The sequence below is a fragment of the Crinia signifera genome, chromosome 4 (assembly GCF_055691185.1).
Source record: "Crinia signifera chromosome 4, ASM5569118v1, whole genome shotgun sequence".
NCBI classification, from domain to species: Eukaryota; Metazoa; Chordata; class Amphibia; order Anura; family Myobatrachidae; genus Crinia; species Crinia signifera.
In genome coordinates, this window is record NC_139220.1 from 133,259,659 (window position 1) to 133,375,740 (window position 116,082).

Here is a 116,082-nt window from a genome sequence, read left to right on the forward strand (position 1 = left end):
CTCTTGGGGGCGGCAACATCTCTTCTAGAGAAGGGAGCAGTGGTCCCGGTACCTCAGGAAGAAAGAAAGAGAGGGTTTTATTCCATTTGTTATTTGGTCCCCAAACCAGATGGGTCTCTCAGACCCATTCTAAATTTGAAGTCTTTAAACCTGCACCTGTGGGTGGACCATTTTTGCATGGAATCTCTTCGATCAGTGCTGTTAAGCATAGAATTGAGAGAATTTCTAGCATCAGTTGACATCCAAGATGCTTATCTTCATGTGCCAATCTGCAAGGAACATCAGTCTTTACTGCGTTTCGCGATAGGAGAGACTCATTTACAGTTCCAGGCTCTTTCTTTTGGCCTGGCCACAGCGCCGAGAGTCTTCAGAAAAGTGATGGCTGTCATGGCAGCGGCTCTCAGGCTAAAAGGGATAGTGATTATCCCATATCTGGATGATCTCCTGTTCAAAGCGGAGTCAGCGGAGAAGGTGCAGGAACATCTGGCCATTGCGACACAGTTTTTCCAAGATCATGGGTGTTTGTTAAATCTCCCGAAGTCTCATTTGACACCCACACAGAGACTTCAGTTTCTGTGGTGATTTTGGACACACCTACATTGTGTGTTTCTTCCGGAGTCCAAAGCAGTGGACATTCGCCAGTTAGTCCTGTTGATCCTTCAGTCACCAAATCCAACAGTTTGGCAGGGAGTGAAGCTGCTAGGCAAGATGGTGGCAACCTTCGAGACACTGCAGTTTGTGAGGTTTCACTCAAGAACATTTCAGTGGAACATTCTGTCTTGTTGGTCAGGAAATTCAAAGACCATGAAACAGGAACAGCTGTTGCTGTCTCAGGAGACAATGGATGCCTTGTTCTGGTGGATGAATCTGGAGTCCCTGCAAATGGGGCATTCCCTCTGCTTGTGGGATTGGCTGATTGTCACGACCGATGCCAGTCTCAGGGGATGGGGGGCGGTAGTCCTGCACCTGAGGTTGCAGGGTCTGTGGTCCAAGGAAGAATCCTGACTGCTGATCAACATCTTGGAGCTCAGGGCACTCTGGAACACCCTTCTGCAGGTAGAGTATCTCCTAAAGGGATCACCTGAATGCATACAGTCAGAAAATGCCACGGCTGTGGCTTACCTGAATCATCAGGGCGGGACTCGCAGCTGGATGGCAATGCAGGAATTCTCATGGATTTTCTAGTGGGCAAAAGTGAACATTCCTACTCTGTCGGCTGTGTTCATTTCTGGGATCCGGAATGTAGAAACGGATTTCCTCAGCAAGGCAGAGCTGCTGGAAGGAGAGTGGTAGTTGCGTCAGGAAGTCTTTCAGGAGATAGTGACTCTCTGGGGGCTCCCAGAGATAGACTTGATGGCGTTCAGGCACAACTGTCAGGTTCCCAGGTTCTGCTCTTGGACCAGGGATCCGGCGGCGTGGGCAGTGGATGCCATGACAGTTGCGTGGGATTTCAACCTTGCCTACATATTCCCCCATTTCCCATGATTCCTCGGGTCCTAAAGAGAGTGAGGACGCAGGAGGTACAAATCATTCTGATTGCACCGGACTTTCCCAGGAGGTCCTGGTATTCAGACATACTGAGGTTGTCGACGGACTCTTGGCGTCTTCCTCTTCGGTCTGACTTACTCAAACCGTTTCTGCACCTGGACCTTCTAAGGAAGAAAGGTTTTTCGGAGACTGTTATCTAGACTATGCTTCGGGCTCGCAAGCCTGTATCAGCCGCACATTACCGTCGTGTTTGGAAGATCTATATCAGGTGGTGCGAAGGTACACACCTCTAGGTTCAAGGTCACTAGACTCTTGGAATTTCTCCAGGATGGCATTTTAGCAGGTCTTAGCCTAAAGTCCTGAAAGGTACAGCTGCCGCCTTTATCGATTTTCTTTCAGAAAAGGGTAACTCTTTTGCCTGAAGTGCAGACCTTTTTGCAGGGAGTTATGAGACTAAAACCCATATAGGCAGCCGGTGGGGCTTGGGACCTGGCTTTGGATTTTTTGGCATTACAAAAACCTCCATTTGAGCCTTAAGGGTCGGCTGCACTTAAATTTCTGTCTTGGAAACTTACCTTTTTGCTGGCCATAGCTTCGGCTAGGCGAGTTTCAGAATTGGGGGCTTTGTCTTGCAAGTCTCCATTTCTGATTTTCCATGATGACAGGGCTGTTCTTGAAACGGGTGTGGTATGATTTACCGACAGTCGGGATCCCGACAGTTATTATCCCGACGTCGGGATCCCGACTGCCTGGTCTCAGACAGCATGGCCAGCACAACAAAGCCCCTACACTCGCCACCTATTCTATTCTCCCTCTATGGGGGTCATGGACCCCCACGAGGGAAAATAGCCGACGGCCGTCGGGAACCCGGCCGTCTGTGTTATAACAGTCGGGATCCCGACGTCGGGTTAATGACTGTCGGGATCCCGACTGTCGGGACCCCTTGGAACAGTGCCTAAGTTCCTACCTAATGTAGTGTAAAATTTTCATTTAAACTAGGAGATTGTGCTCCCGGTGTTTTGCCCTCCTGAGGAGGCTAGAAATAGGGACAAGTTGAAGAAACTGCACATTGATCACGCTTTGCGCATTTAAGTTGAAAGAGTAATGGATATTCGCAAAACTGATTTGCATTTGGTACTTTATGACGTACATAAGAGAGGTTGGCCTGCTTCTAAGCAGACCATTGCCAGATGGTTAAGGTCAGTAATTGCCTTTGCCTACACCTATTCAGTAATTGCCTTTGCCTTCACCTATTCACCTATACACCTATTCTTTCAAGGATTAATGCCCATACCACCAGGTCAGTTGCTTCCTCTTGGGCTGTGCGTCATGGGGCTCATGGAACCTATAAAATTTGGTAAAGGTATGAACAGGGGACCAGGTGGCAGCCCTGCATAACTGCTCCAGTTATGCAGGGCTGCCACCTGGTCCTCTGTTCATACCTTTACCAAATTTTATAGGTTCCATGAGTTTGTGTCGGTGGATGCTTCATTTGGGTGAGCAGTGATGAGAACTGTAAGCCTGAGCGTACCCTCCCAAAGGACCAGCTCTTGAATGTCCCATGGTTGAGCTGTATCACCAGGATGGACGAAAGAGAAAAGGGGATTTTTGTAAGAACTTACCGTTCGAATCCCTTTCTCTGAGTCCATCCTGGTGACACAGCGATCCCTCCCTTACGCTAACTAAGTTTATACCATTCATGTGTTGTCATGTTATTGATTTTGTTGATTGTGTATATTAATATGTTCAGGCGTTGTACTGAGTAATGCATTCTAGTGTGCTTTAGAAGTTGAACTGAGGAATTCTGGGATGCAGATGGGAGGAGCCTGCCTCTCAAAGAAGTCAGCAAAGGTGCTTTGCTCCTGCGGACCCTCCTACATCCCATGGTTGAGCTGTGTCGCCAGGATGGACTCAGAGAAAGGGATTTGAACTGTAAGTTCTTACAAAAATCCCCTTTTCCATTGATAATTTTTGTGTGATTTTGTTGTCCGCACATTTAAAGAACAAAGTATTTAATAAGAATATTTAATTCATTTAGATCTAGGATGTGTTATGTTAGTGTTCCCTTTATATTTTTGACGCAGTGTATTTAAATACCTGAAGGTGCCATTCGGGCATGTCCTCGCAAAAAACAATACAGGATTTGTAGTCAAATAATATTAATAGACAAAAGTATCCATACCCTTCCATGTACTAAGAAGCACGAATATTGTATACCAATATGAAATACAGTTATCAAAAAAATGTAGAATAAGGACTATATACTCAGCTACTACAAATGAAAAGTTAAAAGAATCCCAAAACAAACCTACCCCCCAAAAAATCCACCCTGTATAACCTATCCCCAGCTTATATAGGCATACCAGGATCCCATAAATCAACATACCCCTATCCCACTACCTAACTGATCAAAACACTAAAATCTACCGTACCCACCTACAGATATACTAAACCCCCCCCCTCCTTAAAAATACAGGATATTGTAGCAAATAATGCTAAAGTAAAAATAATAAACAGGGCAAAGTATATAATGACCTTCAAGCTATGGTGGCCAGCTCTCCTGCCTAGATCAGCCAGAAATAACATACTATTGAAACACACGATAGTATGTTGTAAGAGTAATACATAATAATAATTATATTTATATAGCACTTTTCTCCCAATAGGACTCAAAGTGCTTTACCATTGTCTTTACAGTTCAAAATACACAACTAGCTTAACAGTAGATATCAGTTAAATGCTTGAGTAAATAGATACGTCTTTAGTCTATTTTTAAAGGATTCCACAGTGGGGGCTTCTTGCACTGTGTGAGGAAGAGAGTTCCATAGTGTTGGAGCAACAAAGTTGAAAGCTCGATCCTCAGATGAATTCAGGGAAATTCTGGGTACTGTTAGTAGTCCTTCTTCAACGGATCAAAGTAAGTGAGTAGGAGAGTAAGGAATCGGCAGCTGCTGCAGGTACCTTGGGCCTTGGTAATGTAGGGCCTTGAAAGTGAGTAAGCAAATCTTGAAAACGATTCGCCATTTTACAGGTAGCCAGTGAAGGGCATAAAGAATGGGAGTTATGTGGCAGGTGCGGAGCTGGTTAGTTAATAGTCTGGTGGCTGCATTTTGTACCAGCTGCAAGCGGTGCAATTCTTTTGTTGGGAGACCCAGGTAGAGCGCATTGCAGTATTCTAGGCGTGATGATATAAATACATGTATGACTTTAGGCAGGTCTTCTGAGGGAATTAAGTGCTTGATTCTGGCTATATTCCTTAGATGATGAATGAGGATTTGATTGTGGCTGACAGGACAACACCAAGATTCCGCACATGATCAGAGATTTTTAATGCTGTGCTCCCCAGCGTAAGACCTGTCAGTTGACTATGCTGCTGTCTTGTCTTGTGATTTATCATCAGGACTTCTGTTTTATCTGGGTTCAGTCTCAGCCAACTGGCACTCATCCACTCCTGGAGCTCAGCTAGGCAGCCATTTAAGGTTGTTATTGTGTTATCAGTGCCTGGAGCAAAGGACAGGTACAGTTGTGTATCATCAGCATAGCAGTGGTAGACCAGGCTATAATATAGATCAATAATGAATATTACTTACAAACTTACAGTTGTATGTGGAACATAAGTAAAAGTAACATATGCGACAACAGGATATTGAGACAAAAATAAAGCAGGTCAGCTCCTGCAGATAAATGGTGCATGACATTAATCTGGCCAAATGTCAAAGTCTTTTTTCCATATAGACAAAATAATAATCCCGCCCCAGGGCACATGAGGATAAAAAAAGGATATATATCTCCCATATAGAATTGGTGAATGGACTTATTGTCCTCAATCTGGAGAATAGGGGAGATCTTCAGAAGAACCACTGCAACACAGACACATCTAATGGCACATTCAAACGCCAACGGACAATGCTGTTCCACTGGACATGACACCTCTAGGGAAGGCAGGATCATGTACAGTCAGCTACAGGATATACAGGCAGAGTAGGAATGGGAGAAGAGAATGATTTCACCTCAATTTCTTTGACACACAGGGCCTTATTCTGGTTCACTCCTTCTGGAAAATTCCATTTTAGATGAACAAAACGTGCACTGCAGGGGTAAGATGTAACATGTGCAGAGAGAGTTTGATTTGGGTGAGTTATTTTGTTTCTGTGCAGGAAAAATACGGACTGCTTTATTTGTACACTGCAATATACACTTTGAAGTAAAACCCCACCCAAATCTAACTATCTATACACAAGTAACATCTACCCCACCTGCAGTGCACATGGTTTTGTCCAGCTAAGAAGGAATTTGCCAGAAGGAGTGAACCAGAATAAGGCCCACTGTTCATAGACTAAGGAGTGAGTTTTAGCCGTGGTGTGTGTAGTAGTAAATAAACAAAGTAATCTTTGTGAGGAGGCATTTATTGCCTGGATGAGGTCAGACATGGAGCTAGCCATAGTGGTGGGTTAATGCAAGTGTTGCCTCACTGTAAAGACCACAGTTATAGTTATTCAGCAGTAGGGAGAAGGCGACGGCTAGCAAGCTGCTTAGCTCATCTCTGCCTTGGAGATATCCGCAGTGAGAGCAAAATGAAAGGTAGGCTATAGCAATCCGATCAATCCGAAGCACTGTTTTCTCCCTTACCACCGCAAGCAGGATGCTGGGTCTCAAAATGGCGGAAGCTTGTAGCCAACACCCCAGGCAGGTCACGAGGCTCCACGCAGTCGCTGGAGCTTCAGGTACTAACCCACAAGCCGTAAGATCACTCAGGCCACTTGACTCTGCGAGGCAGTAGAAATATAGCAGCTGAAGTCTGTATAGGAGGGTAGATGACAAGCGTCGGGCTCTGGAGCTCCATACTGTAAGGCAGGGCCACACAGACAAACAGGCAGTATATGTACCTTGTATACTGGGAGTCACCACAAGAGTAGTGTACATGATGCCTCGGGGCAGGGGCCACCGCTGGAGTCACTTGAAGTAGCGCCGTAGGTCTAATAACGGGACAAATAAGCAGGATAATAGCGGGGAAACCGGCAGACACGTTTTACACCAAGCTACTCCAGGCCACGCCCCCCCTCAGATTACTTTTCTAATCGATTTACACTGCACGTGGGCGCACATAGGGATCGAATATAGAAAGACAATTCGATGCCCATCCAGTTTTCTATTTGATTTTTATTCTATAAGCAAACTCGAATAGAAAAATAGGGCATATCTCACCGTGTGAATCCTCTATATCTTTATTTATGATTTACACTATATAACCAATAAGCAAAGTCCACCATTGTGATTATTAAAAACAAAATAAACAGGGATCAATCCGCCTTTCAACCAACAGACAGACAGATGTATATAATCAGAGACTGTTACACAAATTATATGCCTTTTGCTCTGTCTCTCTGGAGATGTCTATGCAGTTTGAGTACCTAGATTTTGGAATATTTTCACATTTTTCCTCAGAGTTGGTTAAGTTCAGGCAAATGTGTGGTAAATAGTTATTGACGGTTCTCTTTAGTACATCACCAGATTTTTCTTGGATTTCTATTTAAGGTCAGGGCTCGGATTTGGCCACTGAAGCACTACCCCATTAGTAATTTGTGCAACTGCCATATATTTACAGAGGATTCCTCTATAATCTGGGATTAGTCCAATTAATTTTTACCAAGGCATAGGGTTATATTCAATTAAAGTCAGATTCATTCCAATATTATTTTATCGGATTGGATCAGGGCTATTCACTTAGCAGCCAAATCCAAATTTTGGATTTGGCTGCTGCTCACCAGAGACTGAAATAGTTGAATATATCACCAAGCCCTTATTCTGAGTTAGGAGTTTGAACAAACGAAAGAACACATTTGCAGCTTGTTAAAACAATGTTGCACTTTAGGTGCCACAGACTGCTCAGAGCTATATTCACTGTAACACAGCAATTTGTATTATTCCTACATGGGGGAAAATGCATTTGGAAAATAGTTTTTTCCACTGAAGTTGGTAAAGACTGGATGGTGTGGGTAGGGTTAGCCTATGAGGAATACATTTTGGGATACATTTACTAAGATGGGAGAACTACTGATGATCAGGGCCGGCGCTACCCACTCAGCAGCTCCTGCAAAGCAGGGAGGCACCATGCTGAAAAGGCGCTGTCTCCCTCCCTGCTCTGCTAAAGCTGCCTCAGCCCTCACTGTCACTGCCTCCTGCACGCTGCCTGCAGCGCCTGTCTGACAGCGGGCAGGCGGCAATATAAGGGAAAGGGGGGACATGATAGAAATCTTCAAATATATCAAGGGTTTTAACAAAGTACAGGTGGGAAATTTTCTTCAAAGGAAAACAAGTAATAAAACACGAGGACATGCACTGAAACTGAAGGGAGGTAGGTTCAGGGGAAATGTTAGAAAGAATTACTTCACAGAAAGGGTAGTGGATAAGTGGAATAGCCTCCCATCAGAGGTGGTAGAGGCTAAGACAGTAGAACAATTTAAACATGCTTGGGATAGGCATATGAATATCCTTACAAAGAAATAAGGGTTAAAAAGGGTTGAGTTTACCTAAAGGGTAAAAAAAGGGGCAGACTAGATGGGCCAAATGGTTCTTATCTGCCGTCAAATTCTATGTTTCTATAAAGAGCTGCTCCCTGCACTGCGAGTGCACACAGCCTGCAAGCCGACCGCAGTGCCTGTCTGATAGCGGACGGCAGTATGGAGAGGCTGAGCAGCTCCCTGCACCGCGCACACACTGTCCTCCTCCTGTGACCTGCCCCCTCTTCCTCATGGACACTTGCGCTGAGGCATGTAGCGCTGTCTGTGAATGCCTGGATGACTTGTCATGTCCGGATCCGCCCCTGACCCATTGCTCCCTGCACCTGTCAGCTGTCAATCAAATGATGAACAGGCAATAGCGCCGCCCTTCCTTCCCTCTTCTCAGTGTGCTGTGCCAGTGCCATTGCCAGTCCTCAACACTCTGCCCCCTCTATCTCCTCCCCTCTTCTTCCATCTCCTCCTTCTCTCCCCTCCTTTCCCCCTCAGTCACGAGAGGGGTGTAATGGGGTCCTCAGCATCCTGCCTACGCAGATAGAAGAGTAGGGACTACATTAAATAATGGGCTGGGTTATGTGCCTAAAGGTGGCCATACACGCTACAATAGCACATACTTTTTGTACTGCTTTTGGATTGCATCGCACACACGTTGCATGCATGCTGTGCGATGCGATCTAGCCCATAATGTATGCGATTCTTGCAGCGTGTATGGGCACCTTTAGTGCCTGCAACATTTTGCGGACTCAGCACTGAGATGGTGTATGCATACATGTACATGCACCCGAGATCCTCCATAGGATTGCATGTTGCATACGCTCCCACAATCGGGCTGCAGCTTGTTGCAATGGCAATGTGAAAGGGCGCAAAATTTATGGTTTGCAGGAGGCCGCCGGACACCCTTGCACCGGCCCTGCTGATGATGTGATGTTGCCTGTAGCAACCAATCTGATTCTCCTTCTTTATTTTGCACCTTCTATAAGATAATAAATAGCATTTGATTGTTTGCTATGGGTAATATCCTATCTTCTATAGAATTCCAATCTTAGTAAATGTACTCATTCTTGTTTGATAAAGTCATTTACTTTTTGGGAAGAGGGGACAAGAGACATCAAAGAGAAATATAATTATTTGGTTAGAGAAAAAAAAGAGAAAGATATAGGATTAAAGAATAAATGAGAGTTGGAGGAAGTCTGTCTGAGACCTAAAACCTCAAACTGTGATTAGCGTCCCTAAGCAATTTTGAAGGCCAGTATAGCGTGCCACAATTAGTGCTTGGATCACTGCAGGCTAATAGTGGAGGCGGGGGCAGGTGAGTCTAGAGCAGAGGTGCAGTTGTAAAGTAAAGCCATCTGCGTGGGGCATGTCTTGTGCTTTAATTGAGCAGGAAAAGGTGGCATACATGTAGTTGAGGGCATCAAAATTATGTTTCATGAGCAGAAATTTGTGAGATAGGAAGTGGTCAGTGGTTTGAAGGGAAGGTTATGTTTATTTTGCAGACAAGCACAGTTGTAAAAGTGGATGCAGAGTTCAGAGAAAATAAGGTCAAGGTAGGGACTGTTGCATAATGTGAGTAGAAGTCTTTGAGAGGCCAAATGAAGAACTGTTTGAAGGCACAGTGTTTGTGTGGTTATTTGTCCATGTGTTGAAATCACCAATGATGATAGAGAGAATCTTGAGGATAAGTGGGGGAACCAGAAAGAAAAGTCATCAAGGGGCTGGTAGGTAACTGCAAGTTGAAGAGTAATTGGGTAGATGAGAGGAGAAGGAAATAGAACACTAGGCAGGGTAAAAATGCTATCGCCTTGTCAACCTACTGGATAAGTAGTGTCAAAAGAGGTAAATGAATGGAGGCTAGATTATTGTAACTAGATAAACTAGAGAGGGAACTAGGGAGGTATGAAATAGATTGCTGGGGTGCTGAGATTTAGAAAAAAAGGAATAGATGGAAGAGGGGTGGACAAGGCTTAGATTTGAGATGTTGAGCCTGAGGGGAGAGAAGGGCTAGAATCCAAGGATGAGGGTGTTGGTGGGATAGGGAGGGTTAGTGTGGATATTGGTAAGAGGGGAGTTAATATAGTATGGAAGAATGACCAGTTGAGCCACATGTGTGGAACAAGATAGGGGAAGAATAGTGGTAATGAGATAAGGGGGGAAATTTACTAAGATTAATTTGTGAAAAAAATTTGTATTTTTACATTTACTATGCCAAAAATACGAATTTTCGTATTGGTATTGATGGGACATTCGTATTTGTATTTACAAATACGAATGAACATACCATCGATACAATACGACAGAAATCACCATTCAAAAGAATGGTGGTTCCTGATTTACTAAGCGACCGTATTGAAAATATTACTAGTATTTGACAATAGTTTATTCTTTTTTTACACAACTTCATCAGCCCAGTGACCACCACTCCAGGGTCACCGGGGACAGCGCCAGGCTTCAGCTTGGTCAGAACGGAAGAACAGCCCGACGATTGTATATATGTGTACCCAGCTTTACACAGAGACCAGGAGAAGCAGGAAGATCAGTTTGCAATAAGCTGGTGTTTGGGAATGGTTTACACAGGACTCACTGCACTAGGATTGGATACAGGAGTTAAGGTGGCCATACATCAGAAAGACCGGTCTTACAATCATGATGGTGTCCAATTTCCCTTCAACTCCCCGGCAGTCCTTGGTGGTTTTTGGACACACAATGTACTCACAATCTGTCATAAAATCTGTCATACAATCCATCTGCTGCATGATTGTATGATTGAAGCTTCATTTAAATAGGGGGCTGGCCTACTAGGATCAAAAGGATAGGAGTACCAACAATCCAGTTTTTTTCATTTACAGGTTGCCAGCAACTATTAATCTGCTGACATCTGCTGTGTTATACCATTATTACATAGCCCAAATGCAGCAATCCTCTGAAAACTGTTTTCAGAATAGTGACAGAATTGTGCAAAAGGACGTCCACCGCTCTTTTCAGCCGTCTGCCCATCTGCCACTGGAAACTTCTGCAGCTCCAAGCATCTTCACTGCCATGGGCCGCCTGGAAGCTGCACCTCTCTTCTCTGCTAGTCAGGGAGGGAGTGTCACATGACTCTGGTTGTATGAGCCATCTAAAGACAAATTGCATATACTTAAAATCACATACAATCTGCTCCCAATCCCAATTGATCTGACGTGCAGAACGTCAGATCAGAGGACCAATCCTCTAATCTTCCGGGGTCGGCATTGTTAAGGCCCCCATACATTATGCGATTTGGGCCCAATTTCACCCGATTCGGATAAATCGGGCTGTGAAATCGTCACAAATCGCATGTTTTGACACCCTATCCGACCCGATGCACGGTCAGCGGGCGGGAGACGCCGGGGAAGGTGAGCTGACAAATAGTCAGCAGGCGGGGGATGCCGGGCATGGGGAGAGGCTGGCAGGGGCAGCTGACACTATAGACAGCGGGCGGGGGGAACAGCTCACTGCTGGGCAGGAGGACCAGGGAGATGCAGCTTCAATACAAACGAATGGGGAGGCAGTGATTGGCTGAGAGAGCTCTCTCAGCCAATCACTGGCTCCCCATTCTTTGTATTGTTTTTTTTATTCCTTGAAGCTGCGTCTGCCTGGTCCTGTCCAGCGCGTGAGCTGTTCCTCTCGCCGGTACACCGGTGTCCCCCCGCCCGCTGCCTATGTGTTCACTGCCCCTGCCAGCCTCTCCCCATGCCCGGATCAACAGTGTCCCTGGCCAGCTGACTATTTGTCAGCTCACCCTGCCCAGCTGTTCCCTGCTGCTCCCCAGCATCCCCCACCCGGCTCTCCCCCTGCAGCTCCCCGGGGACTGCATATGATAAATCCATGAGATTTATCATATGCAAAATTTGGCACATCAAGTGCCTAATCGTGTATCCCCCTCCCGGGGAGCTGAAGGGGAAATCAAGTCCGACCTTATGATTGTGTGCACTCAATCTGCATACAATCCATCTTGATTGGGTGCAATGTCTTTCTGATGTATGGCCACCTTATTGTGATAAAAAAGCACTGGACCACAGGAACACTATTAATGAAGTTGTAACAGAACATTCTGAGATAACTTACCAGCCAGTGAATCATCAGGGTAAGAAAATGCACAACAAATGTTTAGCCCACATTTTCATTACCCACCACTGTGTTCACTACCATTTCAACAGCCTGACAGAGCAGGAAGGCACCACTACAAAAAGCACTCACAAATTCCGGAAGACACAATACAGAAGCTGAAAAACATCTATTTGCTTAGTGAGCAATTCAATACTACTCAGTAATTTTTTTTTACTATGCAAATTTTTTCCGGTACTTGTGTATTATAGGGTGTGCGATGCCATTACATTAGCTATACAATGTCTATGTCACAGAGGGAAAGGAAGCTCCACCAACACATACCATGTTGCAGTCTCAGCCTTCTCCTTTTGACCTAAACAAATCACCTTCAGCGGCCTCTGATGTCTAATATATTCGATGTACCTTGCTTGTCTTACCTCCTTTCTCTTTTTCTTCGTTGTTACCCTAAATCATCAATACCTTTATATGCCCTGCTCCCCCAATCCTTTTTCCCTTTGTTATCCCCTTTCTGTTTACCCCCTTGTTATTACTATGAAAATTTGAAATAAAGATCTAATGTTGAGAAAAAAAAATTAGCTGATTCTGGTACCACACAATTTTAAACCATTAAATGTTATTGAATTTTAAAGGAGAAATCTCAACTCAGTTTTAAAGCAAAGGCACATTTGTTATACATTTCTGAAATGTCTTAATTTAGGTAATTGTCACTCTTGAAAGCAGCATGCCTTTAAAGTCCAGATGTGTAAAGACCGTTTACAGCTATATGTTCGACCAGGCATGTCCAAACTGTGGCACTCCAGTTGTTGTGAAACTACACTTCCCAGCATGCCTTGCCATAGTTTTAGCATTCCCTAATATTAAAACTGTGTCAAGGCATGATGGAACTTGTAGTTTCACAACAGCTTTAGGGCCTTTGTTTCGACATGTCTGTGTTAGACAAATACCAATTTAAAATTATTGTAAACTTAATGTTTATATCTAAATATTTCATAATAAGTATAAGAATAGTTAAGAATATTGTGAAATAGCTTTGTGTTCTTGTCATCTATATTTTTGCTCTGCTAGCCCAAATTGATATGTTCAGTGTTTTTTTATCATGATGCCAGAAAATTTGCTTTAATTTTGTGAAATTGTATTGAAAAATTCCAGATATGGCAAGTGGGTTTGTGTTTATTTCCCCCACTTCAGAGTACTATATACTGTAAGAGACAGCACATATACTTTAATTTCCAGGCCTTTCCAGTGGCTTTAGGGATGCATATGAAACAGTACATAGTACAACGTAACTGAACCACCTATTTGCATGTACATAATCTTCAAATGTGTGACTATTAGCACTTTGGCTTAGGTTAAGTTAATTAAAACACTGTTATATTACAACTTTAACCAAATTACCTTAATTGGATTTATGCATTACAGTAAACAAGTAGCTGTAAGGAAGACACATCAATGCATACTACTGTAATGGCATGTAAGTAGACAAAATACAGTTTGTGAACTGAATGATTGTCCATACCTTTACATATACTAACATGACTTCTACACTTATTTAAATTAAGAAGTTGTGTCTTCTGTTTTATCATTTGTCTGAGTTGTTGGTTCATTAGGTGCTGTTAGTTGTTGTGTCTCTTTGATTTCCATAGCCTTTTCATGCTCCACTTCCATCTCAGACCTCTTCTTTGGCTCTGGGGTCTCTTCGGACCACCTCCCAACTCTCCGAACTCCTTTAGCTACTTTTGGAGCATTCTGACATGGATTATGATCATAGATGACAAGCTTAAGGCCTGACAAGTGCTTCAGACTTGGAAAAAATTTGATACCATTTCTGTCTACATCAATAACCTCTACGAAAGGCATTTCCAGTAAAACTGGTGGAAATTCTGTGAGGAGATTCCCAGACATCCAGAAAGTACGTAATTCTTTTAGATTTTTTAGCTCCATTGGAATATTGCGTATTGGGTTGGAACCAGCATGAAGTGTCTTTAGAAGAGTCAGTTCACAGATGACATCAGGCAAATAGGTCAGGTAATTAGACTCAATCCAAAGGGTATGCAGGTTCTTGAGGAAACTTAGCTCCTGAGGGAGGTCTCCAATGTGATTATTTCCAAGGTATAATATAGACAGCTGCTTTAAGCTACATACACATAATGGAAGCGCTTTAAAGTTGTTGAAATCCAAGGCGAGAATCTGGAGGTGCTGAAGGAGTTCCAGCTCAGGAGGAAGGTTGTTCAAGTTGTTGTCACTGAGGTAGAGCTTGATGAGTTCTGTAAAAGCACATACTCTTAGTGGAAATCTTCTCAGCTGCATGCTGCTCAAATCCACCATCTTATCTATAGGCATTTCTTCCAAGTCTCCTAAAAGGTAGTTTTGGCATCTATTAGATGGAATGAATGCTATAATTCCTCTAATTGTATTGCCCATCTTGTGTGTTTCACAGATGCTTCATGCTCCAAGACTTCTCACTATTCCTGAACTATAGTTTCTGGAGGCTGCTCAGAATGGCATTTCAGTGAGTCGTCCCATTACAATGCATTGTTTACTTTACATGGTAACTGTGAGTAATCTCAAGAGTTGTGAAATGTTACTGATAACTGAAAGAGCGTCTGGTGATGGGATGGACAGACGTGGCTATAAAGAGAATTTCTCTTTTGTCTACAAGGCCCATCCAACTGTAACAGTAAATTGAATCTAAAAAAACCCCTAATTGAATGTTCTGTTCCTGGCGAACATTCCCATGAAAAATCTAGAAGAAAGAAATAAAGCATGATGTGGTTTGCACATTGATATTTACAGGGGTATCTACATCCTGATGATAAACTTTGGAAAATGCAGGGTTTTCAAATCTGAATTCATCTTAACTAAACATTCCAACTTTTAAAATGCCAACAAACAAAAAAATCCAGATGTTATCGGACACTGTTTAAAAAAACCTGTCACGGATTAAAAATAGCTGAATGGCTAATGGCTAGGGAATAGAAGGAGTTTGTAGAGAATCAAATATACTAATACATGCAGGCTCCTTCTCATCTCAAGTGCAAACTGAAGTACTTTTGTAAATACATCTACAATATCAGGCATTACTATAGCAACTTCAAAGGATACTATTATGATTTACATTTTCCATTTGTCATTTAAAAAAAATGTTTAACTATTAGATGTAATCATAGAAGTACACTACGAAATGTTCTTTTAATGTCACCATAACCCGGGTTTTTCAGGGGCAAACGCAGGATTTTCATTGGGGGGATACTGTGCATCCACATATATCTATCTATCTATCTATCTATCTATCTATCTATATATATATATATATATATATATATATAAATTCCAATATCCCATAAGGAAGAAATGACGGCACTCAGGAGACTTGTAAATGTAAACAAAAAGAGTTGTATTCCAGGTATAAAGGGATACGTTTCGGGGAGTGACCCCCGTCTTCAGCCCCAACCTACAGCACTGGAAGGAACATTACAAAGACAATTTATACTTACCTGGCCGCAGGACGCGCTGTCAGCGTGGATCCGACCGGCGGAAGTGAACCGCTGACAACTTCCGGTGCGTGATACGCAGCCTCTGTTGCTAGGCAGCACCTGGCTTGCGTCTCAACAACACGGAAGCGCAGCGTTCCACCTTCCTCTCCCGGTGGACTATGCTACAGACATCTTCCATAGAGCGCCTGCGGCCGGTAGTACAACAAAGCAAAACAGGCAAAAAGTTAACACAAGCGGGTCCAGCTCCAGTCGGCCAACCACGTGCGGCTGAGCCCTTACAACCAACACCCAGATATCATGATCAAATGAGTGTGTCTTACCGTGGCCTCCCACTCAGCAGGCTCACATCAGATACTGGGAACAGTTTGCGCAGACTCATGCCGACACAGTGTCGACCCCTGGGCATCTTGATCCGTCTTGTGTATGCGCCTGTGTAACATAAAAAGGAAAATATGTGTTAAACCATATTAAAAAGGTGGAACAGAAAAAACATTACATATACATGACTTTATAAATCCAAATACAATTAGACAGTCAATTAGAGAAGACAACCAGGGTAACTGTCCATGCTTAATGTAGGGTGTTCCAGTTGATCTTCTCGTTGAGGCCATCAGGATAGATGGTTCCCAACTTAAAGATCCACTCGGACTCCCTAATGAGTAATTTTTTAGATCGATCACCACCACGTGGTGTTTCAGCCACGTGATCAATCATGAAGTACTTAAGTGAAGAGATGGAATGGCCACAACGTTTGAAGTGGCGTGCCACCGGCTGGTCAACCTCTCTGCCCCGCAGGGACAGGTTAATCGCCGACCGGTGGGCCGCCATACGTTCCCTGAATGTACGGGAGGTTTGCCCGATGTAGTAAAGACCACATGGGCAAACAATGGTGTAAACAACATGAGACATCCTGCAGGTTAATACCTGCCGGATGTCAAACATCTTTAGACTATGAGGATGCTTGAATTGTTTGCAAGATACTATATGTTTGCATGTTTCACATGACCCGCAGCTATAACAACCTGGAGCTTTGGTGTAAGTGTTAGGTGGTTTAGGTATACCCATGCCTGTGATATCGGCCTTGACGAGGCGATCACGTAGATTCGGACCCCTACGGAAGGCTGCTAATGGTCTAATTTTGTTCAATAACGGTAAGTCCGGGTAAGTTGGAATTTATGCATCATTTCGCTCTGGCACCAAGAGCAAGTTGTCCTTCTAAACCATTGAGTGCCGGCAGTTATTGGATCTGTATATATATATATAGACACACACTTTTGTATGTATATCAGGGTTACTGACTTTAAGAGTTTCATCAGCAGTTCTGGGGGCGGGGCTTGAGCGTGGCATCATTAAGCCCCGCCCCCAGGATGCAAAATTGTCAAATTCATGGATCTCTGTGGAGGGGGTGGGGCTAAAATGACGCGATTGTGACATTTTAGCTCCGCCCCTCCTCTGAGACCCGCGGATTGTGGCATTTAAATGCCAACATCGGGGGGAAGACGGCCGCGATCAGGGGGAGCAGTGGGGGTCCCCCTGAATCCTGGAGGGTTGCCCGGCTGTATTCATAACACTACTCAGCAAGTCCCAGTGATTTGAAATGTCGCGCTGTCATCTGCTGGGTCCGCGAGCCCATCGGAGCATGCTCGGGGTCCGGCAGCCAATCAGGAGCCACTGATTGGCTTGCTGGGTTGGCAGACTGCAGCACGACATTTCAAATCACTGGGACCTGCTGAGCAGTGCTCTGAATATAGCCGGCAGCTTGCAGCACCCTGCCCAGCTGTCAATGCTTGGTATCCAGCAGCACATGGAACCCCACATGGCAACATGCATGGAACCCCACATGGCAACGTGCAGGGGAGTCCAGAAATAGAGCATTCTGTCCCTCCTGGAGAGGGTCATGTTGGGAGGTATGCCTTTGGTATGCAATGTCCCTGTTTATGGAGCATATAATGAATTTTTCCTTAATTCGTGTAGCATTATGTGAATTTTTGCTCAATCCATTTGGCATCATGCGTAAGGGGCAAGTATAATGGGGTCTACTATTTTGTTGCATAATGTGTAGAAGTGGTATATGTTGTGGTACACTACACTCAAGGACATGCCCCCTTTTCAGTGGTGACTCCTCCCCCCCCGAAGGCGATTACACAACTACATCCTTCACTTTTGACGCCAAGGTGGGCCTGTGTACTTTAAATGCCAGGGGCTATTTTTAATCCCATTTTTCACCCTCTCTATTCTTTTCTCCTCTCTCTCTCCGCTCTCTCAGCATGTACACTGGCACCACTAACACCCCTGTGAATGGATCCTGGGTCATATCCACCTGGATTACATGTTCACAGTACACTGGGACCTACAGATGGAGTGTCAGCCATCCTTGGCCAGCGCTCGCCAGATCCCTTGCACTGGCAAGCACCGGCGATAGAGACTTGGATGCACGTGCGTCTCACACGCACGCGCGCCCCAGTATCACGGCGGCTGGGCAGCGTCTCCCTGCCCGTCTCCGCTTCAGGGAGACGCTGCCCAGTTTGGGGGGGGGGGGGTCGGGCGGCATGGGGGACCAGCAGGGGAGGAGGCGGGGACTGGCGGCAGGCTCCGTTTGCCAAGGGGAGCGGGAGCGTCTCATACGCACGCGCCCCTGGTGGTAGCCGGCCACTGGCGGGGCTGGTGATAGAATCGCCAGCCCCTGCAAAGTTAAAGCCGGCTCGATCTGTAAGTAGGTCCCCGTTTCTACCCTGCTAACTGCATGGGCTATGTAATAGAAGAGGCTCTAGACTGCACACCCTGGCTGCTTGTAATAAAATTTTTTACCTTCCTGAGATTTATAGTTCTGTGCAAAAAAAGGGGGAAGGCAGGTTCACTATGTAATCATTGCTACTCACATAATATATATTACCCGGGTTGCTGCACATTCATGTGCACTAACCCGGGTTATTGCTGGCAGTCTGAAAGGAGTATTAGTGAAGCATGATCCCTATAGGTTAGGGATGCCAATTCCCGGGATTGACAGGATCCACAGATTTAGGGGATTTATGGCCTCCAATCCCAGGATTTTGGGCTCAAAATACGCATGCACATTTAATCCCTTTCTGCTGGGCAGCTCTGAGCACCAGCAGTGCACAGCTCAGACGCTGTCCGGCAAACAGGTTGTGCGGTTGTGCAGTGTGACTTTAGAGATCATGTTGCACAAAATAATCCAGTGTTTACTGCAAAGTCAACGGCGTTTCGGGCTGGAGCCCGTCTTCAGGACCGAAACGCCGTTGACTTTGCAGTAAACACTGGGGGCCAAATGTAATAGGGTGAGAGTTTCATAAAGTGAGAGGTTTTGGGAGAGTTTTCCTGTTTTTTTTTTTAAAGCAGCAATCAATTACATGGCAAAATCAACCTGGTTTTGCAGTGTAATTGATTGCTGCTTTAAAAAAAATGGGAAAAATCTCTCACGTTCTGAAACTCTCACCCTATTACATTTGGCCCTGGATTTTTTTAAAGTACCTGGAGTGATGCTTTTTTTGTTTGCAAGTATCCATTTACCAGAGTGACCCTCTGGATAAACTGGGCACCCAGGCCAAGTAATTAACAGCGGAGCTGGTGGCGGCGAGAAGTGCCGGACCCTATATATATGTAGGAGTAGGTGTGGCGGCACACACGGTCAATTTAAAGCAATTTTCAATTTTAAAACAGCTGTTTTGAAAAAAGCCACAATAAAGTGGCTGAAACGTCAACCTGCAACTAGGCTACGTATTGCTTTATTTTTCCTAAGACCTCAGTGCCGCGCATCTAAAGGACTACATACAGTGGTGTCGTTTAGACACCTCACAGCGAGGGCACGGGGCACGATTCAGTCAGCAAGGAGCTGAGTGCCGGTTACCATCCGTTTCATTATATATATATATATATATATATATATATATATATATATATATATTGTTTTAACACTGTGTAATATTGTGGCTAGATGGCTGACTGGCTGCAGCACTGCTTGTGCCCTATATTTGTGTTGTGCTTGCAAGTGCAAACTTATGTCCTGCAATTAGTGCAATGCCAGTATGTAAATTTAGGTGTAGATAAATTTAGGCAGCAGTGAGATTTTCCGCACATGACATTTTCGAAATGTAAAATGTTGTAAATGAAGGTTGAAGGAAGCAACATAATTAATCATTATTAGAAATGATCTATTGTAAAGGTCAGAATGACCCTTAGTAACATTTTGGATTTCAACAGCACAAAACAGGTTGATAACTAAACCGTTCCAACATGAGTAACAAAATAAAAAAGAATATTTCAATTTAGCACATACTGTAGATCCAAAGATACAGTTCAATGTGCCTGACAAGGGGGTTAAACGGCGGGGATCGGCAAAAACAAGCGATCCATGCTGTTTAACCCCCGTGCCAGCCGTTCACCCTATTCAATGCTCAGTGAGGATTCCCTCAAACAGTGAGGCTCACGGCTACTGCAGGGAGCCTGCTGCATTTAGCCGCGAGCCTCGCTGTTTTACTGGCTGCACATGCCATTAAAACAGCGAGAGGGAAACAGTGCAGGGGTGGTCAGTTGAATACTGACCCTGCGAGCTGTGACAGTGAGCAGGCAGCCCTGCTCATTGTTACAGCTTGCAGAAGCATTGAATACACCCCAAAGTGTGTGACTGCCGAGGGATACAGTTCCCAGACCCTAATACTCTGATAAAAGGGAATATTCTCCCACAAAAAAGAACTTAAGTGTTCACTAAGTAACTGCATAATGACACTCTCTACTTTATCTCTCCAAGGTTTAATACAGCTCCCCCTCCTCCTCTCAACACTTGATCTCTCTACATTAAATGGAATGGACACTGCAATAATCTATTTTATTTCTTCTAGTGAATACAGAGCTTATATCATATTGTCTACTCTCCTGCATTATGCAGGAGACTCCCTGAAATATCAGCAATCTCCCCGTATCCCTGATTTCACCTAACCCACATTATGCAATTGTTAAAGAAAATTTTGAAAAAAAATTAATCGGACATATATACCTTCATATGGGATCATCAGTGCCTTTTCGAACGAAGTGGCCGATTCTGATTCACACGGAGTGAACCGAATTCGGCCCTTGCCCCGATGGTCAGGTTTGCACATGCGTATTTTTGTGAATGTGCAAACCCGACTGCAACTGGCCTCAGCGATTTACAGTGTCGCTGGGTCGTTCATAGCGTGGAGGGAGGGAAGTGGCGCTGCTGGGACATGGTAACACCCAGCAATTCATGGGCATTCCCATGGGTACGTGGGCAGGCTGATGCCTGCCGGGGGGCGGCGGCTGACATCACATGACATCAGCTGTCCGCCCTTTTAAACCCTTTAGGTTTGCAATTATTCATTGCATAATCAGACAGACAAAGAAACAGACCAATGAATTTTATATAGAAGATATCTGCTGAACAGTTATAGTACAACATAAATAATGCACACCAGTCTGGTAAGAAGGGAGTGTTCATCATGCAAAATGTTTATTCTCAATTACTGACACCTCTAAGCCAGTCACATTCCTGTAAATGAAAAAGAGGGTGTGCCAGCGCTAGCTGTAATCAAATATACCAATACACGGTTCTCAAAAAGTATACAATTTATTAATAACAATAAAACGATATTATAAAACAACAATTAAAATAATGAGTCGCTCTAGAACCTAAAAGTCCGTAGTGCACAATTATAAAGATTATCCCAGGGGAGATTTTTGATAGCTGTTAAGCTGATGAAATGATATGGGGAAAGCTGTATATTACCATCCCATTCTGCCTGGTCGATTGGAAGCCAGGATCTGTGACACAGTGTCCTTGGATTGTCCTATATTTTCAAGGACTCAGGATATTCCAATTGAATGTCCTCTTGGTTTTTGCTGGATAATTAGGGATCAAGCAGTATCCCAGATATTCTTAGGTCCAGAACGATTTTTTGAGGGTCATCAATGGAAGAGTGGACACGTCACTTGGTAGATGGAGGGAAGATGGTTCAAAACAGCATTTTTCACAAAAGCTCAACGCGTTTCCCCGGAATCTCCGGCTTCATCAGGAGCAGATATATCTGCTCCTGATGAAGCCGGAGATTCCGGGGAAACGCGTTAAGCTTTTGTGAAAAATGCTGTTTTGAACCATCTTCCCTCCATCTACCAAGTGACGTGTCCACTCTCCCATCGATGACTCTCAAAAAATCGTTCTGGACCTAAGAATATCTGGGATACTGCTTGATCCCTAATTATCCAGCAAAAACCAAGAGGACATTCAATTGGGATATCCTGAGTCCTTGAAAATATAGGACAATCCAAGGACACTGTGTCACAGATCCTGGCTTCCAATCGACCAGGCAGAATGGGATGGTAATATACAGCTTTCCTCATATCATTTCATCAGCTTAACAGCTATCAAAAATCTATTTGAATATCCCCTGAGATAATCTTTATAATTGTGCATGTCAGGTCTGGGGTCTGTTGTGTTCCCGACTCGGACCGTGGTGGACCAGTGGAGGGCGCTGAGTACCGGAAGGCTGGAGGCCTGATGCATGACATGCACAGGGGAAAGACCTTGCGTACCAGAGTGTTGACGGAGACCAAAAAGCAGAGGCGCGGAGTCTAACCTGCCAGCGGTATTCACCAGGGACCCCCGCAAGGGGATATGGACTTGGCTGCGTCTGACAGGCAGGTCGCGGCCCCCTGCCCTGGCCCTCTGGACATAGGCTGGGACTGGAGCTGTGAGAATCGGAGATGACTGTAAGCAATGACACTGGAGACACTGGCAGGTGGAACAGTCTCTAGATGGCACAGTGTGAAAGTGTCAACACAGGTGTCGACAGCGAGGTCGTCGGGGATCACTCAACTACAAGATGGTAACTGCAGGAGGCTTCTGGAGATGGTATACCAGGTAAGTATGATTAGCAGGAATCAGTTACTCGACTGCAGAGTGGAATAGCAGGAGTCTTCTGGGGATGACAAACCAGGTGGTGGCTGCAGGAACTGTGAGAGGTACACAGGGAATCCGGATAACCAGGAGCCTTGGAAACAGCTGAACACAGGAGGTACTGGGATCAGATGAACACAAGTTCAAGGCAATGACTGAGGATTAGAGGCCGGAATATATCCCCCCTGCTGCGTGCTGATTGGCTAGCTGCAGCAACACCAATCAGTACAGGGAAAGAGTGAGCATACCTGAGAGGTATGCAGGTGTGTGGGTCAAAGATTACCCTGGCTGAGCAGCGGGATTGGACCTTCTGGTCAGCTGAGCGCATGTGTCATGGCGGCGCCCATGACGCGCGAAGTCCAGTATGCCGGCATGTCGATTACACGGGTCAGCACCAGCCAAACATGGGACATCTCGCCAGACACTAACAGCGACCAGAGGCCTTACTCTCAACGCTGACCACCGGGAAGGTAATGGACGCGGTCTCAGACGGGGCTGAGACCCACGGTTTGTGACAGTACCCCCCCCTTTTAGGGTGGGCACCGAACACCCTTTAGGCTTGGACGGGTTCTCTTCGTGAAACATCTTGAGTAATCGGGGGGCATGCACATCTTCCGCATCTGCCCAACTCCTCTCCTCAGGACCATATCCTCTCCAATCACTGAGGTATTGGAGACGCCCATACCTCCGACGAGAATCAATGATTTTGTTTATCTCGAATTCTACTCCCCTGCTGGTTCGGACTTTGGGTAGTGATGGGGAGGAAGTATGGAAGCGATTCAGGATGAGAGGACGTAACAAAGAGATGTGAAACGAGTTGGGAATGCGTAAAGATTTGGGCAACTTCAACTTATACGCCACAGGATTGATCCTCTGTATAATAGTATAAATCTGGGAGCAAATTTCATAGAAGGAACTCCGTGTAGAAAGCCAAACTCTATCCCCTGGACACAATTCAGGAACAGCTCTTCTCTTGCGATCTGCAAAGAACTTGTACCTTTTTGAAGCTTTCTTGATGTTGAAATGAACCTCGCTCCAGATTTGAGAGAAATGGTTAACAGCTGCTGCGGCTGCAGGTACATCTATCGCAGGTAACGCTTCAAAATTGGGGGCCCGGGGATGTTGACCATATACTGTAAAGAAAGGGGAATGACCAGTGGTTGTGTGGTACCTGAAGTTATGGGCAAATTCAGCCCATGGGAGGAGTCTAGACCAGTCATCTTGAGAGGATGATACATAAAGACGTAGGAAGGTCTCCAGATCCTGGTTTACCCTTTCTGTCTGGCCGTTGGACTGGGGGTGATAGCCTGAAGAAAACTTTAATTTTATTTGGAATGCATCAGACAGGGCTCTCCAAAACCGTACTACAAATTGTACCCCACGATCGGATACAATTTCACTAGGCAAACCATGACTTTTGAAGATATGTTGTACAAACAGCTGAGCCAGACTAGGAGCGGATGGTAGCCCGGGCAATGGAATGAATCGGGCCATCTTGGAAAATCTGTCAACTATTACCCATATGGTGTTGTACTCTTGAGATTTGGGTAAGTCGCAGATAAAGTCCATCGAAATGTGAGTCCAGGGACTGGATGGAATAGACAAGCGATGGAGCTGACCGGCTGGAGCTTGTCGGGACACTTTGTGCTGTGCACACTCTGGACATGAGGCCACAAACTCCTTCACTTCCTTGCCAATCTGCGGCCACCAGTAGGATCTCTGAAGAATTTTTAATGTCCCCTGGGCGCCAGGATGCCCAGAAAATAATGACTTGTGTGCCCAGGAGAGTAGTTTCTGACGAAGTTCAGTGGGAACGAAGATTTTACCAGGAGGAGGCACAGGCGATACTTGTGTGGGAGCAAAAGCGATGGGATCAAGAATGGGCCGACTCTCCTGCAGATCTGAATCCTCTTCCATGGAACGAGATAAAGCATCAGCTTTTACATTCTGGTTGCCTGGACGGTATAATAATTTGAAAGAGAAAGGAGAGAAAAACAAGGACCAACGAGCCTGTCGAGGATTCATACACTGGGCAGACTGGAGGTATAACAGGTTTTTATGATCTGTGAAGATCGTCACGGGGAACTTGGCACCTTCCAATAAATATCTCCATTCTTCGAGGGATAGTTTGATGGCAAGCAATTCTTGATCTCCAATGGAATAATTTCTTTCTGCTGGAAGAAACTTGCGAGAGAAGAACCCACAGGGGTGGAGTTTTTCATCACTGTTTTTCTGGGATAGCACAGCACCTACTCCTATGTTAGAGGCATCCACCTCAAGAAAAAAGGGCTGGTCAAAATCGGGCTGAGACAGGATAGGAGCGGTGACAAAGGCTTGCTTTAAAAACTGGAAGGCTGCGACGGCTTCTGGAGGCGAGCTGGCTGGATTAGCCCTTTTCTTGGTGAGTGCGGTAATGGGTGCAATCAGTGTGGAGAAGCCTCGAATGAATTTCCTGTAGTAGTTGGAAAACCCTATAAAGCGTTGGACTGCTTTGAAGGAAGTGGGTTGTGACCACCCATTAATAGTCTCCAATTTCTCTGGATCCATACATAAATGAAAGCCAGAAATGATGTAACCTAGAAAGGGCACGGAAGGAACTTCAAAGGTACATTTGGAAATCTTGCCGTACAGTCTGTTTCGCCGAAGACGAGACAATACCTCTTTGACCTGGGTTCGATGAGAGGATAAGTCCTTTGAAAAAATGAGGATGTCATCGAAGTATTCCACAAGGCAAACGTAGAGCATGTCCCTGAAGACCTCATTTACAAATTGCTGGAAGACTGCTGGGGCATTGCAGAGACCGAATGGCATTACCAGGTACTCGTAATGACCATCCCGGGTATTAAATGCTGTCTTCCACTCATCGCCTTCACGGATCCGTATCAGATTGTATGCCCCACGGAGATCCAGTTTGGTGAAGACTCGGGCACCCCTCACTCGGTCAAAGAGTTCGGTAATTAAAGGAAGCGGGTAACTGTTCTTGACTGTGATATTGTTTAAACCTCGGTAATCGATGCACGGGCGAAGGCCTCCATCTTTTTTCTTTACGAAAAAGAAACCTGCGCCTGCTGGGGAACTTGAGCGCCGGATAAACCCTTTTTGAAGATTCTCCTGTATGTATGCAGACATGGCTTGAGTTTCAGGAACAGACAAAGGGTAAGTTCGACCTTTAGAAAGAAATTTCCCGGGAAGAAGATCAATTTTACAGTCCCAATTACGATGAGGAGGCAGAGTATCAGCAGACTGCTCGCAGAACACATCAGCGAATTCACTGTAGACTTCAGGGAGCTCAGGAAGAACTTTCGCATTGGCTGAACGAGTGGGCACCACTGACTTGATATACTGCTGTTGGCAATGAGAACTCCATTGCTCAATCTGTAACGTCTTCCAATTGATGTTGGGATTATGAAGACGGAACCAGGGAAGACCAAGGACGATTTCATAAGAAGATTTGGGAATGATGAGAAATTTGATCTGCTCCTGATGCAACATGCCAACTCTAAGGGTGAGGAGGCTGGTACAGAAACGGACCTCACTGCCTGGAATTCTGCTGCCATCAACTGCTGTAACAGCTAGGTGTGGAAATAACGGTTCCATAGGAATCTTCAGTTTAGTAACCAGGTCTTGTGAAATGAAATTCCCGGCTGAACTGGAATCTGCCAAGGCGGTGCTGGAATGGGCACCGGCAGGGGTATCCAACGATACGGGCAAAACAAAGTCATATACTGGAGGAGACTTAGCCACTTGACCCAACCTGACTCCTCCCTTACAGGTTAGGCTCGGTCGTTTCCCGAACGCTCGGGGCAATTGTTGATGAAATTACTGGGAGCAGCACAATATAGGCACAAACGATTGCGCTGCCTACGGGTACGTTCTTCGGGAGTCAGTCGTGATCTACCCACTTGCATTGGTTATTCACGCGTAGGAGACTCAGAACGAATCTTGGGAGAAACTTTGGGAATTAACTTCTTGTGTTTTTTTAGTCCTCTCTCACGAAGATGTAGATCAATCTTGACACATAGAGATATAAGATCTTCCAATTGGTCAGGAAGATCGCGAGATGCCAACTCATCTTTAATCCGGTCAGAGACTCCTAACCAGAAGGCAGCTGTCAGGGCTTCATTGTTCCACTGTAATTCAGACGCGAGAGTTTGAAAGTGGATTACATACTGCCCCATGGGGCGGGGCCCTTGCTTGATCTGGAGGATGTCGGTAGCTGCTGACACGGGTCGACCTGGCAAATCGAATATGCGGCGAAAGGTCTGGATGAATTGGTCATAGTCCGCCAGCAGTGGATCTGCTCTCTCCCATAAAGGTGACACCCACTTTAGGGCAGAACCAGTTAATAATGACACAATATATGCAATTTTAATTCTGGCCGTGGGAAAATTATGAGAAACCAATTCGAACTGGATTTGGCACTGATTGATAAACCCTCTGCAGGTCTTGGGGTCGCCATCGTATTTGGTGGGTGCTGGCAGTTGGAGACGAGAAGGTGGAGCTGGTGATGCTGATCCTCCGTGGGAAGTTGACATAGAAGTCGACAGGGACTGCTGCTGGGTGTCCAACCTGCTGGAGACATCCTGCAAGAATTTGATCACCTGCTGCTGAGTGGCTTCTTGGGTCTCCATTCTGGCAGCAACATTTTGGAGAACCGCTGGTCCCACACTTGGGTCTTGAGCCGAGTCCATCGGCCTTGAACTTACTGCCAGGTCTGGGGTCTGTTGTGTTCCCGACTCGGACCGTGGTGGACCAGTGGAGGGCGCTGAGTACCGGAAGGCTGGAGGCCTGATGTATGACATGCACAGGGGTAAGACCTTGCGTACCAGAGTGTTGACGGAGTCCAAAAAGCAGAGGCGCGGAGTCTAACCTGCCAGCGGTATTCACCAGGGACCCCCGCAAGGGGATATGGACTTGGCTGCGTCTGACAGGCAGGTCGCGGCCCCCTGCCCTGGCCCTCTGGACGTAGGCTGGGACTGGAGCTGTGAGAATCGGAGATGACTGTAAGCAATGACACTGGAGACACTGGCAGGTGGAACAGTCTCTAGATGGCACAGTGTGAAAGTGTCAACACAGGTGTCGACAGCGAGGTCGTCGGGGATCACTCAACTACAAGATGGTAACTGCAGGAGGCTTCTGGAGATGGTATACCAGGTAAGTATGATTAGCAGGAATCAGTTACTCGACTGCAGAGTGGAATAGCAGGAGTCTTCTGGGGATGACAAACCAGGTAGTGGCTGCAGGAACTGCGAGAGGTACACAGGGAATCCGGATAACCAGGAGCCTTGGAAACAGCTGAACACAGGAGGTACTGGGATCAGATGAACACAAGTTCAAGGCAATGACTGAGGATTAGAGGCCGGAATATATCCCCCCTGCTGCGTGCTGATTGGCTAGCTACAGCAACACCAATCAGTACAGGGAAAGAGTGAGCATACCTGAGAGGTATGCAGGTGTGTGGGTCAAAGGTTACCCTGGCTGAGCAGAGGGCATGTGTCATGGCGGCGCCCATGACGTGCGGAGTCCAGCGTGCCGGCATGTCGATTACACGGGTCAGCACCAGCCAAACATGGGACATCTCGCCAGACACTAACAGCGACCAGAGGCCTTACTCTCAACGCTGACCACCGGGAAGGTAATGGACGCGGTCTCAGACGGGGCTGAGACCCACGGTTTGTGACAGTGCACTACGGACTTTTAGGTTCTAGAGTGACTCATTATTTTAATTGTTGTTTTATAATATCGTTTTATTGTTATTAATAAATTGTATACTTTTTGAGAACCGTGTATTGGTATATTTGATTACAGCCAGCGCTGGCACACCCTCTTTTTCATTTATCTAATATTTTTGGGTCTGACAAACCCAGTGCCAGCTGCTGTTGATAGCGCACCACACAATACTCTTTTCCTAATTACATTCCTGTAAATGATGGGAGAAAATTATTGGGGAGATAATATGAAAATGACATCCAAAAATGCAAAAATAGATTTCCTCAGGAACCATTACTTAAAGGGTTCCTGTCACCCCCATCAAGGACCCCAAACTAACCCCCATGTCTACTAGTACAGAGTACAGCAACGCAGAATCCGCTTTTCAAACTAAAAAAAACCTTTTCATTACCGTGTATCATCCATTCGCGCTGTTGCCTTCATTAGCATAATCTGGAGATGTCCGTCCCAATGTGGGCTAACGGACACTCCCCTGTGATGCTTTCTCAGCCCCCTTTACTTCCTTCTTCTCCCCCTCCCCTTTGCTGAGATCTCGCAGCTGCGCGCAAGTTTCCCTGAAGCCGTCCTGGCAATCTCCATAGTCCCACCCTCCGATGTCATCAGGCCGCGCACCTGTGTGATTCCAGACAGTACAATCAGTACACGCCGCGGAGAGAAGACAGAAGGAAGACTCGTCGCTGCTGCTGCCTGTTTCCTGTCATCCCTCGCTGATCGGTGAGTGCGGCGTGTACTGATTGTACTGTCTGGAATCACACAGGTGCGCGGCCTGATGACATCGGAGGGAGATTGCCAGGACGGCTTCAGGGAAACTTGCGCGCAGCTGCGAGATCTCAGCAAAGGGGAGGGGGAGAAGGAGGAAGGGGGCTGAGAAAGCATCACAGGGCCGTGATGCTTAGCACACAGGGGGAGGGACGTTTTTGAAGAATTTGACTCGATCCCTAGCAACGGACTCAGCTCCCCTTGGATACAGGGGACGCTGGAAGGATTTCAAGCCGTTCTAGTGAGTAAAATAGCGCTTAAAAAAAAAAAAAAAAAACACAGCACAGCTTACATAGACCTATACTACATAGCCTAGGGGTTAGTTGGGGGTAGTAAAAGGGGGTGACAGGTATCCTTTAACCCTTTGAGTGTCAACGTTGCTGTGAGAGATCATCAAAATATCCGCTAAAAATACCAGCGTCACTCACAGCCAGTGGCGTAAGTTCGTTCCAGTTGCCCGGAGGCAAGATATATATTGGTGTCCCCACAAACACACACACACACAAACACACAAACACACACCCCCTATATAACCTTATATAAAATATATATTTCTGTTTCGCTAGATAGATAGATAGATAGATAGATAGATAGTAGAACACATATATATTTCAGAACTCAGCCACAGAAGCAATATTGTTGGCTTTTAAATAACTGATTTCAACTTCCAGGGGGAGGAGAGGTGCCCCCTTGGGAGCAGGAGCCCGGTGGCAGATGACTCCATTGCCTCCCAGAGTTCTGCCTCTGCTCACAGCGACTGTTTTTGGGTGCAATATTTAACTAAGCTTCAATTAATTGGCTTGGCTGAATTTGTATTTATTTATACTAACAGAACAGTTGCTGTGAGCGATGCTGGCATTTTTTTCGATTATTTTGAGGATCACTCACAGCAATGTTGGGTTAAAGAAACTCTTTATCAACCCAGGTATATATTAAGGAAATCTTGCCAAAAATACTACTATAATCCACACATCACTCTTAATCTGGGTACTCTGTTCTGGCTCCTCCACTGTGTACTATAGCGGCAATGCTCTCCACTGAGGCATAGCGCCTCTCATGTAGCACACATCGCTACATATTACATCGGGAAAGAAGGAATAAGCTCAAATAATATGCGCTGTTACCACTTGCCCCCCATAGTGACTGATAATTAGAGATGTGCAGGCTCTGATTTACTCTGATTTCAAAGAAGGATCTTATTGGTTATCAACCGTCATGTGATTTGGGATAGACAATAAGATCTTGTTTTGAAAAGAGTAAATCAGAGCCTGAACATCTCTACTAATAATACAGCTACCCCACAATCTGTAAAATTACATTTGATTGGTTGGTACTTTTATCTCTCTCCAAGCCACATATGTATCTACAAGCATGTGAGAGGCTGTATACATCTAGGGATAGGTAGATTGCTTATTTACACACATAGCACATCCACACTTGTTGGGCTGCTACCACCAATTTTCTGAATACGTATTGCGTAAAGCTATAGCAGGAGGTCATTGTCCCACAGTAATTGATTGACCTGACTAAAAGCACATTGTGACCTTAGGAAATATACAAAAGTAAAGGAGACATGTTAGCTCAACCAGTTAGTAACAATGAAGCTGGCAATAGTAGTTATCATTTGTGTCCATATTAGCACAGCTCTACATAGGTAAGGAGATGCCTGGATTACAACCACTGCTCTTCAATTCCAGCTGGAACTATGATTTGTTGTCCACTCATAGCTGAACGACCGCAAACATACCGCATACTATGGAATAATACAGGAAGATGACATTTAAAGGTCTTTTTTCCCGTGAAAATGTTACACTTTTAAGGGCTCTTTAAATAATGTTACTAGTATTGATCATAGAATACTTGACCTTTGAGTTTATTCTGCATCTATAGATTGTAAAAAATCTGATTATTTATACATAGTGCAGGGTAAAATCAGCGTTGGCATGAAATAAATTTTCCAAAATAGGATTTTTTTTCCTCTCCTTGAAGGATTACATTTTACAATTTACATTTATTTTTGCATTTCAGGGTCCCCCTGGTGAAGGTTCAGAGCATCCAGCATCATCTCCGGCTAAGAAATGAACTGGATGATTTTTGGTTACATCACCAACGGAATGTCTTTGCCCAGAAGTATACTCACTGTATTCCTGATCACCTCTCCTTGGCAGCAGGATCCACCTCTGAATATCTGTTTGACTACATGAATGTAAGTCCTACATATACTATATACGTTGAATCCCTGTTTTCTATGATATTTCAGGTCTGTATTAGTATGTTGTCAGCACAGAGAACACATTTGGGAGAGAGGGCCTATCATTTTGTTTATTTAATTTGAAATTATTATTTTTGTTTAAAGCTGGAAGAATAGTCTATTGTTGTTTAATAATAATAAAATATAATATTAGTTTGTAATATTTGCTATCTGAATCAGAATCAGCTTTATTGGCCAGGTATATTTGCGTATACTGGGAATTGGATTTGGATTGCTGTGCAACAGCCAGTTCGGTAAAAGTTAAACAGTGACAGTACATATACACTGTATTCATAAACAGTGACAGTACATATATATCATACTTGCCTACTTTTGAAAACTAGTTTCAGGGAGATTTTAGTTGGTAGTAGAAATTTGCACAGCGCTCCATTGAGGGGGCATGTCATGCTCCACCCAAAGGGCGTGTCTAGTTCCATATATGGAGAGATTGTGAAAAGAGAGTGTGAACATGGAACCTGTAGATACTGCTACATCTGAGAGGAATCTTTTAAAATTACTTCTATCCAAATGAAGATGAGCCCCAAAGCAGTTAGAAAGAGCTATTATACTTGGTAAAGTGCTGGGAAATGGTGCTGATGATTCAATGTAAATTGATCTATCTCTCATTCCTTTTTTTCCCAAAAAATATAACAGTGTAATGTGGGCTATGTGAAATGAGGGAGATTGCTAGACTAATGAGGGAGAGAGGGAGATTGCTGCTATTTCAGGGAATCTCCTGCAGAATGCACGAGGGTAGGCAACTATGATATATATACATAACACATACAGGTATACGGTATATGTACCCTGGGGAGGGTGATGGACATGTACAGGCGAGACACAGGGGACATATATTTGCTGAGCTGCACAGATGTCAGAGTCCAGATGACAAGGCTGAGAACCATTATGGCACTAGAATGTGTGTGTGGTTTGTCATGTAATACCACAGTTTGGAATGTGTCTCTCTGCATTTAAGAATTCTGACACACTTCTAAAAATAGATACAGATAGTGTTCTGGAAAAGCTTTCTCCTGGAAGAAATCATTTTTTATCTTAGAAAAGTCTGGCTTGCTACAGACTGTGCATCTGCTTATAAATTCAAAAAGTTATTTGACAGAAACATGTCTGGCTGTCGTTTCTGGACAAAATCACTGTTTTGCTTTTAGACGGAAACTGTATAATAGTACTTATTTATAATTTATTTATGAACAGTTTCTTACATAGCGCACACATATTCTGCAGCGCTTTACAGAGAATATTTGAACATTCAAATCAGTCCCTGTGGAGCTTACAATCTATATTCCTTACCACATGTACATGCACACTCATTCATTCTTTGGTTAACTTTTGTTAAAAGTCAAATAACCTACCAGTATATTTTTGGAATATGGGAGTAAATCAGAGTGCCCGGGGGAAACCCACGCAAGTACGAAGAGAATATACAAACTCTGCACAGTTAGGGCCATGGTGGGAATCGAACCTCTGACCTCAGTGCTGTGATATATTGCATATAAAACATTACTGTGCATTCCTGCTTTGCATCAGTTGCATATGCTATGAATTAAAACATGCCCTCCATCCAGTTGTCAGGTAAGTTTGATCTGGAAAAGGTCCACAGACACTGGCATTTGTCTGTATCAGAAAAAATCAGGAGAACGCCACCTATCAAATTACTAGAAACCATTGACTTTAAAGCATATTTACATATTTTATATCCAATTCTGAGCTGAGGGATCGGATAAAAAGTGGCCTTATCGCATTTTTTTCCGTTCTGAGGCACTTTCCTGTATTCCTTGATAGGAGTCACAGATCTTTATGGCTGCCATATATATTTATTTATGCATACAGGGGATGCGGTACCCTTTAAACTGTGTCCATGTTGACTGTGTTGACATTCGGGTAAAAAAACAGTGAAAAACCCCATGTCGACCTTTTGACTGTCGATCTAGACATTGTCGGACTAATGACCTGTCAAACTAATGACCTATTGAACGAATTACCTTTTTGACCTAGAACCACGTCGTCATAGACCCATGTCGACATTTTCCCCAATGTCGACGTAATGGTGTCAACCTAAAAAATTTCGACCATCATGCTGTAGATGAGCGCATCCTGATTACTGAGTGGTCAGGCACATACTCCTTAGTTGCTTTAGTTTGATCACATAGCCACACTTTCTGTGAATTAGGCAAACTGATACAGTTCTATTCTGAGAGGCTTGCAATGCCACCAGTTTTGCTCATTTTTACTTAAGTAAATGGGATTTTTAGATCATAGTTTAATACAAACAGTGTTATCTTTATTTAGTGCCATCCGTCAGCTCAACAGTCTTAAGTTTTTGCTCACTGGGAACTATAATGATGCTCTCTCTCAAAGCAAAGCTGTTCTATTAGATGTCAAGGAAAGTTATGATATTGCAATGTTATCTATAAAAACATTTTTTTTTTTTTTTTTGGGCCTTATTCTAGTTCACTCTTTCTTAATAGAGTAATTTTATTATTTTAAAGAAAGGCATTTACATTTCAAAAAGGAATAATAAACAAAAATATCAAGAATAGTTATCTTATGGATAATTCAATGTTATCATAACAATGAACAATGTTACTGTAAAAAAAATGTAAAAAAAATATATAAATACACCCATCACAACAAAAATAATAATAATAATAATAATACTAATAATACTAATAATAATAATAATAATAATAATAATAATAATAATAATAATAATGTATTAAATACATAAATAAATATAATCTATAAAAACATTAGTTAAAATATTTTTTTTCCTCTTTAAAAATAAAATGACTTTATTTAAACCCTTATATACTATGTTGATGTATGTGTACTGTATTGCAGATGACAATACAAGTGCCATTGTATGCACCTATATAGTGAAAGATTATTTGTATAAACATCATCATTATCATCAGTTTGCAAGATACCATAAAACTCTGCAGCTCTGGCTTGTTACATATCATTCAAAGTACAAATTATATATATATAAAACACAAGTGAAGAATACAGGGGTGCCGCACGACTCACCGACAGTCGGGATTCTGACAGTCATTACCCCAAAGTCGTAATCCCGACTGCTCCCTAGTGGGGGTCCACGACTCCCATAGAGGGAGAATAAAAAAAGGGTGCGAGTGCAGCGAGCCACTGTGCCCGCAGCTTTGCGAGCACAGTGAACCAGCAAGGGGCTTCATTGCGCTCCCCCCCTCTGTGCAGTCGGGATTCCGACATTGGGCTAATGACTGTCGGAATCCTGACTGTCGGTGTGTTATACCACACCCGAATACAGATGTGGTAAAGGAGGTGCAGATGTGAAACAAAGCACAGGAAGAGAGTTTACTGCGGGGGTGCAGGGAGGGCTCCAGGCGCCGGGACATCAAAGGGCGCCGGAGCCATACAGCCAGCTCCCCCGCTCCCTCCCCCACCCGCTCCCTGCTCTGCCCAGGGGGAACCGAAGCCATGGGGGCGCAGGGTCGTGATGCAGGCTGTGGCTGCTCTTACAATGCTGCCACTCTTCTCCAGCCTCCCGCCCTGCACACAGGCAGCCGAGTGTCAAATGTCAGCAGCACAGACTACAGAGCGGCCGTGTTGTGGCCAGAGATTAAAGGCTGCAGCCGCTTCACAGGTTAGAGAGTAGCTGGGTCTTTTCGTACTCCCCCCCCCCCCCCCCCCCAGACCTGGCTCTGCGACCTGGCTGTCACAACTTTATTTATCCCATTGCTCCCTTCCTCCCCTCCTTTTTCTGTCCCTTTCCCTCCTGTCAGTGATGCCTGTCATGCTTTCACATCCATTTCAAACCCCTGCTCCCCTCTCTCTCCCCTACTCTCTCCTCCATCTCTCTCCTTACCCCTCCCTCCTCTCTCCCCCTCTCTCTTCTCTTTTCTCTCTCCTGCACTTTTTCCTCTTACCCCCTTTTTCTCAAACCTCTCTCCCACTCCCCTCCATCTCTCAGCCCCTAATCTCTTTTTATCTCTCAGTGCATACAGTGCCTGCAACAGTGAGCCCCCCCCCCCCCAGTTGACAACAAGCAATTTTAGTCCCCCTTGGCAATGAGCAACTTTAGTCCCACTTGGCAACAAGCAATTTCAGTCCCCCTTGGCAACGAGCAACTTCAGTCCCCCTTGGCAACGAGCAATTTCAGTCCCCCTTGGCAACAAGCTACTGTATTTCAGTCCCCCTTGGCATCGAGCATGAAGCCTCTGGGATCGAGCATGAAGTGCCTAGCAATGAGCATGTAGGTAAGTGGTACTTGTGTCATATATGTAATGGGAATTACGGTGTTATATAGTATGTAATGGGCATTACGGTGTGTTATATAGTATGTAATGGGCATTACTGTGTATTATATATTATGTAATGGGCATTACGGTGTGTTATATAGTATGTAATGGGCATTAGGGTGTGTTACATAGTATGTAATGGGCATTACTGTGTATTATATATTATGTAATGTGCATTACGGTGTGTTATATAGTATGTGATGGGCATTACGGTGTGTTATATAGTATGTAATGGGCATTACTGTTTGTTATATAGTAAGTAATTGGCATTACGGTGTGTTATATAGTAAGTAATTGGCATTACGGTGTGTTATATAGTATGTAATGGGCATTACTGTTTGTTATATAGTAAGTAATTGGCATTACGGTTTGTTATATAGTATGTAATGGGCATCAGGTGTGACCTTATGTGTAACTGGCAGTACCGCATGTGACTTTATGTGTAATAGGCATTACAAAGTTCACTAAAATGTGCAATGGGCATTATGGTGCGTGGTATAATGTTAGGCTGCGCATGCCCTTGCTCTGGGCACCGTGGCACCTTGCTACACAACTGGTTTACAGCATAGAGTTTACAGATCTACCTGGAAAACCTAATGTCAAGTGGTCTTTTTGGCTTTTTTACAAACTGTTGAAAAAATTATGAGACTTGAGTCTTGACACAACTGTGTGTATGAGGAGTAACCTCTTCCAATTGTTTGTAAATCATTCAATCAAATGAATGCATGTACCGTACCGAAACTCACAATGAAGTGATGTGCTTAAAGTGTGTAACGGTTTCTTTATTAAGGGTTTACCACTGTGATAAAGATGAGACAGGTACCAAATAATGGGCAATCTGTTGTGCGTACCGTACTCACTGTTTAAACAGGAGTTTTCATGCATATCAAGGTATCTTTAAATGACACATCCCCCGATCACCAATTGCTGTGAAATGGTAACTGCGTACCGTACTCACTACAGATGTAGGTTTTCCACGTATATAAAGGTATCTTTCTGGGTGCAGTCCTTAATTGCAATCAGCTCTCCACAATAACCATACAGGAGATGGTGTACCACAAAGCAAAAAAGAGGACTGGTCTCAGTACCAAAAATTTATTAATAAAACTGCAAAAGTGGCCCAATGGCCATAAACCACAGCTGCAGCAATAAAAACAATAATAAGAACAACAAACTCACTTGCAATCCAACATGTTTCAGCGGTCCCAGCCGCCTTTTTCAAGGATATCAAGTGAGTGAAACTGACAGAGTTTAAATAGTGCTATGGAGGATCCATATCCGGTTTCCCTTAATTAGGGTAATCGGGACACATAGCCTGTGCTGCGATGCATTATAAGCAATGGGCTCCATTAGTAATACTAGCGGGCATAAGTCGAGGTAAACTTGATGTAAAATATAATACTTACTGTGTTAATACACAGCATATATCCTCGCACGTCCTCGTAGCATGACTTCCGGGACGTGGAACGCACGCCCGGAAGTAAAGTGACTAGTGCTTGACCCGCATATGTCTAATGCGGTCAGCATTCAGTGGAACGCACACCCGGAAACGGAGTGTTTAAATGTCCTTCCGCCAGATGAAACGCAAATGGCGGAAGGAGAACGTGAATAGCTATTCCAAGCGATACGGACCAAATTACTTATATGGACATATAAACCAGTTTAATGGTGCTTTAGCTAATGGCACTTAAAAAAATATATAATTTGTTGGTCTATGTATATATGTGGACATACTGGCCAGTAATATATACGGTGCATCAAGAAAATGTGTCCCTCTACTAGGGGCAGGCTATATATGGTTCCTCCATTTACAAAAAATTTAATGACAATACATCATACATTAAAATACATAAATTACAGTTAGACTTATAAGAACCATTTCAATTCAAACTCATGATTAAGGCCGTGGGGAGCCAGGGTGGACAAGTTAAAGATCCACCTCATCTCCGTTTGGGCCAAACGAATATCTCGGTTATTATGACGCCAATTGCATTTAACCACTTCTAACCCCCAAAAACCTGTAATGAATTTAGTAGAGCTATTATGTGTCTCTGCAAAATGCAGGGAGAAAGGGTGATCTTTAAACCCTCTCTTGATGTTCCGTATATGCTCGGCGAGGCGAACCTTTAAATTCCTCTTTGTTTTACCCACGTACAATTTTTCGCAGGAACAGCGAATGGCATAAACTACATAATTAGAATTACAGGTGATGAACTGTTTGGGTTTGATATTGAAATGATTCAATTTAATCTCGGTGAATTTTCTAATGGCAGATGGATATGATCTACACATGGCACAATCGCCACAACGATGAAATCCATTGTTTCGTGTTAGCATTCCCCCTTTATCCATGAATGCGCTATTAACTAGCTTATCTTTCAAATTGGCAGCTCGTCTATAAATGAACTTGGGGGTTTGAGGTAGAATCTTCGTCAGAACAGGGTCTTCAAGAAGTAATTTCCAATTCTTCTTGAAGATATGTTCTATTGATCTATGATAAGCGTTATATTGTGTGTTAAACGCTATAGTATAACCTGTATTCCCTGAAATATTAGCAACTTTGTCTTTGAGTAAATCTTCTCTAGGGAGTGCCCTGGTCTCCTCCAAGGCTCCTTCTAATAGTTTGGTCCCATACCCTTTATTGACAAATTTGTCTTTCATTCTGTTAGCGCTGTTCTCAAAATTAGTAACCGTGGAGCAGTTGCGTTTTAGCCGCACAAATTGTCCTTTGGGGACATTCGAGATCCACCTCTTAAGATGGTTGCTAGAGGGATTAATATATGAATTTGAATCAGATGGTTTGTGGTACACCGTTGTTTCGATTTTATTATCCTCAATGTAAATTCTTAAGTCAAGAAAATTCACCTCCATCTTACTTATATTAAATGTGAGCTGGATATTGAAGCAGTTCTGGTTTAAATATTCACAGAATTTATTCAATTGTACCTCATCTCCCCTCCACACGAACAGTACGTCGTCAATATAGCGCCACCATTGGACCAGGTTCGCCTCCCAGCCGTGCCCATGCCATACCATCAGGTTCTCCCATCTGGCCATGAACATGTTGGCGTAGCTGGGGGCAAACCTGGTCCCCATGGCGGTGCCGACTTCCTGATTGTAAAAAGTACCATTGAAATTAAAATAGTTATTAACAAGGATGAACTCAATACCTTGTGTAAGTAAGTCCTGTAGATCAGGGGACATTTCTGTCTCTAAAAGGGATTGTTTGACTGCCTGTATCCCATCAGTATGCCTAATGATGGTATAAAGGGATGTGACGTCTGCAGTTATTAAAAAACATTCATCATCCCATTCTACCGACCGGATTTTATTCAGCACATCTTTAGTGTCCTTAAGATGGGACCTATTGGTTAGCACTATAGGCTGTAAGTGATGGTCTATAAAATAAGATAGATTGGCAGTGATGCTATTTGTGCCCGCCACAATCGGGCGTCCCGGAGGGTTAGTTGCATTTTTGTGAATCTTGGGTAAGAGATAGAGTACTGGAACAGAGTACTCCTCTCTTACCAAGAATTCGGCAGTCTCATTACTAATAGTGCCAAGTGAAACAAAGACCTCAATTAATCTTTTTAGATCAGAGAGAATTCTAAGTGACGGGTCAGTCTTTAATTTCCTATAGGTAATTCCATCGTTTAATTGACGTGACACTTCCATCGTATACATTGATTTATTTAAAACCACCACCGCACCGCCTTTATCGGCGGGTTTAATTATAATACTTGCGTTATTTTTTAGACTATCAATAGCCTCTCTTTCAATAATGCTTAAATTATGTTTCAAAGAGGGCAAGTTATCCTTAAGCACATTCAACTCATTATTGACTATTTTTTGAAAAGAGTCAATAAAGCAACCCTTCATATATTGGGGATTAAATAATGAAGGTTTTTTAAAAGGATTGATGGCTTGGTCCATATTAATGGGGTCTTTGTCTGCAAAAAACTTTTTTAATGTAATTTTTCTGATGAATTTATTAACATCCAGGTATAACTCGAAGAAGTTAATAGAATTACTGGGCGCATATTTCAATCCTTTTTGCAAAATGAGGGTTTCTCCTTCTGACAAAACGTGATCACTGAGGTTGTAAATTTTTGTAACATTATCCTCAGGATTGATGGTATTTGGTTGGGTGGGTCTAACAATTTTCTTTTTTCTAATTCTTTTACGTGACCCAGCTCTTTTTCCCCTTTTGGTGGCTTTTTTGAAGGGTAAAACAGGTACTAATTTACTCTCCACGATTGGTGGTTCCTGTCTAAAAAATTATGCCTATTTGTCTGGTGGTTCAAATGATTGAATCTATTGTGTGAAGAGAAATGTTCAACCCAGTTTGGTTGTTCCTCCCTTCTATTTTCTCTACCCCCAAAAGTTTGTTGAGTGGGAAAAACAGGATCATTTTTCCTACTGTCCCAGCTCCGAAATGTATTTCTCACTGGTACCCTTTTCCAGGTTCTGGAATTTTGAGCCCTCGGAGTCCGCTGTGGTTGCGGAGTCCTAGGTTGAATAGGGTTTGACCTCAGTACTTCACTATAAAGCGGTTTCAATCTCATGGGTGATTGTAAATAAGGATGTCTATTTCTAGACTCTTTCCTAGGGGCATGGCCACCCGTGATAGGCCGACGCCGTCCATCTGGTGGCCCTGGACCGGGTCTCCCAGACTGAACGTCATCTTTCACCCCATCAGCAGCGGCCCTGTCCCTTTGGAACTTTTTTTGTTTCCTTTGCATGAGTTCTCTTTCATGTTTTTGAAGTTTTAACTTAATTCTACTCTCTAGTTCCTTATATTCGATTTGATTCTTGAAGGGATCGAGTAGGGCCTCTAACTTTCCAATGTTTGCCTCTACTTCTTCCATTTCTAATTTTCTTTCATGGATAATGAGTTCCATAAGTGAGGTGGAGCAGATACTTAGGATCTGTTCCCATCTCTGGGTAAACTTCTCTGAAGGGTCACCGAATGCAGCCTTTTTTGCAATCTGGAGTCCCTTAGGGATAAGTTTAACAGTGAGATATTTCTCAAGCGTGGTCACTTCCCACCACAGTCGACTCTCCTTAAGTAAGGTTTTTTCTAATTTAGACATTACATTATCCAGAGTATCATCTAAAATCTCAATATCCCCAATTTTTTCAAGTGAAAATACGGCATCAATATGTTGATGCCGTGTGCTTCGATGAACAAACATGATGGCAGCCTAGGACAATATTTCAAAAGTGCAGGTAGACAAATAACAAAAAACAAACGTGTAGAAAAGTCCCAAGGCGCTATCAGTCCCTGCAGCCTCAATTCCAGATGTAGGACCACTTGGTGTCCTCACTTGTAGATGCTTCCGAAACCAATATAGAATCGATGGCGCTTGACTGGTATGTTCAAAATGTTTCTCAGATAAAAAGGAAACAGACAAAATATGTGTATAAATAACACAGAATACACAATGGTATCAAGGTAGGATAATTCCCCAGGAATGAACCGTACCGAAACTCACAATGAAGTGATGTGCTTAAAGTGTGTAACGGTTTCTTTATTAAGGGTTCACCACTGTGATAAAGATGAGACAGGTACCAAATAATGGGCAATCTGTTGTGCGTACCGTACTCACTGTTTAAACAGGAGTTTTCATGCATATCAAGGTATCTTTAAATGACACATCCCCCGATCACCAATTGCTGTGAAATGGTAACTGCGTACCGTACTCACTACAGATGTAGGTTTTCCACGTATATAAAGGTATCTTTCTGGGTGCAGTCCTTAATTGCAATCAGCTCTCCACAATAACCATACAGGAGATGGTGTACCACAAAGCAAAAAAGAGGACTGGTCTCAGTACCAAAAATTTATTAATAAAACTGCAAAAGTGGCCCAATGGCCATAAACCACAGCTGCAGCAATAAAAACAATAATAAGAACAACAAACTCACTTGCAATCCAACATGTTTCAGCGGTCCCAGCCGCCTTTTTCAAGGATATCAAGTGAGTGAAACTGACAGAGTTTAAATAGTGCTATGGAGGATCCATATCCGGTTTCCCTTAATTAGGGTAATCGGGACACATAGCCTGTGCTGCGATGCATTATAAGCAATGGGCTCCATTAGTAATACTAGCGGGCATAAGTCGAGGTAAACTTGATGTAAAATATAATACTTACTGTGTTAATACACAGCATATATCCTCGCACGTCCTCGTAGCATGACTTCCGGGACGTGGAACGCACGCCCGGAAGTAAAGTGACTAGTGCTTGACCCGCATATGTCTAATGCGGTCAGCATTCAGTGGAACGCACACCCGGAAACGGAGTGTTTAAATGTCCTTCCGCCAGATGAAACGCAAATGGCGGAAGGAGAACGTGAATAGCTATTCCAAGCGATACGGACCAAATTACTTATATGGACATATAAACCAGTTTAATGGTGCTTTAGAGAGTAGAACTAGAGAGTAGAATTAAGTTAAAACTTCAAAAACATGAAAGAGAACTCATGCAAAGGAAACAAAAAAAGTTCCAAAGGGACAGGGCCGCTGCTGATGGGGTGAAAGATGACGTTCAGTCTGGGAGACCCGGTCCAGGGCCACCAGATGGACGGCGTCGGCCTATCACGGGTGGCCATGCCCCTAGGAAAGAGTCTAGAAATAGACATCCTTATTTACAATCACCCATGAGATTGAAACCGCTATATAGTGAAGTACTGAGGTCAAACCCTATTCAACCTAGGACTCCGCAACCACAGCGGACTCCGAGGGCTCAAAATTCCAGAACCTGGAAAAGGGTACCAGTGAGAAATACATTTCGGAGCTGGGACAGTAGGAAAAATGATCCTGTTTTTCCCACTCAACAAACTTTTGGGGGTAGAGAAAATAGAAGGGAGGAACAACCAAACTGGGTTGAACATTTCTCTTCACACAATAGATTCAATCATTTGAACCACCAGACAAATAGGCATAATTTTTTAGACAGGAACCACCAATCGTGGAGAGTAAATTAGTACCTGTTTTACCCTTCAAAAAAGCCACCAAAAGGGGAAAAAGAGCTGGGTCACGTAAAAGAATTAGAAAAAAGAAAATTGTTAGACCCACCCAACCAAATACCATCAATCCTGAGGATAATGTTACAAAAATTTACAACCTCAGTGATCACGTTTTGTCAGAAGGAGAAACCCTCATTTTGCAAAAAGGATTGAAATATGCGCCCAGTAATTCTATTAACTTCTTCGAGTTATACCTGGATGTTAATAAATTCATCAGAAAAATTACATTAAAAAAGTTTTTTGCAGACAAAGACCCCATTAATATGGACCAAGCCATCAATCCTTTTAAAAAACCTTCATTATTTAATCCCCAATATATGAAGGGTTGCTTTATTGACTCTTTTCAAAAAAGTCAATAATGAGTTGAATGTGCTTAAGGATAACTTGCCCTCTTTGAAACATAATTTAAGCATTATTGAAAGAGAGGCTATTGATAGTCTAAAAAATAACGCAAGTATTATAATTAAACCCGCCGATAAAGGCGGTGCGGTGGTGGTTTTAAATAAATCAATGTATACGATGGAAGTGTCACGTCAATTAAACGATGGAATTACCTATAGGAAATTAAAGACTGACCCGTCACTTAGAATTCTCTCTGATCTAAAAAGATTAATTGAGGTCTTTGTTTCACTTGGCACTATTAGTAATGAGACTGCCGAATTCTTGGTAAGAGAGGAGTACTCTGTTCCAGTACTCTATCTCTTACCCAAGATTCACAAAAATGCAACTAACCCTCCGGGACGCCCGATTGTGGCGGGCACAAATAGCATCACTGCCAATCTATCTTATTTTATAGACCATCACTTACAGCCTATAGTGCTAACCAATAGGTCCCATCTTAAGGACACTAAAGATGTGCTGAATAAAATCCGGTCGGTAGAATGGGATGATGAATGTTTTTTAATAACTGCAGACGTCACATCCCTTTATACCATCATTAGGCATACTGATGGGATACAGGCAGTCAAACAATCCCTTTTAGAGACAGAAATGTCCCCTGATCTACAGGACTTACTTACACAAGGTATTGAGTTCATCCTTGTTAATAACTATTTTAATTTCAATGGTACTTTTTACAATCAGGAAGTCGGCACCGCCATGGGGACCAGGTTTGCCCCCAGCTACGCCAACATGTTCATGGCCAGATGGGAGAACCTGATGGTATGGCATGGGCACGGCTGGGAGGCGAACCTGGTCCAATGGTGGCGCTATATTGACGACGTACTGTTCGTGTGGAGGGGAGATGAGGTACAATTGAATAAATTCTGTGAATATTTAAACCAGAACTGCTTCAATATCCAGCTCACATTTAATATAAGTAAGATGGAGGTGAATTTTCTTGACTTAAGAATTTACATTGAGGATAATAAAATCGAAACAACGGTGTACCACAAACCATCTGATTCAAATTCATATATTAATCCCTCTAGCAACCATCTTAAGAGGTGGATCTCGAATGTCCCCAAAGGACAATTTGTGCGGCTAAAACGCAACTGCTCCACGGTTACTAATTTTGAGAACAGCGCTAACAGAATGAAAGACAAATTTGTCAATAAAGGGTATGGGACCAAACTATTAGAAGGAGCCTTGGAGGAGACCAGGGCACTCCCTAGAGAAGATTTACTCAAAGACAAAGTTGCTAATATTTCAGGGAATACAGGTTATACTATAGCGTTTAACACACAATATAACGCTTATCATAGATCAATAGAACATATCTTCAAGAAGAATTGGAAATTACTTCTTGAAGACCCTGTTCTGACGAAGATTCTACCTCAAACCCCCAAGTTCATTTATAGACGAGCTGCCAATTTGAAAGATAAGCTAGTTAATAGCGCATTCATGGATAAAGGGGGAATGCTAACACGAAACAATGGATTTCATCGTTGTGGCGATTGTGCCATGTGTAGATCATATCCATCTGCCATTAGAAAATTCACCGAGATTAAATTGAATCATTTCAATATCAAACCCAAACAGTTCATCACCTGTAATTCTAATTATGTAGTTTATGCCATTCGCTGTTCCTGCGAAAAATTGTACGTGGGTAAAACAAAGAGGAATTTAAAGGTTCGCCTCGCCGAGCATATACGGAACATCAAGAGAGGGTTTAAAGATCACCCTTTCTCCCTGCATTTTGCAGAGACACATAATAGCTCTACTAAATTCATTACAGGTTTTTGGGGGTTAGAAGTGGTTAAATGCAATTGGCGTCATAATAACCGAGATATTCGTTTGGCCCAAACGGAGATGAGGTGGATCTTTAACTTGTCCACCCTGGCTCCCCACGGCCTTAATCATGAGTTTGAATTGAAATGGTTCTTATAAGTCTAACTGTAATTTATGTATTTTAATGTATGATGTATTGTCATTAAATTTTTTGTAAATGGAGGAACCATATATAGCCTGCCCCTAGTAGAGGGACACATTTTCTTGATGCACCGTATATATTACTGGCCAGTATGTCCACATATATACATAGACCAACAAATTATATATTTTTTTAAGTGCCATTAGCTAAAGCACCATTAAACTGGTTTATATGTCCATATAAGTAATTTGGTCCGTATCGCTTGGAATAGCTATTCACGTTCTCCTTCCGCCATTTGCGTTTCATCTGGCGGAAGGACATTTAAACACTCCGTTTCCGGGTGTGCGTTCCACTGAATGCTGACCGCATTAGACATATGCGGGTCAAGCACTAGTCACTTTACTTCCGGGCGTGCGTTCCACGTCCCGGAAGTCATGCTACGAGGACGTGCGAGGATATATGCTGTGTATTAACACAGTAAGTATTATATTTTACATCAAGTTTACCTCGACTTATGCCCGCTAGTATTACTAATGGAGCCCATTGCTTATAATGCATCGCAGCACAGGCTATGTGTCCCGATTACCCTAATTAAGGGAAACCGGATATGGATCCTCCATAGCACTATTTAAACTCTGTCAGTTTCACTCACTTGATATCCTTGAAAAAGGCGGCTGGGACCGCTGAAACATGTTGGATTGCAAGTGAGTTTGTTGTTCTTATTATTGTTTTTATTGCTGCAGCTGTGGTTTATGGCCATTGGGCCACTTTTGCAGTTTTATTAATAAATTTTTGGTACTGAGACCAGTCCTCTTTTTTGCTTTGTGGTACACCATCTCCTGTATGGTTATTGTGGAGAGCTGATTGCAATTAAGGACTGCACCCAGAAAGATACCTTTATATACGTGGAAAACCTACATCTGTAGTGAGTACGGTACGCAGTTACCATTTCACAGCAATTGGTGATCGGGGGATGTGTCATTTAAAGATACCTTGATATGCATGAAAACTCCTGTTTAAACAGTGAGTACGGTACGCACAACAGATTGCCCATTATTTGGTACCTGTCTCATCTTTATCACAGTGGTGAACCCTTAATAAAGAAACCGTTACACACTTTAAGCACATCACTTCATTGTGAGTTTCGGTACGGTTCATTCCTGGGGAATTATCCTACCTTGATACCATTGTGTATTCTGTGTTATTTATACACATATTTTGTCTGTTTCCTTTTTATCTGAGAAACATTTTGAACATACCAGTCAAGCGCCATCGATTCTATATTGGTTTCGGAAGCATCTACAAGTGAGGACACCAAGTGGTCCTACATCTGGAATTGAGGCTGCAGGGACTGATAGCGCCTTGGGACTTTTCTACACGTTTGTTTTTTGTTAAATGAATGCATGTGTTTCAGAGAAACAATGTAGCCGCTGATCCACTACTCCTTTTAGGTTACTTTATGCCCAGTAATTGTTGGTACCTTTTCTTTATCTAACTTCCTGTATTATGGTGAAATAATGTCTGTCTGCAGGCTCAGTACTATGGTGTGATCAGCATTGGGACGCCACCCCAGAACTTCAGTGTGGTCTTTGACACAGGATCTTCCAATTTCTGGATCCCATCATCTTTCTGTTTCAGTGAAGCATGCCGTGAGTTTTTATAATATATTCACCAAAATACCTTTCAAATACATGTAATGATAATGCTTACAGTACTAAAATGGGTGCCACAATAGCCCAATGGTTGGCAGTGTTGCCTCATAACACTGTAATGCTGTGTACACACGGTGAGAGTTTGTGGTCGGTTTTGACTATAATCGATTTAAAATAGAATGGACATCGGACGGTTGTTTGATGCTGGTTCGATCCCGATGCCCGTTTCCGTTTAGTGTAAATCAAACAGTAAATTAGACTATATACAGATGGGGCCGCTCTCATCCTTGCTGCCAGATCGCCATCCGCAGGTTTCTGGCGAATGGTGATCCGGGTGACAGGACGTGGACATGTGAGCATCTCACACGCTCTCGCGTCTATTGCCGAGGGTGGGGTGCACGATCGTCTTGACTTGCGCATGCCCCATTCTGGTGGGCAGCGGTATATGGCAGATGGTGGAAGTCGCAATGAGAGCAGCTCCATCTGTAGTACAGATTTGTGCTATACTGTATAGTCCAAATCGAATGTATTTGCTTTCCGTTCGATTCGCTCCCGACCGGATCGCAAGCAAAATCACACCGTGTGAACACAACTTTACATTCGGCTTACTTCACTTTTTATTTTATTTTACACTCTGAGAACTTGCTATTTGGTTAATAGGGCTGTGCCTTCTACATGCCACTCAGTGTCCCAGCTCTATGAATCAGGGCTGACAGCATGGCCCATCTCAATGGCAGCATTAGGTATGTGCAGCATATGAACAAACAGTGAAGGAGAAGGGACGTTATTACATGGTCTGTTCGGGGTAATTTCCAGGATAATGTGACATGCTCCCAATATGACACGGCATACCCTTGTCCTAACTCTAAATTCATATAATATGGAAGGTTCCAAACAATAATTTAGATAAGATTTGTGGAAAAGTATCATACTATTGTTTATAATCATCTTAATTCAAGATAGGAAATATATTAGGTAAATTATAAATGAAAGATCTCATTGGCACTTTTGTTTGGTGAAACTACGTTACTTTGAAATGAGCCTAAAAGTAATGGATATTATAACAGATAAACTACAGTCTAATTGATTCATTTTTAGTACGTAAGCTTATTTGATTTATATCATATTTAACAAATGGACATACAGTAGGGGATAATTAAAAAAAGCTAATTAATATACAGGCATAGCTTCAACAATTCCTGATTTCCCATTGTGTAGACAAATTCCAAATCCACAAAATATGCACATTTGTCATCAGACCACAACTATTTTCTATAGCACAGGCCAAGTTTGACCACCAGAAATCCTGACTGAGGTTTATTTACTAAGATGGGAGTTCTATTGAAAATGGGATGTTGCTATGGGCAACCAATCAGATTGTATTATCTTCTAGAAGGTGCTAAATAAATAAGAAGTCGATTCTGATTGGTTGTTGTAGGCAACAGTCCGTCTTCAATAGAACTTCCATCTTAGTAAATGAACCCCCTAGAGTCTATGAAAGTAGGTAAATCCTTTTACACATGTAGGACCACTGAGTAAGCATGTCATTATTTATCTGCAGGTGTACATGAGAAATTCAGTTCTTTTCTATCCACTTCATACAAGCATGTCGGGAAAACCTTTTCTATTCATTATGGCACTGGACAACTAGTTGGTGTAACCGGCAGAGATACTCTTCAGGTACTTACACGTGAGAGAGATAAATACTTCAGCTGTAGGTTCATTTACTGTAGTAAGAACATATTTGCATCTGTGAACAGAATGAAAGTATAAATGGTAATGGGGGATGGCGACTAATCCCAATGATAAACTATTCCCATATGTATCAAATAGGAGGAATAATTTTCCTGATACTCTTATTTGGAGCTAGTCTCTAGAGGCTTGAGAATGCTCTAGAACAGAAATCCATAAGTGTCTTCTAAAATAAATGGAGGGATTGTAATATATGCCAAAGCTGTGTTGTTATACCAATGTGGCACAGTACAGCTTTAAGCCTCAGTCAAGAACATGAATCTTGGGGAGGAGGGGGGGGGGGAGATTTCCCCTATATACTACACAGGGGGCACAGGTCCTGACCTGGGTTTAACATGGCTAGGACCTGGGTAGAGGGCATTGTAGACGAATACGCCTGGTCATCCGACCCGGCTCATGTTTACATCAATGGGGTGAATCCCAACTTGCTGACACTGCAGTGTCCGCAGGTTGGACAGCTGTCTGCTGTACTCTGCAGACAGCAGCGGAGGCAGGGGAAGTGGTGAATGGATGCCTGTGTGCGGCATCCATGCACCTCCTGAACGAGGGCTGGGGGTGGGGGGGGGGTGCACGGGGCAAGCCCAGGAGCTTACCTTGGTGCTGGGCTTGCCCCAGCACGACGATCTGGGGCCCGTGATGATGTCACCCGGTGTTTTGGTGTAAAAGGGGTACTGTACATATACAGCTAGAATGTCTATCACTAGAGAAATCACAGACCTACATGGCCTTCTTAGTATGTAAATAGCAGGGCACACCTAATAAAGGAGATACGGGACATGTTGCCGTGTTTTCCTAGAATAACATCATTTGAGCATAGAAACATTACCTTATTACTGGAATGCAAACTGTGATTTAAAAAAAAATTGTGGCCTTCCCTTCATGTCATGTAATTCCATGGCACTCCAAAACTCATTCTTAGAGCATACCATCTCAGACGGTGATTCAGCTCTCTGCGATGTGACGCCATGAAGTTACGCTCTACACATCACAGTGTTGGTATTCCCCCCTTTAGGGCTTAGGTGACACTAATGGACTGCTGAACATCTAGAAAATGGTTTCTAAAAAAAAAAAAAAAGCTGCAGATCTAATTCTGAGAGCTTGGCTTTTTACAGTAAGTCAGCATTGAAAAGGTCGACTCCAAAAGGCCAACATGGAAAAAGTCAACTTTATGCATGTCAAGTAAAAGGTTGACATGAAAATGGTTGACTTATGAAAAGCTCAACATGAGTTCTTCAGGCCCTTGGGGGTGTCAATTTTAATTTTGTTGCACATGGACCACAATTAGTATACTGCGGCCCCTCGCATGGTTGGCTAGTACTAAAAATGTAAAGGATGTGGAAAATCTCATGTTGGCCCTCATCGAGATAAGCTCTTTATGTAAAAAAAAATAATAATAAAAAAATCATATGGCCCTAACCAATGAATATTATTAGGGCAAAAGTACAAATCATTTGAAATTGGCCTCTAACCCTATTAGGTGCTGGGCTTGGCTTGAGTGGAGATTAATACCAGATGCAAATTCCCCCGGTGTGCTTTGGAGGGTGGAACCTCTGTCTGGATCAACTGAAATGGAGGAGTGAAAAAAATGTGAGACACATAAGGATGGGAGTTCTATTGAAGATGGGATGTTGCCCATAGCAACCGATCAGATTCTACATCTTGTTTATTTAGCACCTTCTAGAACAGGGCTGGGCAACACCGGCCCTCCAGATGTTAATGAACTACACATCCCAGGATGCTTTGCATTAGTTTTGCTATGTGGCCATGCTGAAACTGATGCAAGGCATGCTGGGATGTGTAGTTCATCAACATCTGGAGGGCCGGTGTTGCCCAGCCCTGTTCTAGAAGATGATAGATATAATCTAATTGGTTGCTATGGACAACATTCCATCTTTAATAGATCTTAGTAAATGTACCGCATAGAATGAACAATACGGTATAATGTCAGCCTTCTAATCTAACATTGCTAGTTACCAAAGATAAGAATATACGTCACAGTTGTTTTTTTTCCCGATTATTTTTATTGTATTTGTGTTATCTGTTTGTATTTATATAATATATCTACTACACACTAGCAATTTGTGCTTCTCTTTTCCCATCTAGATCAGTAACTTGACCATTGCTGCACAGGATTTTGGTCAGTCAGTGATGGAGCCTGGGCGCACATTTGAACTAGCACAGTTTGATGGGGTGTTGGGCCTTGGATACCCCTCACTGGCTGTGGGTAATGAAGTTCCAGTCTTTGACCAGATAATAAAGCAAAATCTAGTGGACAAGCCAATATTTTCCTTTCATTTAAACAAGTTGGTATTTATTATTAAACACTGTTCACAGATAAAATATAATTTAGACTACAGAGTGGGACATCAGTATATTATTTTCTTGTGCTAACAATAACAACACTTTGTATTCTTTCTCAGAGAAGATGATTTTCAATATGGAGGAGAACTGATATTAGGGGGGATAGATGAAACCCTGTACAAGGGTCCAATTCACTGGATTCCCATCACGGAGAAGGGTTACTGGCAAATACGAGTGGAAAAGTAAGTGTTTTTATTAGCGCCCACTGTATTGTGAGGGTAATTCAAACCTAATTGCACAGCTGCTACTTTGAAGAGCCCTGTAGTCAGGCATACGCCGCCCAGCCAGAGTGAAATCCCACCCTGTGCAATCCCATTCACAATCACTCAACATCCAATGATTTTTCACTGTGTCTGCAGTCTGTGCGTAGCCCAGCACTTACTCGGTGGCTGCCATAGAAACAGGCTTAGGGATCGGAGCTGACATCACATGACTCCCCTTTCAAACATCTACGCACACCTGTGTTTTCCTTGACACTCCCAGAAAATGGTCATTTATCCCAAACCCCGGCTTACTGTCAATCAACTTGCGTATGGCTAGCAATAAAAAAGTAGCAGGAATTTACTGCAGGAATGCCTCACACGTGCGTACTATGCAATCGATTATTGCATAGTGTGTGATCAGATCTGAATAACCCCCTGTATTCGGAACCTATTTGGATTTGTGTCAAATAAACAATAAGCAGTGGTGTACCTATAGAGGGTGCAGGGGATGTAGGTGCTAGTGTCTCTCTCCCAATAAGTAAACTGCCATGCTCCAAACCGGTCTGGTGCAACATGCTATCTTCAATAGAACGCCAGTCTTAGTAAATTTTCCCCTTAATATATCAAATAAAAACACGCAGACTATTAATAGAATGCCATAAGTCAGGTTTAGCAGATACAATATTGTCAATATATTGCTTTAAGAATAATGTTTGTTCAAAAACATCTGCGTATACTATAGATGCTATAAGTACTGTACATTTGCCTTTTTATATGGCATTATTGCTGCCACTGAAGATGACTAATCTACGTTTACTCTGTCTATGTTGTCTATGCATGTTTCTTTCTGTCACGCAGTGTCAAAGTTAATGGAAAAATAGCGTTTTGCCACAATGGCTGTGAGGCTATCATTGACTCAGGCACTTCCCTCATTACTGGGCCTAGTGGTGACATTAAACAATTACAAGCACTCATTGGATCTACACCCCTGTCAATTGGAGAGGTAAGGACTAGGATAATATTTAATACAAAAAAAGTCTATTCATATTTAATAAAGCATCCAACTTTTAGGGACAATTTATTAAGAACCCTTTTAGTCAGCAGTGCACATTGCATAAGAACAGATGTTGTAGATGTGTAGTAAAATAAAATTTAGTGATAGATTGATTACATTACATCCCCAGGGCTTGCAGCAGTGTCTTCTTTAAGCTTCACTTGTAAGGCCACAGATTCTCCAGGACTTGTGGCTTTATCTCCTTCTTCAATGATCCTCACCTGGGTGTATCAGCCTGTAAGCTGTTGGGTATGGCCCCCAGAAATTTTGGCATCTATGTTTCAGATGTAATAAATGAGGACAGACACTGCATGCTAGTTTCAAGTAGCTATGTTAAACAAGAACAGCAATAACAGGAAACCGCACCCCCAACTCCCATGGCAACACTAGGGATGAGATGTTCACATACGCAGCCCAGCTCCACCCCCTTCACATCGCCGATATAATTATTGCATATGCTTTAACATATGCGATAATTATGGCAAAGGACAGCTCTTGCGTTAAGAGGTGTCCTTTGCGGTGAGAGTCAGCGGGTCCCATGGGGACCCGGCGGCTCTCCCCTCCCTCCCTTACCTGGCGCTGCTGCTGCTGCGCCGGGCTCTCCTCCTCCCTGCACCCGGAAGAGGATCATAGTGCAGGGAGGAGGAGGTCACAGGTCCGGGCAGCACAGCTCTGGGGGGGGTCGGTGCGGGGTGGTGGGGGTCGGTGCGGGTCGGCGGTGGGTCGCGTTAGAAGCCCATAGGCTTCTATGGGGCATCGCCGGATATTTCTGGCGATGCCCCCTGTTGCGGTAATCCGGTGGGGGATGCTTAGAGCATCCCAAAATGTGGTAAAAACCCCGATAACGGGGTTTTTACCGCATTTTTAGTTTAGAGACTCTCCCCCCATGTGTGGCCAAATACATAAGATTGACATTACACAAACATCTCCTTTTTTAAAATATACTTAAGGTATACAGTAACATAGCTGACAATGCTAATAATGTAATTCATTAGTTGTTTCTTTAACTATAAATCAATTCTGTCAGGCGGCCGTGACTGACGTCCACTGCGAGTATAGACAGGTTGAGCCGGAGTTGAATTCTGTCAGGCCGGAGTCCTTAGAACTCTAGCGGGTGATAATGATGCAGTGCCATCCGGTATGCTTGCGTATTCCATGTTCTCATTTTCCCCATCATCTGGTAGAATTACTTGGGGCCTTTCAAATTCTTGATTTGCCATTGGCACAGCCGGCTCCATAATTAGACCAGGAACGGAATGCCCTACAGTCTCCTGTAGAATTGGCCGCTAAGCTACTCACAAATCCACACGATTGCATCTGAACAAATTACCTTCTACATCCACAAGATATTAGCGTGGTGCAACTTTACGCACACAGGTACCACGTCTCCAACGGCCTGTGCAATCTCCAGGAAGTGGCTTCATACGAATTGGCTCACTAATAGCAAGTTCAGGCAACTCCTTAGTAAATCTATCATACCCAAACTTGGACATCTGTTTCCTCTGCTGTAGCATTTCTGGTACACCTTGTACTACACTTGGATAGAGTAAAGTACTTGCTACTGGCAAAGATGTCTTAAGCCTCCTTGACATTAGACGCTGTGCAGGACTGGTCCCCATGCCCTCTGTTGGTGTATTCCTCCAATGTAATATGGCTTTCCATGCATCTGTATTATCACTGCTAGCCTTTTGCACAGATTCTTCACAATCTTAACTGCTGACTCAGCTTTACCGTTGGATTTTGGATAACGTGGGGAAGAGGTAACATGCTCAAACTTCCATTCAGAAGCAAATCGTCTAAACTGCTCACAAGCAAACTGCGGACCGTTGTCCGAAATCACTCTTTCAGGCTGGCCAGTGCAAATTGTGCCTTGCAGCGCTTTATTGTAGTCTCTGAGGATAAATCTGGGAGAAGCTCAATTTCCCCCCCCAAAAAACAGAATAATGGTCCACTATTATCAGAAAGTCCTTGCCTGCGTAAGTGAATAAATTCATGCTGACAATCTGCCATGGACGGATTGGTATCTCATGTGACATCATAGGCTCTGTTGTGCATGTGCATATTCATTACATGCTGGGCAGTTACCAACATAGTTCTTAATGTCACTTTGCATGTTAGGTCAGTACAATGTATACCTTGCTTGTCGGTAACATGCATCACCTCCAAAATGGCTGGAATGTATGCGTGCCATACAATGATTTTGGTATGATGGTCCCTTGTACAAAATGCCATTCTGTACGCTGATCTCATCTCTAAATGGCCAATAGTCTCTCAAGATGAGTGGTGTCTCTTCTTTCAAATCTGGCCATCCAGTCAGTACAATAGACTTCAAAGTCTGCAGGCTCTCATCAGTCAGGGTGTGCTGCTGAACCTGATGCAGTCGCTGGTCAGTGACATTCAGATAATCTGCCTGGTTAATCTGTGCAAAGTCAGTCATCACCTGCTGCATGGCGCACACTGTGTGATAACTCTGGGCTGCTCCGGAGCTTCCACCCACAGGCATAGGCGTGCGCAGCCCATTTTATTAGGGGGTGCACCATTGGAGGGGCGTGTCCATCACTACCTACTTGGTGTGTCCACTACTGCCTACTACACCAGAAACAGGGAAAGTGTGTGATGAAGGCGGCTTCAAAAATTTACACTGTAATACCCATTACACATAATGCCACCCAATGTAATGCCCATTACACATAATGACACACACCATTATGCCCATCACACATAATGCAACACACCGTAATGCCAATTCCACATAATGCCACACACCGTAAGACCCATTATACATCATGCCACCCATTGTAATACCCATTACACATCATGCCACCCAACGTAATGCCTACTACTAATTATACAACACACCGTAATGCCTACTACACATTACACTACACACCGTAATGCCTATTACATATTATGCCACATACACATATAAGTGAAGTTTACCTACATGCTTCTTGCCAGGGGTTTCATTCTCATTCCTATTAGGGATTACATGCTTGTTGCTAGAGGGAGCTACATGGTCATTGCTAGGGGAAATTACATGCTCATTTCTAGGGCGTTACATGCTCATTGCCAAGGGGGGTGGTCATATGCTAGTTGCCTGGGGGGAGTTATATGCTTGTTGTCAGGGGGAGGGGGGGTTGCATGCTCATTGCCAAAGGGATTATATGTTCATTACTTCTTGTGCCTTCTCCCTGGCACCAATGTGTGGTGTCCATTACCCTACACACAGCCCTGCTGCGGGATCAGGATATATTTAGGGGGCTGCAGCCAGGGCCCCAGTGCAACTTCCCAGAACCCCCCTAGAAGCATTGAACCCTTCTATATATATATATATATATATATCAACAACGGTGCAAACAAAGGGTGTGGTACTCCTCTGGGTTTTCAGTACATTTTAGTAGCAAAGTTGTGAATTGCGATGTTTCGTGGTCACAGAACCCCTGTATCAAGGTGTAAAGGGATTCTATGACCCCGAACGTCAGAATTCACATCTTTGCTACTAAAATGTATTGAAAAGGCTGTGGAGTGCCGCTGTCTTTGTTTGCACCTGGAAACAATCTATCCGGAGGGCACCTGTGGCAAGTTGAAATCCATGTGAAGAGTGCTGTGGTGCCTCCCTGCCTGAGCTCCTCCATAGCTGTGTATGAGCTCCTGCATGTCCCGCACCGTAGCATCATTACAGTCCCAGCGGCTGCTGCAGACACAGACAGACTCGCAAGATGATGAAATCATCATCTTGCGAGAGTGTCTGCAGAGCTCCGCAGCAGCGGGGGACTACTGCTGCCGCGGTAATTGCATAAGTGCATACACTGACCCCGCTGTCCTGACCTCTACTCCCCTCTTCCTACTCCGTGCCCGGCCGCCCAGGCTCCCGCTACCGATATATATACACAGATGACCTGCGGGGCACCGTGCAAATAAAAAAACCTGTATTTGTCTTGACCCAGAACCCCCTGACAGGCTGCGGCTGCCGGTCATTAGGAGGTGCCTGTGCACCCCCGGCACCCCCCGTGCGCACGCCTATGCCCACAGGTACTACTCTACTAAGAATGTCACTGATTTACATCTCAGGGCCTGGTTTGTAAGTAACACAGAGATTGTAATGCTGTAATGTTAACATCATACTCTGAAGTCTTTTAGGTGCACAGAGAAGAGGCTCCACTGTAAACACATCCCAGCCATATAGAAAATATTGAAAACGGGGACAAGCAAACACAATGCTCAAGCACTCCTTTTCAATTTGTGAATAATTCTGCTCAGTTGGAGTCAATGCCCTTGAAGCGAAACATCCCAGGAAACATCCCAGTCCAGTTTTACTTGAATCACTCTGTACAGTGACTGGCTTGGTGACATCACAATATTTCAGCACAGGTGCAACTGTGACCAAATGCTTTATTTCCTCCACTGCCTTGTCATGCTTCGGAAGCCAGTGCCATATTGTATCTCTGTCCAGAAGTCTGCGCAGGGGTTCACATACCTCTGAGAGGCGAGGCAAAAATTTGGCTAAATATGTAACAAACCCTATCAAGCGCTGCATGGACTTTACATCAGTGGGCTTTGGCATTTCCAAGAGCGCTGTAACTTTTTCAGGATCAACTTTCAAACCTTCAGAGGACAGAATATGACCATGAAAATGATCCTCTTTCAGCTTCTTCACACTAAGTCTTCATTTCACTTGTCGGCAAGGATCCAAAATTGCTAGGAATTTGCGGTCATGATCAGCCTCTGCTTCCTCTTCAGTCTCACCACAGCCAACTACAAGAATATCATCTGCTATCGGCTCAATGCCGCTCAGTCCAATCAGCAATTCGTGTTGTTTTCGTTGGTGAACTTCAGGTGCTACAGAAACTCCAAATGGGAGTTTAAGCCATCTTTTCCTGCCCCATGGGGTCCAAAAGGTGGTCCTATAGCTGCTTTTTTCATCCAGCTTGCATTGCAGAAATGCATCACGTGCATCCACCAATGTAAAGATCTTTGCTTTGGGCAGCTAATATAACACATCCTCCAATGTTGGCATAATGTAATGAGACCTCCGCAGTGCTTGATTTAAAAATTTAGGATCAATACAGATTCTTAGCTTGTCAGGCTTTGCCACAATGACCATATTACTAATCCAGTCAGTTGGTTCAGCCCATCGAGTTCATACTGATCTAGTAAAGCTTTTACTCTTGGCTTAAGGGCTATAGGCACATTGCGTGGAGCACATTGGAATGGCGGAACACTTGGATCAAGTTCAAAATGTACTTCCCCAGGAACAGATTTCACTGGTCCCTTGAACACGTCATCATAGGCATCTATTAATTGCTCTTTCCTCAATGGTCCAGACAAGTCATGTTCCATCTTATGTAGCTCAGCAGGAATAGTAAACTGTATCAACCCCAAGCGCTCACATCTGATAATAAAGGTTTCTGATTGGCCTCCACAATTTCAAAAGTAAGCATGTGGGTACGTCCACTAACATCACATTCTGTTCTGAACCGTCCCAATGATCTCATCAGCTCTCCAGAATACAGCTTCAGTTTAGTATCACTTGGCAGTAATGGAACTCAAGGAGCCAATTTAATCTTATCTTCCAGACTCATAACATCACATGTTGCCCCTGACATGGTTGCCTCTTGTTATTAATAGTCAGATGTGCAAACCACTTCTGACCTGCTGATCTTACAGTCCCAATGCATTCTGTTGTGTGAATGCCCTCAGCACTCGGTGTCTCAGCTCCAGGAGAGTATTCTACTGTGTGCACACTTCCTGCTGTATTCCAGCGCTTGCTTGACAGACAAACTTTAGCAAAGTGATTGGTAACACCACATGAGCTGCAGGTTTTCCCAAATGCTGGACACTGCTCTTTCCCTTGCCTGTGCCTATTACCACAGTATTTACAGGCTCTGTATCTGGATGCTGGTGAGCTCTGCTGCTGATTTCTATACTTTGGGGTATCCAGTACATTCCCCCTGCTGTGCTGCTGTCTGTCTGCAGCATTTACATTATCAGTCTGTCTGTCCATTGCCCTGATTCTCTGGTCAGTGAGCTCTGCTGTGCGACACATCTCTATAGCTGCTGACAGATCTAAATTCCGCTCTCTTAAGAGACGGCGACGTGTGCTTTCACAGTTTATGCCCAATACTAATTTGTCTCTTATAAGTTCATCTTTTAATGTGCCATACTCACACGTTGCTGCCTTTTCTCTCAGCCGGGTAACAAACTTATTAATGGATTCGCATTCCTCTTGCTTACTGCAGCCAAATATATACCTTTCAGAAATCACATTTTTTGCAGGCTTAAAGTATTCTTCCAATGCATCCAGGATTGCCTTTATATCTGTTTGTTGCTCCTCAGTAAGATTCAGGTTGTGCTTATACACATGGCGGCACTCACTGCCCATCACTCTCCTCAGTGTGGCTGCTTGCACCTGAGCTGATTTATCAGTAAGGCCTGTGGCCAAAGAAAAGTCCTCAAACTCTACTCTAAAGTTCCCCCAGTTAGTGCACAAATTGCCACACATCTGCATCCCATCAGGTGGAGGAATGTTGTTATTAGATGCCATGTTGCTGAGCTTCCACTCCAGAGAAGGCAGAGGTGTTTAGCACGATGATGATTCAATCCACTTGATATCTATGCAATCCTTATTCTTGTCTTTTCGCTACAGGTTTTCTCATAAGCCTGAACTTCTGCACCACCAATAATCAGCATCATTTGTGGGCTCAGGAACTTCTGACACCATGTTTCAGATGTAATAAATGAGGACAGACACTGCATGCTAGTTTCAAGTAGCCATGTTAAACAAGAACAGCAGTAACAGGAAACTGCACCCCCAACTCCCATGGCAACACTAGGTGTGGCCAAATACATAAGATTGAAATTACACAAACAATCTACAGCTGGTGGCTGTATTTTGTGCAGCCACCACCAGCCAGGACTTTCTCTGAAATCTTCTGCCTTCAGAGGCTGTTGTCAGCTTCTCCTTTGCCGAAAAGGTGGAGGTCACTGTGTGACCAGAGAGAAGGGTGAACAACAAGGTTTTTGGGGCACACTTTGACAAATGGTAATGTGTGAATTTTAAAACATAACTTTTAATATAATGTATATGCTAAAAAGATGGGTACGTATTGACAAATAATAAATCACATTAAATTAATACAAGAGAAACAAATTATTATATATATATATATATATATATATATATATATATATATATATTCCTCTGTAACGTGACGGTCATACTTATGACGGCGAAATAATCAAAACATAGAAGCAGGGCTCCCCAAATTGTCAATCTAAGATAATCACAAATAAATCTCTTATAAGTTCACAAATAGTGATAATAATAAAAATTGACAGTCAATAACAAGAGATTGATATAGGAGGAGCCGACAGATAAAGGCTCCTCCTATATCCATCTCTTGTTATTGACTGTCAATTTTACTGTCAATTTGACTGTCAATTTTTATTATTATCACTATTTGTGAACTTATAAGAGATTTATTTGTGATTATCTTAGATTGACAATTTGGGGAGCCCTGCTTCTATGTTTTGATTATTTCGCCGTCATAAGTATGACCGTCACGTTACAGAGGAATATATATATATATATAATAATTTGTTTCTCTTGTATTAATTTAATGTGATTTATTATTTGTCAATACGTACACATCTTTTTAGCATATACATTATATTAAAAGTTATGTTTTAAAATTCACACATTACCATTTGTCAAAGTGTGCCCCAAAAACCTTGTTGTTCACCCTTCTCTCTGGTCACACAGTGACCTCCACCTTTTCAGTTGCAATGCTGACCCCCCCCCTTTTTTGGGAGCACCACCAACCACAGACCACCTCAGGATTTACCAATGGTGGTAATTATGTTGGTCTAATCTATTAATTCTGGTACGTGAATACCAACCCATCTTCATTTTCCAGTGCCACTCCCGACCCATATTGTACCTAAAGCTTCTCCTTTGCCATCAGTTTGCATAACACTGGCTAATATAGCCAGCCCAAGGGAACAAGATGATGACGTGTCATCTTGAATATTAAAAATTACACCGCAAGTGAGAAAATAGTGTCTGCTGAGGTCCAACTATCAGACGCCTCTCTGCCAACACTGATACCCACCAGATACTCCGGCTGATGCCCACAGGACACCCATCTGCCTCTCTGCCAACACTGATACCCACCAGATACTCCGGCTGATGCCCAAAGTACACCCTTCTGCCTCTCCGCCAACACTGATACCCACCAGATACTCCGGGTGATGCCCACAGTACACCCTTCTGCCTCTCCGCCAACACTGATACCCACCAGATACTCTCTGGCTGACGCCCACAGGAAACCCTTCTGCCTCTCCGACAAACACTCATACCCACCAGATACTCCGGCTGATACCCACAGTACACCCTTCTGCCTCTCTGCCAACACTGATACCCACCAGATAATCAGGGTGATGCCCACAGTACACCCTTCTGCCTCTCCGCCAACACTGATACCCACCAGATACTCTCTGGCTGACGCCCACAGGAAACCCTTCTGCCTCTCCGACAAACACTCATACCCACCAGATACTCCGGCTGATACCCACAGTACACCCTTCTGCCTCTCTGCCAACACTGATACCCACCAGATACTCAGGGTGATGCCCACAGTACACCCTTCTGCCTCTCCGCCAACACTGATACCCACCAGATACTCTCTGGCTGACTCCCACAGGAAACCCTTCTGCCTCTCCGACAAACACTCATACCCACCAGATACTCCGGCTGATACCCACAGTACACCCTTCTGCCTCTCTGCCAACACTGATACCCACCAGATACTCAGGGTGATGCCCACAGTACACCCTTCTGCCTCTCCGCCAACACTGATACCCACCAGATACTCTCTGGCTGACGCCCACAGGAAACCCTTCTGCCTCTCCGACAAACACTCATACCCACCAGATACTCCAGCTGACGCCCACATGACACCTTTCTGCCTCTTCACCAACACTGATTCCCACCAGATACTCTGGCTGACGCCCACAGTACACCCTTCTGCCTCTCCGCCAACACTAATACCCACCAGATACTCTGGCTGATGCCCACAGTACACCCTTCTGCCTCTTCACCAACACTGATACCCACCAGATACTCCGGATGACGTGCACAGTACACCTTTCTGCCTCTCTGCCAAAACTTATACTCACCAGCTGATGCCCACAGTACACCCTTCTGCCTCTTCACCAACACTGATACCCACGATACTCCACAGTACACCTTTCTACCTCTCCACCAAAACTTATACCCACCAGATACTCTGGATGACACCCACAGTACACCCTTCTGCCTCTCCGCCAACACTGATACCCACCATATACTCAGGCTGACACCCACAGGACACCCTTCTGCTCCTGCCACCTCAATTAATTAATTAATTAAATTCATACACTAAATTAAAATGATACACTCAATTAAAGAGGTCAACAACCATTCAGCTATTAATTGATCAATGCAAAAAGGTTAATGTAATATAAATTAGAAAGATGTTTTAAATGACAAATAATGTGTCTGGGTGAGTTAAAGCATAAAAATAGAAAACTATTTAATGAAAACACCCACAAAGATTACTCAATGTACGCTTCTAGCTATGTTTGTCTAAAGATGCCAAGATCTTTACTCAAGACCCTCCATTTGTATGTTACAGTACAAAGTCAGCTGCAAGCAGACATCCAGTCTTCCAAGTGTGACTTTCACCATTAACCAGAGGGACTACACAATAACTCCTGAGCAGTATGTGCTTAAGGTATGTGCTCCTATTCCTGGGCCAGCGTGGCATGATTTGTGTTTGTAGTGATATTCTATGAACCAGAAAAAGCACAATGTAGGATATGAACATCAGAGTAACTCTGCTTTTCCAATGGTTACAGGAACACATGGGAAAGTCACCGATATGTCTGGCTGGGTTTCAGCCCATGGATTTGTCTACAAAATCTAAGAAACTCTGGATTTTGGGGGATATCTTTATGTCCAAGTTTTACAGTATATTTGACCGTGCACATGACAGAGTTGGACTGGCGAAATCCTGCAAAAAGAAACATAAATCTCCAGACACAAAACCCTCCAAATCATCTTCCCTATAACTGTCTCACACGACTTGCAGAATGCTAGATGCTATTGATGTGAATCTTGATGTAAATCTCTTTATTGTGTTCCTTGGTTTTGGATTATGGAAAGTGCATATCTCAAACACTGCATAGTTCATCTTAACACTATGTGATATTTACACAATGAATAATTACAATAAAGCTTCTGCAAGTTCTCAATCAAGCTCTCCGGTTGAATCTAACTATAAATCCGACTTTATATTAGTATCTGATAATACAGAATGCTAATTTTTCATTTAATAAAAAGGGCAATTCCATTGTGTGCAATAGCTGCTAACTGCTCGCTCGTAGGGATTTAAATGGTGGTACAGTGCCGAATATTCTATGTGCCAATGACCGGTTGAGACGTGCGCTGATGCGTTTCTCGGCTCACCGCAATGTGTAGCCATTTCTTCAAGAGTCCTGCAAATCATCACTGGTTAATTATTAACGCAGACATATATGATTGTTTGAAATCCATATACTGGGAACTTTGTGTGACTTAAATACGGCTACACTCCTATTCCTAAAGTAGAGGACATTAATATAAAAAAAACGGATGGTGGAAATGAATGAATTAACCTTATCTATAAGGAACTGTTTATTTACATCTGCAAATAATTGAGCGCCATTCTATGACCACGTATGATCATAGTAGAATGTTGCTGAAATTTTATATGTTACAAAATAAGGAGGTAACTTTTACTTAATTGTGTGCTACATAAAAAAACAGTCTAGAGCAAGTGTATTATATGTCTGGGTGTTTGTTCTGTTTAATTATTTAGTAACAAGTTATATTGTGTTTTTATTGTGTGATTGGGCTAATTTCACATGGGTCTTCAAACTGCGGCCCTCCAGATGTTGTGAAACAACAAATCCCAGCATGCCTTGCCACAGTTTTGCTATAAGGGAGTGTTAAATGCTGGGATTTGTAGTTTCACAACATCTGGAGGGCTGCAGTTTGACGACCCATGGGCTGATGATTTCTTAGTCTATTGCAAATTCCTTCTCATCACAAAAATTCTCCATCATAAGGAGATTTTAGGCTAAAGTACCAACCATGCTTACATAGCAAACACTGAGGGGGGAATTTACTAAGATGGGGGTTTTGTTTCACATGGGATGTTGCTATGGGCAACCAATCAGAATCTACTACTTATTTATTTAACACATTCTAGAAGATAATAGATAGAATCTAATTGGTTGCCTATAGCAACATCCCATCTTAGTAAATTTCCCCCTGGGTTCAGCTTACATGGAGACTGTACAAGAGCCCCATCTCTGCTAACCCATACCTTACAACCCTCCTAGTTTTAACAGGGCAGTCCCACTATTCATTGTCCCCTATTAGGTCTGGAGTTTGGGGCCATTAAGCAATGGTGCGGGCAGGGGTAGAAAATGGATGCCACACGCATGCATCGCAGAGCTGAGGCTGGAGCCAGACCGCCCAGCCAGAGTGCGAACACGAACCCAAAACAGCATAATTCAGGGCAGGGGTCCCAAATACGAAACCTGAAATGTTGGGAGGTATGCTTTACCTGCCCCTGGTAACCCCATAAGTAGAATAAAAAGTATAAAAAAAATCCAAACCTTTATTTGCAGTACAAATGCTGTTTAAAAGAAAGTTAACAAATACATGTAGACTACGGGCGAAATGTAATAGGGTGCGATTTTTGGACGAGTTCCAAACTCGCCAGAAATCGCACCTTTAAAAATCGCATTTTTAGACGCTAATTCGCATATGTAATGAGATGCGAATTAGCGGCAAAAAATGCAATTTGCCGCGATTTAGGTCGATTTTTAGTCATGAAAATGTGCGCATTTTCAGTCCTGAAAATGTGCGCATTTTCATATATGCGATTTTGGTTGTAAAAAAAAAAAAAGAAAAAAAACGGCGTGCGGTCCCCCCCCTAAGCATAACCAGCCCCGGGCTCAAAAAGCCGGTGCTGGTATAATAAAATCAAAGGAACAATCAAGTTGGGGTTCCCTGGATTTTATAAAACCAGCACCAGGCTCAAGGTCCGGCGCTGGTTCCCAAAATACGGGGGACAAAATGACTAGGGGTCCCCCGTATTTTAAGAACCAGCACCGGACACAACCAGCCAGCAGGGTAATGCCACAGCCGGGGGGGAGACTTTTTATACAAGTCCCCCCGGCCAAAGCATTAACCCCCTGGCTGGTCAGCATGGGCAGGGGTCCTGGGGAAGTGGGGACCCCCCCAATGAAGGGGTCCCCCCCCTCCAGGACTTACCAGCCCATGCTGATAGTCCGGGGCTGTCCCCGATGCCCCTGGGCGGTGGGCATCGGGCTGATGACTTGTGTAAAAAAAAGGATAAAAACTATTGTTCTTTACTGGCGAACTATGAGTCCCAGCAAGCCTACCCCGCATGCTGGGACTTGGGGAACCACAAGTCCCAGCATGCGGGGCATTAAAGGGCCCGCTGGCACTTGTAGTTCTGCAGTGAAAAAAATAGTGCACAAAATCACACTGACACCCTGTAAAATAAAACTTTAATACACACAAAACACACACACACTGATACTTACCTACCTTGAGCCCGTAGGTCGGTCCCTGGATCCTGGGTCCGGGCTCCGGGGCTCCAGGGCAGAAGAGTCCGGTTCCGGGGCCTTGGTCCTGGTTCCGGGGCTGGTCCTGGGGTTCCGGGGCTCCTGGCGTGAAGAATCCGGGGTCCGGGATCCGTGGTAGTCCAGAGGGGTACCTAAGGAGGCAAATCCTACTCACCTGCTCCCCGGCGGCGACCTCCGGTGACAGCGCTGCTCCCGACTGGTACCCGGCTTCAAGGACTTTGCCCGGCGCTGAGATGTTTCCTCTTCGCCGTCTGTGAACAGAATGATTTCTCGGCCAATCAGGAGCCGAGAAACTCGGCTCCTGATTGGCCAGAAATCATTCTGAATACAGACGCCGACGGAGTAACATCTCAGCGCATCCAGAGCAGAGATGTTACTCCGTCGGCGTCTATATTCAGAATGATTTCTGGCCAATCAGGAGCCGAGTTTCTCGGCTCCTGATTGGCCGAGAAATCATTCTGTTCACAGACGGCGAAGAGGAAACATCTCAGCGCCGGGCAAAGTCCTTGAAGCCGGGTACCAGTCGGGAGCAGTGCTGTCACCGGAGGTCGCCGCCGGGGAGCAGGTGAGTAGGATTTGCCTCCTTAGGTACCCCTCTGGACTACCACGGATCTCGGACCCCGGATTCTTCACGCCAGGAGCCCCGGAACCCCAGGACCAGCCTCGGAACCAGGACCAAGGCCCCGGAACCGGACTCTTCTGCCCTGGAGCCCCGGAGCCCGGACCCAGGGACCGACCTACGGGCTCAAGGTAGGTAAGTATCAGTGTGTGTGTGTTTTGTGTGTATTAAAGTTTTATTTTACAGGGTGTCAGTGTGATTTTGTGCACTATTTTTTTCACTGCAGAACTACAAGTGCCAGCGGGCCCTTTAATGCCCCGCATGCTGGGACTTGTGGTTCCCCAAGTCCCAGCATGCGGGGTAGGCTTGCTGGGACTCATAGTTCGCCAGTAAAGAACAATAGTTTTTATCCTTTTTTTTACACAAGTCATCAGCCCGATGCCCACCGCCCAGGGGCATCGGGGACAGCCCCGGACTATCAGCGTGGGCTGGTAAGTCCTGGAGGGGGGGGGGACCCCTTCATTGGGGGGGTCCCCACTTCCCCAGGACCCCTGCCCATGCTGACCAGCCAGGGGGTTAATGCTTTGGCCGGGGGGACTTGTATAAAAAGTCTCCCCCCGGCTGTGGCATTACCCTGCTGGCTGGTTGTGTCCGGTGCTGGTTCTTAAAATACGGGGGACCCCTAGTCATTTTGTCCCCCGTATTTTGGGAACCAGCGCCGGACCTTGAGCCTGGTGCTGGTTTTATAAAATCCAGGGAACCCCAACTTGATTGTTCCTTTGATTTTATGATACCAGCACCGGCTTTTTGAGCCCGGGGCTGGTTATGCTTAGGGGGGGGACCGCACGCCGTTTTTTTTCTTTTTTTTGTTTTAACTATTTTTTTACAACAGAACCATGCACAGATCTCAATGATCTGTGCATGTTTCTGATAAAAGCGCCAGGCAGAACCTGGTCTATTTTTTTTGCGATTTTTAGTAAGCTTTACTAAAAATCGCAACCCATTAAATATGTTACTTCTATCCTTTTTAATGGGAAAACATCTGGATGCGATTTTTAGTCTAACTAAAAATCGCACCTTTAAAAAATGCGATTTTTCCCGCAAATCGCACCCTATAAAATATGCGATTTTCGGAAAATGGCCGAAAACGGCATATTTTGCGGGAAAAATCGCAAAAAAAAAAAAACCGCACCCTATTACATTTCGCCCCATATGTAGACTAGTCACTGTACTGAGATACACTGATTTCTTTTTTTGCAGACCAGATTTTTCCATGTCAGAAGTTTAACACAAAATATAAAAATGGTGCAACTCTATATACTGCCATTATTAAACCACTTACAATGATCATAGCCCTAATGTAAAAAAAAATCGGTACTTATGTATTATCTGGGCTCCCATGTTAAATGCACCCCTTTTTTTCATACCCCTACTATCCAAATACGCATGGAGTTGATTTTATATAGTGTGGCGAGCGCAGCGAGCCACCGTGCCCGAAGCGTGGCGAGCGCAGCGAGCCCCGCAAGGGGACGCGGTCTCATAAGAAAAACGGGAGCCCAGATATTACATAAGTACCAAAAAATCATATATATTTGAGGAATTTATTTTGGGGCAAACTGAGATTTAAATAACTTCCAACTTTACAGTAATTTGTGTCTTTGCTGCAGGTTTCTTGGGTAAAAACTTTCTAAAATGTTGTGCTGTGCAAGAAGATATTAATACTTTTACTGTTATTAGGTTGAAGGAAACCTTATTGAGGGTACAATAATTATCCAAATAATTACATATACTTTTGACGTATGTACCCACAACAACTTTATGTAAATTGGTACATACATTAAAAATCAGATGTAGTTGATAGTACATTAATAAGGTTGACAATTATAGTGTAATAAAGTCGACACCACAATGTCGACAATTTTGATATCAATACTGTCAGAATGTTGCCTGGAGAAATTTCAACATTGTCAGAATGTTGACATGAGGAGTCGATTAAGAGAGGAGAGGGCCTGTGTACAGTGTGTAGGCCCTGATTTTGAGCAAGCGTTCCCCAGAACATGGCAGCCACGCCACATTCCCAAGGCATGTGCAAATCGCTGTTAAAACGGCACCTAGCCATCTGCTGAACTAGCTGCCGCAGGACCAGGGGTAAGTAAAATAAAATGGGTGCAGGGTGTGAGGAATGCCCCCCCCCCCCCCCCCCCCTTAGCTCTTGCTCCTACACCCATTATAGATATGCCAATGGTAAACATTAGGGTAGGGTTAAGTACTAGAGAGACCGTCAGGGATTGAGGCTAAGGGTTATGAGTCAAATATCGGACAATGGAGGATGAGAGGTCTAACCCGGAAGTGGCGGCCACACAAACGACTTGACCCAGAGGTTGCCGCTGCAGACTTTGCAACCACCAGGAATAAGTCACCGCAGAGCCATCAGGACAAAATTATAAAATTCTAACATGTACTGTGGACAATTTGTGTAAACATGGCCAATGTAAACATTATGACTATGTCAACATGATGAAGCTTGCTTTTTATGATGGTTGATACTTCATACCCAACTCGATTAAAACAGTTTCCTTTTCATAGTTTAATGACACATTTTTGGGGGAGATTTCGGTCTTCCATAAGCTTGCCTTGTGCTACATGTGCTTGACAGGGGTACCACCCAAATCAAATGTCCCATTGTCATAATACTTTAATGAAGTGACAGGCTTGAAAACTGAATATGAGTAATATAAAGAAGAGTGGATGAATATTTCCTGACAGCACTACTGAGAGGCCAATACCTGGGGGAAAGTCCGGTTGCAGTGAATGCTGATAAAGTGGTGTACCTAGTATTGGTGCCAACACAGTACTGTATTTATGGGCAGTGAAATGTCGTATGATGTTCATTAATGAAATTAATTAAAGTGTTTAACAGATGTTTTATTTGTTCATCCAGGGTCTCTGTTTTACATATGTTGAATAACCTATTAACAATGGCAGAACTCTTTTTATGTCAATGTAGATTTCTACATGGGCTCTTCTCTACCCAGTCAGATGACAGAGAGATTTTTGAATGTGTGAAGAATTGTGTGTTTATTGTGTAAAATGTGAAATGTGTAACACATTACACAATATCAGCATAAGTCGGAGATGTTAGCTCTTACAAAATAAACCACATTTAATAGCATGTAATATACATTTTGTGCACTATGTAAAATCACCTGGTGTTACAGTAATGTGCTTGGACAGCCATAGACGTCTAGCCGGGAATAACATACATACTAAGTTCTTATTTTTCATTGTGAAAATCAACAATATCGGTTTCTTTGGAGTCAATATGTTTTAGTATATGAAACATATCTGCAGGTGGACTTAGCAATGAGTTTGAAGCAGAGCTATTTCCTTCAGCAGACCTTTCCCTTGCTAAAGTCAAAGACAGAGGGTCATTTGGCAATGATGTCCTTGATGGAATTGAGCTTATTATAAGGCTTTGTGTTGGAAGCACGGCTTCACTCCACCTCCACCAAGTCTTCTCCTGCTCTTTCGTGACATTATCTAATTTCTCCTCTTCTGTAACCAGTTGTTCCTTTACCAAATCTTCTTCTTGGCCATCCTGTTTGGAAGTAATTTCAAGGTGTTGCCGCTCATCTACCTTCTCATCATACTGTTTGCTGCTGTCTATATGCTTTTTCTTAGTTATAATGAAGGGAGGACTTGCAAGCAGCGGAACATTACTTTGTACTACTACAGTTTCAGGAGCTGTGGTAACCAAAAATTGAGGAAGTTCTATAGGTGAGCCAGGTGTAATGCTGTCCTTAGTAGATGATCTTCTTTCTGAAGTATCTGATCTGCTAGTTTCCTGAATAGTCGATAGATCTCTTGGAGTGCCAGGCTTGGCATTTCTATCTGCAGATTCACGTCTTTTACTTTGCAAGAACTGAGATCTCCTCGGTGGAATTTCATGGTAACTTCCATTTGTCTCTGTTGGAAAAAACATACTTGATGCATCACTGCCCTGACGACTGAATGCACTTCTGATGGGAGACTCAGGATGTTCATGAACACTTAAAAAACGTTTTACTCTTCGAAGGACAGATGGTTGTCTTCTGTGTTTGTCTTCATCTAGCAACCAGTCTTCCCGCAGGAATACAGAATCAGGGAGCCTACAACAGACATAAAGAGAAACTTCATTTTATTTTTAGAAATTAATTACCTAAAGTGACCTAGTAATTGCCTGGCAAACAGTGACATATAAATGCTTGGTTCAGTACATTAGCATTCAACACAACACCTTGTTAATACTGTACCTCGACATACTGTACATACCAAGACCACACATGCAAGTAGAGCTCTCTCACTCTACTCTTCTTCTCCCTAAATTAATGGTTTATACAGCTGATTATGTCTCCCCCCCCCAACCCCAACATATTCTTTTTACACAAAAAAACAAACCCACATATGCTGATACGAGAGACCTGGCTTTGATGGCTAGTGTAGAAAGCAGAGCTCAAATCCTGGCAGCTAAAGAAGATGTCAGTCCTCCAAGTCTGGTGACCAGTTTAAATAAAGAGACCTATGCACCTTTATACCTAGTGTAAAAAGCAGGATCTAGATTGTGGTGGCTAGCGTACAACCAGAACCACAGTTTTAGTCTTTAATGTACAAATTAGAGCTTGGTAGTTTGTTTAGAAAGCAGATCTCTGACCATGGTGGCTTGCCATTTTGGACTGGGGCATGAAGGAATCCCAGCAGTAGGGACCCATGCCATTCATCCATCCATGGTCCTGTTCTGCCAAGTAATTGACCCTCTAATAGACAATGTGTTATTTAAATGATCAGTCTAGTACCTAGAGGTGGATGTGGAGGCATAACACATACAGGTGGATGTGGGGCTCCAGGACAATTGTGATTGACATTGTACCCCTGTGGGCTAGTCCAACGCTGATGGCTAGAACAATATTTATCAGCAGTCAGTAATAGTGGGTAGTGTTTAAAACAGGCTCCAGTCCTTGTGGCTTGTGTAAAAAGCTGATCCTTGGCCCTATTGGCAAATGTAGAGAGTATTCCAGTACAGATTGCATCACTTATACAAGGCTGCTCTTTTTCTTACTTTCTGAATACAGGAACTCTATTCCTAAAAATATCTGTCAGCTGCCATTGGTACTAGTGGAGCAGCAGCACTCTGTGACAAATTATAGAACTGGCTGTTCCAACACCTAGTAATAACACACACTATTTGTAAAACAAAATATGTAATACATGAAATAATTACCCCATATGGACTGTTGATCCCAAAAAGGAAGGAATACAGTAATCAGCAGCTGCAAGTGTGTATGGGGGTCGTACATCGGAGTCATTCCAATAGATGTCTTTAGTCATCTTTGGTAAGTTCATATACATTTCATCTACAGCCATTAGAGAAACCTAAAACAAAGAAATATTGTAGAAGTACAAACTTGCCATAATTATACTTGGCTTTAGCAAAATTAATTTGATTAAAGCTGGAGACAAAAAGGGGGACATTTACTAAGATCGGAGTTCTATTTCACATGAGATGTTGCTATGGGTAACCAATCAGATACTATCTATTATCTTCCAGAAGGTGCTAATTAAATCAGAAGTAGATTCTGATTGGTTTCCCATAGCAACATCCCATGGGAAATAGAACTTCCATCTTAGTAAATTTCCTCCAAAAGCACCAGTGTAACAATATATGGAGTTCAGTGAAAAAGTGCTACATTTGACATCATGTGATCACTGGCACTGCTACCTTCACATTAGGCAGGAGACTAGTTATGTGACTTATGCTGGGTACACACCAGGACGACAAGGGTCCGATCCCATCAATCTAGATCCAATTCCGACTGATTGGATGTAGATTGTGTGGTGATTGGGCCCTTTTCTGTCCTGGTGTGGACCGATACCGATCCGATGTGTGTTCCCGCGGGTCGGTTGTTCTTCAGATCCTACCTGCTGCAGGTAGGATCTGAAGAACGACCATACTCCCGGGTGTGGGTCGCCATCGGTGCACATCGTGAGCAGGTCGTGCCCCCCCCGTGTCATCGTGAGCGGGTCGGAAGAAACACTGATGACCCGCTCACGATGTGAATCGTGAGTGGGTTGTCCTGGTGTGTACCCCACACTACTGCACTTTGCCGCACCTTAGAACCATGCCTTTACCTGTGTAAAGTGTCTATGTATCTAACACAATCATCATGAAAGCTTTCCCAGTCTGCTGTAGTATAAATGTCTTTTGCTTACAGACATTACTAGTAAAACAGTGGTAAAAAAGTAGTAACCTGTAGATTTCTGTCTATGCACCAATTAGTTTCAAAATCATCATCATCTTCACCAAAAGGGTTAATTAGCTGCTCAGCGACCTGTAATAAATAAAGTAAAACCAATAGAATTACAAATACAATAAATTAAATTCTTCATTATGTCACAAGTTGAACAAGTGTAAAGAATGGTGCAGATGAACATGACATAGGTTATTGTTTATAACAATTACAACATAAAGTAAAACATGAGAATAAAATCACTTGATTGGGTATGCCTCATCCTCTAAAAATAATGGGTTGAAAACTTGTAAAATACAAAACGTGAATGCGCATCTCACTTGTTAGCCACAATGAGTGAGTTTTGACATGCTCAGATATCAAGTAATTCATAGGTGCAAAACAATGAAGTTTTCACATCAAATACATATGTACAGTATGATGATGTTGGGGATCCCTATAATAATAAGGGTCTCCACATCCATGTGGGTTTAATTACACATATATATTTTATGTGAATACATCATCATTTTTGCAGCTATCATTTCCCCATACTTGCCTACCCTCCCGGAATGGCCAGGAGGCTCCCATAAATCAGGTTTCCCTCCCGGCCCACCAAAAAGGTGGGTAAGCCCCCGCATGCCCCTGGACTCCCCCGCTCTGCCTTTCAACGAAGTCCCTCCACGTAGACCTGCAAATCACGGTATTTGTTGTACTGGGGTGGGGCTCAATTACATGCATATCAGTCCCCTTTCCCAAAGTGCTTCCTGACAGTCTCCTTTCCTGAGATAAATCTTATGTGCAGCCATCAGTGGTATCACATCCGATATGGTGTGGGGTGCGGCGGAGAGAATTCAAAAATCCACTCAGTGCTTCAAGTAATGGTGGCACATTGCAATGGCAACTAGGGAACATTATTTTACAACATAATATCTGAAACTGACCAACACTGACACAGTACCAGCAGTGCTGCACCCCACACCTCTTCACTGACAATCTGACATAGTCACAGTGGGTATGGATCATTGGGTCGACCATAAGTTGGTCCACAGTCATTAGGTTGACACCATTAGGTCAACATGAAAGGTTGACATGGGTCTAGGCCGGGGCTGGTTCCCAAAATACGGGGGACAAAATGAGTAGGGGCCCCCCGTATTTTAAGAACCAGCCCCAGGCACAACCAGCCAGCAGGGTAATGCCACAGCCGGGGGACACTTATTATATAAGGTCCCGCGGCCAAAGCATTAACCCTACCACCAGTCAGCCTGGCCTGGCCAGGGGTCCTGGGGGAGTGGGGACCCCCCCAATAAAGGGGACCCCCCCTCCAGGACTTACCTGACCAGGCTGAAGCCTGGTGCTGTCCCCGGTGGCCCTGTGCGGTGGCCACCGGGCTGATCTTGGTGTAAAAAAATAGATGAAAAACCTATTGTTTTAAACTGTGGAACTATGAGACCCAGCAAGCCTTCCCCGCAAGCTGGGACTTAGAGAACCACAAGAACCACAAGGCTGACTGGTCGGTAGGGATGAATGCTTTGGCCGGGGGGACTTGTATAAAAAGTCTCCCCCCGGCTGTGGCATTACCCTGCTGGCTGGTTGTGCCTGGGGCTGGTTCTTAAAATACGGGGGACCCCTGCTAATTTTGTCCCCCGTATTTTTGGAACCAGCCCGGACCTGGAGCCTGGGGCTGGTTGTTAAAAATCGGGGAACCCCTATTTGTCGGGTTCCCTGATTTTTAATTAGAGAGCCGGGGCCCCACGCTGTTTTTTTTTTTTTAAATCCCCCCCCCCTCACATTTTTTATGGGTTAAACGGGTTTTTAAACGGCAGTGCGAATGTGCCAAAAACGGCTTTTAAACGGTAATTTACCGTTTAAAAGCTGCAGTGGGAAAGGGTCTTTATGGCTCTTGCCGTTTAAAAACCTGTTTAAAAAAAAACGGGTAATGACCCGTTTCAGCAGTGGGAAAGCAGCATAAGAAACATTTTTTTTTTACTTTAACCAGGAAATTTGTTAGGCCACACAGATATAACCATGAATCAATTTTATTGGCACAGGTTCACCTTTAACCAGCCCGCATAGAAGAAGAACTGCAGGAGAGTGAAAACTGGAATGTAGAGGTCCAAGTCATGTCCCGCATATGATTGGCTAGGGTCTAAGAACTGACGTCCAATTATGCAAGCAAAGAAGAAAGTATATACAGCCAGTGTAACTACCTGAAAAAAATTAAATAAAAATAAAATAAATATATATATATATATATATATATATATATATATATTCAGATTTGTTGTAACACTACACAAAATAATTTTTAATCTAATGCAGTTTTAGATTTGTGGCTATGTATGAATATACCTGTGTATACACCAGTGGAATACCGACCCAGTCATAGCCAAACAGAAGACCACACCAGGAACGATACCGATTCATCTCCTGAGATAAGGCACATAACAAGAAATCAGTGAGCACATACAGTATGCAAAGTGTCCTGGGCAAATGTACTGTATCCATGCGTTTGTGGGCCATGAAATCATAACTGCTCTCTTTAGTCTGACATCTTATTGTTACACATTTATATCCTTGTACTTTAGTTGCTTCTCTCTTTGAGAGTTATGTAGAGATAAATGCGGATTACTGGCTCAACAGTGTCTAGATTGAAAATCAATACAGATGGAGCGCCCCTTGTCCTTGCCCGGTGCCTGGGTGTTCCGGCGCACAAGGACTCCATTAAACTGGGACGCGCACACATCTCACACGCACGCGCGTCCCAGTCTCTCAGCGGCTGGGCAGCAGGTCACTGCCCGTCTAAGATTCAGGGAGATGGGCAGAGTTAGGGGGGTGGGGTGGTGGTGTCAGGGCAACAATGGGGACCGGCGGGAGAGGCGGCAGACGGTGGTGGAGAGCTCTGTTGCCACAGGGCGCACAAGCGTCTCATATGCACGCTCCCCCTAGCAGGAGCTGGCGGCTGGTTGCAAGGAAGAGGCCGGCTACATCTGTAGATCAACAATGTATGGTCGACAGTAAAAAGGTTGACACAGGAAAAGGTCATGAGTGTTTCTAAAAAATGTTGGTTGTCTATTTCGACATCTGTCACATGGAACCCTAATTAATGTACAGCGTACCCTCGCATGCTTCCGGCACTGTCATGTCCCACGAAGTATGTGTCTTTATATGCTGTTCAGTAACTGTCATGTTATTATTGCAAAGCTTTGCATTCTTGTGAAAATTGTCCTTCCTTGTTCCTGTAGGGCTCTGATGTCATTAGCCCTGCCTTCTTCCCATCTCTATCTCATTGTATGTCTGCCATCTTAACCTTCAGTTGATTCCTGTTGAGCTCTGGCAAATTATTATCTTTTCACCTACTGTTTTTGTGCATTATTACAAGAATATCAGCTTGAAATAAACCCTCATCTGGATTCTTCACACATGCCTCTTCAGTTGAGTTGACACTGCCTGACAAGTCTCCTGATGTAAGTACTGGTTCACTATGGACATACACAGATGAACTGTCTTAAAGGCCTTACATTTACAGCCTGGTTATTGAGTCAGAACAGTGAAAAGATAGTTTATAAACTGCCAGATATACCAGCAAGCCAGCTGCAGCTTCTGCAGATACAAAGAAAGTAACTAGTTTGCCTGCAGTGTGAGGAGAAATCATCAGTGTTTTGCAGCCACACAGACAGCTACATCACACAGATTCTTCTAGCAAGCTACTGTACAAACTTACTCCAGTGTTATTCAGCTAAATTCTTCCTGTCTGCTATCATGGCTGAAGGGAACGCTGTGCAGCCTGTTCAAGATCAACACTATCTACAATCAGAACAAGAAGAAGTTATGGATCTCAACTTACAGTCTAAACGCCCTGTTAAGCCTACATGGAAGGTTAAAGAGAATCTTGAAGGTAGGAAACATGAACTTTCTGCCCATATCCTAAACTTATGGCAAAAACTACAAAGTCACATGTCCACCATCTATCAGCATGATTGTGATGTCTCACCACTAGAGGGAGCCCTAGGTCAGCTTTGTTCAGTATATGAACTTTACACAGAGAAATGTCAAGAATATGTACATGTTTTGAAAACGCTTAATACTCACGACGCATTAAAGGAATTGCAAGGCTTCAAACATCTCAATTTGGATCGAGATAGTTTAGTATGTGAAATTAAGTGTAAGACAGCAGCCAGAATCGCACAATTATTGGAAACATCATCACGCATTTCTGTGTCCACCAGGCATTCAAAGCGATCATCTAAGTCACGAAGTTCAAAATATTCCATGCTTAGTGAACAACTTTTAAAGGCACGTACAGAAGTTGAAACTGCTAAAATACAAGCCGACTTTGCAAAAAAAAGGGCTGAAATGCAAGCTGAAATGGAAGCCAGAGCAGCGCGGGAAAAGGCGGAAATAGAAGCTCTGGAGAAACAATGTGAACATGCCACAGCAATGGCACGTTTAAAGATTTTAGAACAAGCTGCCAGTATAAGTGAAAGAGACAGCATCAATTTAAGTGAAGTGGATGCAGAGGATCCTGTTAAGCGCACTAGAGACTACGTCTTAAGCCAGAACAGTGAACCCCTGATTGCTGAAAACATTCCTAACAGGGCACAACAAAGGGACTCTGATCATTTTTCAACAAACCATGTCCAAGGTCAGTACAATACACACACCACAGTGCACCAAGGTCCAATGCCGCAAGAAGCTCCATATACAAATGTATGGTCGCAAACCAATATGCCAGTAAGTCACCAGATCCCTGGTAACCACACAGTTTCATATGCAGCAAGACCTATGGACTTTAAACCAGCTCCTAGGCTAAATGCCTATGCACCCCCATATCTCCCTATGTCTCTTACCCAGAACACTATAAACAATACGAACAACCAAACTCAGCAGCCAGCATTTTCTTGCCCAAAGTCAGAGAAAACAGACATGTCAGACTTCGCAAGATACATGGTTCGCCGTGAACTTATTAAGACTGGCCTCACTAAGTTTGATGATCAGCCTGAGAACTACAGAGGTTGGAAATGTGCCTTCAGGACCGCAATTAGTGACCTTGGCATTACTGCTGCTGAAGAACTAGATCTACTGGTCACATGGCTTGGCCCACAGTCCACAGAGCGTGTCAAGCGACTCAGATCCGTCCACATCGCTAATCCTGCGGCAGGCCTCATTGCTGCCTGGGAAAGGCTAGAAAGGAGCTTTGGAAGTCCTGAAGCCATAGAGAATGCTTTGTTCAAACGGCTGCAGAATTTCCCAAAAATATCCGGCAAGGACAATGAGAAATTTCAAGAGCTCAGTGACCTACTCTTTGAACTCCTGCTGGCCAAGGCTGATACTCACTTACCTGGCCTCAGTTACTTGGACACAGCTCATGGGGTAAACCCAATAGTTTCCAAGCTGCCATACGGTATTCAAGAAAGGTGGACTACACTTGGGTCAAGATACAAAAGGGAAAATCAAGTCTCCTTTCCCCCATTTTCCTACTTCTGCGAGTTTGTCAAGAACATTGCAGAATCCAAGAATGACCCAAGCTTCTTCTATAGTGAGCCAAATCATCCTGGTTTGCTTTCCCCCAAGTATGATAGCCCACGTTCTAACTACAAGAACCATAGGGTGCCAGTGTCAGTGAAAAAGACAGAAATCCTTTCCACACCAACATCAACTCCTGACGAGAGCAACCAAGGCGAAGTGATTGAAAACCCTAATCGTCTGTGTCCCATACATAAGAAGCCACACCCCCTTAAGAAATGCATTGGTTTCAGAAAGAAGCCACTCCAGGAACGCATGGAACTTCTAAAGAAGTTTGGGGTATGCTTCAGATGTTGTGCTTCCACTGAACATTTTGCTAAGGACTGTAAAACTGCTATTAAATGCACAGAATGTGACTGTGAGGACCACGTGCAGGCACTTCACCCATCTCAACTGAATCCTGCACATCTCCCTCCTATGCCAAGGCATGGCGGGGAGATTACAGATCAAACGGCAGGTCCCGCTTCTATATCTTCTTCATGCACTAAAGTTTGTGGGGAAGGTCTTTGTGACAAGTCTTGTGCAAAGATATGTCTAGTCAATGTATACCCCAAGGGACAGCCAGAGAAGACTCTAAAGGTTTACACCATCTTGGACGACCAGAGCAATCAGTCACTTGCAAGTCCAGAACTCTTTGATCTGTTAAAATTAGAAGGAGATATTTATCCTTACACTTTGGGTACCTGTAGTGGAATTACGGAGGAATCTGGAAGGAGAGCCAGTGGACTGGTTGTAGCATCTCTCAAGGACAATCTTGAGATACCCTTACCCACACTTGTCGAGTGTAACCAGATACCATCCAACAGAGAAGAGATTCCCACACCAGAGGTCGCTCTTCATCACATTCACCTAAGGCCTATATCCAATGAAATACCAAACCTCGACGAGAATGCAAAGATCTTACTTCTACTCGGTAGAGACATTCTCCAAGTACATAAGGTGCGTCAACATATAAATGGACCAAATAATGCTCCGTTTGCCCAACGCCTTGATCTAGGTTGGGTTATCATAGGCAATGTCTGTATGGACAAAATGAAGCCGCCTACCAAGATTTCCTCATTTAAGACAAACCTCTTGCCAAATGGTCGCAGCACTCACTTTCAGCCATGCCCACATCATTACTGGGCGAAAGAGAAGCTGGGTAGCAGTAAATTACAGCATGACCATCACAATAATACGAACATAGTCCTGTCTCGGGGTGACAGTCTTGGACTTACAGTTTTCAATTCAACAAGTGAGGATAACAAGTTAGCATATGCAAGAGAAGACAAAGAATTTCTCAAGATAATGGACAAAGATTTCACTCAAGATGATTCCAACAGCTGGGTAACACCTTTACCCTTCCGCCTGCCAAGAGTGAAACTACCAAACAATCTACAACAAACAGTTGCAGACCTTGAACATGCAGAGGAGTTTCTCATTCAGTGTGTACAACAAGAAGTATACTGCCAAGAAATTGATAAGATAACAAAGGGAGCCACCCTATCCGAGAACAGTGCACTCTTTGAACTGAACCCAGGAATGGATTGTCACAAATTGCTAAGAGTGGACGGTCGTATAGCAAAATCCAATAAGACTGGAGCTGCTTTAATTCCTTCTGAAATCTTAGACCACAATGACATCTACAGGCGCCAGTGGAAACAGGTTCAACACTTGTCCAATGTGTTTTGGTATCCCTGGAAGACAGAGTATCTACACATGCTTCAAAGTCGTCATAAATGGCAGATGTCAAAACCCAACCTCCAGATCGGTGACCTCGTTCTCTTAAAGGACAAAGAGGCCCATCGCAATGACTGGCCAATGGGACTTATCACCAAGGTTATCCCAAGCGACGATGGAAAGACTCGTAAAGTGGAAGTCAAAGTGACCAAAGGAGGTTCTGTCCGAGTTTTCTTCCGTCCAATTAGGGAATTAGTGCTTCTTCTCCCAAAGGAAGATGTCACATAAAGACGAACTTGGCTACTAGATTCAGCTAATCATAGGGAGAAATTTACTACAAACTTCCAGCTATCATACCATCGACACCTAATTATTTGGATTACAGTGTGGGTTGGTGGAAGTGTTTGCAAGTTGCGACTTCCCCAATCCGAAGATGGGTTTGACACTTGGGACTTCAGTCACAAGATTTAGACTAAATGTTTTCTTATAATTATCTGTTATTGTTGCAGGTTCTCTTTGTTTACAGGTCTCAAGATCAATTCTGCACTTCACCAAATGACTTTATTATGTTTGAATTATCGTGAAATCTAAAGATTTCAGACGGGGAGTGTCATGTCCCACGAAGTATGTGTCTTTATATGCTGTTCAGTAACTGTCATGTTATTATTGCAAAGCTTTGCATTCTTGTGAAAATTGTCCTTCCTTGTTCCTGTAGGGCTCTGATGTCATTAGCCCTGCCTTCTTCCCATCTCTATCTCATTGTATGTCTGCCATCTTAACCTTCAGTTGATTCCTGTTGAGCTCTGGCAAATTATTATCTTTTCACCTACTGTTTTTGTGCATTATTACAAGAATATCAGCTTGAAATAAACCCTCATCTGGATTCTTCACACATGCCTCTTCAGTTGAGTTGACACTGCCTGACAAGTCTCCTGATGTAAGTACTGGTTCACTATGGACATACACAGATGAACTGTCTTAAAGGCCTTACATTTACAGCCTGGTTATTGAGTCAGAACAGGCACTGTATCCCACTTCGCTCGGCACACTTTACCATTCTCAATTGTATTCCACGTGGATCGTAAAGTATCGTAAAATATTAAAGAAGTTGTCAGAAGCAAAAATGCTTTTTCATGTGTCGACTATTGCCGTATGTTAAAAAAGGATTTAACTTTTTTATCTTTATCTTTGGACATCTCTATCCAGTCCATCTGCAATAAGAACAATATTCTGGGTATCAATAGGGCAACAAATGACCGCCTTGGCCCGGGCGCCGGAAACCCTAGTTTTGGGCCTTGTTTAGTGACTGTCCATTGTGATAAGATAGTTTTGCGTGTTGTTGCAGCAATTTTGGCTGCTAATAAGCATTGTCCCTGCAAGAGCCTATTCTGTACAGAGATTGTGTTTATGTCCCATAGGGCCCATTCCGGTGTTAGCTTTACACTGATGTTATAGATGTTTTCCAATATATTTGTACTTCCAGGCAGCTCCACATACAATGATATAGGTCTGCTCCCGGGTTTGTACACTTGAAACAATTTGCATCTTCAGATGTTCCAATCTGAAACCTTGTTCTAGGTGTGTAATATGCCCTATGTAACAATTTATATTGCATTTCCATATATGACACTGCCACTAAGTTCTTATTTATACGACGGACAAATGCAGACAATATTGATTGTAGGGGTAATTCTGGAAAGTCCTTGTTCCATTTTGCCAACCCTGTCTGTACATTTTCTACTTGTAATTGTCTTTTGATCTGTGTATATAAGAGAGAGGGGGTGCGTCTCCTATTTTTAGCATTCTATGTCATTACCTCTAAACCCCTTGTTGTTTCTTTGTTTTTTAATTTTGTCTTTATACTCGTTACATAGCTTCTTAATTGGTAATAACTGAACCTGGGAATATCAACATCAATGTTTTTTTTATGTCCAGAACATCCACTATTGATCTAATGCCCCCCTTTTCCCAATTATGGGCAATTTTTATATTATAATGGACTGATAGGAATAGTGAGTTGGATGGGGAAAGCCCTAATCTGGCACGAGCAGCTCTCCATGCAGCACAAGTGGAGGACAATAGGGGATTATCTAAAATATTAATTGGAAACTTGGATGGTCTTATATGCAATAGACTATTTAATGGTATCCCTGGACAGAATGCTTGTTCCAATGATACGTTTGCGTAATTATCCATATTACTTATCCAATCTATTGTATAACGGTAATTAGCCGCCAAAGTGTAACTCCGTATGCATGGCTAATTTATTCCTCCCAAATTAGCCTTTTGGCTTAATTTGTACAGAGAATTTCAAGCTTTTTTTCCGGCCCATACGAAGGCACTAATAGCGATGTTTAGCGTTCGTATATCAGCTTCCTTTATCATAAAGGGTAACATCTGTATATAATATAGTTACCGTGGGAATACCACTATTTTAATCAAGTGGCATCTCCCAATATAAGATAAAGCTTTAAATTCCGGCACTCCTCACAAACTGATACTTTATTCATATATATATATGCACCACAGCATCATTAGTACATTTAAACTGTGTGCCACCTTGCTCCTATACATATATATATATATATATATATATATATATATATATATATATATATATATACAATATATACTCGAGTATAAGACTACTTTTTCAGAACATTTTTTATGCTGAAAAAGCCCCCCTCGGCTTATATTCGAGTGAGGGTCCCACTTAAATCAATAAGTTTTCCCAGTTTTTTTGCTGTAAAATTAGGTGCCTCGGCTTATATTCGGGTTGACTTATACTCGAGTATATACGGTATATATTATAGTATACAGTAGGTGCCTTCACAATGGAGTAACATACATCGGCGTCGGTGCGGCACCCGAAAAGAAAACTCAGCAGGCAGATATACCCTATCTTTATATATATATATATATTATACATATATATTTATATTTAATAAATATATTGTGCAAGGGCTTGGCACTCCCAGAAACTTCAAATAACTTGCGCACGGTGCCTTCACAATGTAGTAGTATAATGCAGGAAGGTGCGGCACTCGCACGGCGAAAATAGCAGTCAAATAATTACTCGGTAAACAAGTTTGCTGGTCAACGTTTCAAATGTATTCCATTTGTCATCAGGATGCTGATGACAAATGGAATACATTTGAAACGTTGACCAGCAAACTTGTTTACCGAGTAATTATTTGACTGCTATTTTCGCCGTGCGAGTGCCGCACCTTCCTGCATTATTTAATAAATATATATATTTAATAAATATATATATATATATATATATATATAAATATATAAAATATAGTGTAGGTATTTATAAGACCAAACACAGGGCTTAGTCAGATATATTGTTAGAGACTGTCATGAGACTCAAACTGGCTGCTCTGGGATGTGATGATGGTCCCTGGATGCTGGAGCAGGAGGCAGTGAGTGGCACCATAACACTTACTGGCGTGCTGCCTGTCCCTCCTCCAGTTCTCGCAGCGTGCACCACAGGGCAGCCGTGGTGTGTATGCCCGCACCAAGTAAAGTATAAACGCCCTGGTCTTCAGAACGCTGTCACCCAGCAAAGCTGCCTCCCTTAGGCACAGGCTACTGCCCTTGGAAATTGCCTAGTATGCCTATGCCAAGGGCCAGCTCTGATGTTGATAGTCAATAGGTTGACCACTATTGGTCAACATGCATTCGATCAAAATTTACAATAGGTCGACACAAGTAAAAGTTTTGGGGAAAAAACACTGTTTCCCCAAGCAAAAGTTTGACATGCTAATGGGTAACACAAGTAAAGGTTAACATTTAATAGTTTTTCACTATTTTTTCTAGTTTTGAACTTTCTAGCCTGGGATTTTAAACTGTAAAGTTTTGTCTGGAAGCATGGACATGTAAGTGAGCTAATTGGGTGTCCATGTGATCAAATATACAAATTGACACCAAAAAAATGTTGAAACTTGTGTCACCCATTTCCATGTTGACCTATTCCCCATGTCAACTTTGTGCATGTCGACCTTTTGGGCCTACCTAGACACTGTTGACCTTATGATCCATACCCCATAGAACAGCATTACATACTATGGTTGCAAAAACAAGACATTAAATTCATGGTCGCTAATGCAGCAAAGATTCCATAAGATGGGGGTGAGTAGGCAGCTTTTTTTCCTGCACTCTTTTCTACTCACGTTCATCATTATTTGAAGGTCAACGCTGTCACGAATTCTCCCTTCAGTTCTGGCCCTTGAAGCTAAATTTCCAAACCAAATGACCGGCACCCAGTATTTAAGGTGAGGGGAATTAAGTTTATCAAATATTTTTCTCTCATCTGCTGTCATGAATCCTGGTTAAAAACAAAGCACACAAATGTATATAAGGAGACATGGACTGTATCCTGGTTAGTTATTAGTGTACTTTCCTAAAAATGCAATCCTAACAGTAAAAACCCTGTGTTTGTCCTGTACCTAAATACCACACTTCATATTCAACAGCAGCCATATTATCCTGAGTATTATGGGGCATACACATGGGGAGGTTTGAGCCCATTTTCTAAGCCCTCTGACTAGATGGCTTAGAAACTAAACATGGATTGCTCTGTATGTACAGTGTACCCAGAGCAAAGGCAATGCACGGTCCTGCATGCAGTATCTATCTAGTCAGATCGCCAGTGTTCTCACCAGAGAACACTGGTCAGCACAGATCACTCAGCACACATTGCTGGTGCATCGCATCTTTCAGCGATGTGTGCTGAGCGATCATTGCTTAAGCACCTCGCTCAGCACGGAGCCTCCATCGTAGGGGGTTTAAGGCTGCTTTATACATTTAGGATGACTTTGCTTTCTACTTACTGCGTAATAGAATGTTGCTATTCACATTCTGCCGAAGAGAAATTCTAATTTTGGAAATTAACCCCTTGAGTGCCAAGTGAATTTGTCAAAATACCTTGTAGGTGGTTAAATTGGCAAGCAAACATTTTTTATTCATCATAATGACCTGTAATGTCTACCTTATATAGGAAATATAATCTTTTTATATTCAAGATTTTTATTTGATTTTATATAGTAAATGTGAGCAACGCTGGCATTTTGAGCTGCTATTTTGCGCAGCTCTCACAGAGATGTGGGCACTTAAAGGGTTGATATGTATGAAGGTTATAAAGTACATAACATAAATTGGCTAAAATGCTCCCAAGCAATAGCTGTTTTCCCAAAGTGATAATGCCCATACACACTGGGCGACTTTGAGCTGAAAGTCGCTCAAACAGCAGGTTTGAGCTGAAAGCCGCCCAGTGTGTGTGGCCCGGCGATGAGCGCTGCTGCACGCTCCCGCATCATCACCGGGAAAGCCGCTCATCTGCTGGTATTACCAGCAGATGAGCGGCTTTGAGGACGGCTTTACATAGTTCTGCCCTATGCAAAGATGTCCTCCCCCCCTCTGTCAGCGCCGGTCAGGGGGAAAGCCGTTCAGTGTGTATGCACTAAGCGGCTTTCCCCTCAGCGATGACAGCGGTCATCGCTGTCCAATGTCCATAAACTCTTGGCATAGTCGCCCAGTGTGTATGGACCTATAAACACACTTTGGGAAAGCAGCTATTGCTTGGGATGATGATGCTTCCATGTCTTGCAGTAGTGTAAATCCAGAGCTTCTGATTTTGACTAGCAATGTCTCCAAGGCATATTGGTGGATTCATACATGGGGGGAGATGTACTAAGTAGAGAGAGATAAAGTACCAGACAATCTGTCTGTCACTTTACAGGCTGTGTTTTCTTTGTATTATTTTAAACAAACTTACAAGGGAAGCACAGCCTCCCCTGACTGCACATCCCTGTTTCAGATGAATTGCTTGTAGCCTGTTCCAGTAATTTGGAACATATATGGGCATTAGATTGACACAAAGGGTTAGCTTTAATATTTTTTACCTGCTTCTACAACATGGTCCATAGTAGGAAATCTTTTGTACACTGCAGTGCTGACAGAGCGAAAGATTAGCAAGGATGTAAGATTCACATAACGCATAAGTGTCCTGCGGAGTAACCGTCCATACTCATCTCTCCCATGGACATTGCTGGAGATGAGCAACATAAGTCGGTCAGGCCAAGGAAGATTCACAAACTGGTTCCACCATCGGTTGACCACAAGAGTGACATAGAATCCTGAAACAAAAACATCAGTGTTTGCAAGGAATAAACATTGTATGCCTGTTTGATCAATAAAACTTCTTTGATAAATTCAACACAATGAAATAAATAAACAAATATAAGGCATAAAATAATTCAGGTGGTTTAACACCCCAACAGTTGGGATTCCGACAGTTATTAGCCCGACGTTGGAATCCTGACTATGGGGACTCAGACAGCGGGGGGAGCGCAACAAAACCCCTTGCGGGCTCGCTGTGCTCGCCACACTGCGCTCGCCATGCTGCGGGTGAGGTATGCATTATGTTGTGAGATGTGTTCCCATGGCATAGGTTGGGTCCACCTGAGCACATCATTGACCAGTAGCCTCTACATTGCACTGCTTGATGACCATTTGCAGCCCTTCATTGACTTTTGGTACCCCCACAACGAAGGAATATTCCATCAGGATAATCCATTTGTCCAGAATTGATTTGGCATGACAAATGATGTGGCCACCATGATCAACCAGCATGAATCCAATCCAGTATTTATGGGACGTGGTGGTAAGGTCCAGAATTCTGCACCTACAAATATCTCAGCATTATGGGAAGCTAGCCATCTCTCCAGAGGGCTTCCATCCATTTTTGGAATTGCTTCCACATGGAGTTGGGCTAGAGGGGGGTCTTACACAATACTAGCCACCTATCCCATAACATCTGGCACCTATCCAAAACAGTATGTACTACTTATATACATTCAATCGGAGAGGTGTGGTATATATGTTTGATGGTGTTTATCATGTTGACCTAAGTATATTGATGTGATTGACATGGATGTTATTTTGACATTGTTAGCGTGTCAGAATGATAGTTTTCTCCTAATTCTGTCCCCTGACATGCAAACAATAAGAAAGGTATGCTGGTTTTCCAGATTTCTTTTAATCAGGAATATGCTATATTGATTTTTTGACCAGCATCCCCTAGTGAGAAAAACAAAACATTGAGATTCTTGGCGTTGGAAGCACTCAACAACTCACATCAGCTTATTTTCAAAAGGAATGCAGGTATACAATGGCGATGCACAGTAAAAGCTCCAAAATTTTATTGATAATGATCAAAACCCCTCCCATAAATATGGAATTTACAAGTTATGTGCCCAATGTAGTTTAAAGGAATATCAGACATTTTGCCAGAATGTCTCTATCAGAGAAGGAGGCCCAGAGTACTTACCTACAGTGCCCCCCCCCCCCCCCTAATCCGGCCCTATCTTCATCATGATGTTGCCACTATAAACCTGTCCTTTGACTACTTTCCACAAAATCTATGATTAGCATACACTAGTTGTAGGAATGAATTTGTGACAGTGGCCCTTATTCTGATCGGTGCGGATATTCCCGCATGCGGACGGACCGCCGATGTTGATCGTCTGCGCATGTGCAGAGGTCACTCTGCGCATGTGCAGGCGATTTCGCCGCACGGATTCTTTATACGCCGCACAGGGGGCGTAGAGGGGCGTGAGGGGCTACTTATCCTCATTACCCTATGCATACGCCCCCCGTTTCATGGGCGTTCCCATGCAAACGCGGGGCGTATGCATGGTAATGAGGCCGTGACGCGTGGGTACGGGGCGGGCATCTGACATCGCAGGATGTCAGCTGCCCGCCCCCATACATGTTTTCACACGGACAAGTGTCCGTGTGGTCTTGTGTTGCGGGACCTGGTGGAGCGTGCGGCCCTGCATTCGATGTTCGGCGACCATCGAATGCAGGGGCTGCTCCCACCATGGAGGAGGCGTATCCCCGTCCAATTTCATGCGGATCGCCACATATCCGCGTACGGACGGCAGGTGGCGATCCGTATGGAAGGCGGGGATTCGCCTGCACGGTTGCGGCCGCATATTCTGATCGGGCCGCACCGATCAGAATAAGGGCCATTGTTATTTATCATAAATTAAATTTGGGGTGGGTATTTCAAAAGCAATGAAAACATAAAAAAAAAAAAACCCGACAACATATAGGTATTTAAGAAACAGTGTAATTAAATAGCAGCAAAACATAACCTATGCTAGTAATCATTTTTATTTATTTAAATTCAGTCAGATAATATTATCATTAAAGGCCCATACAGACTTGAAAGCAACTCAGTTTACTCATTTGAGCTGCTTTCAGCTTGAAAGCCACCCAGTGTGTACGGGGCAAGGATGAACGGTGAGCACTGATTCGTGCTCCTGCATCAATGCCGGCCTGGCCTCTCATCTGCTGGTATTACCAGCAGATGAGCGATAGGGTAGATGACTTTCCATAGTGTCCTGCCATAGAAAGAACATTAGCAAAAAACTCTCAGGGCCTTATTCTGGTTTGGTCGGTGCAACGTACGTACGGTCCGTTTCACCGTACGTTTCCCGCACGCGGATGGTGAGCGTAAGTCCGCCCACAAAACATCCGCATACGGACGGTCACAAACACGGACAATGGGGAGTGGAATACACTTGAGCGTACGCCACCGTATACGGACGGGTCTCCTCTTAGACACCATTAACTGGCGTACAACAGAGCGTACGCCACCGTATACGGACGGGTCTCGTCCGTTTTCACAGCGACATCTTCCGTATATCGGAGCGTACGCCACAGTGCACGGACGGGTCTCACCTTTTTTCAGTGGAAAACTCAGCGTGTGTCACCGATCCGTGCAGGGTGGCATACCCTTCACATATATCATATATGGCACTGCAAATCTTCCCTTTCAACTATAATTAAGACATTTAATTAATTGTTATTCAATAATTGTTTTCTATTAACTCAATTGTGCACCTTAATATACACCCTAATAAAACAACATTTTAACCCTCATTACATGTATATTTATTATGTTCTAATGTTGCATTTTAATCACTATCTATGTGTCCCCACATTGGTTTTACTTTTAAATAAAGTTATCTTGGTGTTACAGTGAAAAAGTTGACACATGTCGACTTCTGTGAATTGAGTGTCCTGCTTTTTAAAGTATACAAAAACACTTACTGAATGGGTGTAGATGGTTATAAAATAACTACTTTGACATATATAAGCAGGTCTTAGAATGAATCTTACCTAAAATTAAAACAACCTTTACATGTAGAGAAGTGTAGAAAGATATGCTTCCAATGTGTATGAGGGCTGTGTGTGGCTTGCAGGTAGTGAAATCATGGTTTTCACTTAATAGGCTGCAGCATTGCTTATTACATTCAGGTGTAGTGATCAGCGTAAATTAGCAGACCCAGGCGTCTGCCTGTTTTTGGCCCAAAATGCACGGTGCGTTCGCCCATCGAGTGGTTGTAGCACTGTACATTTTTGGTGTACGCCCATGTTTACGCCCAGTTTTCCTCATTATTCCAGCCACTCCCCTAAAAACGCCCCTATGCCGCCCACAATGACCGTACTCTTGCGGACAGGTATTTTCGCACGGAGAGACCCATCCATGAGCGGTGTGAGGTCGCCGCACCTGCACATTGCGAAAGCTATGCATGCGCAGTTGAAAAAAACCCGATCCGCCCGTATATGGTCCCACCGTATCGAGCAGAATAAGGCCCTCAGTGTGTGTGTACTGAGCGTTTTTCATTCAAGCGATTTTCCCAATGCATGCTGGGCAAAATCGCCCAGTTTGTATGGACCTTAAGATACATAAATGACAAAATAAGAGTCCCTTCTGTTTCCTTGCCCTCTCAGATAGGTTCGGGTTAAAGGGTACAATGTAAATGAGAATTCCTCTGGAAAAGAAAACTTGTAAATCATGGCATTTTACCGACACTGATATTAAAGACTAATATTATCTGGCAGTGTTGTAATAGAAAATAAGAGTAGATATTTTTCAACATCAAATTTAAACATATTGGGACTGATTTAGCATAAGATATGTGCAAACTTGGCCCCTGAGCCCTGTTCCTACGTACCAGGTCTGGCATAGCTGTTCTCCCATGGGTACATTGTCTACGCCACTGTAAGGTCCCCACAGCGGAGGTACCTCTACCCGTTTGCTGTGGATAAAGCTGGCATCTCTCCCCTATCCCCAAGATGCTAGTATGGGTATTATATCAAGGCTTGCTTTTTATAGACTGTGCAATCGTCTCCTATTTGCTGAATAACGAACCCAAATTGTCTGCCTGTTAACACTTATCTGCATACAATGACTGTGTCTTTAAGCCTCAAAATAGTATTCGACCCACGCACAAAGTTCACAAAGAGAATGGACATCTCCATCAATTCACTTTTATTAGACCGATTCATTTACATAGCTATCCATACATTTTTAGATTTGCGGCATCCTGCTCCGAGAATTGGGCAAGCAGTTGACGTCCGGTTACTTCAGCTGCCCACCCCCGGCACGCAGGTTGCTGTCTGCGTTTGCATGGGGACACCGAAAGTTTTCTCTTTGAAGGGTACACCCAGGAAACACAGGGCAATCGCATGCGAATGCCCCCCTGCCCACGTACTTCACGCCGTCCCCCTACCTTGTGAGAGCACCATGGAGACTATGTAAGTCTCTGAATGCACCTGCACAGAAGGCCTGCACATGCGTATCAGCAAATATGCACATGTGCAGAGCTTCAACATCGGTCCCCCGTCTGAACACGTGGGGGACCGATCAGACCAGAATCAGGGACCAATAGCGTTAGATAAACCCACAGTGCTGATCTTTTACTTGTTTCTTTATCCATTTTGTCCATCACTTCTCAGACCCCTTCATTTAATTTTTATAAAAAATATAATGTCTCCTAGTTTTGCGACTTAAACTGGGTACACATCTAGGGTTTTTTTTATGGCAAAAAACAAGCCATCCTCGCCGTTTAACCTCCTCGCCGGCCGCTCAAACTATTCTATATTCCGGGGGAATCTTTGCTGCCAAAGGACGGTGAGGATTTCGAATCTAAGGAGCTGACAACCACCCCTTAACTTTCAGTTCTTTTCTATCCATTAGAACAAACAGGCGTTTGCACATCTTCTTGATGATTCTGTCACTCAGTACACAAAGGCTTCCACCTCAATACACCACAGTTTACAGCAGGCTTCCACCTCAATGCACCACAGTTTATGACAGGCTTCCACCTCAATACACCAGAGCTTACGACAGGCTTCCACCTCAATACACCACAGTTTACAGCAGGCTTCTACCTCAATACACCACAGCTTACGGCAGGCTTCATCCTCAATACACCACAGCTTACGGCAGGCTTCCACCTCAATACACCACAGCTTACGGCAGGCTTCCACCTCAATACACCACAGCTTTCAGCAGGCTTCCACCTCAATACACCACAGTTTACAGCAGGCTTCTACCTCAATACACCACAGCTTACGGCAGGCTTCCACCTCAATACACCACAGTTTGCAGCAGGCTTCCACCTCAATGCACCACAGCTTACGGCAGGCTTCCACCTGAATACACCACAGCTTACAGCAGGCTTCTACCTCAATACACCACAGCTTACGACAGGCTTCCACCTCAATACACCACAGCTTACAGCAGGTTTCCACCTCAATACACCACAGCTTACGGCAGGCTTCCACCTCAATACACCACAGCTTACAGCAGGCTTCTACCTCAATACACCACAGCTTAACACGAGTCGAAAGAATAGCCATAAACAAATTAGGCAAATTAGGCAAATGGTGATGTTATTGTTCACCCCGCAGAAAAAAGGGGGCAGAATCATCATACAGAAACTGGATGACTACTTAGAGGAGATCTACAGACAACAATCAGATGAAATTTATCTGCTGATCTAATTTCATTTCCAATAGAGTAATTCTTCCATAAATATTACTTTGTCTAACAACAAACCATAATGGTGTATTCAAAAAGGATTGAAAAAAATACCTTACTTAAGCTGTGCACACACGGGGGTGATTTTAGCACATATCGCTGGCAATATGGTCACTGAGCAACCATATTGCCAGTGATTTCATGTGCTGTGGGAGATAAATCGCCGGGTGCGCGCTCCTGCTGCCAGCCCTTCATGGTCGCTGCTGACAGGAGCGTGCTCCTCCAATTATGGCTAAAATTCTATGGTCGCTGGTGCACAATGCACTGTGCACCAGCGACCAGTGATTTCTAGTCAAAATGAGGTAGAGACAGAATGAGACAGCTTGCAATTTTCAGCCAAAATCGCTGGTGGCTGATGAAAAAGGTATACTGAGCCATATATTGCTGAGAGATATTGCCAGTACACTGAGCAAAATAGAAAGGTCTACCAAAATTGCAAATGATCCAAGTAGCAAGGATAAACAGCAACCTGACACGCTTTAGCCAACGAGTTAAATTTAGGCACCCTGCGATCTTACATTTTCAAATTCCTGTAATTCAGAATGAGGAATAAACAGCAATTATGGTCAATGGCATCACATGCATTACACAAAGCCAACACACTACACATGGAATGAAAGGCTGGAACAAAAACTTATATTTAGTTAGTAAAGTGCAGGTACTGTAATAATGAAAGTATCTCAGGTGCGCTTGGATTTGCTAGCACTTCTGCTTCTTTTGAAGCAGCATGGATAGCGCTGTATGATGACATACCTCCCAACATGACCCATTCCAGGAGCAACAAAATGCTCTGCTCCTGGACTAGCTTGCCAGTGGCAGCTGCAAAGGTGGGACTGCACCACTGTTGAAAATTGTAAAAAAATTCGAAATTTGCACCACTGTCGAAAATTTGAATAGGGCAGTCAAACGTACCAGTGAGTCCCGGACTGTCTTGCTTGGGATGGCAGTTGGTGTGGCTGAATTTTTGACTGTGCTGAGTCCTGCAACTGACACTGGCATGGAAGTCCAGGAAAAGAGCATCTTGTCCCTCCTGAAATGGGTCATGTTGGGAGATATGTGATGATGCAGCAGGAGGACACTAATACAAGCAGACGCATCCTCCTGCAGTAGTGATCCAACCTTCATCCAAGAACACAGCTTTGGATCTCTCTCCCACCATCGAGAGGCTTTGGGCACCCATGGTGCTGCGCAAGTCTCCAATCACGCAGTCCAAGAAACCTCTGTCCTATGATGGAGATCCCTGACCTCTTCCCAACCCCTAAATGGCAGCGGCATGCCTCCATTTTCACAAACGGAGGCTGTGACTGCCCACTCCTTCACAGCGTCTTGCTTGCGACATATCAGGACCTGTTCATACGTATGTGCAAAGTACAGGTAACAGGTACTTTATGTAAGATAGCACCTGAATGACCCCCAAAGTGCCTGATAGTGGAGAGTGGAGTGTATGAATGTTTTTGTAGTGAAATTGCCCTGCAGGTGATCAGAATATGGGTGCAAACATAAGTGCCTATGCAGAGATCTGCAATTGTGCCCCATAAGCCCATGAAGCCTGAAGAGGAGGGATGGAGGAGGGAATGGGCTTTCTCATGTAGGCACAGTGCATTAGGCAGTGTTTACGTCAGTGCGGCTCATGCAGATCTGAGAAACATGCACATACGTCTGTTAGGAAGCATGTCTCTTGTATCTGCTCTGGAGCTCATGATGATGACCTGTCACATGTGCTGATTTCTGCTCCTCATATGCTGCCCATGAAACTGTAGGTGACGCTACATATGCACAGATACACACAACTTATTTTATTTTGCATCAGCATCATGTGTTTAAAAGTAGGGCTCCCTTATTTTCCCGAGTTAGTTCAGGTTTTGGTTTACCCAAATGCATACATACTGGGGGTTATTCTGGTTTGTTTGCTCGCATGCGAACTCACAAGCGAGCGCAATGTTTAATATTTGCGCATGCGCATTTCTGCGCATGTGCATGCACTGGGTGCAAGCAGCTACTGCGAACAGAGTGTTTGCCGGGTGCATGCCGGGCGTAGGGTGGCGGTGGGTAGACGCTCCCGTAGGAGACCCCAACATTTCATGGGTGTTCCCATGGAAATCACCCTGCGATGTGGGTGCCGGGGGACGGGCATCTGACATCACTGGATGTCAGCTGCCCACCATTTTCTCCTTAGGAATACATGCAAAAAAATTAGACACCTTAGTGTCTAAGTATTGCGTGTACCCTCCACATCATTCCATGGTCGGCGGCAATTGAATGATCTGGGTGTTTCCCCATAGGCTGCGAATTGATGTTAATGTAAAACATCCAATCGCAGCCATGGATGGATATAATTGGAATACTACTTGAGTTAATATCCTGTCATATGGTATTCCTGGTTTCCTTACTGGGAGCCCTAGTTTCAAAGGTTTATAAGTGATGTGTTATTTAGTATCAGCTGCATGCAAGGTGCATATGTTCATAATAGAGGGGAGCTTTATCAAAGTTTCAACCAATAAGCTTCTAACACTCATTGTATAGACGGTGTCTGAACAATGACAGTTGGGAGCTGATTGATTGGTTATTTGTCTAGTGACCACCACTTACCTAGCACAAAGGTTACTGGGATTTGTTCGGCATATCTGTCACAGTATAGTGATAGCTTTTCAAAGTAACGTTTTTGAGCATCTGTAAGAAATAATCTGCAGCAGAAACAAGATCAATGTACAACTTCTGTGTTTTGATATTGTACAGTATTCTTTTTTTTGTAATTACAGTGCTAATCATTTAATTAAAAGGCAATTTTAAAAGTGCAAAAATATGCATGAAGTGCACTTTTCCCCCCCAAAAATGCATATATTTGACTGTTAAATGATAATAAATATTAATGTTATTTATATAGCACTTTTCTCCTAACAGGACGTTAAAATTGCTTTACATTTGCCTTTACAGCACAATAAAACAAACAGACAAGCTTAACAGTGGACAGTAGTAAAATGAATGAGTAAATAGTTCTGTCTTAAGTCTACTTTTGGAGTATTCTAGAGTTTTGGGCTGTGCAGGGCAGACAGTTCCATAGAGTCAGAGCCGCAAAGCTGAAAGCTTGATCCACAGATGAGTTCAGGGAGATTTGGTTAATAGTCCTTCATCTACAGAATGCAGTAATGAAGTGAGTCATTAAGGGATAAGAAGCTGCTTTAATTACCTTGGCCAGGCTTGCCAACTTTTAGGCTGCCCTCTCCGAGAGAAGGCAGCCAGCTCCAGGAAGTAGAGGGTGGGCCCAGTGGGCATGATTTAGAATGGAGTAGGGCCGGAGGTGAACCTCTGCAAAACAGCCTTGAGTGTGTGTGGGGGGGGTCGCATCATCTTGGCCATGTGCAATGTATTACAGACAAAGCAAAGCAGGGGGCAGGCCACAATGACGTGATTTACATCATCAGGTCTCCGCTGCCCCCCCCCCCCCCCACCATGGGATTGCAGCTGGGGCCATTCCGGGGGACTTGCCTACCATTCCAGACCAGATTTTCGGGAGCCTCCCGGCCATTCTGGGATGGTAGGCAAGTATGACCTTGGGTCCTGGTTATGTAGGTCTTTGAAAGTCAATAAGTCAATCTTGAAAATGATTTGTAATCTTACTGTTAGCCAAGAGAAGATAATGGGTGTTATGTGGCTGGAACATGGGTGGTTGGTTAATAGTCTGTTAGCTGCGTCATCTACATGCGGTGCAATACTTTAGCTGGGAGACAACAGTAATGAGCATTGCAACATTTTCACTTTTGGAAGTGCGTGTGTGCAAACTCTCTGCCAAATGTTTCCAGGATTTGAGAGGTCAGTATATGTGTGATGATTTGAACTTTGACAGCATACACTTAATAAATTGCAAATATTCTAAATTATTTACTAATTGAGTTTCAATAATGCTCATCATCCAACTGGCACATTGTTTTCAGCCTTGATCCTCCAAGTCACACTAACAGTTCAGAATTTAGTGATATTCATGCTTGAGCACCGATGGTTAATCAAAATACCTTAGCTCACGGGTGTCAAACAAAAGGCCCGCGGGCCAAATCCGGCCCGCCAGACCTCGTCATGTGGCCCGCGCGAGGAGATAGCACGCAGGGCAGTGGGTCCCAGCTTCTGTCTAGGCCACCTCCTCTCACCCACCCCACCGCGGCCGCCTTACCTGTTCCTCCACTGTCGGCGGCCATGTTCCTGTAGGCATATATGTATGCGGCATATGTATGCGGCTACAGAAACATGGCCGCCGGCCTCCACGGCTACGTGGAGGAGGGCCCGGACGCCTGTTCCCTCTGATGCCCGGCAGTGACAGACACTGGGTGGGGACGTCATGACGATGACGCCGCCCGCCCATGCGTCTGTAGAGAAGTAGGAGCAGGCAGGGAAGCTGGACCGGGAGTCGGGGACAGTGTGGCAGCAGCAAGCAGTGAAGAAAAGCTGGAAGCCGCAGCAGCTGCAGGACAGACGGAGAAACAGTAAGGCCCTTATTCTGATTGACGCGTACTTTTCCGCATACTTTCGGATCGCGTCTTTACGGCGTCTGCGCATGCGTGGAGAACGCAACGCGCATGTGCCACGCCTTGACTCCGTACCTGTTCGGGCAAATCCCGTACAAAACTGTTCACCGCAATCAGTCGGGAAATATGGGCGTATTATGGGCGTCATGCGGAATGACACATGGGCGTAGTTTCAAAGTGGGCAAAACGGGGCGGAAACATGGGCGGACACGGGGGAGTACACTTATGTTGGGGGGCGTGCATTCGGATACCACTCCGAATGCACGCGAACAAAAAGGGAAGAAATGTGCGGTGTCCAAAAGGCAAGTATTGCTTAGCGGACACCACTCGTTCCTGCGGTAGGCGAACGGACCGCCTAATGACTACAAGCATTAACACCTGAACCCAATAGAATCGACTCCTTTACTCATTACTCACTAATAGGACGCTTGTCAGTGCTTTAATTGAAACCATTGCTTGTAAGGATATATTGGCATCTAATTGATTCCAATTCCAAATAAGCATTTTTGTATGAGGATAGGTAATTGAATAAGTGGGTCATGTGATGTATTGCAGAATAGACATAATAGTGGGTTGTTTGGCGTAAATACACCGCTTACGTGCGGAAGCACCGCTTGCCTCCCGTTCGGATGCGGTATTCCCGTGCATACTCTGTAATACTCTGTAATACCGTGCAGAATCGGAGTGATTCTCCCGCACACGCATGGTTTGTATGTCGTCCGTAAACACGCCCTGTTCTTAAAGAGTGAGTCCGTCCGAATGCGGAGGACACGTGGGCGTTTCTACGGACGATGGCCGCACGCGGCAGCACACCGTGGCGTGCGGACCGCACCGTAAGAATTCAGGAATATCCACACCGATCAGAATAAGGGCCTAAGTGAGGATGAGGATCACACTCACAATAAAAAAAAAAATGTATCTCCTGTTTCCTGAGGTGTTCCCGTGTATAATAATAATAATGCCATGACACCACAGGCTGCTCCTCCTGTATAATCATTTATGTGTCATGGCATTACTTTTATTATATTATACAGGGGGAGCAGTCTGTGGTGTCATGGCATTATTATTATACAGGGGGAGCAGCCTGTGGTGTCATGGCATTCATTTTATATTATACAGGGGGAACAGCCTGTGGTGTCATGGCATTATAATTATACAGGGGGACCTACAGATACAACTGGCCCTTTGAGGGTGACCAAACTGCTGATGCGGCCCCCGATGAATTTGAGTTTGACACCCCTGCCTTAGATACTAATTAAATCGCCTGTGCTCATGTGTGGAAACCTTAATTAAAACCTGATCTAGCATGCTAATCACATACTTTCTACTGCTCGTGATCCTAACAGACCACTTCATACTGCTGTGAAGTAAAGGATCAGTGGTAAAAGTCCAGACTGATGGCCAAAGATATATTAGTGTACTGAGTACAATGTTATTATTATTATTATTATTATTATTATTATTATTGAGGAGTGCACACAGATATTGGCATAATATAAAGCATGGTACACATTTCAGAAATGGTAAAGCATAACAAATTGAAAATTGTGTGCATCATGCAGTGTGTACCCTCACGCTTGTCGCAGGCAACATCTTCTGATCAGTCACACTACAGGGCCAGCTGGAGGATGTCACCTGCGATGTAGTGCAGTATAATGAAGCGCAGAACAAGATGTTGGTCTGTCCTTCATTATATTAGGCACGTGTATGGGCAATCGGGCATGATCCAGGCCAAAGTTAAATGGGCAGATTAACACTGAGGCAGATGTGGAGCTGCAGCTCCAGGTCTCATAAAAATAGGCCCATAATCATGACAGAATGATGATCACCAGTCAGACATCAGCTGGCCACATGGTTGGCCACATTGGTATTAAAATTGTATTCCTATTTTACACATTTACGCAATATTTGTTCTTTCATATATTTACAGAGACATTGGGGTGTATAGTGTATGGGATCTACAAGCCTACATTTCCAGCTCCAGGCCTATTAGGCCCCTAAGCCAGCCCTGATCATAATCATTTTGCTAGACAGCTTGGGAACAGCATTAAATTGTATATATATATATATATATATATATATATATATATATATATATATATATATATATATACATGTCTTGGATAGGAGGTAGAATAAATTCTGTAAAAAAATGTCCTTCCTCGTCTCCTTTACTTATTTCAAACCATTCCAATACATATCACTCCCTACGTTTTTATTATTTTTTTAAATATATTTTTTATTGAAGCACCAAATGCAACAGATACACATTAAAAAGATACAATCAAATTCAAATATGACAAATGATGTTAGATTTACTGTACCTTGTGCTACAATCGAGAGTATATCATACAGGTCTTAAACATTTTCAGGATATATTAACAACATCTAGTATGCAAATTTGTATTAACAAAGTTATTTATGTTAGAAATTATAATAAACCAAATAGAGATGTGCAGGTTCTGATTTACACTGTATACTCTGATGTCAAAGCAGGATCTTATTGGCTATCCCAAATCACATGACAGTTGTTGACAATTGATAGCCAATAAGGTCCTGCTTTGAAATCAGAGTAAATCAGAGCTTGCACATCTCTAAAACTAAATGAAAGAATTTATTTTTTAAATTAAATTAAAGTTAACATTTAAATCAAAATTTAAATTGTGCCCTCTCCCCCCAGCCCCATTTCGTCCAAGCATAGTTTGTCTATATATTAACATTACTCCCTACAACATCAAACCACCTATATTATATGGGATAAAAAATGCCCACGGATTAGACTTAAACTGCTTCAACAGACAGGGAAGATTGGGTATCCCTGATTTTCAAAAATATTATTATGCTGCACAGTTATCACAATGTGTCCAATTTAGCAGTCCCAAGGGTGCGGGGAAGATCTGGATGAATATTGAGGCAGGATATTTGGGAATGACCACAATGTGCTCCCTGCTGTGGCTCCCAAGGATTAAGCATCCCTGTACGACATTCTCTCACCCAATGGTCTCTCGTTCATTAGCTATTTTGGATTTAGCTAATAAAAGTTTTAGTTTAGCTCAAACCCATCCCCACTGATCCCATTGTTTCATAACCCGGATTTCCCTCCTGGTCTGTGTAAATCTTCCTTTACTGAGTGGAGACTTGGAAATATTTATTATTTGAACTGATATAGCCAGTGATACCAGTTTTCCTCAGTTCTCAGATATTCCTGATAGAACGGCTGTCCCAACCACAGATTTTTTTCGACACTTCCACTCTAAAACTGTAACCACCCTCCCTGCTAGACCCCTAAATTCCATAGAATATTTTGTCTGGAAACAATCATCCACTAGAGGACTGATATCTATCATTTATTCACTCTTAGGAGAGGATATGAGTACTACATGAGCTAGCATGGGAACTAGATTTAGGGCACTATAGATTCCGCAGAATGGGCTGAAATTTGGGACAATGCTGCCTCCAGCTCGATATGTGTGAGGATTAAGGAAAATGTATACAAACTGCTATATCGTTGGTATTATGTACCCTCTCATTTAAAAACTATGTTCCCAGATACTTCAGCTAGGTGTTGGAAGGGTTGCACTGCGGAGGCTACATTTATACATGGTCCTGTCCGAAAGTTACCAATACTTGGAGGCAGTGGCGTAACTAGAAACATGTGGGCCCCATAGCAAAAGTTTGTAAGGGCCCCTATTTCTCACCTAAGGCTAAAAAATGCATAAAGCATATAATACTTTGACAGGAAAAATGGGCCCCTCTCAGCTCTGGGCCCCATAGCAGTTGCACCCCCTGCACCCATGGTAGTTACGCCCTTGCTTGGAGGGAAGTTATCACCCTCCTCTACAATCTATTTGACGTTATTGTTCTCACTGATCCCAAATACTTCCTGCTTCCCTTAATTCTACCCTCTCTCACTCACCACCAGAATAAACTATTATGTCATATAATATCTGCTATGACATGTCAAATTGCTGTTGATTGGAAAAAACCCTCCCAGCCTCCTTGCAAGTGATTGTGTCCCGTATTTGGTAAGTTTATAAAATAGAGTACATGACGGCTGTTATATGTAACTCCTTCAAAACATTTAATAAAACTTGGTCTCCCAGGCTGTCCTCTCAAAATACTCCCCCCCTCCCATTTAGTTTCTAAAACATTTATCTGAGGTCACCCCTTCTTTCTTTCTGTCTTTCTTTCTCCTCCCTCTCTTTCCTGCCTTTTTCCTTTCTTCTTATTCTCTCTATTTTTTCCCATTACTCAATTTCGTTTCTTATACTTGCCTTCGCTGAAATGTTTTCCCGGGTGGTCCGTCACACCGCCGTCGGGAGGTTCCCTTTCTCAAATGCCAAGGTACTCTGTTATACTTGTCAATTGTATGTGATTCATTCTAGTGTTCATTCTAGCACCCGCCATATTTGAAAACCCATGCAGTTCCTCTTCCCTGCCTGGGGTGTCGCTGTCTGCTGTGGTGTTTCTAGCACAGGTCTGGTTTGCATATCAGTGCTGATATACAGACCACACTGTGCTAAAAGCACTACAGCAGACAGCGACACCCCAGGCAGGGAAGAGGAACTGCATGGGTTTTCAAATATGGCGGGTGCTAGAATGAACACTACATTCAATAAAGTGTGTTTAAAAAAAAAAAAAAACAGGGCTAATACTAAATTTGTCTTTTTTTTAGTACACAGTAGATCACCGTCAATCTTATAGTAACCCATTTTGTGAGACAGCCATGCCCTAAAACATCTGTTCCAATTCAGTTGGCATCCATCATATATGTAATTTTTCAGTTAATTCAAAATATTATCCACCCATAATTGTAATCACAATCACAACATCAGCTAAGGAACACACGATTATTATACAAGTCAAAAAGTCAAGTAGGTCATGTGATGAAATTGAGGAATGACTGTGTAATCCTGACTATGCAAGCATTGCACAGTCAGGATAACTCACATAGCTTGCTAAATCCTAGGAGGAGGCATGGGTAAGCAAGGAACTCTACACAAGCTTGTGTACATTCTGCACATGAAGCAATAATACACTAGGTGGTAAAGTGGTTTACAAGACTCTGTAAACAAGAAATATATAGCTGCACTAGATTGTCAGTAAAATAATAATTACAATCTCCTATTTAAGTGGTGGGGCACAGCTGGATACAACCTACTTAATTCACAGTGAATAAAATAATATACCATTTAATATGTATGCCTTTGATTTATACCAACTTGTATATGCAATAAACAATCCTACATAAAATGCCAGAAACATGTTCTCAATAACACCTATAGGAGGACTCTATCTATCTATGTATAAAAGGCTACCTACTCCTCACTTCTATGAGGTGAACTACCACCACTGACCTCTAGATGCCACTCATCGGACCAAATTATTCCTTTGTGAAGCTGAAAGTGAAAGTAAAAACTGTCACAGACAAACTGCTGACATCGCTCACTGTCACCCCTCGCTAATTTCTCAGCCAAGATACAGAAAATAGCACTAAAAACATCCAAAACTACTCATATCTTATACTGCCAACACAAAGGGTTTATAAAGGTGCCATCCAGTTAAACCACAAACATTTATATCATAGTGTTATATAGCAATGTTAAAGCAAATATTTCATTAACAAAAGGATTTTAACCCCTTCCCGACATTTGACGTACATTTGGCATAAATGTACGTCATGACTTGTAACTGTCACCGCGTCTAGAGACGCGGTGACAGAGGGACGATGTCTGCTGTCCCTGACAGCAGACATCTTCCCTCATTGCCCAGGGGGGGCAGCGATGGCCCCCGCCATGGGCGATCACTGCAATTGGCTGTTCAAACATGAACAGCCAAAAGCAGCGTTTACTGTGTGATGTGTAAAATTTAGACTTTGCTGCCCCCTAGCGTCCAAAAAAAATAAAAGAAAGTTGAAATAATGATGTAATAATAAAGTTTAGATATGGTCTATGTTAGTTATTAACTATTTTGAGTGGTATAATTATTTGTCTCACAAGCAGAAAATTTTACATTTTGCAAATAGCAAAATGTTCCATTTTTTTACGACATTTTGGTATTTTTCACAAAAAAAAAAAACTGTATCGACCAAAATTTACCACTAATTTAAAGTACAATGTGTCACGAGAAAACAATCTCAAAATCACTGGGATAAGTAAAAGCAAAAAAAAGTTATCCCCACTTAAGTGATACATGTCAGATTTGAAAAAAAGGGCTCTGTCAGGAAGGCAAAAACATGCTGCGTCGGTAAGGGGTTAAAACACAAAATTAACTGTGGTAGGCTTAAAGAAGCAAAATGAGGAATACCTTCTTCCTTGGTTTGTTTCTTTTGACTTATTACTGATTGACAATTTTAAAGATTTTCCAGTGTCATGTGAATACCATGACAACCACAATCACATGCCACATTATATATCCACTGCTTCCTAATTTAAAAACTATTCCTTGAATTAACTTTATTTATTTTATTTATTAAGTTTCTTATATAACACACACATATTCTGCAGCGCTTTACAGAGAATATTTGAACATTAATTCTAAAAATGTGCTGTTACCCACAGCAACTCATCAGATTCTATCATTTTCTAGGATGCAATAGAGAAATGATAGACAAATTCTAATTGGGCACTATCACCTCTTTGCATTTTCAGAATCTTCAGCAAATGTACCCCAATGTGAGCATGTGCTTTACTTTTCTTCTACATATAAGCCAACAGCTAAAAGCGACATGGACACTATTAGGTATGTATGCTAAGACTCAGAGGGCGGTATTCAATGAGCCTGATTCGCCATGTTTTTATGGCGAATTTGTGCTGTTTGGCGAATTTCTGACTAAAACGGTGAATCACCCTATTCAATGACCACATGGCGAATACATTTCAAGGTTTTTTTCACCATGATTCACCGAGTAGCAATCGCTATCTTTTTATGGTGAAGTGGAATGTGAACTTTTAAAATAAAATGTTTTTTTTTTTTTACATTTGGTGTAAAAAAATCAGGAATTTTATTCTGAGGAGGGGCATGCTATTTTTATTCATGTGCTGTAAGCACATGAATATATATTTAATTTAAAAAAATATATATATATATTTTTTTACACAGCAGCCAGCAGGGGGCGCTGGAGCCGAGCCGCTCATTACATATTCATATATTCACTGCACCTGATCGTTACGATCGGGTATAGTGAATATACGTCCCCTGCTGGCACCCCCGGGGGGCAGCATGTGCTGCCTGGCACCCGGGGAGCCCACCTACCCCCCACAAAGTTCTGGGGCAGGCAGAGAGACTTCCATCTCTTTGCCTGCCACCGTCCTCAGGCTCCCTGCGGCAATCGCCGCAGGAGCTCATATTCGCCAGTCAGGGGCAGCGAGCCCCTGACAAGTTGAATACCGGAGCCCGCCGGCTCCGGAACGTGGCGAATGTGCAGCGAATCCTAAAAAGGATTTGCTGCACCTCGCAGGTATTCTCATTGAATACCGCCCAGAGAAGGCATAGGCTTTTTTATTAAGCAGTGTTTTTGAATAACCCTGTGGTAATGGCCAACGCCCTCAGTATATTTGCTATGTAAAGGCATATCTGAGTTTCATTTAACCTGTGCTTGCAAATGCCTCATGTTCTGAGCATAATAAATGCATAGAATTCACCAGCATTTTTGTGCAGTTGATAATACAAACAAAGGTACATATTATATTATACCCTCCTACATGACCCATTCCATTACGTACAAAATGCACTGTTTCTTATTTCCCTCTTAATTGATAATTGCAGTCACCTGTGTTGAACTTGTGATGATAACATTGTGTTCCAGCAAAGGGGAAAGCAATCCTAGATTAAGGAAGAAGTCCAGAAGCACAGCATTTTGTACCTAATGGAGTGGGTCCTGTTGGAGGGTATGCTATATGTACCTGCCATAACCGTCCTTTGCTCTGCAATTAATGCAGCTTAAGAAATATATTTAATGAACCCTTCAGTGCTGACTGATGTGTGTCCTATGCAATGGAATCATCTCTGTGGGTGATTGAGCATCCTCAACATTTGTGCTGCCCACAGTCATGTCCAGCAGCAACTATTACTTAAATGAGGCATGGGGGCTGACCTAACACAACTGCCCGAAGAGGTGACAGCCACCAGCTCAGGCACTTGGCACCTGCACAATGGGTCTGGCGGGTGCCAGGCCCAGCACATGCACCTACTTCTGGCTTCTGTGAGTGGCACCAACTGCAGCCCATAGAAGCCAAAATTGGGCTGCACAATAACACAGGGAGTGGCTACCTACAGGAAGCCATCTCTCTGCTTATCACAGCCTGGTCTGGTAGTCACAGAGTGAGAGAACACCTCCCAATGGGACTGCCTTGTGTGTCTGTGACTGGCAGGCAGGACTTCCAATAGGAAGTTACTGCCAGTCACAGTGGAGCCAGTGCAGTCTCACGGACTGCAGTTGGCTCACTGACACTGAGGGGGTGGCAGATTTTAAATGGGAGGGCTGCAATCCTGCAGCCCATAGATAAAATCAAACACTGGTCATGTTTGTTTGTTTCATTTTTGGTTATTGTGATAGATATTATGTGAAAACCCCCAATTATTGAAGAAAACTTGGCTCCAGTGTTTCAATACCTGCCTGCTTTAAAGGAGTGTTTTTAAAGGCAGTGAAAGGGAGCTTAAGGATGCAACAAAGCTTTGCAAGTACTAGCTATGATCTGTCAAGCTGTCGTAAGCATTGTCCTCTATCATTTCTGTGTCTTGCAAGCTAGATGAGATATATAACATGAGATGCTTGAATACATTTGAAACGTTGGTTCACCATGCTTGATTGCTGAGTCCTTTTCTTGCTGGAGTGCCACCCTCATGTATGCGGATATATTGGAGTGAGCTTCTTTCTCCCAGGAGGGCACCCAGACCTGTACCATTATCAAGCGGAGTGCCGGCCATTTCCACCATTGATTTTATATATATATATATATATATATAAAACAAAAGAAATGGTTCAGGGGTTGCGCTAAAAAATACCAAGCTGCAACTCTGAAATGTCTCTCCTGTTGTGAAAGACACAAGCAACAGTTTATGGGAAAAAGGGGAAGATCAGAGTGCGCTACTAACTGTACCACCTAGCATAAACCAATATACAACATGATCACACAATCATTCATTTGCCGGAGTCGGTTAGAGATGTTCGATAATGAGACGTAGACTTCGTTCAAATGGTATTCTCTTTATTAAAATAATCCCAACGCGTTTCGTCAACACTCATCAGTGGCCACGCAAAGTATAAGTTTCAAATATCAGGCTTTACAACAATAGGGTATTCCTTATGCCAAGTAAGAGTGCAAATTCAAGTTCACTAAATGGTGGTGAGGGCAAACTCACTGAGGTTAGTTTAACTTCACTCCGGACGAGTAAAAAAAAGGGCCGTATTTATAAGGTTCACAGTCATAGGTGTAACCACCCTATTAAATTTCCACTTAAGAATGAAAGTCCCAACGGAATAAGGGAATCACCCGTATGGAAAACATTCATATATAAAACAACCTAGATAAATGGTTTAATCGAATTTCAGACCCAGCAAGGAAGTTTGTGAAGTCAGGTAGTCCTTAACCATAATGGGACTCAGCTGCTGCTACACAAATCTATCTTTTACTCAGACATCAGTAAAAGTTATCCCTCAATAGTTTGCAACATGGCAAATTTGTATCACATAAGACAATTCAACAGCAGTTCTATTAGTCTACACCCTTTCTCCCATAAGACTTTGTAAAGGATGCCAGAAGATGTTGGAATCAACAAAGAAGACTCCTAGCGCTGTCTGGATGAAGCATGGAAGTGGCGCCAGTTGTCCTTAAAATAATGTAGATTGCCGTTGGAAAGGCCTGTGGTGGTGGAATGCAATAGAGCAAACAAAGCTCCCCCCTGCAGCCTCTTCCAACAACAGAAAGGCCCTCTGTGGGAGGCCCCTGTCACCCTTCCCTCTCTCTAGCCCACCAGGGTTTGGCCACTAGGCCTCTTGGCCTGTGGGTAAGTTAGTCGGGCCCGACTGGACATGGACACGAATACCTAGAAGTAATGAGATGAGGTGAAAATTGTCCTTCTTGGGCGCAGACCGACACACCCAGATTCAGGAAATCCAAGGGCCTCGTATACTATAGCTGGGAATGTAGATTGCAGTTGAAGAGGACAGTGGGGGTGGAATGCAATAGAGATGACGAAGCTCCCCCCTGCAGCCTCTCCCAACAACAGGAAGACCATCTGTCACCCTTCTCCCTCCCTAGGGTTTGGCCCATGGGGCACAGTCAGGCCCTCCTGGCCTGTGGGAAAGTTAGTCTGGCCCCCTTGGCCCGTATACATTATATTCAGGCACCTGGCCCATGGGCATAATAGCAGGGCACCAGGCCCGTGGGCCCCTTTAGCCGGGTGCTAGGCCTTTGGGCCCCTATAGCTGGGTGCTTAGCCCTTGGGCAGTGTTCCCTCTAAGCTGTGCGTGTGTGCACGCGCACACAACTCGACGAGCGTGCGCACAGACATTACAACAGAGCGCACAAAGCAGCAGTGGTCCCTTTTTGCAGTTGTGGACTGAATTGATGTGTGTTTTACCCATTAACTACATTGTGTGCTGTGTTTTGAATGTTTAAATGTTTAATATCATTTTGAAGTAAAGTTAACACAAATGCTGAACGTCATTTTCCAGTTATATATAATTGATGCACAAAAATTTAAATTTCCTTCCAAAGTTGCACAGCCAAAATCTTTTGCCGCACACAGCCTTCGTAAAAGTAGAGGGAACATTGCCCTTGGGCCTCCTATAGTCGGGCGGGTGTGTCGGTCTGCCCCCAGAAAGGAAGATTTTTACCTCATCTCCTTACTTCTAGGTAGCCATGTCTGTGTCCAGTCGGGTTACAGTACTGTTGGTTCATCATAGGCTGAAGATGAGATGGCATGGCACCAGTTAAAAGGTCCAACTACTGTGCGGCAGCAAGCACCGCCCCTACCACATAGGTTTGGTAACGTTACCTATGCTTAAGTTAGTTGATGAGCTACTGATATAGGTGCCGTAGTACATACAATTATAAACTTTTGTTAGAAGGAATGTTTCCTGACCATCTCACTTATTTAAATAAATTCATATATTTATTACATCATCTTTTTCACTCCTTAGCACAGTGTTTTGCTGACATACACAAATGGGCAGTCTCTGCAGGCTAAGTACAAAGGAAGAAGGTAAAAGGAATATCCATGCACAAGCTTCACAGTACTTCATATATAGAGGATCTAATACGGAAAATATGTATTTATCCACAATATCCACAATTAGATACACTTGTATCAATCACTGAAGTGGAGGTGCTCCCCAGAGAGTAGGGATAAGTACACACAATAAAAAAAGAATAAGTACTCTCCTTTTTGTTGGGGACATAATTGGCAAAATAAAAACTTAACATTTATTAATATGCATTAAAATTGGTGAATGATTAATACCATTAGCAAGTACAGACAAACATATATATTTCTCAATGCTAGTATTGCAGTAACGTGTGGCACGTGGGGTGACATTCTATGGGATGAGATAAATGCACGTTTTTTTTATCGCACCACTTCGCCCGTTTTCAAATTGCAAGATTGGGCCGTTTTTCGCATATTTAATGAGATGCGAAAAACGGGCCAAATAGTGCGAATAGGTGCGAGGTGGTGCGATGTCTTTAGTCCTGAAAATGTGCGATTTTCATGTCTGAAAATCGCACGTTTGCAGGAAAGCGCAAATTAAAAAAAAAAACGAGCGCGGGGTCCCCCGCCAGAGCATAACCAGCCCCGGGCTCATTGAGCCGGTGCTGGTGACATAAAATCAGGGTCCCCGACAAATAGGGGTCCCCTTGATTTAATGAAACCAGCACCAGGGTCAAGGTCCGGTGCTGGTTCCCAAAATACGGGGGTCAAAATGACTAGGGGTCCCCCGTATTTTAAGAACCAGCACCGGACCCAACCAGCCAGCAGGGTAATGCCACAGCCGGGGGACACTTATTATATAAGGTCCCGCGGCCAAAGCATTATCCCCGTGGCTGGTCAGCATGGGCAGGGGTCCTGGGGAAGTGGGGAGCCCATGCTGAAAGTCCGGGGCTGTCCCCGATGCCCCTGGGCGGTGGGCATCGGGCTGATGTAAAGTGTAAAAAAAAGAAGATAAACTATTGTCTTATGCTGAAGAACTATGAGTCCCAGCAAGCCTACCCCGCATGCTGGGACTTGGAGAACCACAAGTCCCAGCATGCGGGGCATTAAAGGGCCCGCTGGTACTTGTAGTTCCATAGTACAAGAAATAGTTAAATAAAACACACTGACACCCTGAAAAATAAAAGTTTAATACATACACAGCCCACACACACTGATACTTACCTACCTTGAGCCCGTAGGTCGGTCCCTGGATCCTGGGTCCGGGCTCCGGGGCTCCAGGGCTGAAGAGTCCGGTTCCGGGGCCTTGGTCCTGGTTCCGGGGCTGGTCCGGGGTCCAGGATCCGATGAAGTCCACAGGGGTACCTGAGGAAGGAAATCCTACTCACCTGGTCCCCGGCGAGGACATCGGCATCCTCTCCGGCAGACGCGCTGCTCCCGGCTGCTGTGGTACCCGCTCTCGGACTGGAGAGGCGAAGAGATTTTCATCTTCCGCGCCTTTCCTCCGGATGATTCTATTGGCCGCCTAGCGGCCAATCAGGAGCCGACTTTCTCGGCTCCTGATTGGCCGCTAGCCGGCCAATGGAATCATTCTGAGAAGAGGCGCGGAAGATGAAACATCTCTGCGCCTCTTCAGTCCGAGAGCGGGTACCACAGCAGCCGGGAGCAGCGCGTCTGCCGGAGAGGATGCCGATGTCGTCGCCGGGGACCAGGTGAGTAGGATTTCCTTCCTCAGGTACCCCTGTGGACTTCATCGGATCCTGGACCCCGGACCAGCCCCGGAACCAGGACCAAGGCCCCGGAACCGGACTCTTCAGCCCTGGAGCCCCGGAGCCCCAGGACCAGCCCCGGAACCAGTACAAGGCCCCGGAACCGGACTCTTCAGCCCTGGAGCCCCGGACCCAGGATCCAGGGACCGACCTACGGGCTCAAGGTAGGTAAGTATCAGTGTGTGTGGGCTGTGTATGTATTAAACTTTTATTTTTCAGGGTGTCAGTGTGTTTTATTTAACTATTTCTTGTACTATGGAACTACAAGTACCAGCGGGCCCTTTAATGCCCTGCATGCTGGGACTTGTGGTTCTCCAAGTCCCAGCATGCGGGGTAGGCTTGCTGGGACTCATAGTTCTTCAGCATAAGACAATAGTTTATCTTCTTTTTTTTACACTTTACATCAGCCCGATGCCCACCGCCCAGGGGCATCGGGGACAGCCCCGGACTTTCAGCATGGGCTGGTAAGTCCTGGAGGGGGGGGACACCTTCATTGGGGGAGTCCCCACTTCCCCAGGACCCCTGCCCATGCTGACCAGCCACGGGGATAATGCTTTGGCCGCGGGACCTTATATAATAAGTGTCCCCCGGCTGTGGCATTACCCTGCTGGCTGGTTGGGTCCGGTGCTGGTTCTTAAAATACGGGGGACCCCTAGTCATTTTGTCCCCCGTATTTTGGAAACCAGCGCCGGACCTTGAGCCTGGTGCTGGTTTCATTAAATCAAGGGGACCCCTATTTGTCGGGGACCCTGAATTTATGTCACCAGCACCGGCTCAATGAGCCCGGGGCTGGTTATGCTCTGGCGGGGGACCCCGCACTCGTTTTTTTTTTTAAACTGTTTATTTATTTTTTTAACACCAGAAACCTGCACAGAACATTGCGATCTGTGCAGGGTTCTGGCTAATTCGCCCATCAGAACCTGGCGAATTATAGACACACTTTATACAAATCGCATACCATTAAATATGCGATTTGTATACTTTTCCATGTGAAAACATCTGGATGCGATGTGCTGCGAAAAGCAGCCATCGCATTTCCAGTGTGTCCAACTTGTTGGCAAAAATCGCACTTTTTTCACATTTTCAGAGCTCATTAAATATGCGAAAATGGAAAAAAATGCGATTTCGGCCGTTTTTGCGAAAAAATTCGCAAAAGTCTATTTATCTCTCCCCATAGAATGTCACCCATGGAGTTCCCCTGTATACAATGACTGTAAAGCATCTCAATTTATCTTATAGTATGCAACTCTTGTAAGCCTGTGAAGTATATAAACAATGAAACACTCTGAAAATGATCCCTATGTTGCTGTCTGGCTCTCACTATTTGCTTGCTATCAGCATTGGCATTCCAGGATCAGATTGGTTACAGACCCCTGCTAGTAATCTCACACTTGGGCATACCAGCCCTCACCACTTGATTCCCTGAAAAGCAGGGGCGGATTAAGGTCTGTGGGGGCCCTGGACAACAAAATTGTGGGGGCCCCCACAAACAACCCCCCCCCCGCCCCCCAGGGAAGGCTGGTACCCAGTCCATGCAGCGGGCTGGGCAGTCAGCGGACGGGTCCCTGCATCAGATGGGAACTAGTAGCGGTATTGGCTAATAGTTCCCATCCACCGCAGGGACCCTGCCGCTGACTTCCCATCCGCAGCAGGGACCCTGGCGCTGACTGCCCAGCCCGCTGCATGGACTCCCTGCCCCCCTGCACCTGTGCTTAATTCGCCTCTGCTGACAAGTCAGGGTTAATACATTCTGAACTGGTCAACAGTTTTTATAATCTCAACTAAGGGAGAGCCCACATGAGAAGTCTGTGGGGCTAGACATTGGGGTGTATTCAATGATTTTTGCAAGCTGTGACAGCGAGCAGTGCTGACTGCTCACTATCGAAGCTTTCAGGGTCAGTATTCAACTGACCTCCTGCATACGCCATTTCCCCCTCGCTAAGTTCTTGTGGCGACGAGGAAATGGCGTGTGCGGCCACTAAAACAGCAAGACTTGTGGCTAAATGCATCGGGCTCCCTGCATTGGCCTGTTTGGGGAATTTCCCTGGAACGTAGAATAGGGCATGCGACTGGCGCAGGGTTAAAAGGCGAGGATTGCTTGTTTTCTACAATCCCCGCCGTTAAACCCCTTTGCCAGCCACATTGAATATGGCCCATTATCATGATGGCACACACCGAAACCCTCACTTTGCAATTACAGGAGCAGTGAGGTGATGAATTGATGATTCAATTCAAAGAAAGCGGTTGGGATCCTGGAGGTTGGGTAACTCTTTTGTCCTGAAGAACTCCCTGAAAACAGAGGCAGAACTACCATTGGTGCAGCAGGTGTAGTGCACCATGGCACCTGAGGACGTACGGGGCACCCTGTTGCACCTGTCACCTTCTTCCTGTCACCTATTGTTTCCCTGTCACACTGTGCCCCCCCTGACTCTCCCTGTCACCCTCTGCCTCTCCCCGTCATCCACTGCCATATAGTGAACTTGGGATGGGGTAGAGGAGGGGGGCCCAAATTATATTTTCTCACTTGGGCCCACTACTCACAAGTTCCGCCACTGGTTGGCAGGTACAGTATGCACCTATTTCTTTCATGGAGTTCTAATATACACAAACTGTAACTCTGGCTCCTTACTGGGCTTACTGGTTTCCATTTAGAACTCAGGCTCACTTTACAATTGACTCAATTCACACAGCGCCTCTCTCTGTTATATTACAAATGTAATACATATTTTCGTAGACCAGGAGTCAGTTTTTACAGACTTCTTTTTACGAAAGCAAGAGAAATAATTCGATAACCAGCAAAGCATGTTCTCAACGCAATTGGCGATGGTGGAAGGGCTGGTGCTTGGGCGGTGTCTCAGGTGTTCGGTAAGCTACGATGTTTGTAGCTTACCAAGCCAAACCGAATCAGGCCCAAAGTACAAATCAACCAGCTCCTAAATGTGGGTACACATTCAATGGGTTCTTAATGACATATAATGTAAATCATCCAGTATGTACGCTCAACCATGATGCAGTTGCGCATTCCTGCTGGACATTTGTTGCTTTTACTGATCTTTTGAACATTTGTATGTATTGTTAATGACTGCATACTTCTGGATGTGGTCACTGGTGATATGTTTTGCAAGATTGTAAAGTGTGCATGCACTATATCATTTGTCTGAGAGTCCAAGGGAAATCATTGTTGACAATGCATATTTTGCAAGTGGTCTACTATGTACCCATCTTAACTGTTAATTTTCATACATAGCTCCTCAAATGACATTTAGGAGCTAATTAGTTGGCACTTTAACTCTCTCCAAGCTTTTATACAAATGCCCTAAATCACGATGTACCTGAACAGGGTCATGTAAAACATTTGATACAGCCACTCATTAAGGGCCTTATTCTAGTTCACTCTTTCTGACAAAATCCTTCTTAGATGGACAAAACCATGTGCACTGCAGGGGGGCAGATGTAAAATGTGCAGAGAGAATTAGATTTGGGTGAGTTATTTTGTTTCTGTGCAGGGTAAAAACTGGCTGCTTTATTTTTACACTGCAATATAGATCTCACTTTGAAGTAAAACCCCACCCAAATCTAATTATCTCTGCACAAGTAACACCTGCCCCACCTGCAGTGCACATGGTTTTGTCCATCTCATGCTGTGTACACACGGGGGGGGGGGGGGGGCTGACCATATTGCCAGTGATTGGAGTGTGCCCCGGCGATAAATCGCTGAGTGCGCGCTCCTGTTTTCAGCCCCATTATAATCGCTGGTCGCAGGAGCTTGCTCCTGAGACCAGCTGATTACCTCTGCGGCTCCCCCGGCAGAGGTTCCTTCTAATCAGCGACCATTTCTGGTTGCTGATGAAAAGGAGAAACTGAGCAATATATTGCTCAGCCATATATTGCTAGCAATATATGGCTGAGCAATATATCTCCCCCCGTGTGTACACAGCTTAAGAAGGATTTTGTCAGAAAGAGTGAACTAGAATAAGGCCCTAAGTTACATTGCAAAGCAGTTCATTATGACCTAAGTAAAACATTTATAAAGAAGTACATATCAGACATGCAATTCATTATTAGTAGATGTGTCTGATAAGAAGATTTTTGAGTAACTAAATGTGTACTGAGGCAGGGTTACCAGACCACCAACAAAGAGAAGGACAATATTTTATCAATTAAAGAAAACGTTATTAAAAAGGCATAACGTGGAAACAAAATATATGCCCACATAAAAAGAAAAACATTAGGGGTGACATGCAATATAGTGTGTTTTTTTTTGTACTGGGAATTTTTGGTCACAAACGGCCAAAATCGCACATTTACCACAAATCGCACATGTAATAACATGGTAAAAATTGCATTTTGTCATGACCAAAATATTGCATCCAGATGTTTTTTCTTTAAAAACATCAAACTTGCACCCTAAACATGACCAAAAATCGCAAGAAAAATAGACCTGCTTCTGGCAGGCGAGTTTAACAGAACCAGGCACAGATCAGTGAGATCTGTACCTGGTTCTGTCCAAAAAAATTGTGTAAAAAAAAATATGGAGTGGGGTCCCCCGCCCCGAGCATAACCAGCCCCTGGCTATTTGAGCTGATCCTGGTTTACCAATACGGATGAAAAAATAGTTGGGGTTCCTCCGTATTTAAGAAACCAGTTCCAGGCTCTTGGACCTGTCCTGGTTCCAAAAATACGGGGGACAAATAGACTAGAGGTATTGTATTTTGGAACCAGCACTGGGCTCCAACAGCCAATGGGGTAATGCAACAGCCAGGGGACACTTTTTATACAAGGTCTCCCGGCCGAAACATTAACACCGTGGCTGGTCAGCCTAGCTATGCGTATACAATTTTCCTGCCTTGCTGTGACATCACTCAATGGCATATATTGAATGCCGTGGGCGAGCGGTGACTGCGAGCAGGACTTTTTGCTCACAGTCACCGCTCACCCTGTCAGTATTCAACTGACCCCCCTCATACACAAATTCCCCCTCGCTCCGTTTTTTGAGCGAGGGAGAATTTGCGAATGTGCCTCCAAAAGCTGCGAGAATCGAGGCTAATTACAGCGAGTTTGCTGCACACTAGCCTCGGCTCTCGCACTATGCAACATTCCGGGGGAATCCTCGCCGTCACAGAACAGCGAGGATTCCCCCGGAACGTTGCATAGTGCGAGCGGCCGGCGCGAGGGTTAAACTGCGAGGATCACTGGTTTTCTGTGATCCTCGCAGTTTAACCCCCTCGCCGGCCGCTCGCACCGGCATTGAATACCTGCCAATGTAGCAAGTGTACAGGGGTTAGATGGACAGCCTGCACACAAAGCCAGATGTGTCATTATATTATTATATATATAGTCCGTCAACTGTGCTGCACAGACGACGTGATGTGTCTGTAAACAGTGTAGTTGGCAGACATATAGGGTGTACCCATTGACCAGTTTGTGATATATCGGCTGTATGTACAAGTGGGTTATATATAATAGAGGGAGTCATTCAGCACCATTCAGAACGGGGCAAATTCGTCCCATTCCGATTTTGGTAGTGGTGGTGGGGTGTGTGTGTGTGTGTGTGTCTGCGCATGTATGTATTTGCACATATGCAAACCCTGGGAGCGAACGGCTTCAGTGAGTTTCACACTTGCCGATTTGTTCACTTGAGAGGAGGCGGAGGGGTGCGGACGGGGGTTCGGTTCAGGGGAACGCCCAGCATTTTATGGGCATCCCCATGAAAACACTGGGCATTCCCCTAGTGAACTAGTGCCTGCCGGGTGGCTGACCTAACACGATGTCAGCGCCTGCCCCCTCTTTGTCAGACATCGAAGGAAATAAAAGTCATGGGAGTGATATCGGCGACCATCAAATGATTTCTCTCCACTATGGCCGCATGCAAGGGGATTTGTTCCCATACAGCCCTTCGCATGTTACCGAGAGGATTCGGTGGCAGGAGGAGGGGGGCATTTGTCCGGGCAGTGTTAAGCCACTCACTAAGCAGCAAAAGACCGCTGCTTAGCGAGCTGTGCTGAATCAGGGCCATAGCTCTATTCTAATAATTGAATATTGTTATGCATCACAGAAAATGACCAGCTACCGTACCACTAATATACTGTTTTATAAGGGAGAACGGTGCCCTCTAATGTGGTGATGGCAGACTAATGCCTTACATTCTATGGGGCCCATTTGCCGGCTGCCAGGGGTCTGCACATGCTGTAGTCGCTTGCTTTGAATCTTGAGAATAATATTTGAAATAATCTTAAATTGAAACAAAGATTAAACATACCATATATCATAATAAAAATTACAAAAATAATAATTACGGTACTTGTTTCCTAGCACGGCCACAATCGTTGGGATCGTGTACCTTTAAGTTAAGGTACACGATCCCAACGATGGACCCGATTTCTTTTGAAATCAGGTCCATTTTGCCGGCAAAGGTAAAAAATCAGGGGCATTGCGTCGGTCGGGACCATTAACATTGGTCCCGACGCGATGCCCCTGATTTTGCCATAGGCTTCAATGTTAAAATATTTTTTAACATTGAAATCGGGAGCATCGCGTCGGTCTTGTGCCATTATAATGGCACAAGATGAGATGGACTTGATTAAGTCCATCTCACATTGAAAAAAATGTGAAATGGGCCAATATGACCCATTTCACATTATATATGGCCCCGTCGTCACCCCGCGATAGACGCCAACCCGAAGCGTGGCGAGGGGCGGCGGTGCGCGTCCTCCGACCTTTTAATTCCCCTACTATCCACATCGGCGTGGAGTTGAGAATATATAGTGTGGCGAGCGTAGCGAGCCACCGAGCCCGAAGCATGGCGAGCGCAGCGAGCCCCGCAAGGGGATGCGTATACCTGTGAAGTTATACGCGTCCCCTCCCGGGGCTCGCTGCGCTCGCCACGCTTCGGGTTGGCGTCTATCGTGGGGTGGGGTTTACGTAGTAAAATTTGGGGGTCCAGGGAATATTTTACATTGAATCCAATGTAAAATCGGGTCCCAGGGACCTGATTCACATTTGATTCAATAAAAAAATCGGGTCGGTCGCTTCGATCGCATCGCATGCGACCAAATCGCATGCGATGCGATCAACGCGATTTTTCCGAAACGACCACCCCGATGTAAATCGGTGTGGCCGTGCTAGGAAACAAGTACCATAATTACTAAACAAAATAAAACCCACAAGCTGCAGGTCTATTGTTGGGGCTTCATACTGTGGAAGGTGTACAAAAGGGGTATGGGTCATCGGGTCGACAATATAAATGTCGACATACATTAGGTACACCACTAAAGGTCGACAATGCTTAGGTAGACACATGAAATTGGTCGACATGTCTAAGGTCGACAGGGTCTGAAGGTCGAGCAATGCATTAAAGCATTAGTTCGACAATGGGAAGGTGGACAGTCAAAGGTCGCCATGAGTTATTCACGACCTCTATAGTGTCGATCTAGTGACCATACCCCGTACAAAAGGGCTTATATGATGCTATCCTGGAACATCATATGCAACCAGTAGCCAAAATAGGCTGAAACAGCATGCAATAGTAAGTACCTGTATATGACACTCAGTGTGGTATATAAACTGATGAATAAAAAAAACTCCCTGTAGAGCAACTTGTAGATGCTTCCTCTCCACTTCAGCAGCAATCGGTGGAACCCAAAGAACGTGGCATTTGCTACCTTACTGGAGTAAGTCACTGTCATCTTCTTGACACGTTTTCCTAAAATACAGAAGAGACTTCTTGGGAACGGTTATCATATTAGAAAAAAAACTGTGCAATGCATACCTGGTATAGTACAACTAAACACAATGGTTATATACTTATTCCACAACAAATCTGAAGCGCAAACACATTTTGCGATGTTGTGGAAATTTACTAAGATTGAATGCGTACGAATACACGTATTCGAAGTGAATTAGGAGCGTAAATTGATATTTTGCTAAATTACTACAGTAGAATCCATACGATTTGCCATGTTTACGAACAGTTATTAAAACCGTATGTCATTTTACAAATGAATACACCTTCGAAAGATCTCAAACTTCAATAGGGAAGCCAAATTTACTAATAGTTGGTATTCTGAAATATGTATGCAAAACCGTGAAATTGGTGAAAAAATCCGAATTGCAAATACACC

General features: G+C 43.8%; 3 protein-coding genes across 4 annotated transcripts; 1 reads left to right on the forward strand and 2 right to left on the reverse strand.

The window, feature by feature from the left end:
• Positions 1-13,571: 13,571 nt before the first annotated feature.
• LRRC10 (leucine rich repeat containing 10) lies at positions 13,572-14,658 on the reverse strand. The gene has a single exon (XM_083179676.1). It carries the CDS (start codon positions 14,514-14,516, stop codon positions 13,650-13,652), a length of 867 nt encoding a protein of 288 aa, XP_083035802.1. The 5' UTR covers positions 14,517-14,658; the 3' UTR covers positions 13,572-13,649.
• A 15,860-nt stretch (positions 14,659-30,518) lies between these two features.
• LOC146074454 (cathepsin E-B-like) lies at positions 30,519-62,204 on the forward strand. Of its 2 annotated transcripts, none has more exons than XM_083182529.1 (9): positions 30,519-30,657; positions 31,032-31,209; positions 46,421-46,538; positions 48,103-48,221; positions 50,397-50,596; positions 50,714-50,836; positions 51,716-51,860; positions 61,586-61,684; positions 61,809-62,204. In XM_083182529.1, the coding sequence occupies exons 1-9, from the start codon at positions 30,602-30,604 to the stop codon at positions 62,019-62,021; spliced, it is 1,251 nt and encodes a 416-aa protein (XP_083038655.1). In that variant the 5' UTR covers positions 30,519-30,601; the 3' UTR covers positions 62,022-62,204. The 2 variants fall into 2 exon arrangements, with proteins under 2 accessions (XP_083038655.1, XP_083038656.1); XM_083182530.1 differs by having other exon boundaries at positions 30,651-30,789.
• Positions 62,205-68,446: 6,242 nt separating this feature from the next.
• BEST3 (bestrophin 3) lies at positions 68,447-115,647 on the reverse strand. Its single transcript, XM_083179677.1, has 9 exons — positions 115,496-115,647; positions 93,115-93,209; positions 84,530-84,763; positions 82,799-82,953; positions 73,788-73,865; positions 73,493-73,645; positions 71,457-71,537; positions 70,430-70,581; positions 68,447-69,320 (listed from the first exon to the last, which is right to left on the reverse strand). The coding sequence occupies exons 1-9, from the start codon at positions 115,645-115,647 to the stop codon at positions 68,447-68,449; spliced, it is 1,974 nt and encodes a 657-aa protein (XP_083035803.1).
• Positions 115,648-116,082: the final 435 nt, after the last annotated feature.

What these genes read in the sequence shown, in the direction of transcription:
- BEST3 (XM_083179677.1), bottom strand. Translation starts at nt 115,647, where the DNA reads ATGACAGTGACTTACTCCAGTAAGGTAGCAAATGCCACGTTCTTTGGG. An exon ending in CCCAGTAACCTTTGTGCTAG is followed by an intron (nt 84,764 to 93,114) that starts GTAAGTGGTGGT and finishes TTTTTGTTTCAG; the next exon opens with GATTCTATGTCACTCTTGTG. An exon ending in GGATCAACAGTCCATATGGG is followed by an intron (nt 69,321 to 70,429) that starts GTAATTATTTCA and finishes TGTCTGTTGTAG; the next exon opens with GCTCCCTGATTCTGTATTCC.
- LRRC10 (XM_083179676.1), bottom strand. Translation starts at nt 14,516, where the DNA reads ATGGGCAATACAATTAGAGGAATTATAGCATTCATTCCATCTAATAGA.
- LOC146074454 (XM_083182529.1), top strand. Translation starts at nt 30,602, where the DNA reads ATGAAGCTGGCAATAGTAGTTATCATTTGTGTCCATATTAGCACAGCT. An exon ending in ATCTGTTTGACTACATGAAT is followed by an intron (nt 31,210 to 46,420) that starts GTAAGTCCTACA and finishes GTCTGTCTGCAG; the next exon opens with GCTCAGTACTATGGTGTGAT. An exon ending in TGGCAAATACGAGTGGAAAA is followed by an intron (nt 50,837 to 51,715) that starts GTAAGTGTTTTT and finishes TCTGTCACGCAG; the next exon opens with TGTCAAAGTTAATGGAAAAA.